Here is a 144,179-nt window from a genome sequence, read left to right as displayed (position 1 = left end):
TAAAGAGAATTTTGAGAGAGAAACCCAAAAGAAAAATAAAATTGACTCATCCACAATCTTTATCATTTAATTCTCCAAATTCCTCTACTCTCACCCTCTCCATTGACATATTCTTGAGAGCTACATTTGCCAAATCCTCATCTCACCATACCTATATCAGCGAGGAGGTATTTTGGTGCTTAGGAAGCAGTTCGGAGATGACCAATTTACTTGGTTGATGCAATAGGCTTATTGCAGGATCTAGGAAGCTAAAGAAGACAAGGTTAGGCGTAACCCTGTTGGAGCAAGAAGCTTGAAAAGCTTAGGTGCATTGGGTAGATTAGACTTAGAGGATCTTCTGCTATTCATATATCCCAACTTTATTCTTTAGTGGATCATTTAATCATTTTTTGCCAAATTCTTCGGTTTCCTCTTCGATAACACGTGCCGGTGTTATCTTTGTGTTTGCATCTCTTTTCCCTTACTCTTTACCTTTTAATTGCTGTTGTGTTTGTGATTAATTATAGTTTAGAGTGTTTTACCAATTTGGTTATAGTTTATATTCATCATTCCGCACATACATTGTTTGTGTATAAGCTTGTGTTGGTATTGTTAAAATTGGGGGTCTAAACATTCATTAGTGTTTTATACGCCAATTGAACTTTCAGTCTTTTAAATGGAGCTAGATAATATGGCAGCACTTAAACCCTAAAGCTCAAATTTTTAATTGTGAGTCTCAAAATAAGCCAACCACCAAAATGTCATTACAAAACACATAGTGATAATGCACAAGTTATTTGCATTTTTTTTTAACGGGAATTTTTTAAGGGATATATTGTAATTTTGTTCGTAATTAAAATCAATTTTAATCTTTACTTAGTCTAGATTCACAACAAATTTTACAGCATTTTTCATAATTGTTAAGATGATAAATTGTGATATTAGTATACAATAAAAATGATATCAAATGTGAAAGAAGTATTAGAATTTTGTGTGTGTTGCTAGTGTTTTCATTCTTGTTTTGGAAGTGGGTTATCAGCCACATGTATTAGATAGGTGGGTACTAGGTACCTTGTTGATATTTGGGTTTTTAAGGGGATTGATTTTCAATTGGGAGGTCAAGTGAGACCCGTGGAGTTATGGTTCCAACTTCTAGCAATGAACCGATTGTTGGGAAGTAGTGGTGCCACCACAAGCTAATTAAATACAAAAATGGTCCATGTGACAAGGCACCTATCATTTTTTTTCTCTGTTTCAAGACAATTTAGGGGCCGTTTGGTATGTGATTTTAAGCAACGCTTCTCAGTTTTTAAATATTGCACGTATTTTCATACATTTTTTCATCTACACATACTTCTAAAAAATATAAACAACATTACTAAAACAACCTTACCAAACGGCCCTTAGTATCGTCTGGACTACGGTATAGTACTGTTGCAGGAAAGAACATATGAAATGTTGAAAAGTCAAGTAAGGAGTCGTTATTGATAAATTTCATCGATGTGTAAACACATTTGCAGTTGCCCTTCCTGCTCTTTGTTTATGTTTTGATTGATAAACTAAGAAATCAATGGGCATTCTCTTTTTTTATTTTTCTGCTAACCTATTTACTCTTTTTGTTCTCCAAATTATGCTTCGCAACTAGGGGTGGAACTAGAGGGGGCACCCCTGACTCCTAAAAAGTCCATTATATATGCTTGTGTAAAGTTAAGTTAGCCCTTGACATAAAATAAAAAACAAAGCTTATGTAAAGTTGAGTTAGCTCCTGACATAGAATAGAAAAACAAAGAAAACATTTTCCCTAAACAAACTGTACATGACACGAAATAAATAATAATAATAAAAAAAATTTCTAATTGAGAAAGTTTAGAGGTACAACAAATCTCACAATATTTTCACAATACTCTTGTTTTTAGTTGAGATGAATCTTAGAATAATTTATTTTATTTTATTCTGACCAATAATGTACTAACACCTTAATTTATTGTAAAAATATTGTGAAAGTCTATGCTGTTACAAAAACAACTCCTCCCACTTTAAACAATCTAACACAAAATAAATGCCACCAAACTTGTTAAAGCTTGTTGGATTAAGATGGCTTGACCCCAATTAAGTAATTAAATTACCCAAGTTGATTAATTAGGTTTAATTGCATGCTCATCATGAAGGCACCAACAAATGGGGAAAACCTTATAAGGCAAAAAGTCCACTTGGCGATTTTATGGTCACCACTCCTAAGAATCCACTAATCAACAATCAAGTAGTTACAAGTATAAGTAATCTTACCAACTACCCTAGCCTATCTCGAAATACCAACCTACCATTGAACATTTGCTTAAATACCCAATTGGACTTGATTTTGTAGAAGCCTTCTTTCCTTTGATGCACAAACCTCCAATTTGTGAGTAACCCTTTGCACAGATCCCAGTATGTGACTAACTTCAATAACTTGAACAAATGTTGTTGGCAGTAAAGTTCTTCACTTCATTAACAATGAAGATCAGGAAGCACTTAGTTACAAAATCCTATGACGTACAAACACAGTAGCTTCTCACAGAGAAAATAAGTCTCTTGGTCTCTGTATCCATGTGTGACGGCTCTTAAAATAAGCCTTATATATATCTAGGATTGTGAGAAAAGAAACCCTAAATAATTACACAAACCTAGGCCGAATTTCAGATCTGGAAATTCTGAAATCGTAAATCTTGATAGATCGAGCTACTATCGAGCTTCACATTAAGTCTTGATAGCAGGCATCTGTCGAGACTTAATGAACAACTTTTCTTCACTTGTTTCTGAGACCAATCTTCATGACTTTAATACTTGACTTGAACAACATGTTTGATGAAGTACTAAACCTATCTTAGATCTACTCAATTACAAGTAAAGTGCATTTTGTTAAAGGATTAGCTAATTACAATAAAATATGACCCTAACAATCTCCCCATTTGGAAATCCGTGACAAAACCACAAAAAAAAATTATAAGAGAAGTCTAACACAACTATCCCATAATTTACAAAAGTACAAAAGTTTAACCCTACTATGAACTCTTGAAAAAATTTGCAAGAAGAGAGATCATGGTATGGTCAACTTGCAACTTCTCTTAACTAAAACACTTAAACAAGATTCATCAAGGCATCAAGTGTGAAACATAGACAAGTTGTATATAAGAAGAAACATGTGTATAAAGAGATCATGGCATGGTAGACTTGCAACCTATCTTAACTAAAACACTTAAACAAGATTCATCAAGGCATCAAGTGTGAAACATAGACAAGTTGTATACAAGAAAAAACTTGTGTATAAAGAGAGAAAAGAAACAACACATGTGAGACAAAGGTGAAGAAAACATACATCATTATATATCAAAGAATACAATGTATGTAAAAAGTGGTCACAAGACCATGGTAAAGTGATGCGTTCGATTCTAGTGTTCATCTGACACACTCATCAGACAAATGGTTAAGACGACTACCAAAATCAGCACGCATGTGCTGAAGCTACTCTATGATGTCAGTGAGAGAGACATCTACCCTAGAGGAGGAAGAAGGGGTAGATAAGGAAGAGGGTTGAGAAGTAAGGGCTGCAAGGGTTGCATCTGTCTTCTCCACAAGTGGCCGCTTTGCAACAAGCTGCACTGCACTCCTCTGAATAGACTCCTTGATAATGGCACCCATGACATGGAAGCAAGGAGAAGGAGGAATGGTGTGGTGCATGTGTGTGAGGATACGTGTGATAGCTGAAGGAAAGATGAGCCTATCACATGTAGCAGTGTCTTGATAGCAATCTATAATAGATACTATCATGTGTGATGGAAAGTCTATAGAAAGACCTTACATGAGAGAAAGAAGGAAATAAGCACGAGGTAAGGTGATGGTGTTATAGTGTGACCGTGGAGTGAGAACAAAGGTCATCACCATATTAAGGATCTGTGGACCTTTAACAAACTCGGTTGTGGAGAAATTTAGGGTACCTCCCCACAACATGGCCTTCTCATAAAAGAGTAAGGCCAACTCATCTCTAAAGATGGAAGAGAGATGGTGATGACTAAGATAATCCGAACGATTCACCCTAGGGACACATAGTACCTCGGAAATGAGCTCCAGGGTAACTATGATATGTGTACCTAGGAATACCATACTAAACCTAGGTACAAAGATATCGATGGCATGCATGTTGGAGTAAAACTCCTGTATGAACACGTCAGGACACCTTGAGGGTTTCTCACATAGAAGCCGATCCCTGAGAGCTAAATGCATCGGGTAGAGGAGTGTCTGGAAAGTTAGATAGAATGACCTGGCATTCCTGTAAGGTTGAATTTAATCAACCATGTGTTGGCTTTATTCCATGAAAAATTTGCTTGTAATACAGCACTTAGAAACCCTGTATTTAGGTGGGAATCATGTAAGGGTAGTGTGTGAGAGAGTGTGAAGAAATGCTCAAGACTGTGCAGTGAAGCAGGGACTCGCGCTTGATCTCACTAGAGGCTCGCGGCTTGCAAGCCGCCAAAAGTTGCACACGCACAGAGCATGCAGGGGAGCTGAACAGTCATGCCACCTGGAGCACTACAAGACAAAAATCCAGATTGGCCATTAAGTTAGCTCGCGGCTTGAACTCGCGACTCAGTCAAGTTGCGAGGTCAAGTCACCAGCCAGCCCTGTTTTGGAAAAACTGACTCTTCGCATTCCATTCTCACACCAGTATAAATACCCCTCATTCCCACAAAATAGGTGTGGCTATTCAGAAAGAAAAACCCTAAGAGAAGTTTCTTCAAAACACCCACCCAATTAGAGAGAGTTACTCATTCTTAGAGAGAAATCTTTGTAGTCTCTTCTCATTCGCTCTCTCATTGTCATACCTATTGACAGGAGATTTCTATCCAAACACTACCCACACCCATTTAGAGTGTTGAGTGTTTTTGGAGTTTTGGGAAGCATTGGAAGATGCCAAGGATGGCGGATGCTATGGTCTAGTAGCGGAATCCGGTAAGTTAGAAAAGAAAAATGTTCGGCGCAACCTCGTTGGAGCAAGAAGCTTGGAAGGGTTAGGTACATCAGGTAGATTAGGCTTGGAGGGTCTATTGTTGTCCATGTATCCCAACTACATTTTCTAGTGGATTATTGACCGCTTGGAGGGCGGCGGAGAGGTTTTCCGCCGAGGGCTTCGGTTTCCTCTTCGATAACACATCGTGTGTTTTCTTTGTGTTTGCATCTTCCTTCCTCTCTATCTTTACCTTTTTATTATCTGCTGTGTGTTGTGATTTTAATTCGGCTTAGATAGTTTTACCAATTCCATATTATAGCTTATGTTAAGTTTCCGCACACTAGTTGTTTGACATAATGCTTGAATTGGTTAAGTTGTAATTTAGGGGTCTAAACGTTCAAGGGTGTTTACACACATATTTGAACTTTCATTTGGTATCAGAGCGGGTACACTTGTTGTGGTTTAAATACCTAAGTGTGATCCTTGACCCCTTGTGTTTATTTGCCATGGATTGTGCTTTGTATGACTCTTTGCATGATTTGGTTGGTGATGAATGTAACATGCCACGTGTTTGTGAAAATGCCTTTATGAGTGTTAATCCTCATAAGTGTGATGACATGTTATTTGAATCTATGGGTGTTGTTGACAAACTCTTGAAGAAAAATGCTAAGAAGTTTCAAAAGAATTTGAGCAAGTTATTTTGTGAAAAGGATGATTTGATTGCTAAGCTCAATGAATCCAACAAATTGGTTGAGAAATATAAAAAACTTGCTGAAATTTCTCTTGAAAAGCTGAAAGAGTTTGAATGTTTGAATATGGACTTGGATGTTAAACTTGTTTTGTCTAACAAACTTGTTGATGATCTTAACTGTGAAAATGAATTTCTTAAGATGCATGCCAAGTGTTTGATTGTTGAACCTATTGTAAAAAATGATGAAAATATTTGTTGCAATCATGTTGTGGTACCCGATTTTGTGCCTATTGTATATTTTACCTTAAAGGACAAATCGGTGTACATTCCTCCACATAAAAGAAATCAAAAGGTGGAGAGAAAGGCTGTTAAGTCAAAGCCTTTGTTTAGGTCTCAATCTAAGGTTTTGAATGGATCTAAATTTTTTCCAACTTGCCACCATTGCAATGTGATTGGTCATATAAGACCTCAATGTCATAAGTTGAAGAGGGAACAAAACCATGTTGCTAGATCTCTTCCCAAAAAGCCTAGTGGACCTAAACACATTGTTTGTCACCATTGTGGTGCCTTTAGTTATCTAAGACCTCAATGCTCTAAGTTTCATACTTTTAAAAGAATCAAAAGAAAAGAAAAACTTGAGCTTTTTGGAAGTTGTGCTAAAAAGAGTAAACCGGTTTTGAGTGAAAATAGCATGCTGTTAAAGAAAATGTTTAATGCTCTTAACTCCTTGACTATGTGCATCTCCGGTTCTCATTCTTCCAACCCTCGTCTTGCTTCTCTTGAGACACTCATCCCAAACAATCGCTCCGTTTGGATGAGGAAGGGTTCATATGGTTGAGCTTGTACTCTTTTTGGTCCTTGATCTAGTTCTTTCGATCTTTGTAGGACCCTTCATGCATTAAATGTCATATCATCATGCATTTTGTGCATCCTGCATTTATTTGTATGCATTGTTTTGTTCTTGATCTTACTTTTATGTTTCTGCTTTGTGTGAGTAAAAAAATCCAAAACCACATAAAAAGTGAAAAATTCAAAAAGTTTGATCGTATATGTTTGAGCACATATCACATATGAGTTTGGCCTTGTACCTTTGTACAAATGGCTTTGTGCATTTACGAGCTTAGCTTGTTATTTTTACACTTATATTTTTGTGGGAAAAATCTTGACATCTTTGTGTAATTGTTGTAAATCGATCTTCAAGCTTGTCATGAATGATTAGTCAATAGTCATGTTGGTTTTGATACATGCGTAGACTTGTGCTTATATCTCTTCGCACTCTTTTATTTTTATTGCTTAAAGAGCTCAATAAATGTAAATCTCAAAATGAAAAGAGATAATGAGCTGCAAAAGCCGTCGCACATACTAGTATTCGACTAGGAAAAAGGGAAAGCGACTTAAATGAAATTGTATGATGCCCAAAAAGCCAACGGCTTGTTCATCAAATTGAAATATCACAAATTTCAGGCATCGATCTCAAAATGAGATGTTTTGATTCAAAATGATCAAATGTTATGAATTGTAAAGAAGTCAAATGAAAAGCTTCATCATATGTAATCATTTTCTTGTGGGAGGTCATATATGTTCATTTCTATAATTGAGATAGACCACTTGACTTAGCACTAGTTGTATATGACTTGATTGAATTGATCATTGAAGCTTCACTCTAGACTAAGGACTATTCCACATTTGATGCACACACACAACACACATGCCTAATGTTCAATGAATGTCTTATTTATTTGTTAGATTGTACTTGTCTAAATGTGATGTGTGTGTGCTCAATCATATATGGTTCAATCCAAAAAGATTTTTGATCATTTTATATGTTTTTGGAAGTGATTTTTATCATTCTTTGTGTTCATGTTTAGTGTTTACTTTGTTTTTCATTGTTTAAACATGTTTTGTATTGAAAAACAGGTGTCAGAGTTTTTCGCGGCTCAGCTGGCGACTCGCCAGTCGCGAGTTCATCCAGAAGCTTTTGGCAACTCACTCGCGGCTTGCTCGCGACTCACTCGCGGCTTGCTTGCGACTCACTCGCGACTTGCGAAAATTTTCGTGACTGAACCTTGCGACTCGCGGCTTGCTTGCGACTCACTCGCGACTCGTGAAAATTTTCGCGACTGAACCTCGCGACTCGCCTAGTCGCGAAACACCCAGAAATAGCTTTTTAAAGGGCTTTTTGTGGGAAACTTGTTTTAAACCTCTCTCATCCTCTCTAAAACCCCTCTTTCAATATTTTTACATCAAAACCCAACCAATTTGAATGGTTTTTCATTCCATTAACATTTCTAAGGTAATTATAAACTCTTTTCATTAATTTTGATCCTTAGATTATGTTTTGGAGAGTTTTGTGCTCTTGGTTGGGATTTTCATCATAGGGGTTGGGAAAACTTAATTTTTGTCAAATTTTTTTCATGGGATTGGTTTCTTTTGTTGATTTGCATTGGATGTTGGCCCCTTGTGGCAAAAAGAACATGTATTAAAGGTGAATTTCATGATGTTCATGCATTGTTTCACATTATTGTTCATAGTGTGCATGCTAGGTGTTTGATAAAATGCCTCTTAGACATTTTCTCGCTTGTTTGGACTCCGATGTATACCAAACTTTGGGGTTTCTCATGTTTCCTCATTAGGAACATGTTTGGTTCGTTGGTTGTGTATTTAGCACACTTTGCCCCACATGTGCATTTTTCATGCATTGGTCATGCATTGCACTTAGCCACCTCTTGCACACACCTTTGCTACCCTTGTCATGCATTGGTCTTTACCTTATTTCTTCATCCTAGCATGTCATATTTACCTTATGCTTTGTAGCATGTTACTTTGTCTTAGGTTTGAGCTTCATTTTCTCATTCATCTTGCACCCCTCATGCATCATTATCATTGTTCGTTCATTCTTCTCTTGCCCTCTTTTCTCCTTGACCCTTTGTCTGTTCCTGACAAAAAGGGGGAGAGTATTCTCTAGAGAGTATACCGGAGTGTTTTATCATTTCTATATGACTCTTGTTATGACTCTTGTGCACATCCTTAGGGAGAGAAATTCTATTTCTCGTGCACATTTGTAGGGGGAGAGATTTTCCATAGTGGAGTTGCATATACCAAGGGGGAGAAGACATTGTGTTAACTAGAAAACTTTGTTCTATTTGTTTTCTTGTTGGCTTTATGGTGCTTTGAGTTATGCTTTGTTGTTCTCATTGCATTATGTTTGTGCTTTGGACATGCATATATCCCTATGCTATTGTGCTTTTTTGAATGCATGTTCGAATGATCATTTGCTTTGCTATGTGATCATTGTAGTCATTTCTATATGATTGTTTTGGTGTATGATCAAGTTGCTCACATGTTTCACATCATGTTTACTTGATCGCAATTTACTTGTTACATTATACTTGTCCTTTTATTACTTGCTTTACCTTGAGGGTCTAATGTGTTTTGTGCAAGTGTTTCAGGTTACAAGTATATATGTTCCTAGTGCATCACAGCTTCTCATCATTTTGAAAGGGAGAAACTTTAAGCATTTTTAGTTTATATTGTTTAAGTTTTTATTCAATATAATGTGGTTTGTACCCATGTTGCTTTTGTAAACTTTTAGGGTTTGTTTTCATTACTTGTAGGCTTTATGGTTTGTACCATGCTTTTATGCAGCCTTTTATACTTTATTTAAATCAGTGCTTTTAACTAAATGTCATGCTTTTTCTTGTTAAGTACTATCACTCTTATGCTCTTGTAGGATTGTTCCTAGATGCATATACCTTGTGTATTATGCATTGGTTAAGTGTTGAGCATACAAGTATCTTGCCTTGTGCTTGTTAGCTTGTATGTCCTTATGTTCATTCCAAGTGTGAATGAGCATTGTGGTTACTACCTTGTAGTGATTACTTGGTTGATCAAGTCATGGTTTGTTTCTTAACTCCATTTTTGCTTGATCTCATATTGCCTGTTTCATATGCACTTCACGATTTTCTGCTTAACAATGATCATGGTGTATTGTTGTGTTTCAGGAGTCTTATGTTCATATGATTCAAGAGCTTCACAGCTTCTAGATTTAGGTGTGAGTGAGTTTTGCCAATGTTCCTAAACTCACGTTTATGTCTAGAGTCTGTTTTAGGGTGTTTTGTCACGAAATAGCCAAAGGGGGAGATTATAAGGTTGAATTTAATCAACCATGTGTTGGCTTTATTCCGTGAAAAATTTGCTTGTAATACAGCACTTAGAAACCCTGTATTTAGGTGGGAATCATGTAAGGGTAGTGTGTGAGAGAGTGTGAAAAAATGCTCAAGACTGTGCAGTGAAGCAGGGACTCGCGGCTTGATCTCGCGGGAGGCTCGCGGCTTGTAAGCCACCAAAAGTTGCACACGCGCAGAGCATGCAGGGGAGCTGAACAGTCATGCCACCTGGAGCACTACAAGACAAAAATCCAGCCCTGTTTTGGAAAAACTGACTCTTCGCATTCCATTCTCACACCAGTATAAATACCCCTCATTCCCACAAAATAGGTGTGGCTATTCAGAAAGAAAAACCCTAAGAAAGGTTTCTTCAAAACACCCACCCAATTAGAGAGAGCTACTCATTCTTAGAGAGAAATCTTTGTAGTCTCTTCTCATTCCCTCTCTCATTGTCATACCTATTGACAGGAGATTTCTATCCAAACACTACCCACACCCATTTAGAGTGTTGAGTGTTTTTGGAGCTTTGGGAAGCATTGGAAGATGCCAAGGATGGCGGATGCTATGGTCTAGTAGCGGAATCCGGTAAGCTAGAAAAGAAAAAGGTTCGGCGCAACCTCGTTGGAGCAAGAAGCTTGGAGGGCTTAGGTACATCGGGTAGATTAGGCTTGGAGGGTCTATTGCAGTTCATGTATCCCAACTACATTTTCTAGTGGATTATTGACCGCTTGGAGGGCGGCGGAGAGGTTTTACGCCGAGGGCTTCGGTTTCCTCTTCGATAACACATCGTGTGTTGTCTTTGTGTTTGCATCTTCCTTCCTCTCTATCTTTGCCTTTTTATTATTTGCTGTGGGTTGTGATTTTAATTTGGCTTAGATAGTTTTACCAATTCCATATTATAGTTTATGTTAAGTTTTCGCACACTAGTTGTTTGACATAATGCTTGAATTGGTTAAGTTGTAATTTGGGGGTCTAAACGTTCAAGGGTGTTTACAAACACACACATATTTGAACTTTCAATTCCAAATGAATTTCTCGATTAGAAAAGTTTTCAAAGAAGTCATCACATGCTTTCTCATCACGGAACTAAATAGAATTAGAAGGAGTAGAAGAAAAGGAGGAGGAACCACGAAGAATCGGGTTTTTAGAAGGAATGGATTTCTTAGGTGCCATGACAAGGAGACTAAACGAGAGAGAAAGAGAAGAAAGACAAAGAATCATAGTAGATGATAAGGCACAAGAAATAATAAAAACAACGAGCAATGCATGATAATGCATGAACATGTTACGTGCTAAAGAAATTTCATCATGGGTAGAAACCCAATCCAACCTAATAGCACTCACAAGATACAATTAGTCACACAACCTAGAATGCATGAAACATTGTTATAATGAACATAAAATGCAATACATGAACATGTGAGATCATTTTAACAAAACCCAACCCAAAAATTTTGACAGAAACATAAAATCCCCAAATTTTTTCCAAAAACTAAAGCCTAGGTCACAAAATGCATGAAATGCATGAAGAAAGGAGAAAAAGAGAGATTTAGAACACTTACCAAGAGATTGAGACTTGGATTGGGCCGAAATCTTGAATGGAAGAAGGATTTTGGTTAAAGGAAAGGGTTTGGGTTGAGAGAGAAGTGAGAGTGATTGAGTTATTTGAAAAGGTGCAAAACCGGGTTGGACCTCAGATGTATATATAAAAAACGCAACTCGATAGATCAAGAAGGTATCGAGCTTCTATTGAGAACAAAATCTCGATAGATCGAGAGGTATCGAGGAGGTATTGACGGCAAAAAATCTCGATAGATCAAAGAAGGTATTTAGCATCTATGAGCAAACAGAGACTCCAAAGAATTTGGCTTAATGGATCGGGCTATCTGTCGAGAGGTATTGAGAACAAACCTAGAAATCTTAATAGAAGAGGCATGTATCGAGAGGTATTGAGAAGCTATCGAGGAGGTGTTGTGTTGCTATCGGGAAGCCTAAAATGAGGTTTTCAAGGAGGAGAAGCAACACAAGATGAATGCAAACAAGATACACACCAAAACAAGCAATCAAAGAGCATGTTAGGCATAAAAACACAACCTCAACTCTAGATGCAAAGCATTCCTAGATCAAAAACGCACTAAACCACTCTAACCAATTTTATTGCAAAATATGTTTCGACAATTTAGAGAGCATACACTACCACATGTATTCCTTGTAATGGCTAAATCACATTGTATCTATACAATAGTATCAAGAGTAGCAAAGAGTATGCATGTTGTGTGTGAAACTTTTGCAAGATAGCATAAGTAAATCATTGTATGAGAAGTAATGATATAAGAGGATCAAATACATTCACACACAATCATAACTGTTTGATGGGGATCATCACATTCGAGGTACATCATATAACTCCCAAATCTCCTAGAAAAATGCTTGCAACCATATTAAAAGCATTTTGATTCTTTTTTCTTTTCAAGTTTTTTGCATATTTTTCTTTTAAGCATGTCATGCATGGACATATAAGAGAGAAAAGAAAATACCCACTTATGTAAGCTTGAACATTCTTATTTTACTGTACAAGTGCTACACCTTATTGAGCATGACTTTTATGAATTGCACACAGATGTTTTATAATTGATGAATTTTAGTGGTGAGATGATTATTTATACCTTTATTTTAGGATTTTCTAGTCCTTCCCATCAAAAAGAGTGATTTAAGATATGAAAGATAAGAGATCAACAAAATCATACAATTCACATAAAAGAACCACAAAGCTCACATTGCTTAGTTGAGCATGAAGATACTCATCTAAGCTAAAAGAGATACAAAGTTTAAAAACTTTGTTTTAAAGGCCATCCAAGGTACACAAGTACCAATATACAAAAACACACACTATTTTTGTATTTTTTTTTCTTTGGTTCCATGAAAGAGATTAGAAATGAGAAGAAATCACTTAGAATCTTTTTCCTTCTAGATGGGAGACCTGGATGGGGATCCTTTCTTTTGCATGAACCTTTGTTCAAATGGATAAGGAGGAGAGTTGAACCCATTGAAGTCTGAGAGAAGCATGATCACCTTAAGAAGTTCTCTAAGAGGGGCTAAAGAAAGTTGGAGTTGATTTTGGTTCCCCAGAGATGACACACTATTGCTTTGTTGAGTGGTTAACCACTTATAGCAATTTGGTTGAGTGTGCCTAGATGATTCACAATAGTGACAGGAGTGGGGCTTCTTTGGTAGAGACTTCTTGTTGGTAGAGCGATGATTATTCTGCTTAGTCTATTTCTTATCAACCTTAAGGGGTGCTCCTAGAAGGGATTTTCCCTTATCAATTTTATCCTCACTAACATTTTCAGTTTTAGGATTAGTTACCTCACAGTTATCATTATTAGCAGGTGAAACAAAAATAACTCTATTTAAAGCATTAGAAGAGGTACTACAAGAGGAGAGAGAATGACTATACCCAAGACCTATTTTGTCAAATGCAGACTCCTAGAAGTTTAGCATTTCATCCAGTTTGGCACTTGAAGTCCTTTCCAGTTGTGCTCTCACTTGAAAAAATTCAGCATCCAATTTCTTGGTCTTTTCAACAAGAACGTTGTTCTCAAATCTCAGTGCTCCAATGGTATGATTTGCTTCATCAACCTTGGTGGAGAGTTCCTCACGTTCCAACTCCACTTCACTGAGCTTTCTCATAGCCAACTAATAAAGCTTCTCATGCTTCTCAAAGACCTTTTACAACTTAGTGTAGGCAGGGTGGATGTCATCCTGATCATCCATCTTCTCAAACTTTGATTCTATCATCTCTTTTCCTCATCAATTAGGTCTACTACTTACTCGGAAGACTCAACAGTAGCTGTGAAAGCACTCACCATCCCATCTTGGTCACTTTCATCAGAATTTGCTTCTAGTTTCGTATCACTCAAGGTGGGAGCTAGGGCTTTGCTTTTGCCAATGGATTTGAGATATGTGGGACACTCTTGCTTCATGTATTCAAATCCTTGACAACCATAGCACTTTGATCCAGCATGAACATTATTGCCTTGACCAGCATCCTTGAATTCTCTCTTGCCTGTCTTAGGACTTGAGTTAAGAGAATGCAGACTGTTTACGATCCTTATCACTTGCTTTGACATTCACATTTTTTATAAACTTCTTGAATTGTTTGGTGATATATGATTTTCACTTGGTATCCTCATCATCAGACGACTCATCGTTATCATCATTTTTAGTCTTCAAGGCCATGTTCTTACCTTTGCCACCCTTGCCAACCCTTGCTAACCCTAGTTCATAGGTTTGCAAGTTTCTAATCAGCTTTGTCAAAGGAATAGAGTCAAGATCTTTTAATTCTTCAATGGGAGTGATTTTGGCATGGAATCTCTCCGGAAGAGATCTAAGGATCTTCCTGACAATCTTGGGCTTCAGAATCTGTTCTCTAAGATTGAAGGCTGAATTTACTATGTCCTTAAGCTTGGCATAGAATTCACCAAATCATTCTCATCCATCCTTATTTCCTTAAAACTGGTAGTGAGCCTTTAGAGCTTGGAGTTTTTAACAACTTTAGTGCCCTTGTAAGTATTCTGAAAAATAATCTAGGCTTACTTGGCATTGTTAGTGGAAAAGATCTTCTTGAATTCTTCATTGGTCACAGCACTAAACAGAGCATTCAGTGCTCTACTGTTAAAGTTTGCAACTTTGATCTTGGTATCATCCCACGTTGCAGATGGCTCTTTAGGTTTCTTCCAACCTACTTCAATTGCAAGCCATACTTTCTCATCTAAAGACTGCAAAAAAGCCCTCATGCGTAATTTCCAGTATGCATAGTTAGTATCATCAAATAAAGGTGGAATAATTAGGGATTGCCCACAATCCATAACAGCAGGGGTCAATGGATCACACAGCAAAGATTAAAACCTAATCAGAGTGTGCCTGCTTTGATATCACTTGTTAGGTTAAGATGGCTTAACCCTGGTTAATTAATTCAATTACCCAAGTGATTAATTAGGTTCAATTGTATGCAAATCGTGAAGGCACCAACAAATCACCAAAAATACTAAATGCAATAGAAAATAAATTAGATAGGGTGATTTGTTGACAAATGGGAAAAATCTCGTAAGGCAAAAACCCCACTGGGCGATTTTAAGGTCACCACTCCCAAGATTCCACTAATCAAAAATCAAGCTGTTACAAGTATAAGGAATCTTACCAACTACCCTGGCCTATCTCGAAATACCAACCTACAATTGAATCTTTACTCCAATACCCAATTAGACTTGATCTTGTAATAACCTTCTTTCCTTTGATGCATAAACCTCCAATTTGTGACTAATCCTTTGTGCGGATCTAGTACATGACTAACTCCAGCAATTTGAACAGATGTTGTTGGCTGCAAAGTTCTTCAACAATGAAGATCAGGAAGCACTTGGATACAAAACCCTATGGTGTACAAAAGTAGTAGCTTCTCACAGAGAAAATAAGTCTCCTGGTCTTTGTATCCATGTGTGATGACTCTTAAAATAAACCTTATTTATGTCTAGGGTTGTGAGAAAAGAAACCCTAAACAATTACATAAGTCTAGACTAAATTTCAGATCTAGAAATTCTGAAATCGTAAATCTCGATAGATCGAGTTGCCGTTGAACTATTTATCGAGCTTCATATTAAGTCTCAATAGTAGGCATTTGTCGAGCTATCTGTCGAGACTTAATGAACAACTTTTCTTCACTTGTTTCATAGACCAATCTTCATGATTTTAATAATTGACTTGAAAAACATGTTTCTTGAAGTACTAAACCCAACTTAGATATACCCAATTACAAGTAAAGTGAATTTTATCAAATGATTAGCCAATTACAATAAAATATGATCCTAACAAAGCTGTTTACACTTTTGACCAATAATAATAATAATAATGTCTTATATGGTACTAAAGCATTAAAATGTTCATTACTTTTTTCTCCTTCATCTCTTGCATTTTCATAGTTTCAAAATTTGAGTTTCTACCATAAATCCAAATTTTTGAATAATTAGATCTCTAAACTTTATGTATATGGATTAATCTCTTACTTTGATGATTGATTGTTAGTGACTATGAATTAGATGTTTTACAATTGTTTATTTATTTCACACTTGTTTAATTTTATTAGGCTTTGTATGACGATTATTGTTTGTTTATAATTTTACTATTAATATCATTTAATAATTTTAGGTTTTTTTTTTTATTATTATTGTCTTTTGATCTTGCTCCCCTTAACAAAAATCTTGACTCCACCATTGTTTGTAGCAGATTCCATTACTCCATCATAATATATTAGCGATGCTGACCTTAGTTAGCAATGGTGGAAGCTTCAAACTAGGTTTCTTCACTCTTGGTAATTCCAACAATTGCTACTCGGGAATATGGTACAAGGATATCCCAGATAAAACCGTTGTTTGGGTTGCAAACCGACTTAACCCAATCAATGACATGATAGGGTCATTGATGATAAACAGCACAGGCTAACAAGCAGTCTTGTTCTTAACAAGAGTGTTGTTTGGTCCACAGGATTGGGGGCACAAAAACAAGACAAGAATCTTGTGTTACATCTAAGTGATGAAAATTAAGGAATCTCTTTGTGAGAAAGCTTCGACTATCCATCTGATACATTTTTACGAAGAATGAAGTTGGGTTGGGACTTAGGCTTCATTTGGAAGGAGGGAATGTAATGGAATGAAAGAAATATTTTTAGAATATTCTTTGCTCCCCTTGTTTGGGAGTTTTAACGGAGGGAATGGAAGATCCATTCCTTTATTTTGGAATTTAAGTGGGAGAATATGGAATGGTTAGAAGGAAACACTCATTCCTCCATTTTCCCTCAAAAGCTCAAATTTTTGTTCCCCTAAAATTGGGAGGAATGGGAGGGAATGAATTTAGCTTTAATGAAATTTTTGTTAAAACCCCTAAAATAGCCCTTTAATATCAGCCCTTTTTTTTTTTCTCATTCAGTTGTAAAAAATATAGCTATCATTCTTGCACATTATTGCCCGTTCTCTGCAAAGTGAAGCTGCTACCGCTGGTCTTTTTTTTTCTGTCTGCTGCAATTTTTGATTACTGCTCACAACAAGTACATCTTTCTTTTTCTTTTTCTTTATCTGCCAGTCATTTATAGTCTCCAAAGAGTGATAGCTATGGGTCTTTCAAGTCTTTAGGTGTGTCTTTCAAGTCTAATAAATGATAGCTATGGGGTCCACGGATGAAACAATTTCATAAAAATCAACTGTTTTCTAGTTATTCATTCCTTTCAAGTCTTACGAAAATTGTTTGCTAGTCTTTTTTTTTTTTTGGATGAATTGTTTGCTAGTCATTCATGAGAGTGATATATAGTGTTTTTTATATTGTTTTGTGTGTAGTCTTTTATATTGGCAGAGTGGTTATTCTGTCATGAGCTTTGTTTGTTTTTTCTTTCTTTATGTGTAGTATTTTCTTTCTTGCTTTGTCTACTACCGTGATATGCATAAGACTGTGTGTTATACACATTATTTGATATACACTTTATGCCACTTTGTCTGCTACCATTAAAATATTTGACATTTTATTTCTTTTGTGAATGTTTCTTGTTCATATATTTAATTATATGGTAAAATATAAAAAATATTTAATTCACAATTTAAAAGAATGCAAAAGCATATTGTGAAGTGTCCAAATTTTATAATGAATAGAACATGTGCCTATAATTTCTTTGACTAGGACTTTGACTAATAACATAACTATTTTTTTTTTACTTAGATGGATTTGAATGATGAGGTACTTAAGACCATAATTTTTTCGAAATATATGTGAAAACTAGCCTTGGTTCATGCTTCATGCCATTATTTGTGCTACCTTATTCATTGAAGGCAATGATTGAAAAAATGTGTTCCCCACATTCCTACACAATCAACCATAGAAAGACAATTAGTTCGTGAAAAATGCTATGATGTAATATGCATGGGTCTACAAGCTTTTAAAGTTTTGTGTGACATTTTGCAAAGAGATGGTGATCTTCAAGACACACAATGTGCCATAGTTGAAGAGCAAGTTGCCAAGTTTTGTCATTCTGGTGAGACCATTAGTCGCCATTTTCATAATGTGTTAAGATCAATAATTATGTTAGAGGATCAGTTCCTTCGACAAACTGATGGAACCTAAGTGCCAGTTGAAATACTACAGAGTAGTAGGTTCAATCCATGTTTTAAGGTAAATATATCACGTATATATTATATATTTGATAGTAGTTTAGTATAAGTATATTTTAAGATAAATGTCTTTGAGAGATATTGTTAATTTCATGATTGTATTGGAGCACTTGATGGAACACATATTTGTGTCAAAGTGTCTAATGAGGATGCACCAAGATATCAGGGTAGGAAGGGTTACCCAACACAAAATGTGTTGGTAGTATGCTAATTTGATTTGAAATTCACATACGTATTACCGGGTTGGGAAGGAACTGCTTTAGATTCGAGAATAATAAAGAGTGCTTCAACTAGAAATGATAATTTGGAAATCCCACAAGGTAAATTGAATTCAAATATGCATTAGGATGTATTCTTTATAATTAAAAAAATTATAGTATATAATTAACAATTGTTATTGTTTATTAGGTAAATATTATCTTGTTGATGCGGGATACATGAATAGAAGTCGTTTGATTGCACCTTATTGGGGAGTGCGTTATCATTTAAAAGAGTACTCTGTTTGTCCCTCTAGAAATGCCAAAGAATTGTTTAATTTTCGACATGTGTCATTGCGCAATGCTATTGAAAGAGCATTCAGTGTACTTAAAAAGAGATTTCCTATCATAATAAGTACTATAGAGCCTAGTTATTGTGTTGACACATAAAATGAAATCATTTTATCATGTTGCATATTTCATAATTATTTAATGGGTGTCAATCCTGATGAAAGTATTATTGTTGAAGTCGGTGAAGAGGTTTTACACTTTCATCGTGAATGTGTGGCCCCTACTCCAAGAGAAGATGATGAGGATGCTAGGCAAGGAGATATTATAAGAGATTCTATAGCATTAGCCATGTGGCAAAACTATGTCCAAATGTGATAGCTTTTGAGTTTATTGTTGTCATGTTGTTTAAGACTATGTTATGTTTCAATTACTTAGACCTAAATGTTATCTTAATTTCTCTTTTCATTTTGATATTGCTCTCTATCTTTTGATAATTAATATTAATATTTACACAATATTTTATATGTGTTTTTTGTCCTATTAATTATAGCATGGGTAAGATATCAAAGAAGAATGGTGGAGATCCAAGCAAAAAAGTACAATGGAGTAGTGTTATGGATGATGATTTAGTGGATGCTTTTTTACATTAGGTGATCATAGGTGGTAGAGTTAATGGAACGTTTACCTCTAAGGCATATGATTACATAGTGAAAGAGTTGGTTGAAAAATTTCACATGGAGATTAACAAGGATAAATGAAAAATCGACAAAAGACAACAAAGAAGAATTTTCATAAATGCTATGACATATTTAAAAATGGATTGAGTGGTTTTGGATGGAATGATTCATTAAATATATGGATAGTTGAACTAGAAGTTTGGGAGCCACTCATAGCGGTAAATTACCATTTTTTGTGAGTTTAATTTTGTATTACATAATTATATTTATTGTATAACCATTTTTCTTGGTTTATAACAGTCTAAACCTGCGGCCAAGAAGTGGATGACAACACCTAAGCCCAACTACTCTAAGATGGCACAACTTTGGGCTAAAGATAGAGCAAAATGTGATCATGCCGAAACTGTAAAAGGAGAAACGTGTTAGGTATGCTGCATGTACCACTATTGATGAGATTGATAATTTGGTATCTCAAAATGAAGTTTCTTTGGAGAACTTTGAAGTGGAAGATGATCAAAGGTCACCAAAAATTAATGTTGTATGTTCTTGAGTGTCATCACAAGATGCAATGTCTTCTAAAAGCAAGAAAAGACGACTGGCAGAAGATGATAAACTTGGGAGTGTAATTTCCCAGTCATTTGATAATGTATTAATGGCAAATGATAGGACGACTGAGGTTATGACAAAGTTCTTTTCAAAGTCATATGGAGTAGAAGTTCACGCAACTTTAGACGTATTGGACTTGGATCCAATATCAAAGACTGAAACCTACATATTTTTTATGGAAAATCCAACATATAAGGAGATGTTCTTTGGTTGCCCTGGTCATGAGCGCAAATGTGTCCTATTGACATTGATATCTAGGCCTAAAATTTAAAATGTGTGGAATTTCTTGGCCAACTTTAGTTTTGGAATGAATTATGTTATTTTGTGTGTTTTGGCAAGACTCATTACAGGAGTTTTTTTAAAAGATATTTGTTTGCATTTTTAGACAATATTTATTTTGTTGAAAATAAATATGTGATGCATGAATTGCTCTACAACATAGAAATATACATAATTTGATTTTTAGCTACAATAAAATTTTCTTTTTCCATAAACTAGAATAATTTTTTTGTTATTTAAAATGAAGGGTATAATAGTAATGTTATTATAAAATAGTTTCATTCCATTCATTCCAATGTCACTTCCAAACAATGTTACTTACATTCCATTTTATTCCTTTATTTTATAACATCCAAACAAGATTTTTAAATTTCATTCCATTCAATTCATTTCCCTACTAAATCCATTCCATTACTTTAATAATCATTTTATTCAATTTCATTTCATTCCCTTATAAACTCTCAAACGGACCCTTAAGAAAAGGTAACTAGAATCTTACAGAATGGAGAAGTCCAGAAGATCCATCTCCTGGAGAATTCACTTATGGGATTGAAAGGATGAAAGGAGTTTATACCCTGAGCCTGTTATTTGGCATGGAACCAAAAAGTTTACCGTGCAGGCCCATGTGGTTTACCGGGTTTAAATCCGGTTTATAATTACTGCTTTGTTTCTAATGAGTACTAGTATGAAGTGTACTACAACTACACCATCAAAAATACATATGAAATCTCAAGATGTTTTTTGAACCAAGTTACCTATAAGTTGAGAGCTACATATGGATGGAAGGTGCTAAATTTTGGTATCCATTACTACTTAGAGAGAACTGTGACAATTACGACCTTTGTGGACCCAATGCAAATTGTGTCATTAGTTATAGTGCGCCGATCTGCAATGTTTACAAGGATTCAAGCCAAAATCACCAGAAAGACAGAGATTAATGGAGAAGTCTCAAGGTTGTGTACTCAATAAACCATTGAGCTGCCAAAAAGATGGGTTTGATACATATTCGTACTTGAAATTGCCAGATACTACATATTCTTGGGTAAACGGAAGTATGAGCCTCAACAAATGCTGGGCCAAATGCTTGAACAACTATTCCTGCATGGCTTATACAAACTTAGATATCAGTGGCAGTGGCTGTGTAATGTGGTTTGGTGATCTAATGGATATTAGACAGTCTGCAGTTGGTAGGCCAAATCTACATGTCAGAATATCGGCTTCAGAAATAGGTATGCCATTAAATTTGTAATAGGAACTCCTTATTGAAGTTAATTATTTCTCCAACATACTTTGCATTCTGAATTGATTTTGATTCTTTAGAAACTGTCGTGCCTCTCTCGTTGTTTTATGTCCTTTAGCTATACTGATGTGCATGGGTCTGGTTGAAAGGTTTTTTCAACCCAACCCATTATGGAATTCAATCCAACCCAATTTATCACAAGACTTCAACTCAATCCAACCCAACACAAGTGGATCAGGTTGAACTCGTGGGTTGGACAATTTTTTTTTTTTATATTATTATTATTATTATTATTATTATTAAATTGTGCATTAGAACAACACCACCACAAATAAGAGAATTTATAATCAAATAATATTGAGCATAACACCAAACCAACACAAATTATATGAGGAGAACTTAGGGTTTGGATTTTATATAGAACCCAGAATAGGAGTGAGAATGGTGATAGAGAGAGAGTAACATGTGATAAGAAGGAGATTAAAATGAGGAGAACTTAAGGTTTGAGTTTTATTTAGGAAGAGGGGCAAAAGAGTATATAACAAAATTGTATAACATATTATTAAATATATATTAAATACAAGTACATAGGTTGGGTCGGGTTAGGGGAATATATGAATCTCATGACCCAAACACGACCTAACCCATTGTAAAAGAAAATTTCACAACCCAACTCAACCCACCAACTCCTAAAAACTGGCCCAATAACCCAACAGATTGGATAGAATCAGCTCAGTTTTAGCGGGTTGGCTATACACTCCTATTTAGCTGTAGTTCTATAATTTTCACAAGTGACAACCGTTTGCAAACATATGTTTACATTTAGATTTAGTAAAACGATAATACTTGATGTGCACAAAAAATTTTACACACAACCTAAAAAACAACTGACCATGACTCAATGGAATGGTAAACCCGCTCAAATCCTAAGGAAAAAAATATAGGTATGGACAAGGATTTTGTACCAGTGAACAAATACAGGTCAACCTATAGCCAATTTGTTGAAATACGGGTCTACTAGTGGATGTAACCAGCTTTTTGAGTTCTCTTTAATGTGGTTGAAGCTAATTCTTACTTTGTATCGATCTTCTATTTTGCTAGATAAAAATGAGAGTTTTGATTCGTATGCGAAGATGTTTCGATAGATTTGAATGTAGTATTTAATCCTTTTAAAATAGTCAAGTTTTAAATTTTATTTCTTTATTCACCCATTTTTCTTGTATACTAAAATTATATTAAAATTCGGTATTGTAAATGAAATTACTGAAGATATTACTTCCCAACCCAAGGTGCAATTCTCAAGTATGAATAATACCTCCACTGTTGGATCTACTACTAACATTGAATAGATTTAGGTACAATTCATATTAAATATTTGCATAATTTTCTTTACCAAACATGTATGTAATTTAAATTTGGTCAATGCCATTTAGCTGCCTTTCCCTTTTTTTTTTTTTTTTTTTTTGGTGAAAAAAATATGGGTCTTATTGAGTTGACTCAACCCTCAAAAGACTAGGTGAGAATCATTGAGTTTGCAACCCATTTAGGACATTATGTTTCTTACACAAACCCAATCCATATGAATTTAGTTGGGTCAAACCCAAACCTGATCAACTCGACCCATTTTGCAAGGCCTTTTGTTTTTAAACGAAATCTCTTTGTCAATAAGTAGAATAAAATCAATAAATGTATTCCCATTTGATAATACAATATCTGGAGCACTTCAACTCGACCTATGTTTGTACTTAGTAGCAAAAAAAATTATTCACAGTCAATCCCAAGACCAAAAAGGGAGGAGAATTCCATAGGTTGATTTCTAATGTAAAATTTAGTTATATTATTATGAATGCATCCGTTATATATACATATTGGGATGTCCCTTACTAATGACATGCTGCTTCAAACCTTGAATTTACTGAAAAGTGGGAATGTTTAGCTAGGGCATTCCCTACTAGTGACTTGAGGTGAAAATTGGGCGATACTTTCCTCTACTTTGATGGACAAATGTTGGTAAAGAAGTAAGCCCATGAAATTGGAAAGGGTCCCAATTTTTAGCTTATATAAGTAGGAAACACACAGGAACATTTTCGCCGTTTGGACTGGTTCAGGAAATGTCCGTGGTCTTTCTTCAAATGTGGAAATTATTAGGTTATGGGCCAATGCTGAGGAAGGTTTAGTCACTGAAGTCACTAGCCGTGTTGATATTCGACTGGGATCTTTGTCCAAATTAGAGCTCCCTATATCTTTCTTCAACTTATAACATGGAAGCAAAGATGTTGAGAACTATAAAATTATAAATCAATGAGCCCTTTTTGTTGGGCTTTGTGGAGCTTAGTTTTGTTTGATCTAATTCGACAACCTGACCCGACCCGAATAATATTGCGTGGTTTTTTTAATGGGAGATTTATTGAGCCTTAGTCCACGGAGCTGAGGCTTGGGCCGATAGGCCCAACCCATTTAGCCCATTGTGGAACCGACTTTGGTTTAGGGTTTTATAGGATTGTTGCCGTATTTTTTGTTAGAGTGAAAAATCTTGTAGCCACACTTTTGTACTTTTTCCTGATAATAGTGAAATCTTTGCAACTCCGTGGACGTAGGCAAATTGCCGAACCACGTAAATATTGTCTTGTGCATGTGATTGTTTTCTTTTGGCGTGTTTTTTTTTTTTTTTTTTTTTTTTTTTTTTGTTTCTCACAGGTTGGGATTTTGATTAAATTCCCTACACTTTTCTTATACCTTTGGTTGATCAACGTCCCCACTCGTACTTGAAAATATTTTCATATCTAGCTTAGATATTCATGGAGTATCAGTGATTACAAGATTGATCTATGTTTTGGGTGAACTGGCTATCTACCTGCACACTTGAAATGGATTAGATGACTTACATGATACCAGCAATGTTAGTCTAAATTTATCTGATACTTAAAAGTTGTAATTTCTGTGTTTTGGTGTGTATTGGAGTTAAAAGTGGATGCTCACTCACACTTGGTGGAGGAAGAGTGTTCATATAGCTTTCATAATCCCCAAATATCTTAATCCCTGCAATTTTCCAAATTCATGTGCGTTATGGAGTTCATTGGAGGTACTTCTCGTATGAGCAAATCTGCCTATTTTGTCAGTCTCCAATTTGCTTAGGCAAAATTTGCCAAATAGTAGCTTTTTAGAAAATTTTTTGCTGCATAGCATGTGGATGAAACATATTTGTAAGTTGTACTGTTTTTGGAACTCGAGTTTGCGGAACTTGAGTTCCAACCCAAAATCGAGTTTGGGAAACTCGATTTACTGTTGATTTATCTAATGTGCATTTAAAAAAAAAAAAAAAAAAAACCATATGGAACTCGAGTGTGGGAAACTCGAGTTCCATTTAAAAAAAATTTTCCTGCAAGTACCTCTGTGTTTACCTGCAAGGGCAAAAATATATATATCAAAGGTACTCGAGTTTACTAAACTCGAGTACCTCTTTTTTTTTTAATGCAAGAGTAAATCGAGTTTGGGAAACTCAATTTTGGGTTGGAACTCGAGTTTGTGAAACTCGAGTTCCAAAAACAATCCAACTTACAAATATGTTTCATCTGCATGCTTTGCAGCAAAAATTTTTCTAAAAAGCTACTATTTAGCAAATTTTGCCGGTTTGCTTACATGCATATGTACGTGCAAGTTAGATTTTTAGAGGCTATAAAAGTGTATATCTTTAAATCCTAAACTTAGTAATTTGAATAACTATCTATTGTGGGTTCTAATTAGCTCAACCGATAAAATCTCTGATGATTGAATAAGAGATTTGAAGTTCAATTTCTGCCTACGCCAACTGGGGTTCAATCTCTGCCTATACCAAAAACTCATTGGTATCTTGGTCTGATAATAAAGAGTTATTATTAGGAATGAACACCATAAGTTAAAAATCTCTCCCAAAAAAAAAAAAAAAAAATTTCTATCGATTAGAGCTAAAAATTGGATTTAAGGGAGTCATGTGATTCAGTCTAACGGCCTACGTCCATAAAAAAAACTCTATTTTAAAAATCTAAAACATGCTCTTTTTCGGTTCTTAAGTATAAAATCAAATTAGCAATTGCATCAGTTGGCAAAAAAATCACAAAAAATGTCCACTTTTAAAATCTAACAACAATAAACAAAGAGTTCAATCAATTAAGATAAATAAAAATAACTTTCTTTGAAGAACGCCACAGAGGCCGCCGCTAGGCAACAGATATATGTTCAGCCCCCACGTTACCAGTTCTACCTTTGTGTTTGCTCATATTTATATTCTCACATCCACATATGCGGCTAACGTAAAGCCTTATTATTAAAAGCCCAACGTGGCCCAAAAGTAAGAACTGCAGGGTACATGTTCTAGTGAAGAAATAAGGAGCCCCACATCAAACATGCAATCAAGCCCATCTGCAGATCTCTTACGAAAGCAAACTTTTAAATTTTTCTCTCTTTACTTTTCATTTGCTCTCCCGGCCTCCCAGGTTCCTTCCTGTTTCTTTTATTTTTCACTTCCTTTTCTTTGCTTTGTTTTTCTTTTCTTTACTTCATGCCTTCCAGGTCTTTCATTGGCTTGGCAATTGGACTAGCCCCACTTTGCATATAAAGCTTTTATTACCTATAAACAAAAATAATGTATAATTAGTTATGAAATAACATAAAAATAAGGTAAAATATGCAAAATATAAGAGTAATTTATTGTATAAATTTTATGCACTTCGATTATGCTATTTTTCTCTCTGATTTTTAGTTCTTTCTTCTTCTTCTTCTTCTTCTTCTTCTTCTTCTTCTTCTTTTTATTTTTTTTTATTTTTTTTTTAAGTTCTTTCTTGTAACTCTATTTTAGTTTGATAAATTTTTATGTTTTTTAATATCTCTAATTTGGGTTGAGATGTTTGGTGTTGTTTTTTGAGTTCCCCATCACAAGTCCTCTCTATCTCTCTTATAACATTGGTTTGCGTGGTTCGACGACTCATTTAAATAATACCCATAATTTTTACACGTGTAATGCTTTTATGTAAATGACTAATGCATCATTTTTGTTCCTAATAGTTTTTTAGACCCCTTAAAATACAATTGGATTAACCTAGGTAATTAGCCAAGTTGTTACTTAATCCAAATTCCAAATCTAGGTTATCACAATCAAACAATCATATCATGCAAAGCAGCGGAAAATAAATAACACAAGATATGATCACCTAGGAAACTAAACCGGTAAAAACTTGGGGAGGATTTGACTTAGCTATCCTCAAGGTAAATTTGAATCCACTATTTTGAAAGAATCGAAGTTTATACAATAAAACTTACAAGCCCCCACGCTCGACTTCTTATTGCTACCAACCAGTAGAACTTACTGACACGACCACGTGCAAGCTCCGAATCCACTGACTATTTCTTTCTTGGATTCACTACCAGATACAAGCACACCCACTTGTGTTTTCTTTAAGCTTCAATGGCAGTAACTAAGTTGATCATCAAGGTGTAGATAAATCTTCTCCTTGAAAACCCTAAGTTTATGTAAAGGAAAGCTCCTCTAGATCTCACAAGAGATTTACACAAACCGCAATATGAGCAACACTAAAACGTGACTAGGGTTTGCCTTTTATACTTAGGACAAATAAGAAACCCTAAAAACGTTTTAAAACACCTAGGGCTGAGTTGGAAAATTCTGCAGAAAAAAAACATTCTGCCCAAGCTTCGATCGATCGAGCCTAAGTTTCGATCGATCGAGCCAGGCTAAAAGGCATAATGCTTTCTTGCATTAACTCGATTCCAACTTTACATAAATGCACAACTTTGAGCTAGACTAAAACACTTCTAAACACATTGTTTTGATCATGATTTGCCAACAATACAAATTAGAGTTCTAAATACATAAAAACCTAAGTCTTTAAAACCTAACAGTTCCCTTTAATTACTTTTATACCATACGTAACTCATTAAATCAAGGTTTATTCAATGTATTTCATAAAAATAGATAAGTTTATAAATCACTAATGCACTCTTTTTTATTCTAATTACTCCTGTACCATAATAGCCATTAAACCAAACAATATTTTAGAAATATCCTCAAAATATATAAGTAAATATTTTTAATAAAAATATTATTATTATTATTATTATTATTATTCCAAAAATTAGAGATATGAACATTTTTATTTTCTTTTAGATGATACGATAATTGTGGATTTCATGGTTATGAATAAAAAATCCTTTAGTTTTTATTGAAGCTATATTTTCATTAAATTGGCTTGTATATTTTTAGACATGTAAAGACTTGCTATATGTATTACAAACATATTTTATGTGAGTGTGTCTCTCTCTCTCTCTATATATATATAGAGAGAGAGAGAGAGAATTCTTTGAATTTCATTTTTTTTTAATATAAATATAATTTTTCTTCCATTGAAAATACTTTTTGGCTCCACCACCATGTGGGAGCTTCAAGTTAAATGCTAGGAATATGCCATTACGGGATGGAGCAAACTTGGGTATCGAGGCATCAACCACTTACAACACGTGCTCAGATCTTCCCATGACGAACCCTTGCAAAGAGCTGTTTGAGAACTCGACGAGAGAGAAAAGAAGAAGAAGAAGAAGCAATGAATAAAAAATAATTATTATTCGATATGTTAATGATCATTAACTTAATAAGTGTATTGAGGTACTATTCATTACTTAATTTTTTTGATAAGTTGTCGAGGTTGGTGGAGGATGGGGCAATTATCATTACCATAACTCTTGAAGTGGAAAAGCCCTTTTTTATTGGATGCCAAGTGAGGAAGGTTACAAAGACTAATTAGGCCAAGAAACCAAAAACAAGACAAAAAATTAATTATATTCTAAATCACCCACATGCTCCATGAGCTCTCCCCGCGTTTCAAGGTCTAGATTATATATACGCATGCGCGCGACATGTTAACAAATAGGATCTTACATTCCATTAAAAAAATTAAACTTTGACGCGTAGTGTTGTGAGGTGACTAAAGGAAAACAAATGCTAAAGGTTTGAATATTGATTTATGATTCTATTTTCTTTAAATGGGTCCATTATTTCTTGTTCTTAGAAAGTAGTTTTGTTAAAACAATTAAAGTGAATATCTTGGGACAACTTCTTCTATCCAAAAGGAAAATGAAAAATACTGATTTAGAACCCATCGACATGAACTATCAATTAATTGATTCAATTTTTAATCAAGATTATATAATCTTGATTAAGAGTCAATTTCTTGTTGGAGGCCGTTTATGTTTAATTAAGGAAACAATATATTTGGGTATTGGTTAATACTGGTGTACCGTTTTGGATTATCGCTATTTTTAAAAATATATATAATTAAATGTAATTATAGTTATTTTTATTGACATATAAAATAAATAATTTGAATATTATATAATTATATACTATATTTCTATATAAAACAAACATTTTAAAACTAATCTATTATTTTAGTAATTATTGAATTAATTAATATAATTTTGTTTTTATTATATTCCATACTATACGATTTTTTTTTTTCCTAGGCATATTACATACTAAATTACTAATATATTAGCCCAAGCCATCTTGAAAAAAATATAAAGCCCAAGCTCAACATAATTAATAAGTTTTTCCCTCTTGCTTCTAAAAAGAAAGTTTTTCCCTCTTCCTGGTTCTTTCTCCCCACCTTTTTTTAAAATTTAATTTAATTTAATTTTCTTTTCTTTGTTATTTTCCACACGTTACAGCCTGAATTCCAATTTTCCATGTTCTTATTAACCACTGAATTCACACAGTTTTTGATACAGTCTTATCTCCATCTCACACTTTATTTACTCATTTCCTACTTTCAAATTTCTTATGTCTTTTCGAATACCTTCTACGCTCCATTACTGAGCTCTCTCTATCTCTTTTATTGTTCTGTTCCGACTATACTCTTGTTCCCATCTCTCTCTCTCCCTCTCTCTTAGTTTCAGCTCCATTTATAACATCAATGACTTGCAACCTCAATGAATCATCGGTGCCGCCGCTCACCATCAGTTAGAAATTGTGAGGAGGAGAGAGAAAAAAGTGTTTCTATGTGTAAGCTTCTTATCGGTTCGGTAACCATTTACTAGCCGAAATCCAGTATTTGCTCTTATACGGTTGATACAGCTCCGGTATGATCAGTATATAAACCAGTACAAAATACCAGTATTTCTATACCGATCTGAGCTCCGGTACGATAAATTCCAGTCGTATCGATTGGTATGGCACGGTATTGACTTCATTACTCAAAACACAACTAAATTATATACAGATAAATTAATGAAGAACTAACACATTCACAATTACATAAAAGAGAGTATTTATATTCACGAAATAAAAACCCTTATAGGAACCCTAAAAGGCAAAATCCACTTATTTCAAATTTTCATTGGCCTACAATATTTTCTAATATTTGTAATTTGTCTACTATAAAGAGTAGTTAATAGTATTTGTTCACAATATTTTTATAACAAATTATAAGTACTAAGTTGTTATTGGTTCTAATTTGAACCAACCACTTAAAATTAATTTTTTGTCCACCAATAATAATTTGTCGCTTAGAATTTGTTGTGAAAATATTGTAATTTGTTTACTATAAAGAGTGATTTTATAATATTTGTAATTTGTCTACTATTTTCTTTTTGAGAGTTTCAACCGATTGTGATGTCCCAATTTAATTGATTGTGTAATATGTGTGGGTATGTGATGAGTTCCACATCGGGTATTTACTAGGTTGAATTGGGCTTTATTAACAACTGTAAGGAGCTTCAATTGTGACTAGTCCTTTTGAGGTATATCATTTTTCCTTGGGTCGTTAGTTTTTTGGTATAGATGGAAATTGAATTCCAAATCTCTTATTCAACCCTCAAAGTGGTTAGTGTTATTTCATCGTATTGGTTTGGGATTACATTATGTTAGTTGTTAAGTTGAGATGCCCCCACTCCAAATAATGGATTAATTTAAAGAAAATAGAAACATTAACCAATACTCAGGCTTTTCTCAGTTGTTTAGTTTTTCTTATATGTCGAACCACGACAATAAATCAAAATTTTATTTCTCATAATCTTATATTTAATCAATATACTCCCTCTGCTCTTTTAATTGATTCTTCTTTTACTCTTTAAATAGTCCTAAATGTATTATAAAAAATAATATTGTATTTTTAAGGTTGTTGCCGCTATAAAATAATAAAAGAAGAACTTTTTTTTTTAGAAAATAAAAGAAGAACCTTAATTAACAATTTCAGAGTAGTATGGAGCAAACACATTTATGTTAAATTATCAAAGAAATAAAATCAATTAGAGAAGGAATAATTGTGTGTTGTACTATGATTTAACGCATTATATTATTTTATCAACAGAGCTTGCCCTAGACATTTTGGGGCCTTAGGTGAGAACTAAAATGAGGTCTTTTTTTTTATATTTATGTATTAATTAAATTAATATTTATTTAATATTTTTATATTATAATATATTTAATTTAAAATCTATTTTCCTTTTGAGATGCAAATTGACTAATTAAATTTTTGTATTCAAGTTCTTTTAACATCTTATTTTCAATCGATAGTATAGATAATCCACTTAATCTTTCTTGATACATTGTCGATCTTAGATATAATTTTATTTATTTTAATTTTGAAAAACTTTTTTTTGCAGAAGCAACTGTAATAGCTAGGTGTGGTTAGTAAAATTCTATAAGTAATGCATGTATTTGGAAATGAATCTAACCTTTTTATAGAATTTAGTATGTCAATTGAAGTATATTCTTTTATTTGTAAAATTTCTTTTAAAACTTTTAACTCTAAAAATAAATTTATACCATCAATATCATAATAAACATCATATTTGAGAAAAGATTCAAGTTTAAGACAGTATTTTTGCAAGCTATCATCATCTAGCTAAGAGAGAGAGGTGGAGCAAGGGTGAGAGAAGAGCCGAAGAGCAAGAGTGAGAGAGAGAAAAGGTATGAGTACCAATGTTTACAAGAATGTTCAACATTTTTTTTTCTTTACTCACAAGGATGTATCAAATTTTTTGAAGTTTCATCTGAAACTAAATTTTTTATTATTATTATTTTTTCTACTACCCCTTCTTTTCAAAATTTTGGAACCTCCTTTCACTTGGGGGTTGTAGGCAATGGTCTAATTGGCCTAGTGGAAGGGCCAGCCCTATTATCAAAAAAGTAAAATCCTATATAGAAAGAAACATATTATATCAATTGTTGGTTACGAAAAACTCTCTTTTTATATTATCGGATTTCACATTGAAGAAATATTAGTTGATTATGTAATCATGATTCTATTTCTATCAACTTAAACTAATGACATCCTAACAATTTAGTTTCAGTCAATGTGGTTTCTTTCTTTTTCTTTTTCTTTTTTTTTTTTTTTTTTTTTTTTTTTTTGAAAAAAAGAAACCACTTTGGCATCCTAACAATGTATTTTCAATATCCTAACAAGAAATCAAATATTATTACTTCATCCTTAATTTATTCTTTTTCCCTGAAGTATATATGCGTCAAAATATTTTGTACTTTAATTGTTTCTTTTTTTCCGTATTGTTCTTGGTTTTGAAATCATGGTTCCGCTTGCTTGACACAACATTTTAAGATAAAATTAGTCTTCTTTCACTTCAAAATTTTGTCAATTTCTACCACAAAAGAGAAAATTGGTTGAGTTTTGATGATGTGCTACAATTGTTAGTGAGTTGTAGGCTTTGAATCATGCCAATAAGTACCTGCAAAACAAGAACAAAAGGACCAAATAGAAGGCACCAGTGTGGTACCGGCCAAAAACCCTCCGAAGGTTAAATTAGTGAATGAGAAATCTCTAAAAACTCTATAGTGAGAGAGCTAGGGATTTCTTGCAGACTTGAGAAAAGAGGAGGTCTGGGGCTTCTATAGTGGTGAGTAGTGAATCTAGATCCCTTAAGAGCAAGAATTTTTCCTTGTAAGGAAGATTTGGTATTAGGGTTTCTGAGATTTTAGGGTGTCTTTTCATACGAGGGAGATATGGGTGAGTAGTAGGGTTTTTGTGTGTGATACGCAAAATGTTTCCATATGTAAGTATTCGTGAGGACCAAGCAAGGCCACGTAGGACCTGTCGGCTTTAATTTCCACTCCATCGGCCCATGGTCATCCGTCACTCGAGGATCTCCCATCAGTTCATGTGGGAGACGCGTCTGTTGGTTTTTATGGTGGAGTTGTCCTTTGAAAGCTTCGTCAGTTCTTAAGGGTGAGTCACCCCCATTGTCGTCATCCTAGAGCCTTTGCCAATTTCTATGAAGCCGACGGCCTTGTAGGTGTTGTTAGCTCTCTTAGTCTTTTGTCTATAAGTCAATTTCTTTGTCAAAAATACCCCTATCAGTTGGCCCCTACTCCGTGGTTCCGTTGACTGTAACTGATGGTCCTCGGAGTAATGAGGGTATTTATGATCATTAATTAGATTTTTATTGAAGAGAGAGTCATTAAATGGCGTAGATAGCCCTAGGTTTAAATGCTAGGTGACACGTGGCACTTGTTGGTTGGCCTTGTTTCCAATCAAAAGCATCGCTTCATATACCGCGTCCCTTCACTCTACAAATAGTTCCTCCTCCTCTAGTTATTTTCTTTACTTTGATTTTTTTTTTTTTTTTAAATTATCTCTTGAGAGCTTCCAGACTAGAAATTTTGTGTCGCACCATTGCTTATGAACAGTCTGTCACTGTGTCACTCCGTCATCTTTGAGGAATTTGTCCCTTCGAGCCGCCGTCCACTCTTGTAAGTTTCTTTCCTTCATCTTCTTTTAATTTATTTTCCTAGTTGGTCATTATTTGTTTAGAGACCTGTCGAATAGGTTCTTAGAATACCTCCGTCACTTATAGGTAAATAGATGTCAAGTGATAGAGAAGTGACGAGTGAACATTCGTCGTCAATTCGTGAGGGTGCGAGCTATGACGAGGTCTATTCATTAAAAAGCGTGCTCAAGGAGGATGTAACCTGGTCCATAGAAAGGGAATTGTCTGCTCACTCCCCTGCCAAGGAGGAAAAGGATGAGGAAGGAAAAGGGCAACAAAGAGGAGGAAGAAGAGGAAGATGATGAGGGAGGTGATGAGGAAGACCTAGATAAGGTAGTAGGCCAAGTAGACGGTAGTGGCCCTAGGCCCTTCATCCTTCCTCTAATATGGATAGTGAATAATTTTTACCCAACCATGTCCCCAAAGGCCTTTAACCTTTAACAAACTCCATAACCGTTTCCAAATCCTTGACAACATTCTCCTTCGTCTACCAAGGAAGTTTGAAAGGTGTTACTCGGGAAAAACAGCGAACATCGATATGTATGATGCCATGTTCGCTGCAAAGCTAAGATTGCCGCTAACGGAGCTGCATCGCTAGCTTGCCAATTATCTAGGTTTGTCCATCAGCCAAATCGCTCCTAATGCATGGAGGATATTTCTTGGGGCCGAAGTGATATGGGGTTAACTAAGTGGTGGTAACCGCCGCCTTACCCTCAACAAGTTTTTTTACTACTACAATCCTCAGCAAATTTCCTCGTTGAAGGGCATCTACCACTTCCTAGTAAGGAAAACTTCGCTTAGGCTGGTGTCAAACATGCTTGACTTTAATAGGAACTAGAAGAACATATACTTTTTTGTTTAAGGGACGGATTGGGTGTGTAGACTCGAGAAGTGGGATAGTATGCCCGACAGGTTTGACAATACATGGGGCATTGTGAGGGAGTTAGGTGTATCATCTGTATTTTATTTTTCACCGCCTCATCAGTTTTAGTTATGCATCTAACACTTTTTTTTTTTTTTTTTTTTTTTTTTGGTTTCTAGCTCAAATTCGTCCACAAATTAACGATGAATAGGAGGGATTTATTAGACATGTTTTGGAAATCCCCTTTGAGCAGAGGAAGTGGAAAGACTTGGTCACCCTTGACACTCTCCACACATCCTGTGGTGGTCTAGAGCCGACGCCTGTAGCTTGACAGTTTCACACCTTTTCACGTCATTGTAAGTTTTCATACTCGTCCACATTTTAATCCATCCATCACCTTTCTAACTCTCTCCGTCACCCTTTTTTTAAGAGACGAATGTAGGCAAGTAGAGGGCGATGGTGAGGAAGTCTGCTGTTACATGTAAGCAACAGGGGGAGGCATTGGCATTGGTCCCCAAGGTGACCCCCAAAGTTGCCCCAAAGAGAAAGAACAATGCCAAGGACGGCGATCTGTCCAAGAAGGGGATAGGCCCATCCGTTGGGGATCAGCAACGAAAGTCCCCTCCACCCCCTCATCATAGGGCAGGAAAAGGCTTGATAAGAGGGAAGGGCCCCATCATCCTTGACCCTGTTCAGAGGTTGGTCACCCATAAAGACTACGCCATCGAGATGGTCAATTCAATCATCAAGGAGATGGACTTGGACTCGTAACTTTTAGTACATAATTCTTGTGTGCTTATTCTAACCGTCATTCTTTTTTAGGCGTTGGTATGGATGTGGGCCTTTCAGGACAGATGTGTAGCCAATGAGGGGGTAATCCAACGGGTCTGTAAACGTCAAGAAATAGAGAACAAGGAGAGGGATTAGTACAAGGAGGCCATCCATACTCTCAACATGGTGCTGATGGCCAAGCTTGCTCTTATTAAGAAGGAGACTTGTTGTCGTGAAGAGGTAGAGAAGACGAACACCAACTTGATGACAGAGTTGGCCACTCTTTGCGAGCAAATAGACAATGCTGTGGCGGTGTTCTGGATCTCGTAGCCTTTCTTCAACGAGTGCGGCATCTTTTATGGCGAAAGGTTTGATGACTGCTTGAAATAGGTTGCAACCATCTACCCAGATCTGGACTTGTCCTAGATCGCCATAGACAACACCGTCCCGCAAACTCTTGGGGGAAACGACGCTGTCAGGGATGAGACCGATGACTCTAACCACACCGTCGAGGAGGAAGTGAAGGACCCTGATGCTGAGGTCGTCGTCCAACCTGCTCCTGAAGGCCTGGCAGCTCCCACGGTCCTGTTTGCTGTGGATGGCCCAATAACCACGGATGATCTCGTCTCCAATGCTCCCCTGTCCTGATTTTTGCCTTTCTCTTTTTTGAGTTGTATTTAATTCTTCTTTTTTGTAAGTTTATTTGTAAGATAGTGGTAAATTCCCCTTCTTTTGGGCTTTATGTAAAAACATTTATCCCATTGGGTTTATATCTACTACTTTTTATCCTTTGCTTATGCTTATCATTTTATTTTTACTGCAATTATGGATATGCCCCCGTCGTGTTGTGCCTTTGCTAGTTGTTGATATTTTATTTCATCTGTTAGTAATATTTGTGTGTTTTACTTAATGGCTTTCTTGGGACCAGGTACCCGTCAGTACCCTTAGTCCTCCATCCAACCCGTAGATAGGATTTTAGCAAAGTTTTTGAGACCAGGTATCCATTGATATCCTTGATCGTCCATCCATCTCGTATGTAGAACTTAGTACAATTTTTGGGACCTGGCGCCCGTCGGTATTCTTGGTCATCCATCCTTCCCATAGGTAGGACATAGTATGATTTTCGTGATCAAGTACCCGTTGGTATCCTTGGTCGTTCATCCACCCCGTAGGTAGGACTTAATATAATTTTCGTGATCAGGTACCCGTCGGTATCCTTGGTCATCCGTCCACCCCGTAGGTAGGACTTAATATAATTTTTATGACCAAGTACCCATTGGTATTCTTGGTCCTCCGCCCATCCCATAGGCAGGACTTAGTAGAACTTATGTTACTAGGTACCCATCGGTATCCTTAGTCGTCTGTCCACCCCGTAGGTAGGACTTAGTATAATTTTTGGTCGATTCACTGAATTGTATATAGTAGGACAATGTATCTAATAATTCATTCAAGTCTTATTAATAATAGAAAAGCTTGAAAAAAAAAATTTAACATCCAAACTTCAACATCTTTCAATATCGAACTTTGACATAAATAATAAAATAAAGCAATAAGATAGTCTACACTCGTCTACTACTAGTAGTATTTCCTCAAGTTCTCAGTGTTTCATGGATGACAAAGTCTTTGTCCATCAAGGGTTTCTAGGTAGTAGGTCCCTTTTCAATGGTAGTCGATGATCCTGTTGGGTCATTCACAGTTAGGGCCCAACTTACCATATGCAGGATCTCTGGTGGTCATCGTCACTTTCCCAAGAACCAGGTCTCCAACCTGAAAATGACAAGGCTTGACTTTGGTGTTGTAGTATTTTGCCATCAGGTCCTGATAATGAGCGATCCACTGTTCTACTATCACTTTGACTTCGTCAAGAAGGTCCAACTGTAGGCGCATCCCCTCTTCATTCCTTTCTTCATTATGGTGGGATATCTGATAGCTGGTCAGTCCAACTTCTGCCAATATGACGGCTTTACCTCCAAATGCAAAGTAGAAAGGTGTCTCTCTTGTAGTTATACGAGTCGCTGTTCGATATGCCCACAGGACACCGAGTAGTTCGTCCAGCCATATACCCTTTGCCCCCTCAAGCCAAGTCTTGATCATCTTAAGTAAGGATCGATTTGTAACCTCAACTTGTCTATTGGCCTGAGGGTGGGCGGGAGAGGAGTAGTGGTTCTTGATCCTAACTGTTGGCAAAAATCTCTGAATGCGTCATTGTTAGAGACGAAGACCCTAGGGATTCCAAAGCGGCAAACGATACTTTTTCAAACAAAACTTTGGAAATTTTTCTCTATGATTATGGCCAATGGTTTTACCTCGACTCATTTGGTGAAGTAGTTGATTCCTACAACAAGGAACTTGAGCTGCTGTATTGCCATAGGGAAGGGTCCTACTATGTCTAACCCCCATTGGGTGAACAGCCAGGGAGCGCTCATTGGTGTAAGTTCCTTCGATGGCTGTTGTATGATGTTGCTGAAGCGTTAACACTTGTTACACGCCTTCATGTAGGACTAGGTGTCCTTCTAGATAGTAGGCCAATAGTATCTTGCTCGTGTTAGCTTTTGGAATAGCGAGCGTGCCCCCGAGTGATTCCAACACACTTCTTCGTGGACTTCTCTCATGACATAGTTTGCCTCTATAGGGGCTAGGCACCTTAGATATGGATGGGAGAAGCCCTTCTTGTAAAGGACATCTCCAATTAGTACAAAACGCAATGACTGTACCTTCAACCTATGAGAAGCATTACGGTCTTCTAGGAGCATCCCATTCCTGAGGCAAAGGGTTTCGAATGTTCCCCAAAGGTCATTCAGGTGGCTAATTTCCCTTGTGATCTTTACAAGCATGTTGTCTACGTACACTTCGACATTCCACTTAATTTGTAGGGCGAACATCTTGTTCACAAGCCTTTGGTATGTCGTCCTTGCGTTCTTTAGTTTTAATGGCATGACTTTGTAGCAGAATTGTCCTTGGCTCATGACGAATGAGGTCTTCGCTTGGTCTGCTTCGTTTAATCTAATCTGATTGTACCTGGAGAAGGCGTTCATGAAACTTAATAGTTGGTGGCCGGCAGTAGAGTCTATGAGAAGGTTGATGCGTGGGAGTGGGTAACTATCTTTAGGGTATGTCTTGTTTAGGTCGGTGAAATCTACACACGTTCTCCACTTGCCATTTGCTTTTTTGATCATGACTACATTGGTCAACAACTTAGGGTAGTAAACTTTTCTAATGAAATCTACCTCTAATAGTTTACGTACCTCTTCGGCTATGGCTTTATCTTTTTCTTGGGCGAAGATTCTCTTCGTCTACTGGACCGGAGGGAAGGACGGGCATGCGTTGAGTTTATGAACCATGGTATTCCAACTGATCCCTAGCATGTCCTCGTGGTTCCAAGCAAAGACGTCCCGATTGGTCTTTACGAAAAGGGCAAGCTCCTTGCAAACCGAAGCGTCAGCTTACGTGCCGATACGAGTGATTCGACTCGAGACGTTATCGTCTAAGGAGGTCTCTTTTAGGTCTTCTGTTGGCTCTACTATAACCCTTCTGCTCTACTGTAATGCCTGGAGATCTCTTCCGGGCATTCGCAAGTGGCCATTTGATCCCTTCATGCTTCTTCTATCCCATACTCCGTAGGAAACTTTACCAGCAAGTGGTATGTGGACGTGGTTGCTCTCAATGCATTAAGCGTAGGTCGACCAATGATGGCGTTGTAGGTAGAGGAGCAATCAACGACTAGGAAATTGACTTCCTTAGTGAGCTATTGAAGGTACATCCCGATGGTTACTAACAAAGTGATGGTTCCCATGAGAAAGACCTTGGTGCTATCGAATCCCATTAATGGCGTGTCTGAAGGTAGGAGATGCTCTTTGTTGACCCTCATTTGTTGGAATGTAGGGTAGTATAGGATGTCCACTGAGCTCCCATTGTCCACTAGTACCCGTCGGGTATTAAAGTCTGCAATTGACAAGTAGATAATCAGGGCATCGTCATGAGGGTGGTGTAATTGCCTACCATCCTTTTTTGTGAAGCTGATGGCTGGGCTGTCGATCCTGATCGCTTTAGGTGGTCGTTTAGAAATCTGAACGTTCTGTACCATTTGTAAGTACGTCTTCCTTGCCTTTTTAGAGGATCCGGCCATCGTGTTTCCTCCTACAATCACCCTTATCTCTTTAAGCAGGGCTTTAGGTCTTTCCTCGGCTCGCAGGTTGGGTTCAAGGTCCTTTGGCGAGTTCTTTTCTCTCCCTACAAACTGCTGCAACTTTCCCTGCTTGATGAGGTCTTCAATCTACTATTTGAGGTCATCGCACTTTGAAGTGTCGTGCCTATGGTCCTGGTGGAAGCGGCAACACTTGTTCCTGGGCCTCTTGTTTGGATCACCCTTCAGTTTATCTGACCAACTCAACGCCGCGCTATTCCTCTACTATTTGAGGACTTAATCCAACGGAGTATTCAAAGGAGTGAAGTTCATCATCCTCCCCGGTGGAGGTCTTGATCTCCTATTGTCTCTTTGGTCGCTCGTCTGACTTTCTTCCTTTGTCTAGGCGAGGGTCATCCTGCCTTTTCCTCTTCTTCGATCTGCCCCTTTGGGAGATCATTGCATCTTCGACATTCATGTATTTCGTGGCCTTGTATAGCATGTCGGTTTCGTAAATTAAAAGGGCCTCCTTGTTAAAACGGGTTACGTATGACCTTAGGCTCTCATTTTCCTGCTACTTAATGTTCAATAGACTTGCTGAGGATTTTTTGTACCTCTGCCCCCTAATAAAGTGAGTGACAAAGTGCCCACTTAACTCCTTGAAGGTGGACACCGTGTTAGGGGTTAGCTTGCTGAACTATACCCACGCTGGCCCTTTAAGTGTAGTGGGGAATGCCTTGCACATAATTTTATCTGAAACCTCCTGTGGGTGCATAAGGGTTTTGAACAACTCCATGAGGTCGTGGGGGTCCTTTGACCTATCGTATGCTTCCACTTATGGCATTCTAAACTTGGCTGGAAAGGGGAAGGACGTGATTGGTGTAATGAAGGGGGAATCAGTACGATGGACTAGTTCATCCATGCTAGTGGAAACCTAACCGTTCAGGGCATTCATCATCATATCCATCTTCTCTTTCATCGTCTGCATCTTTTGTGCCATGTGCAACACACCGACTTCCAACTCGGGGGGATGACTGGTATGTCCCGTCTACTGACAACACTGCTTTCCTCTTGGTTGTCCATTTCTTGGTGAACATTCGTCGGGGGATGATCGTCATTGCGTTTGTCCCTGTCCTATCTGTTATTCTAATCATTTGGCTCCTGATCATTCTGCTATTTCAACTGTCGTTCCAACTTGTGGTTTTGCTGAGTGAGCCGCTCAACCGCTGCAGCAAGGTTTTGCACCTGCCTTTCCAATGCGTTGGGCAGGTTTCTAGTCTCTTGGTTGGTAGTGGCCATCGATCGTGTTAGGACCATACAACTCTTAGTCTTTGAAACGGCGATATAGCTTATCACTTGTTTTCCACTGACGACGCCAACTGATGATATGCTGAAATTGTCAATGAGTTGTAGGCTCTAAATCATGCCAATGAGTATTTATGAAACAAGAACAAAAGGACCAAATAGAAGGCATTAGTGTGATACCAGCCAAAAACCCTCCGAAGGTTAAATTAGTGAATGAGAAATCTCTAAGAACTCTATAGTGAGAGAGCTAGGGATTTTATGTGTACCTAAGAAAAGAGGAGGTCTGGGGCTTATATAGTGGTGAGTAGTGAATCGAGATACCTTAAGAGTGGGGATTTTTTCTTGTGAGGAAGATCTGGTATTAGGGTTTTTGAGATTTCAGGGTGTCTTTCTATACGAGAGAGGTATGGGTGAGTAGTAGGGTTTTTGTGCGTAATACGCAAGATATTTCCATATATAAGTATTCGTGAGGACCAAGCAAGGCCACGTAAGACAAGTTGGCCCATGGTCATCCGTCGCTCGAGGATCTCCCATTAGTTTGTGTGGGAGATGCGTCCGTCGGTTTTTATGGTGGAGTTGTCCTTTGAAAGCTCTGTCGGTTCTTAAGGGTGTGTCACCCCCATTGTTGTCGTCCTGGAGCCTTTGCCAGTTTCTGTGAAGCCAACGGCCCCGTAAGTGTCATCAGCTCTCTTAGTTTTTTGTCTATAATTAAGTCAATTTCTTTGTCAAAAATATCCCTATCAAATTTATATTTGAAAAGAGAGAATTAATGAGTCAGGTGATGTGTATACCTACAAAAAAGAAGGTAAAAAATACACAGGTGTACGTGGTGCCAATCTCAGATGCATAAATTAATTCCTGTTCTCTTTTTCGAAAAGAAAATTGATAATTCTCTGGTAATTAGTGGGTGATTATTATCTTGATTGATATATCATGATTCCGGTTATAATAATTGTGGGCTGGATAACAATTATATAATTGTTGGTGAGATTCTTAATTAGCAGTATTCTTTGCTTTCATGTTTCAGTTGATTGACACGGGGCTTCGCTGAGCTAAATTATTACTCAATCATTTTAAGCATGCTTCAGCAGGATTCAGTTTAAAGTGGTTTGACTAAGTTGAATAAATAATACGGATCCTGTGTCGTTTATAATCATACCAATAAAAAAATTTACTTTGTGGAATAATAAAATTTACTTTAACTGTTGGTTTGACTAAGTTGAATAAATGATAGGGATCCTGGGTCTACATTTTATAAAATTTATTAAAAAAAAAACTGAAATAAAATAAAATTATTTTTTAACGGATAGCTTACTGTACCAGTTAACACTATCCTTAATATTACAATCCAATAGTCTTGTTTGTGCAAAAACCGATGGATCCAAAAACTAGAGCAAGGGTGTCCCTTATGTGTCACGCTAGCATGGTTCTTGGGGCATTTATTTAATGACTCATTGACTCCTATGATGCGAGCCTCATGCATGCCCTAACAGTTATATATTTAATGCTAAAAATTAAAATTTAATGAATAAACTCATCTATCAAGAGAGACATTATTACACGTAACTTGTAAAAACGTGATTATTCTGACACACGCACGCGTGCACCCCAAAACAAAAAAAAAAAAAATGCATACATTATTTATTTTTATGTTTGATTTTCAAGATTGGTTATCAATAAGAAGAAAACTTTGGTACAATATTTTAAATGCAGTTCATTAGATTTCTCTTTTTCAAATTCTGTCACATGGATATTTATCTAAAAAATACACTTTCATCCAATTAAAAAAAAATGCACATAGCAAAATCTTAAAAAGAGAACCCAAGGAACAGCACCTAAGTACTGTACCTAAGTCTTGTTCCATCAGTAAATCATTGAATTTTTATTTGTATAGAAGTTGTAAATGACACTCAATCTCATCTAACACCATAATTAATTTTGCTAGATTCGAAAAATGTTACTATCACAACTTTTGTCACAATTTGCTCACATGACAAGTTGTGAGTGTAGAGTAAAAGTAGTAAGTCCACAACTCCACTACTCATGACTTGGCACGTTAGCAAGTTGTGGCTAAAATTGTGCTCCTAATCTCTTTTTTTTTTTTTTTTTTTTACCAAAAGTCATATAGTAACTATCTTCTTAAAAAAAGAAAAAGAAAAAAAAAAAAGGTATATTGTAACTTAAAATAAGACTCATATACTACATGACGGATCTCTCTCTCTCTCTCTCTCTCTCCAGTTTCTGATTTGATAACAAGCATGGTTATTACATTTGTCCGAGGTATATTTGTTATTCAAAAGGCCACATGCAAAGTAATTATCTCATATCATATTCGTACCATAATTAATTTTAAATGGAACTCATTGATGATAACCAATGTCGGACCTATTCACCAATCAAGCTGATACTGAATACTGATAAGCAAATTGATATCCACCTGATTGGCTGATCATGATTTTATTTTTTTTTCCTTCAAATAATGTATTTTTTTAATACTATATTATGTTCTTAAATGATTATTTAAAAAAAAAATTTGAAAATATATCTTAATAATATAGTTGAAATTGAATAATAAAATTTACTTGAATTTTTGTGGTGAAAGTACATTGTTTATTGATGAGTTTATATCAAAACAGTAAAATATAATGTATTATTAAATAATTTCAAATAAAAATTGAAACTAATTTTAATTTTTTTGAAAATTTTGGTAAAAATACGTAATTGGAGATTTTAAAAAAAAAAAAAAAAAATTTGAATATAACCTTTTGAGAAAATTATGTTACTAATTTTAATGTATTCTTAATATGCACAAAAAATCACTTTAATTAAGTTATGCCGCGAAAGCACATTGTGGAAGATTGAGTTTTTATCAAAACCAAGCCTATAATATAGACTATTAAAATAATTAATGAAGTTTGTTTTAAATTTTTTTTTTTAAAAATTGTGATAAAGTTTTAATTAAAGTAGTATTCTTAAACTTCTTAAAACTTTAAGAATGGATTTTTAATTTTAAAGTAAATCATATTAATAATTTTTAATATATTCATAACAATAGAAAGAGAGAGCATCCATTTGATGTAACTACGTGATTCTGTTTTTTTTAGATTAAAAAAAAAAAGTATCACGTGACGCATAATTTTTATGATTTAGTATAGTAAATGATATTGAAAATTAATGCTATTAATATATATTAAAATATAGTTACGCAGTGCGGTCTCAAACTCTTTTGTTTTTTTGTTTTGTTTTATTTATTTTATTTATTTATTTTTTTGGGAATTTTTGGAACCCAAAGTCTTTGCCTTTTTTAAACACGGCAAAGTGAGGCCCACATGCGTAAACCTCGTACAGACACCGCTAAAAATGTCATTTTCCTGCATAAAGATGTTACCTCCACAACATTTTTATAATCTTTTCACAACAAATCAGAGATAGTTAGTTGTTATTGGTTCAAATTTTAACCTAATACTAAGATTACTTTTTTATCCCAACAATAACAACCAGTAACAACCTGCCACTTAAAATTTGTTATGAAAATATTGTAAACATATCATTTTTCTTTTCGTGCTGGCGATAATAAACTTTGTAATTTAGGATTCCCTTAGCAATCGGCTATCTCAAACGAGTATATAGCGTGCTGTCGTGCTGAGTTTTTTAGGTATATATTAAGTGTAGTGGTCACGCACCTTGAATCATATGGGATGCACTAACATCAATGATTGCGGGACCATCTAACACGGGCCGGGTTAATTCGTTAAAGTGAAGAGTGACTTGCTATTGCGATTCAGCATTTTTCATTTTTAGAAAAAGTATACCTATGTATTTGTAGTTTGTAATGTATATATACATTTCATGATCATCTCAAGTTCTTGGAAGATCACCAGTCCCCAACTGCGTCAGACTAATAAGCAATCAACTTCCTTTACACCTTTCTTAGAGAATCCCATGAGCCATACAGATAACAACTACGTCCTTAGAGAGACTGAAGCATCAGATTCACTAGCTCATGATGACCAGTCTCCATATCAGCCAAAAGTCGAGCTCAATCTTAGCACGCCATCTATGCCAATTGGCAGTGACCCCAAGATGACTAAAAGGATTTACCACAATGCTAGCGAGCGTGATCGTCGCAAGAAGATGAATGCTTTGTACTCCACTCTCCGTTCACTACTTCCCTCGGCTGATCAAGCGGTACTGATTAAAATTCATTCTTTCTTTTTAAGTTTCTATTGATCTTCGTGGGAGTTTCCTAGGAAATTAATTGAAGAAAGTATAGCACTTAGTAGTAGCCACTAGAAGTGTTTCTAATTCTGCCCTGCTATTATTGTCCGGGAAATTATTTAATGTGATATGGCTCCTATCCGATTATTTGCTAGGCAAGTAACTTTTTCACTTTCAATCTTGCCAATATGCAGTGGCCAATCTACGATTTTTCTTTTTTTTTTTTTTTTTTTTTTTTTTTTTTTTTTTCTTTTTTTTTTTTTTTTTTTTTTTTTTTTCTAGAAGGGTTAGTAAGAAGATGTATCTTGGGGTACGGAGATAAATCTTGCGATCTATATTGTTTCCTTATTACAAATTTGTTCATAATACTAACAAGAGAATAAAAGATAAACTATAAGTTTATAAGACATAAAGTTTCTTAATACAGTAAATATACTAATTATTATAGCTAAGATTAAATCATAGAAATCATCTATTGTTTCTAGATATAATAAACATATTAATTATTTTTGTTCAGTGAATTTTAATTATTACTGCTTAGAATACTTTCATTTATTAGTTTATGTTTATATTCTGTTACAATTATTTTATTTAACAATTCAACTTCACTTTGATAACTATTGGTGTTTGTAGCTGTAATAAGAAAATTTTTGTTGTGTTAACATTTGCTTTTGTCTTCACTAAATCACTCTCCTATCCCATGCCCCTAGTCTAATTTTTTTTAAGAATTACCCTCTATCTAATTGTTTAATTGTCTTTTAGTGTTAACATTTGCTACCCACTAACTGAATGACCCATGCCTCCAGTCCCCACTCAAGAAATAACAAAATAAAAACACATTCAAATTCAGCCACTCCACTCACATATTCGGATAAAAGTATAAATTAATTGAGAAATGCTATGTCAACAACATTTTCATAATAAATTCTAGGTGGTAAATTGTTACCGATTCTAATTTGAAACCACCATTAGGAAATTACATTTTTGCTCAATAGTAACAGTTACTAAGAACCTGCCATTTATAATTTCTTATGAAAGTGTTGTGAAATGTTGTGGATATAGCATTTTTCAAATTTATTTTATCTTTATTCACAAGAATAGATTGTTAAGATAATTATATTCAAGCTTATATTAGTTGAGCTTAAAAAAAATTAGGGTTAGGATTTCGTATAGGCCAAATTCGAACCCAAGCAATTTATTTGACAACAAAATAATTTACAAGTTGGGCTAATTGAAAATCATCATATAGGTCTAAAGTGTAATTAAGAGTAAAATCAATAATAGGAAACAAGAGGTAGATTTGAACCACAAACATGCATAAAACACCATAAATTGTGTTTATCACTAAGTTATCATTTGAATCCTTATGCATATACTTTTATAAGTAGCAGTATATATAGTCTTTCCTGTTCTCACAGGTAACTATATACTGCCATTGATGTTTGGTTGGCTTAAGAAATTTAAATATATATTTTTTAGAAAGTTTCAACCTTTGACATTCGCTTCTAATGATAGCTCTTTATCATTAAATCAAGACAACAATTGGTTTTTAGTGTTGACGGGGATTGAATTTTAGATCTCTTATTTAACCATCAGAGACTTTACCTATTATCTATTGAGCTAATTGAAACTCACAAGAAATTTAAATAGAAGTTAGTAGAACACGCTATTAGGCCCTCATAGACATTTGTGATGCATTTTCCATCGCTATCCTTACCTGTAGAATCCATTTCATTTGTGTTGTTCACAACATTGGTGTTTTTGTTATAGGAAAAATTAAGTGTTCCGACTACAATTTCGCGCATGCTTAAATACATACCAAAACTAGAACAAGAAGTGGAGGTACTGATGCAAAAGAAGGAAGAGCTTATATCAAGGATTTCTAGGCAAGGTGAACAAATTCATCAAGAAAATCAGAGACAAATTGTAGGTCGGAGCTCTTTATCTGTTGTTTCTGCAAACTGGCTTAACGATAGAGAAGTTATGATTCAGATATCTACATATAAGGTTCATAAATGTCCATTAGCAAATATCTTGCTTAATTTGGAGAAGGATGGGTTTCTAGTATTAAATGTTTCTTCCTTTGAGTGCTTTGGAGGAAGGGTTTTTCATAATTTACACCTCCAGGTATGTATTATGTTATTTGGGTTTTTTTTTTTTTTTTTGATGAAATATTATGTTCTTTGTTAGTTGGTTTTGTTGTCTTTAAAATAAACGGATAATATGTACATAACAGTTGTCAACAGAACTATACATCCACGTATTTTGGAATTTTTAGGATAAATTTACCATAGAATTGATTTAATTTATTTATTGGTAAGTAAATGGTTTAAATTTGGGAAAATTGCATTTTGTCATCCTGAACTATATCTTCAATAACATTTTGTACCTTAAATTATGATATTTTATTACACTTTGCACCCAATGTCAAGTTTACTATTAACTTGGACACAAAAGTATGCGCCAAGTGAAATTATTCAAATTGCCCCTCTTCTCATGCAATTCCTTAAAAACAAAATAGAATTACACTTTATCACTCTAAACTATACTTCCGATTACACTTTGCACTCTAAACTTTGAATTTTCGTCCAAGTTAACAACAAACTTGGCACCAAAGTATGTACAAGGATCATGATTTAGGATGCAAAGTGTAATTGGAGGTATAGTTTAAGATGGTAAAGTGTAATTTCTTTTAAATTTTATCAAATCATCATTATTTAAATAATTAATCGTAAATGTTTTGATAAATATATGTTTTTTTTTTAATAATTCAATTGTCAAAAAGTGAGAGAAGGGGATTCAAACCCTGATTCTTCTCCTTTAGGAAACTAGGCAAATGGAATTGAGTTACAAAACTTTTATCTATATATTCATCAATTAAGAAATTTTTTTTACTATATATTTGAATTAAGTAATTGATAACATAGTGAAATCTAAGTCACTCATTTATCAATGAATACTTGGATAGCCAAGATTTTAAGAACATTATGGTAGTATTAGGGCAGAAACTCTTGAGGATACTCCGTTACTGGTAGAAACTTCTTGAGCATATACTGTTAGTATCACATCTTGGTCTACCGTATAATTTAGATCTTGGACATCTATCTATTACAGTATAATTTTTTTTAGGCCTACCGTATAATTAATTGGAATACAAAATTTACTTGGTCCATTGTGGATATATTCTACAGGCAGAAAGGAGTTATGCTTTGGAGCGTGCGGTGGTTTTGAGCGAGAAGCTCCTATCATTATATGAAATGGGGAAAGGGTTCAAGCACGAAAATCATCATGGCTCCGTTGGAAACGCATTCATGAGTTGACAGTGACCAGTCCTATCTATTGTTCTAGTACGGTTTGAATATCCACTTTACTTTTGCAGAATTTAAGCTGCGGGTTTGTAAGGAATTTGTTATTGATATATCTATGGTTTTGAATATTTTGATGGAGGTGAGATGAGTGTCCGTTTAAAACAAGTTGAAAATTTTAGCTTATTTAATACTATTTATAGGTCTTATTGTACTTTTTGGTATTATTCATAAATCTTACTATATTATTCAGCTAATTTTTACTTTTATTTACGGTACTTTCAGCAAAATGTTTTCAATTTCAGCTAAATAAACTGTTTCCAAACGGACACTAGGTATAAAGTGATTTAATTTAAGACAAAACTAACAGTATGCTAGGTACTATTTTTTAGGTTTCTCTTTAAAATTCAGTCACGTAACTATTTAATTAAATAATACACTTTTATCTCATGAGAAATAAGACATATATCAAAATTTTAAAAGAAAAACTTAAAAAATAGTAATTAAATACTGTACCTAAATCTTCTGCTCAGATTTAAGGTTGTTTTTCTTGAATGGTTTCTATTGAGAATGGCTAAATATTAAACTCCCGCAGCCACAACCAAGGAGATGACCTAAGAAATGGGAGATTCTCTCCTCACAGCAGCCTTTTCAAATTTTCATTGGAGAATCGTCACCCTTACACGATCTTATCCATTTGTAATTTTGTAGTTTGTGCCTTGCGGTGACTGATCAGGCCACTGTGCACAGAGGGAGGAATTATTTATTTATTTATTTTCTTTCTTCTTGGAATGTAATTATTATAAATAAGCATAAATTAGGTACAAAATAGTCTGGGGTGAGAAACTCCCCAATAACAAAATTTGGAGAATTCACTACAAGAAAAACGGGCTTCTGCGGCAGTCCAGAACCGCCGCTAAAGCCCCAAAAACCACCGCTAAAGGTACATTCGACCTTTAGCGGCGGGTGCTATTGCGGCGGGCCATCCCGTCGGTGCTGCAGTGCCGCTGTAGGTTAATTGCGGCGGTCCCAAAAACCGCCGCTATAGATATACGTTTTAGCGGCGGGTGAAGACATATTGCGGCGGGCATAAAACCGCCGCAATATGTGTTCAGAACTCCTGGCATTGACTTTTAGCGGCGGGAAAATGCCCGCCGCTATTGTTTCTACCTTTAGCGGCGGGTAAAAAGCGCCGCTATAGCCAATCAATCAAAACAGTAGATTACACTTGTAGCGGCGGGTCATGCCCGCCGCTATTGGTCCCTACCTTTAGCGGCGGGAACACAGCGCCGCTATAGACATGAGATCAGAATAGCTAATTCTACTTTTAGCGGCGGGTTCATGCCCGCCGCTATATGTTTCAACCTTTAGCGGCAGGCGATAAGCGCCGCTATAGGTATTTATTTAAAACGTAAAATTTGCACCTTTAGCGGCGCTTTTTGACCGCCGCTATAGGCTTTTTTTTTTTTTTTTTTTTTTTCCAGTGGGTTTTAAAACTGCTGTTTGCCAATAAATAAATGGTTCACAAACCTGTTACAAAGGACCTGTAATAGTTTTAACTCTACTAACATAATACCACAAATATAATTAATTAACAACAACACAAATGTCTTAAAACTAACATAATATTAACATAGAAATATATTATCATATACATAGCATTATCTATAACCACCATCTTAGAATTAACAAAAAAAAGATGTGGTCATTTGAATAAAACAACCGCTGAAATTAATCTAATACTATAATCAAAATTTCAAAGTGTTTAAAATTATCTTTCAACACTTGCAAAAAATGCGGTTGTTCTTCCATAGTTCTTCATACACAAAAAAGTCCAAGAACTCCAAGATAAAACTTATAAGCTTCCTGGTTGATGAGATGCGGCTGATGATTTGGGGAGAGCTGGAGATTGTTCGATCAGAGGAGCATCCTACATACAAAGTATGATTACTTAATAAGTGCGTATAAATGAAATAGAATGACAAGAAAATATTACCAAGGTAAAAAAATGGAAACAAGTTAAATAAAGACATGTTTCTTGATCTTTTATGGGAGGACCATCTCTCTTTGCAGCTTCCTAGTTTTGAAATTACAAAGCAGTGGCACAACAAGACAACTAATGGGATCAAATCAAAATGATTGGTGTTGGGAGGTCTCTTGATATAGAATTCAAAGGATGCAAAGGTGTCACCACATAATTCCATAAACATCTATTAATAACATGGTACTTGTAGAAATCTTTTTCCTTCACCACCCTTTATCAATGTTACAGATCAATAGATTCATACCGTCACAATTCACAAGTAAATACTAATTATTAGATCAATAAATATCTTTCCAGCTAATGTAATTACTAAATATGTAATTATCTTTCCGGCTAATTACCACAAGTAAATATTAATTAGCAACCATACATTTAACGTTCCTTTCCTACTGTATATAAATTGACACTCAATTCATTTATCATACCTGATTGCATTGTGTAGTTTGTTGCATCTGTTGAAGCATGCGAGCCATTCTTTGCTCCATTCTTTCTTCCATTCTTTGCTCCATTCTTTGCTCCATTTCTTCGAATTGACTAACTTTTTCCTTCATTTCGTCAAAACCTACTAGTTTCTCCTCCATTGTAGCCAAGGAAGCCTTCAATTGTGCAACTTCGTTGTCCCTTGCTTGACTTAATTGTATTTCACTGTTCGTGAGAGCAGTCTTGCTACTTTGACCACTTGGGGTTGGACCAAATCCTACCCCACGAATGCGACCTTTGTGCTCCTTACCCATTACTTTGGCAAACACATCATCTCTTGACCATGCAATACTACCACTTATGTCAGATGACTGCAATTGATTCTTAGGGTCAACCAACAAATCCTTCATTTTGTCCTGATATGAGTTTGAACAAAACAAAAAAAAGTTAGAAATCATATAGTTAAAATGACCTCATAACATATATATACATATATATAGGATAAGACAAGCAAGCACCAATAAAACCCAGAACGATGCAAAAATTATGCACACAAAGCTAGTGTCCCCCTCACCATAACCAAAGGCACCAGTGCCAAAATTGTTGGTGCTACTTTGCCACAACAACCAATAACCCTTAAGAAAAAATTCACATTCTACAAGCAACTCACCACATGAACCTCTCCAAAAAAAAAAGAAAAAAGGAAGTCATATACATCCATCATGTGGTGATTGTGAAACCAGAAAATTTTGGCATTATAAGGTCAACTATGAATGGAAACAAACAGATTTCAAGGATTTAAATTTTATTGTTGTCGACGATGGAGGAAACACTACCCATATGTAGTCTATTTTAAGCTTTGTCCCTTCTTGAAAATCAATGTATCACAACTCATCTCCTTAAGAAAAAAACAATATTGCTAATTATTACATATGTTAATACCAAAATATATGTAAGATTAAAACTAATAGTAAAATTAAAACAAGTATAATTTATTACATAGGGTCTATATACTAATCATTACCCTCATGATTTTGACATCCACTAATGGTAATAGCTGCGATTGATACAATTTAAAGGTTCTATACAATTGAAAACGTTTTTTTTAACCTTACTTTTTTTGATTAAAAATTGGAGACTATTTGTTATGTAGATCCCACATATGGTAGTAGACTATTCTAATTATAAATTTTACAATAGAAGTTATATATATATATATATATATATTAAGAACATAATGTGTTCCAAAGTTTCCGGGTGTATATAATAACTAGAATTGTTGTAATAAAAATCTTAGCAAGTTGTATATATACTCTAAGATTAATTTGCAGCACTACTAACAGTAAACTAATATGGTTACACTTTATGTAAGTTGTGACTAATTAATATCTTTACACTTTATGTCAATATATAAGATTGATAAGTTGCCTAATTGTCAAGATGATATGGTGCCACTAGAAAGAAAGAAAGAAAGAAAGAAAGAAAAATTATATTATGATTATTGTTTCATATAATACGATATCACTTTAAAATTTCGTCATCTTTCAATTTTTTGACAGTAGAATCATTCATAACATTATGATTATTGTTACATTATGATTATTGTTTCATATAGTACAATATCATTTTAAAAAATCATTCATAACTATTATCATTGATTCAAAATAGTTACACAAGTGTTCAAACAACCACATGGGATTTCTTCTTATGCTTGGTTTTTGTCAAAAAAGACATGCTAGTTATACAATATTTTGCAAGACCTAAGACTTGAATTATTTGAACAAAGCTCATCTTTGAGACAATTTTGTAGGGAAAAACTATAATATTGTTTCTTGAATTCCTATTTTGTTTACCCCCAACTACAATGCAGAAATTACTTACCATTTTTTCTTTCATTGCAGGATTAACTGCAGATCCATCTTTACGAGTATGTAGAATTTGAAATAATACTGCACGCTCTACAGGATGTCCATCCGTTTTTGCCTACATTATGAATAGCATATTTATGTAGTGATGAATATTGATTCTACATAAACTTATGAGAAGTCAAAATCATTTAAAAAATAGTCATAATACTTATTACATTTTTTGCAGCGTGCATAGCATAGCCACATGAACCACCAGTATGTATGTCATCCTGTTTAGAACGACGGTCCTTATTCTTATCTGACTCTATCTACATTCAACAAAATTACATCTTTATATATAGTATGTTTTAAGTATCTAAAGGTACTTTTAGCTAAATAAAGCCAGAATGGTCAAAAATATCATTTGGTATAAAAGAATGAGAGAAACTAAATGCTAAAAGTAATAAGTTTTGGCTGAGCATCTTTTATCATGGAGTGAAGAGACCCAAGTTTCCCATGCTATTTCATTTACAGGAGCATAGCATGTCTATACCTTCCATTTGGACTAGAAGCTTAATGATTGATATAACAGTACTGATTTAATGATGAATACTTTTGATAAATGAAAACTAGGCACTTTTAAGAAAGCTAACTCATTTTAAGAAAAATTATTATAGGCCAAAGCAAAAAATCTTAAAAGAAAGCTAGAATCTATTAAAAAAATCTCCACACCACACACTTGCCTTTGTTTTTGAACCTTGACAAACCAACATTTACTCCAAGATTTCTACCAAATGAAACAAATATGAAATATAAAACACAACTTCGATCTCATATATACCAGTTTCACAAAAAGCCCAAATAAAGGTTCTAGCTAATCCTATCTAAAAACAATCCAATATGTATTCTCTCAATTTCTCAATAATTATTCTACTTTTAGTATGATCCATGATGGAAAAGAGAGAGAAAACAAACATACCACTGCATCATCAGAATACCAATGATCAACAAGTATATTCCAATCTTCTGGTATGCATTTCCTGGGTCCGTTGCTCTTCACCCGTGCTTTGTTTCTTGAATGCGGTATATAATACTTAGCCTTTAGCCTACACTTATGATCTCTCCAAGCCTTCCCAATTTTTTGTAGAGTAAACTTCTTCAGACCCTCATATGCCTTAGGATTATCAGGGACTTGGTATTTTCGCTACAATCAAATTGAGTTATCAAATTACAAATGTTTTCATGCTAAAATACTTATATCAAACCTAGTACAAAATGTCATAATTACAAGTATTATAACTTCTTTAATACCTTTACAAGACGCCAACACTCTTCTTTAAGTTCTTCTGGCATGACCTTCCAGTCAAGGTATTTAATCGGACACATGTGGGGTTTCCGTGCAATCGTACCCAAGAAACCAGTGAAAGTCCTCGCCCCCTCATCAACCGGCTGATGCATGCTATTTAGTGGCAACTCAATTTCTTGATCATCGGGAAGATCCCAAATTTCCAAGTACTTGTTTGGCCCGCGAGTGACACGTTTAGCTGGTTGCACATCTGATCCTAAAAGGAAAAAATATCCAATGTCAAACAACAAAACATGCAAAGCAAGCCTTTTAAAACATGGGTGGTTATTATTCTTTTTGCAACATGTGAGTAATTGCATAAACCTTAATGAGGCAGTGGAAATATTAAAAAAAAATGTTATCAAATTTATGGTATCAGTCAATTTTTTCTCTCTTGGTAAGCCTAACTCTCTCTTTTTATACTCCATGTGGAAAAAATAGTAAATAAATATACATGTGCAAACCATATTTTGTATCATGAATATGACCCATGATCTCATATATGCCCTATGTATGATAAGTTGGTTTTCCTTGAAAATTTCATCTAAAAAAACTCAAACTACAAACAAAAATACCTTTGTTGATCTTGAAATAACTTCTTGACAAAACCATTTTTTTTATGTTTGCATATATAATCCTGTTGGTTTACAATGTTGATCGAATTAACAAGATATTATGGTGTTATTCGGCAATTACTTTGAAAAGGTAAACCTAACATAGACCTACACAGGTTTGGTCATGAAATATTGCAACTGTAAGTAGGATCTAGCTTGAAGCAAATGATGCATTAATAAGACTTAAAAGATGTATAAATACTAAAAAGGAAAGATACAATCCAATTTAATGCATTGTTGAAAAATAAGCAAAACAATAAATGCAAGCAACACAACATGCACACACAATTTAAATTTGTTATAATCCCCAATATACCTAAAGTGTTCTTACACTGATAACACATCAAATAAAGTTTCTCCTAAACTTTTTCACTAGATAACTTACAAGATTAAACTTACACCATAAACAATAGCTACACTACCATCACAATTATAACATAATAACTTCCTACTCCTAATTATTTAAAATAATGCACATTCTTATAATTTTTTTCTAACCAATGTGAGATTTCAAAACTTATTCTCTCTCATGATCTAGACTTAAACATTTATGAATCAAATTGACTCATCTTTATGCCTTGTGAAAATATTGATAATTTACATATGTGAAGGTTAGCTATAGTTGTCATCAATTTAGATTTTGACCAATTAATAATGGGGCATATCTTGTTCACTCATTGTAGTTTTCATTGCTTCCTTTCTTCAAAACTCAATAGAATCTTCGTCAAACTCCTTTAATGGTTAAGGTATCTTTACAAATGATCTTCCCCAAATCAAATCATATATATTCATGTTCAGTTGCTTCTACCCATACCTTCTGTATGAATGGTAAACTTTTGACTAAAAAGCCCATACCTAGTGTAGAAACTTGTGTAGAAGCTTGTGTAGAAGCTTCATGCATTTCTTGGTCCCCCACTTCATCCGCATTTTGTGAAGAAGCTCTTTCCAATGTAACACTCTTGGGACGTGTGCGCAGATTTGCCTTTCGCCTTGCCATTTCAGCTGTCAAAGTCTAAAATAAACAAGTATATAAGCACAATGACAAGTAATGGTACAAGTAATTGCAAATACAACAACTCCAACTACTTTCAACACTAAAACAACACAAATTATTATATAGTCATACAATTCAACATTAGAATTTAACAAGTACAATGTTGTAGGCTTAAGTCAAAATAACAGGTTTTCAAATTTAAAAAATAATAATAATAATTTCAAGCCCGAATTAAGAAACATGTAATAAAATTACTATAAAGTTCATCATAATAGCAAAAATAATATATACTTAATAAGAAGTTAGTATTTGTCACTTCAACATTCATCCATTCTATGAAGTTCAATGTAAATTGTTACAAAACAACTCAGTTAAGTGTTAAAAAGACCTTTTTTCTTTTCTTTTCTTTTTTTCCCTATTAAGCAATAATGAATTTCGTTAAAGAATGTGCAAGAAGGGGCACAAACCTAGTCATCATCACTAGACTCATCATCATTGGACCCATCATCATTGGACTCATCGTCATTAGACTCATAAACATCATCACTAAGCTCTTCATCATCGATAAAGTCTTGTTCAAGAAATTCATCCTCACTAATCAGCGGTGTATCATAAATGGTTCCTTCTTCATCAACTCGAGCCCAAGCATGGTTGTCATTTACATCATCACATGCATCATCAATAGTTACATTATAAGGGACATTCTCCATATATGTATCCACTTCATCATCATCATCATCATCATCATTTAAAGCTTGAAAACCAACATCAAACACCTCCCTAGGTTTGGTTCTGACCACTACCACCCAATCTTTATGTCTCACATCCTCCACATAAAACACTTGCGAAGCTTGAGATGCTAATACATAAGGTTCATCAATCAATTGATCACCTGTATGTATCAATCTTGAAAAATTGACAAGGGGAAATCCAAATTCATCTTTTTTGCATCCTCTCCCACTAATAACATCAGCCCATTGACATTTGAATAATACATATCGATACTTGTCAGAGTAGTTCAACTCAATAATATCGATTAGTACACCATAATAAGTAGCACCACCTTCAGTAACAACACAAACTCCACTATTTTGAGTTTTCCTAGTTGCCTCAAAATCTTTGGTGCGAAACTTCAAACCATTTATAACATAACGCTTGAACCGTTTTGCTTCATTATCTGGATATCGAGCAAGCCATCTAACTTTATCAGAGATTTCCTTTTTCTTAGAGGCATCCATTGACATCACCTATTATAGAGAAAGACTTTTATTATAAATATGCTATCTAAAGTGTTACAACCGAATCAAAATAGTACTATATATGTATATATGCTTTACTTACATATTCCCTAAACCAATTGCAGAATTTCTCTATGTGTTGCTTTTGAATAACATCATCAGTCACATGAGAAGGGAAACCAGTCTTGATCTCCGCTATATGTTCACTGTGTACACAAACGTGTTAGTGTTAAGTTAAGAGTATTGCATTGGAATGTCGTTAAAGGATATGCAAGGACATATCACTTACTTGCGAAATGGGGTGATTTCTTCACAATTGAATAGCACATAACGATGTGCTTGGATCCATGAATTTGAATCTAGTGTAATGCTCACCACCGCACCCATGGATTCCTCAACATTCCTTACAGGCCGATTAAATACAGTTTCAACAGATTTAAAATAGCGTGAACAAAATGTTAAGCATTCCTCTGCTATATACCCTTCTGCAATGGAGCCTTCTGGATAAGTTTTATTATGCACGTAAGACTTAAGCCTTGACAAGTACCTATTGGAAAACCCAAGATTAACAATGGGAAATTGGTAAGTTTAAAAAAATAAAAATAAAAATAATAAACAAATAGACCAAGTTCTTATATGTGTTACCTCTCTATGGGATACATCCAACGATAATGAACTGGGCCAGCAACTTTGGCTTCACTAGCCAAATGCATGACTACATGTACCATCACTGTAAAGAAAGCGGGAGGGAATATCTTTTCCAACTCACACAATGTCACTGCAATTCTCTTCTCAAGAGCCCCAAGTTCCTCCACATTTAGTACTTTGGAACATATTTCCCTAAAGAAACAAGATAAGTCAATTAAATGCCTACTCACTTCAGGGGGCAAAGATCCACGTATTGCTATTGGAAAAAGCTGTTGCATTAAGATGTGATTATCATGGCTCTTCATCCCACTAATCTTGCGTTCTTTAAGTTTAACACAACGTGAGATGTTTGAAGAATATCCATCTGGCACTCTTACATCTTTCAAAACTTGCAGAAAACCATCCTTTTCACTAGCATTCATATGATAGCAAGCATGTGGCATACATGTCTGATCATTTCCAACCTTTTTCAAGTGAAGTTCACTTCTTATACCCATATCTTTTAAATCTTGGCGTGCCTTCAAGTTATCCTTTGTTTTGCCATCCAAGTTCAGCAATGTGCCAATTATATTATCAACTACATTCTTCTCAATATGCATCACATCAAGATTGTGACGCAACAAATGGTACTCCCAATAAGGCAAGGTGAAAAATATACTTCTCTTCTTCCACACAGTTAAGGCTTCCTCCCCTCTTTTTCTTTTATTGGTCAAATTAACTTTTTTCTTCCCAAACACATGATCGGCTATAGCATCCATTTGTAACATGATTTCCCCTCCGGATATTGTAATAGGAGCTGATCTCTTATCAATATTCCCATCAAATGATTTTTTTTGCTTACGGAATCTATGATCACTATCCAAGAATCGTCTATGTCCAATGTAACTAAATCTCCTTCCATATCTTAACCAACGAGATTGTTTATCATAGTTACAAGAGGGACATGCAAGAGAACCTTTGGTACTCCAACCCGAGATATCACCATATGCAGGAAAATCATTTATAGTCCACAATAATGCAGCATGCATTTGGAATGATTTTTTGGAAGACACATCAAATGTTTCTACTCCAACATCCCATAACTCCTTCAATTCTTCTACTAGGGGTTGTAAGAAAACATCAATATCGTTCCCAGGTGAGGTTGGACCGGGAATCAATAATGATAGCATAAAATAAGATCTTTTCATGCACATCCATGGAGGGAGATTGTATGGGATCAAAATGACAGGCCATGTACTATGAGTAGTACTCATATTTCCATACGGGTTGAATCCATCAGCTGCTAATCCAAGCCTCACATTACGAGGCTCGGATGAGAACTCTACGTACTTACAGTCAAATGACTTCCAAGCTTTAGAATCAGCAGGATGTCTCATTAACCCGTCATTCACACAACCATTGGCATGCCACTTCATATGATTGGCTGTTTCAGGAGACATAAATAGTCGTTGCAATCTTGGCTTTAAAGGGAACCATCGTAGAATCTTTGCAGCTTTCTTTTTTCTTTTCTTGGAGGAAGTATTAGTACTTTGTTGACCTTTAGACTCATTACTTTCCCATCTTGAAAGGTTACAATTTGGACAAGCTTCAAGGTTGGCATTCTCCTTCCAATATAAAACACAATCTTTAGGACAAGCATGAATCTTCTCATAACTCAAGCCAAGATCCTTAATAATCTTCTTAGCCTCATAATAATCTTTTGGCAACTTAGAATTTGAAGGAAGAAAATCAAGCAAAAATTCCAGCAACATGGTAAATGATTTGTTAGTCCAACCATTAAGACACTTCATGTGGTACAAATGCACAATAGCTGACAATTTGCTAAAATGCTTACAACCTTCATAACAAGGTTGATTAGCATCTTCAAGCAATTTCATAAACTTAAGTGCATCTTCATTAGGACCTTCTGCAGGACCTTCTGTGGGTTGTTGCACACTAGGGACTTCTTCCATTGGCGCAGATGCCATATCTTGTATGGGGAACATGTCATGCAACATGTCACGAAGATCGGCATACTGTATTGGGTTTTCTTGAACATGACTACTAGGAATTTCAGTAGAAGTCTTCGCAGACGATATTTCCCCATTAAAAACCCAAGGGTTATAACCCCTACAAATCCCTTTTGACACTAAGTGAGCCTGTACAACATCTATAGGCCACGAATTCGTATGCACACATTTTTTACATGGACATGAAATTGTTCCATCCGGGTATGCATGGTTAGATGCGAAATTCAGAAATTGTTGAACTCCATCTAAATATTCTTGCGACCTTCTATTGGTAATTTTCATCCAACTCTTATCCATTGCTATAAAGTGATTTGCAAGAAATACCTATAATGTGATTTCATGAAAACACAAATCAAGAGTTAACATACATTTCATTTACACAATTTCACTTTAATTTAAGAAACAAATCATCTTTAATCATTCACTTTTAGCTATGTTCCTAATCAAGCAATGAATTTAAATGCATAGAGAAGTTATCAATACATTTGATAACTATAACATCATTACTAGAAATATTCTTTAAGAATGGACATCTCTTTAAATATGCAATTCCATTTTAGCATTCCATATGTGTGAAAAAGATAGAGAGATGCCCTTAAAATGAATTAATCAAATAAAAACAACTCAATAACAATCACCCAAGGTATACGACTCAAGCAAATATTACACATAAAAGATATCAACAAATTAATTTTCTTAATCAATGTTCTTCAAATAACGTTACAAAGAGATCAACTGAAAAATTGGGACCCTACAATAGTTGCTAAATTTTCACAACCTTATCCCGTACTCAGGCTTACTACAAGCATGTGAAAGCACAAAGTCTAGACACAACAAAGAAAACATCCTGGAAATTCCTAAAGAAAACCATACAAATAACAGGGTAAAATACAATTGAATGTCCTGTAGAAAAATTGGTGGACCCAAACAGAGTTGTTCGTTTATGTGCGTGATTTTGCTCAACCAGGAAAAAGCTCTGGTGTAAACAGTTTATCAAGTTAGAAATCCCAGTTCAAACCAGGTCTCTACATCTTGGCTTAATGTCCACAATTTGTTTGACCACCATATACGAAATTTCACATTGAAAGATTTGAAAGTCCATATAGAAGATATTCTAATATCTAGAAAAAGCAATATGTTCAAATGACATTTTCTGTGTAATAGCAAGGACCAGATCAGATTCTAAACATGGCAAATAAGCTGTTGCGTCGTCAACATTTGACACAGACTTGACTTAGCTCCCAAGCTGCCAACTTTACCAAAAACATTATGAAAAAATTAAGAGGTAAGACTCTATCACTAATGATTTAACCACGAGAAAAATGGTGCCAAATATTCATCTAGCCTAGCTCAAATAGCTTAGAAAACACAATGTCAATTAGGGAACAAGTTTCTTTCAAAATGCAATCTTGAACATATCACGTTTACAGTAGGTATTAAACACACATCTCCATAAATGTAGTCACCACAACTTTCAAAACCTTCAGCACATAAACCTTGAGCAGTGTTCATACATAGAAACTATAAGTAGAAAGTAGCACATTCTCATAGTTCTCCATGATATAGCTCTACCATAAAAGTAGAAATGATATGGTACCAAGTTGGGTATCTGTGTGGTGAATGATTCCCAAATCTTCAATGTATATGCTGGCTGCAGTCAATATTAGAAAAGAAAAGGTCAAAAGAAGGCCCAAAGTCTGGGAACAAAACCACAAGGGATGGAGGATTTATGTGTAGCACTTAGAGACAGTTAATTATAGAGGCATAAAACTTATCAAAAAGGATAATCATAAAAGCATTAAGATTGCAGCTTCGGGTGAATAATTGGATATAAAAAATTACGCAATTTACAAAAACCTGGAGGAGCCTTTTCAATCCTCATTATTGTCCCAAATTTTAATCTGTTCTTCTAACCTGCTTTACAGAGTCTGGCAAACATGGCCTACCTTTACATCTAAAAATCATATATAATAGACGGGCCATTCTATGATGCACTTGCTTTTTTTTTTGTATGTACCATACCTGCCTAATCTAAACCTTCATCTATTATTATAAAATATATATATATATATATATAAATATAAATAAGGCTATATTCAATATTAAGAGTTAAGATTAGGTAAGTATGGGACATGCCAAAAAAGGGTATGTACTGTAGAATTCTCCACAATTTGATACATACTTCCATATAAATATAGAAGCACGCATATATATTCACATATGTATGCAAATATAGCAATGGCTTAAATTGGCACTTTCTCCTACCATAAGGAAAGGTGAACTGTGAGGCCGTGGATTCAAAAGCAACCTATGAAATAATTTTTCACAAGCAAAAGAGTATTAGTTTAGCAACATAAATGACTGATATTACAGACACAAGGGCATCCTATTAGTCTCTGTTAGCTATTGTTGCTGGCTTGGTGCAGAGATTTTCTGTCACCTGATTGGAGTAGGTCATTGGAACTAACTTTGTTTTCTTTTCAGTTGAATGAAAATCCTTACTGATTCATACAGAAAAAAAGAAAGAAAAAAAAAATGTACAGTTTGCATGGCCATAGTGTAAGACAGATGCTCTTCAGTCTCTATAAACCACTTGCTGAGAATTTTATTGGAGAAAATTTAGAGAATGTATTTGAGCAGGGAAAGAAATTCAACAAGAAAAGGAGAATGATGAATTCCAATTCTATATCCCAATGATGTCAAAGTGTCAATAGATGTTCTTCAATCTCCACAAACAAAAATGATATTCCATTAACAATAGAGAAAATCAATAGACTGAACTTAATTGGGAAAACCATGCAAAAATAGAAGTTCCTTAGAATTGAAAGCCAATTGGAGATGCATAATAAACGAGGGTTTTAAAAAAAGCTTCACTCCCATCATACATTTTGAACATAACAAAATCATAAACGGGTAGGAACACTTAAAAAGTATGCATTTTCAGATCAGAACTGTGCTTAAGGCTATTGAAATTGAACTAAGGATAAAGAACAATGGTCTTTTGGAAGGGCTGAAATACTGCTGATGGTGATGCGGACAAAGTGAATATTATTTTGGTTTCTAAAGAATATGAAAAGGTGGCTGAAGAATAACCACTGAAGCATTGAAATGAGCGTCTACCATTATAGCCATGATAATGAGCCATAAAGCTAAACTTACATTAGCTCAAGTAAGGATAAACTGCTTAAACAAGAGGAAAAGGTAGACTGGCTTTGCTTGCCATTATTAACATCCTTATTGGTAAGAGAAGAAAACAAAAGCCTTTTCGTAATCAGGCTACACTAATCTTCCTAAGTTCTTGACATTAGCAAGCTAAGGTAGTTCACTACCTTTCTTAGAATGCTTGTAACTGCATAACATGAGAGTAAATTGATTCTTTTTCTTTAGAATATCCATTAACTTTACCCGAAAAAATAAGCTTGTATTCAATTTAAGCATAAGTATGCAAGTATATCAAATATTAAAATTAATAATATTTTTCTATCTTTTAATCTAAATATAGAATTGGATAATTTTTTATATTAAAATTACTTAAAGTAATAGGACTCTTCAATTGATATTTTCGTTACTTGTTTATACAGTAGTTTAAAAGAAAATGATTTGAAAGATGATAAATAAAAGTGTAAAATTGATGGAAAAATTGTTTTTTATTCTAAAGAACTTAACATTAAAAAACTGGACATATTTAATTAAACTGTGCTTTTCTGTATTTGTCAAAAAATCAACAGTCTTGTTTGGGTTTGTTAATATTAAAATAATAAATCTGGTATTTCTTTATAAAGCCTCCTGAAAAACTTCGCCCTCTTATTATGCAAAAGGATCAAAATGATATGTTAAATTAAACTAATGCTGATATTGTGCAATTTCAAAGCGATAAACGAATAGTATAATGGCAAAAGAAACAGTTAATTTCTTGTTGAAAATCATAATTAATAAACTGAGGTATTGTCCTTTCTTAATTTCTCTAAGACTCTATCCCATACCTATTCTTCCACAAGACAAGGTAGGTTCTATGAACTATGAGCATGCATGCTTTATATATTAAAAATATGGAACAAAAAGAAAAGACAAACCAGGGACCTTTTCCTGGACAGTAAAATTTGACTATTTGGGCTCACTGCACCTGGTAACCCCACCCATGCCTCGGAACGTACCGCCCATTCATAAAGAAGACAATGCACTTTGTCCTTGCTCTCGTTTGCCCACTATAAAACATTCTCTCCATCTCGTTCTCTTTCTTTTTATCTTTTTCATTTGAAGAATATTTTTCCTAGAGCTTTTTGTTTTCACTTTTTCAGTTATCTTTCTTAGCGAAAAATAAAAAGGGAGTAGAATTCACAAGCTTTTTATGTCACATGGAATTAATACTTTACTTTTTAATGGCCTGATAAAGCAAAAGAAAAGCAAAACTAACTGCTTTGGGATCTGTTTGGACATATATATCATGCTTTTGAGGTACGGCCATGATTTATTATTTAGGACTACAACAATGGTAAAACATGTTTACGTTTGGTTTTGGGCCCTTTATCTTTATCTACACTGTTCACACAGATTTGCCCTGAAATCTTTGAGATTTTTAAATAAATAAAATTGTCTCATCTCCCACCAAAATCTACTGCTTTGTCTAGCAGTCATGGATTTTGATGGATTCAATGACTTTATGTTCAATCTAAAATGGCTACACGCCATACAAGAGGAATATATGTTAAGTGTACCAAATTGGCAGAAATCCCATATGATATGCTAGTCCAAATATGGTTCTGATTTTTTTCGAGTTTTAACTAAACACAAAGAAAGATTATTTCTTTATAATCTTTCCTTCCACTTTGCCTGATTACTATCAAGATGCCCTTGTTATTTCAATAATTTTTTTATAATTATTTTCTATCTCTATCCTCATTGGCAGAAGTATAGTAGGTAAGCATGCCTCATCATCCATATCAGGTGGATAGCTGACGCGTAAGCCCATATACAAAACTTATAAATCCCAAAAATACCACGGTGAACACAAAAATCCAATAAGATGGCAATGTTATAATTTTTCTTTAGAATATTCTAAGAGTATTGATATTCTAAGTGAAGCAAAATGCTCTAATGTCTTCCAACAAAATCTGAATTGGAACAGATTTACCATCAGCCAAAGACCAAAAGACATCAAGGTTACCAAATCATCATCTCTAACCCACAAAATTCATTTCCATCTATGATCTAAGGCAGTATTACCATATTCAACCAATCTTTCTAGGAAAACAAAGAGAAATAACATTTGAAGAAACAAAACATACCGATAAGCGCTGTTGGTTCAACCCACCATTTGCTTCAATAATTAGGAAACCATTTGACTTTGGCAATTCTGATAAACCTTAAAGCATAAAAGACAGCACTCAGCTACTCATAATTCCTTGACACGCAAAATGTAATTCTAAATACAACAAAAATGAAATATTAGGAAACACAAATAGTAATATGATGAGGCATGTTATCCTCTGCTATTAGAATTTCCTATAAATATTTCACTCCTAAGTTAAGCATAGGGCCAATTAAATCAAACATAGCATTACACATTTAAAAAAAAAAATGGTATATGCATTAAGCAGCATACTTCCAGTCATTCAATCCTACACTGAAATGCAAAGCTATAGCTGAAGCAACACACCCACCTTCTCCAACAACCCCAACATGTTGCTCCGCAAATCTCAATCTCACTGTATCCCTCTCTAAGCTTTCTTCTCTTCACTCCCATCTCTCTCTCTCTTTCTCACCCTCTCAAATTCTCTCTAAGACCCTACCCTTCCCATCTCAATTTTATCATTTAAACCCCCCCAAGAAAAATCACAGTCCTTAAACATAGTTCAGACATGTAGTTGATGGGTATTTTGAACAATTTTATACTTGTGTCACTCCATCATAGAACAATTTTTTCACACAAAAATAAATAAATAAATCACGAACACACAGAGAGTTTTTCCTTTACCTTTTTAGCAGAGACACTGGAATCGTTGATGGGTATTTAGAACTTGCTGTACACTGGCTTTGCAATCTCTGAAATCGTCAACAACAAAAAAATAATAAGCATACCTGAGAAAGCCCTTACCCACCCATTAATTAAAATTACTTAATTAACCAAAAAAAAAAAAAAAAAAAAACATCGTTACCTGAGAAAGTGAAGGCTTTACAGTGCCATCGACCAATCTCAACAGCTCTTGAATTTCCTCTAAATCCCTAGCCGCTATTCAAAAACCAAACAAATAATCAAACCAAAATAATAATAATAACAGCAAAGAATCAGAGAGAAATAGAGAATCAGACCGAGTGAGAGATAGACAGAGCGATGAATGTCTCGCGAAGCGTCAATCGGTGCCTTCGGTCCTGCGGTGTACCAAACAAGAAATTAGGGTTTTGATAACAATAAACAGAAAAAAGAAATAGGAATCTCGGTAAGGCTTTTTGCTGAGGAGCAAGCCGCCTCCTATGGTGGCAGTGCCGGTTTGAGGTGATGAGATCAAGTCGCTCAAGCCATGGGTTTCTGTCAAGAGAGCTCTGATGAGATAGCAAAACGAGGGAAGGTTCTAGATTAGGGGCATGAACCGTTAGGGTTAGAAACGATAAGACAAATGGGTCGGGTTAGACCTAACCCATTTGTTTTTAGACCTAACTAGGCTCGATTTTTGGGTGGTCGTGGTGGCTGTGGTTGGGGCTTGGGAGGTGGTGGTGGTGGCGGCTGTGGCTGTGGGTTTGTGGGTGGTGGTAGAGATGAGACAGTGAGGAGGTTTTCGGCGTCTGAGAGAGAGAGTGTGTGTGGGAGACTAGCTAAAAACGAAACGGCGGTAAAAATGAATAGGGACAAAAAAAACAGAGGGAAAATTTAGGTCCGGGTGGGGGAAAATGTAAGGCCTATTGCGGCGGGTCAATCACCCGCCGCTATATCCAGGTTTGGGGCCGCTGAAACAGATATATTACGGCGGGTCATTGGCCCACCGCTGTAGAGCGCCGCAATAGCTATAACTATTGCGGCGGGCTATTGGCCCGCCGCAATAGATCTCCTCTACAGCGGCTGGCCCAATTCGCGCCGTAATAAGGCCACCTATAGCGGCTGTTTTGCCACCCGCCGCAATAGGTCCGCCGCAACTGCCTGGTTTTCTTGTAGTGATTATAATACATAACAAAAGTCTTCGTATTTTAAATTTCTACTTCAGCTAAAAAATCACCACAACTATCTCCATTAGGGGTGTGCATGGGTCGAGTTAGATCAAGTTCAGGGGATTTTTCAACCCAACCCATCATGATAGGTTAAAAAAAATCCAACCCAACCCAACCCAACCCAATTCAACCCACATGAATCGGGTTGGGTTAGGTTAAACCCATGAGTTGGACAATTTTTTTTCCACATATGCATTTATGATTTGTTTTCAGTATTTCAGGAATTTATAAGTTAATTCTTTCAATAGTTGCTATTTATACTAGCAACTAATAGTTAGTAATTGTGATAAAATTGTATTAGGGCAACACTTTGTAATTGGGCTGATGTTTGATTTTAGCAATTCATTTTGTATGTATGTTTTGTCACGGATTGTTAAAGGGGGAGATTGTTAGGTTCTAAAAATTTAGGATTAAATGTTTAGAATTTTATTTTGTATGTGTTGGCAAACCGAGAACAAAACATGTCTAGTCTATGTGTTAGGCATTGCTCAAAGATGTATGTTTTAAGCTTCAAGTTTGAGCTAACTGTAGAAAAGAAGAGTCAGAATCTACCAAGTTCGATTGATCGAAAATTAGATTCAACCAATTGAGAAACACAGAAATTAGATTCTGCAGAATTTTAAAAGAAGGACCAAGCCCACAAAAATGTTTAGGGTTTCAATCCAACTTGTCCACATATAAAAGGGAAACCCTAGCTACTTTTTGAAAACCTTTGGAAGACTTATGTGTTACTCCTTGTGAGATCTAAGAGGTGTTGTACCTTCTAACTGCACAAGTGTCTACCGGAGTAAGATCTACAATCAAGCATTGGTAGAACTTAATTATTGCTACAAAGATCAACAACTGAAGGTGATCTGAAACCTTTGAGTGGGATCTTAAAGTCACAAGCGTGGGTTCTTATGTTGCAGTGAGTCCAACAAGAGAAGGAGTCCGTGAATTCAGAGCTTCAAGGGCAGCTCCAGGTTTTTTGCCCAGGGGGGTCAATAAGAAACATAAATTATATAAGAGATGAATCTTGGGTAGGAGATGAATCTTGCAGCCTACGGGGTTTCCTTATTACAAATTTGTCCATAATACTAACAAAAAAATAAAAAATAAACTATAAGTTCATTCGACATATTTCTTTCTAATACAATAAACATATTAATTATTGATAAGTATTTTTTTGCAATTATTTGATGTATAAGTTTACAATTCTTTAAATGTTTTATATTTTTATTGTCCTTTAGTGTTAATGTATTGGCCAAGTCACATAGCCAACAACCACTCACAACTCACATTCAGCAAAATAAATAAAAAATAAAAAAATAAAATAAAAAAATAAAAACCACTCACAAGTCACAAATTAGTCAAATAGTCAAAGTGCAAAAGATGAGTCATAACTCAACTTTATATCAAATCAATACAAACACTTACAACAACACTACAACAGTAAAAAAACTCAAAACTCAACAACAGTAAAACACTATAAGTTCTCTAACCCATTAACCCCCACAGGCCCACACACACAGTCAGACTTATTATAGACTCAAAACTCAAGTTGACTAGTTGAGTTACTCAACAACAAATATCATAACACAGTCACAGTTCTTAACCCCACAGCCCTCCACACACATAGTCCAAGATCCAAAACTCAACAAAAGAAATCAAAAGATAACTCCACACACACACGGTGATTCACTCACACAAATTCAGTGAAATAACATATCAAAACATTATAAACACACTCTCACAGTGAAAGAAAGAGAGAAAGAGAGAGCTGAAAAAACAGATCAAGTGGAAAAGGCAGACCAAGCGGTGGCGACAGCAGTAGATTAGGGACAATCAGGCGGCGGCAGATCATGGGGGCTATGCAACGGCAAAATTTGTGTGTGTGAAGTAGAGGCAGCCTTTTTCCTTTGGGTTTGGAGAGTGAAGAAGGATAATGAGAGATTTTGGAGGTTAGGCAGCTGCAAATTCTTAGATTTTATTTGGCCTATTTTTTTTGTTTATGATTTTTCAAAATTTGATTTATGGGCTTTTTATTTTTGAGATTAAAGACCAAAATTTTCTTTTTTCTTTTTTTTTTTTTTTTTTTTTTTTTTTTTTTTTTTTTTTTTTTTTTTTTTTTTTTTTTTTTTTTCAGGGAGTTTAAGTTTGGGCTTTTAATAAAAAAAAAGGGGTCAGGTTCATGATGAGGGTGTACAAATTTGTATTGCAGGGGATTCAAAACAATTTTTTGTAAAAATATTATATATATATATATATATATATAAATTTCAGGTTAGGGGGTTCAAGTTCATTTGAACCCCCTGACTATAACGTATCGTTGCCCCTGCGGAACTTGCACATGGTTGTGTCAGTAAGTTACTACTGAAGATAGCAATAGATTTAAGGTTAAATCTAATTGTAAAAATTTCGATTCTCTTATAGTGGATTTGCTTTACCTTAAGAATAGCTAGGTCAAATCTTCCTCAGGTTTTTACCTTGAGACGGTTCGTTTCATTGGTTTTCTTGAGTTATTATATCGTGGTGTTATTTACTTTTCCCTGCTTTGCATGATATGATTTATTATTATTTAACCTAGATCTGAATAATTAACTTAAGTAATTACTTGACTAATATATTAAGTTAAACAATTTGCTTTAAGGGGTCTAAACAAACAAACAATATCCTCACTTCCTAATGTGAAATAGTCGAAGAATCGGGACCAGTGGCGGCGCCACGTACAGGTCAGGGTGTTCCCAGGAACACCCTGACCTGAAAAAAATTACTAAAAAAAAAAAAGTATATTTAAGCTAAATTAGGAATACCCTCAGATTAAAAAAAAAAAAAAAAAAAATTATCTGTTCAACTTTCAAGCAAAAAAAGCCCAAAAAAAAAAAAAAAAAAAAAAAAAAAAAAAAAAAAAAAAAAAAAAAAAAAAAAAACAACACAGAATCAGAAATCAAACTTACCCACCGTACCCACAGTCACGTCGCTGCAGAGAAAACCAATCCCCAATACACTGATACAGTCTATACAATACAAAGCAAAAGCAAAACAAAGCAAAAGCAATATTGTGTTTATCAAAACAAAAAAAAAAAGCCCAATACAGAGCCTCCGTACCAAAACAGCAAAACCAAACCAAAAAACCCCAATACTCGCTCCTCGGTTGCCGTAACTCGCTCCTCCTCCTCGTTGCCGTAGCTCGCTCCTCGTCGTCATCGCCATAGCTCGCCCCTCATCGTAGATTGTAGATCGCAGACCGTAGATCGCAGTAGCAGATCGCTCTACTCAGCTTCGGTGCTTGGTGCTAGCAAATCGCAGATCCCTCCGTACCCTCCTGAGCTTCAGCTCCCTCAAGGTATTTCTAATTTCTCTCTCTTTTTCTCTCTCAGTTTCTCAATCTCTCTCTCTCTTTATTTCACTGAAAGTGTGATTTTCTAAAATAATGAACGTCTCTCTCTCTTTGGTCTTTATTTAAATTAACTCAGTAACTCTCTCTCTCTCTCTCTCTCTCTCTCTCTCATTGGCTATTTGGCTGGCCAAATGAATCACTCTTCTCTTTGATTGGCTGGCCGAATGAATCATTGTTTGTCTTTATTTATATTTTTCTTTTTCCTGTTCTTTTGTCTTTTTGAATTTGGCTTTAGTGTTTATTTTATCCATTGGTGTTGTGTTGGTCAGTGTGTGTTCTGTGTTGGTATGATATTAATTGTCTTTTAGTGAATATTGTGATTTGTGAATCTTGCGAAATTTTCTGATTGGCCGGCAATTGTGATTGGGCATCAGGCATAAGGCTTGTGCTTGTCCATTGAGTGGGGTGGGGGTAGATGGGCTGATGGGCACATCACACATGGGGCCGGGAGCACAATAATTAAAGCAATGTAATATGCTGCACATTACACTATTTTAATTATTGTGCTGCACATGGGATGTGTAATGTTAGGCTTTTTTAGTGTAATGTATACAAGGAGCTAAATAATATAACAAATTAAAGCAATATAATTAATGACAAACAAATTAAAGCAATATAGTTTATTGTTACGCTAAACAACAATAATTAAAGCTGTATAATTAACCAATACATTATAAAAGACAAATAAATTAAATTATGTTAGGCTAAATAATAATTAATAATTTTATAATTAATGAAATAACAATATAACAAATTATAGTTTATAAAAGACAAACAAATTAATGAAGCAACTAAACAACAATAATTAATAATTTTATTAATATTTCAAATGAACTTATAGTTTATTGTTTATTCTTTTGCTAGAATTATGGACAAATATTTGATAAGAAAACCACGTACCAAAGATTCATCTCCTGTGCAAGATTCATTTTCATCTTCTAAGTGAATTCGTGTTGACTTTAACTTAGAAAATCTTCCTTTAGATCCTGGGCTACGACAAAAGATATCATCTTATCATCCTAATAATCATGATGAAATAAGAAGACATTATTTAACAAAAGGCCCTTGTCAACCTATTCTTCATGATTTCCCTGCATCATATTTTTCTGAAAAGCCCTGTCGATTTAGATCCGAATGGTATATAGGTAGAAAGTGGTTGGAATATAGTATAGACAAGGATGCGGCATTTTGTTTTTATTGCTACCTATTTGGGCGGCAAGATTTTGGTAAGTAAGGAGGAGGTGATACTTTTGTAACAAAGGGATTCAAACTTTGGAATCAGGTTGCGAAGTTAGAGTCCCATGTTGGAGGAGTTAATAGTGCTCATAGCCAAGCTGTCAAGAAGGGTGAAGATCTATTGAAGCAAAAGCAACACATTCAAAGTGTTTTGGTTAAACAATCAAATAAAGATAAACATGATTATCGAGTTCAATTAAATGCAATAGTTGATTGAATAAGATTCCTTTTATGCCGGGGATTAGCTTTTCGTGGTCACGATGAATCTCAAGGTTCAAGTGATAAATGAAATTTTCTTGAGCTTGTACAATTTTTGGGGGATCACAATGAATCTATCAATAAAGTGTTGCAAACAGCTCTGAAAAATTGCAAGCTTACCCACCCGGATATCAAAAAGTTATTGTGAATGCAATTGCACGTGAAACATCCAAAGCCATCATCAAGGATCTTGACAATGGGTTCTTTTCAATATTAGTTGATGAGTCACGTGATATCTCAGTGAAAAAACAAATGTCCCTCGTTCTTCGTTATGTGAACAAAAAAGGAATTATTATAGAGCGGTTCCTTGATATTGTACATGTTGCAAGTACCACCGCTTTGTCACTCAAATGTGCTATTGAATGTTTACTTTGTGAACATAATTTGAGTTTGTCGAACCTACGTGAGCAAGGTTATGACAGGGCTAGTAATATGCAAGGTGATATCAATGGTCTAAAAACTTTAATTTTGAAAGAGAATAAGTCAGCATTTTATGTCCATTGTTTTGCTCATCAACTTCAATTGACACTTGTTGCTGTTGCTAAAAATCACATTAACATTGCTGAATTTTTTTATGTAGTTAGTAATTTAGTAACTATTGTTGAAGGCTCTTGTAAGAGACGAGATGCTCTTCGAGATGCACAATTTGCCAAAATTAAAGAAAATTTAGAGAATGGTGTACGTAGAAGTGGGCAAGGTTTGAATCAAGAGACAAATCTTAAACGTTCTGGTGATACACATTGGGGATCATATTATGGGATTATTTTGAACTTGATTTTAATGTTCTCTGCTGTTGTTGATGTACATGAGATTATTGAAGAAGATGGCCTATATGACCAAAAAGTTGAAGCTCAATCTATTATGAGGTCAATTCTATCTTTTGAATTTGTCTTTGCCCTACATTTGATGAAAAATATTTTAGGGATCACAAATGAGTTGTCAATAGCATTGCCAAAAAAAAAATCAGGATATAGTAAATGCTATGGATCTTGTTAAAGTGTCTAAGCAAAGACTGCAAGTAATGAGAGAAGATGAATGAGAATCTTTATTGACTGAAGTATCTTCTTTTTGTACCACGCATGATATTTCTATCTTGAACATGGATGAAACATTTGTAGTTAGTGGGAGGTCACGATGCAACACTCAACAAAAGACAAATTTATATCATTATTGTGTTGAGCTATTCTACACAGTCATAGATATGCAACTTCAAGAGCTTAACAACCATTTTTTTGAGGCAAATACCGATTTGCTACTTTGTATGGCTTGCTTAAATCCAAGTAATTCAGTTGTGGCTTTCGATAAGGAAAAGTTGATTCGTCTAGCTAAGTTCTATCCCTCTGATTTTCTTGGGACAGATAATTTGGCACTTGACTCTCAACTGCAGAATTATATTTTTGATATGCGCAGCAACGACTTCTTTTTAGAGCTTCAAAGAGTTAGTAAACTTGCTGAAAAGTTAGTGAGCACAAGGAAGCATGAGACTTATCCTTTAGTCTATTTGCTTGTGAAGCTAGCTTTGACCCTTCCAGTTGCTACTGCAACAGTAGAAAGAAGTTTCTCAGCAATGAAATATATAAAGAATGAACTGCGCAATCGAATGGGAGATCAGTGGATGAATGATTGTTTGATTGTGTATATTGAAAAAGATGTAGCTTGTAGCATTAATAATGAAACTATCATGCAAAGATTTCAAAATATGAAAACTCGTAGAAGACAATTGTAAATTTTATGTATTTGCGTATTTTTTTATTGTTGTTGTTATCGATATATAAAATTTTCTTTTTATTAAATTGTGTAACTTATGCTTGTTGAGGAATACCCTGACAAAATTTCCTGGAGCCACCACTGCTCGGGACCATGACAGACTATAAAAAATGCCAACATCTGCAAAAGGGAATAACCATACATGTACAACTAGCAAATTCTTCTTCTTCTTCTTTTTTGTTTTTTTTTTTTTTTTTGATAAGCATGTACAGCAAATTCTTGTTCACAACAAAATTTATAATTCTCGAACATGCCAATCGTTGAGTGTTGCCAATGCAAACCACGTGTTTGAGTCAATGCATGACCTTCTAACTTTAACATGCTGGCTAAGAGCAAAACAGAAAGCAATGGACATCTTTGCTTTCGTGTTTTTTGAGTTCCATATGTGTTCTCGACGCTGCTGACAGCATTACTCAATCCCAGTCCCTCAGTCATAGTGAAGACACAACCTTGGCCTCTAAAATTGAACAACTATACCCCAGTTAGAACGGCTGTTTTTAACCGCGGCAATCCAATTAAAGACATGTCTGGCATGTTGATGTTAAGCGTTTCAGATAGTCTTGTTCTTCTCAGCCAGAAACCAGAATATATAGTACTGTTGCTTGGCCAGCAACACCCATTTTGATGAAATAATGTTCTGCTACACGTAAGACCATCTTGTTTTGGTGAGAAACAAGTGAACGGTTGGGGTTCATTTAAAAAAAAAAATAGAACAGTTGGGATTAGACATGTGTTCTATAAAAAAGAATGAAACTACCTTTCTCTATAAAATTGATGGTGGGGGCCATTTTGATAAGTGCATATATAGGCTTCTCATGTAAGCATCTTAAGGATTTTTCAAACCCTTGGGGGCCATGGCTCCTTCGGTTTCTATGTGGCTCACCACTGCCTAAGTCACAAAAAAGAAGAGTGATTTAGCTATGAGCTTAGATCCAATTAAGTAATATATATTAAACACTTACAATTTTCTCATTATTATTCAATGTGTGACTTTATTAACACGAGTATATGTAACATTCAGATGACCATGATTTGTGACAAATTTGGAAGTTACTAAAGGGAATTTGCAAAGAGTGTTGTATAACCATGGTGATCAGACAAAACTAAAAAGAAAATCTCTACTCAAGAAACTATAGTCTATTCCAGTGTGCCTGGGAACAAATTACATCATAGAGAAGCAAGGGTGGATGAAATTTTTCGCACAATGTGCTTTTGTCCTTCCATCCAAAGTCTCTCAGTTGTGAGTTGTTCAATCAAACTGCACAGTGCACACCAAGTCAATGTTCCTACTAAGAAAACGAAGTAATTTGCAGGCTAGCATTAGTGAGGGAAACAATATAATAAGTTGACATGCGTTAGAAACAAAATTGCAAAATAACACCTTGAGTTTTAAAGGCTCAATTTCCATCTAAATATCGAGACTCAAAGACGTGAGTTCCACTTGCTGATGTGGAAGTTTAATGCCACATGGATCTTCAATCCTATAGACTCAAGTTTTAAAATGCAAAATCAAGTCTTTAAGACTCGATTTACGTCGACCTAAATATAAAACGCACAGACCTCACACTGCCCCTAACACTCCTCAATCCTCACTGCCTCACTGCACACTCACCCATAACACTCCTCATTGCCTCTAACACTCCTTACTACCTCATTGCTCACTCACTGATAACACAAGTACTTATCACACCACATTGCCTCTCTCTATCACTGGTCCTCCCTCTTAACAAATTTACATCTTAGGTAAAGGTTTGAGTTTTATTGTCACTGCAGTTGGGTATCATTTATTGTTGGGTGTGGGTTAAAGACTTGGACTATTTATTTGGTAGATACTTAACATAACTTAGTTAAGATAACATGATATTGTGAATATATACAACTTTGTTTTGTTAGTATAAAATAATGGCATACTAACTTCACGTAATAATGAATCCCACCCCAATCATTACAGTCCCTTGTATAATTTTCTGTAATTTCAAATCCAAGTGCTCACCCCACCCCTTGAGGTTTTGTAGGCGTATTTGAACCTGTAAAATTTTATTTCATATTAATAAGAGCTAAATAATATTTGTAGGGAGAGAAAATTTTCGACCTATCACAAGCTGACACATCATATTACCAAGTCCACAACGTATAGCCAATTACAAGCGCCACGCACTGCTACTAGTTTCTACTATCACCAATCAGACACCAACAGAGATTTGCCAAGTGTCAATGAAATAAAAACATAAAAGCATGAAAATTGCAATCACACATCAGCGTGTGTAAGAAACGACATAAGCAGTCCAATCATGTGTCACCTTGAAAATGAAGACATTTTGGCCAATCTAACAATGTCATGTGTCTTGGAGGAAAAGCCTTAATGCTCCTCCAATCAGGCAGTGACATGTGTCATCAATCAGACTCCACCATGTGTCACTCACCCACCCCCAAACTCCTATAAATAGAAGTCTTTCTAAGGCATTTCTACACATTAAGACATCTACACTTCAAGCAACATCAAAGAAGATTCAGAAGCACTTTGAAGTATAGAAGCTCTGCAGGAATCAAGCCTCAAAGCCTTCAAGAACTTCAACCTTAAATACAAAGAACATTTGAAATGAAATCATCCAAACTACCTGTGTAGATCTTAAAGTTTGCTGGAATCAAGCCCAAAAGCCTTCATAAACTTCAAGAAACCACAAATTAGTGAAGCTCTATGGATTCAAGCCCCAAAAAGCTCCAAAGAACTTCCACCACAAACCTTTGAAGACAAAGAACATGCGAAGGACACGAAGAACACACGATGAACAAAGAATTTCTAAAAAGATTATAGCCAGAGATTCGTTGTAATTTTGTTTCAAGGGTCTTTGATCCATCCTTTAGCTAAATCAAAGGATATTTGGTGTTTGAGTCAAAATCACATTACCACAATTCCAATCAATTAGTCAAAGAGATCAAATCAGAGGATCACTCTTTTGTAATTTTAGAGAATTGTACCACACATTGATCAATACAAATTCATATTTGTGAAACTATTTTACTTGAATGATTTATTTTAATGTAGAAATTCAGTCGTCTATAATATTTTCTCTATACTAGCCTCATTACATGAAACAATTTTATTTTTTATTTTGGGTTTAATGTCATAATGTTTAAAAGTGAGATAGAGATGTGAGTATTTTTTTTTTTTTTTTTTAAAGAAAGACACAAGGTAATGTGTAATAATATTTAAAAATGAGATAGAGATAATATCTTAATTTTTAAGATCTTTCTATACCTTATAGTAGATGGTGATTTAGATTGGAGACGAAAAAGGAAAAGGCCTAAAATTTATGAACTTTTTTAAAAATAGTTAAATAATTTTTTTAACAAGTTTGTGTTTTTAAATTTAAAATTATTTAACTAAATGATATGAGTATTTTAGAGAGTTTAAGAATTTAGGTAAGGATATTTTATTATGAAAAATGATGAAACCAAAATAGGGAATCCTATTATAAATAATATCTCTATATATTAAGTGAATTCAGAAAATTAGTTATGACTTAAGAAAATGTCAAAAATGCCCCTAATCTAATTAGATAATCCTTATTCTAAAAAAAAAAAGGTTAAAATTGTAATTCAACAAAATGAAAAACTACTCGAGAAATTTTTTTTTCCTATAAATTAGCATACTCTCTTTATTTAAATATATCTCACACATGTTTGATACATTATTTTTCCTAAAAATTAGCTCACACTAAACCCAACAGTTTACTCCTTTTCAAAATCCTAAATTTTAGCTTTTTAAAAGCCCCTTCTCGTGTAACTTCACTAATAATAAACAAATTCAAATTGAAAAATTATGACATTAAACTCAAAAAAAAAAAAAAAAAAGCATCATCAACACGTGTGATAAGCCTAGTTTCTATATATTAAGAGCATTTAGAAAGTTAATTACGATTTCAAAATATGTCAAGGATGCATCTAATATAATTAGATAATCTTTATTCCTAAAAAAGAAACAATAGGGTTAAAATTGTAATTTAACCAAATTAAAAAAAAAAAAAATACTAGAGAAATTTTTTTTTTCCAGAAATTAGCTCACACTAAACCCAATAGTTTACTCTTTTTCAAAATCCTAAATTTTAGCTTCTTAAAAATCTTTTCCCGTGTAACCTCAATAATAAGTAACAATAGGCAAATTCAAATTGAAAAATTATTTAAAAAATGAGATTAAAATCGTAATTCAATAAAATTCAAAAAAAAAAACTATCAAATAAATTTCCTATAATTTCCCACTAGAGTCTTAGACAAACCCAAATTCCTCCATTGTTTCTAAACAAAAAATAATAAATAAATAAAATAAAATTGTAAGGTTGAATTTATTCAACCATCTAATTGGCTTTATTCCGTGCCAAATTTGCTTGTAATTCAGCATTTAGTAACCCTGTATTTAGGTGGGTTTGATGTAAGGGTAGTGAGTGAGATAGAGTGAAGATTGCTCAAGAGTGTGCAAGAAAACAGAGACTCGCGGCTGGGACTCGCGGCTGCAAGCCGCCAGACGCAGCACACGTGCCAAGCATGCTGGAAGGTGAACAGTCATGCAAGCTGGAGCACTACAGGACAAAATAGGACAACTGGCCATACGGTTATCTCGCGACTGGATCTCGCGACTTAGTCAAGCCGCGAGCTACCCCTGTTTTGTTAAACCTGACGTTTCACATTCCTCTCCCACTCCAGTATAAATACCCCTTTTACCCACGATTGAAAGAGAGTTTCCAGAGAGAATTTTGAGAGAGAAACCCTAAAGAAAAACAAGATTGATTCACCCACAATCTATACCTTAGAGTCTCTTAAAATTCCTCAACTCTCTTCCTCTCCATTGTCAAATCCTTGAGAGGCATTATACCAAACCTGGTTCTCACCATCATCATCACTGTGAGACAGTTGTTTGGATTTCTGGGAAGCAGTTAGGAAGGAACCAATCTTCATTGGTTGATGCTACGGTCTAGTAGCGGAATCCGGGAAGCTAGAAAAGAAAAAGGTTCGGCGCAACCTCGTTGGAGCAAGAAGCTTGGAGGCTTAGGTGCACTGGGTAGATTAGGCTTGGAGGGTCTATTGCTGTCCATGTATCCCAACTGTATTTTCTAGTGGATTGTTTACCGCTTGGAGGGCGGCGGAGAGGTTTTACGCCGAGGGCTTCGGTTTCCTCTTCGATAACACATCGCGTGTTGTCTTTGTGTTTGCATCTTCCTTCCTCTCTATCTTTGCCTTTTTATTATCTGCTGTGGATTTTATTTTGTGTTGGCTTAGATAGTTTTTAACCAATTTCATATTATAGCATATGTTAAGTTTCCGCACACTAGTTGTTTGACATATTGCTTGAATTGGTTAAGTTGTAATTTGGGGGGTTTAAACGTTCAAAGGTGTTTATACACGTTTTTTGAACTTTCAATTGGTATCAGAGCAGGTACACTTGTTGTGGTTTTATTACCTAAGTGTGATCCTAGACCCCTGTGTTGTGGTTGTTGTTATGGAAAATACCATGCTGAATTATAGCTTAAGTGTTTGTGAAAATGACTCTATGCATATGTCTGAAAGGTGTTTTACTAATGATCTCATAGAGTTGTTAAAAACTAAGAAACATGCTAGAGTATTTGTTCACATGCTGGAATATCTTGAAAATCAGAATCATGTCTTACACAGTAGCATATCTGAATCTAAATCATTGATTAAGAAGTATAAAAGAAAGAATAGAATGTTGTGTGAGATGATTGAGAATCTGAAAATGAAAAATCAATCTGAAAGAAGCATGAAAACTGATGATGAGTTTGTGTTTGAAGGTCGAGAATGTTTGTCACATGTGAACCTATTTGTGCATACCTCGTTGAAGGTGTTTAGTGCGTGTTTGTGGTATCTTGACAGTGGGTGTTCTCGCCATATGACAGGGGATAAGTCACTGTTTAAGACAATCAAACAAAAGGTTGGTGACTATGTGACTTTCGGTGATGGAAGTCATGCTCAAGTCCTAGGCAAAGGAACCATTGAGATACCTGGTTTGCCGCTGTTGAAAGATGTGCTGTACATAAAAGGGCTGAAGGCGAATTTGTTGAGCATCACTCAAATTTGTGATGATGATTTCCTGGTACAATTCTCCAAGAAGGGATGCTTGATCATCAATGAAGAGGGGATTCAGGTTTTGGAGGGAAGTCGGACTACAGATAACTGTTATGGAATAGTTCCCACAGCACCCCTATCGTGTAGAAGTGCTCGTGTGGATATGTTGGAGCTGTGGCATCACAGATTTGGGCATGCCAACTTCAAACAAGTAGCAAAAGTCTCCAAACTTGAAGCAGTCGAGGGTCTCCCTAAGTTTGGTAAAGTGAAGAAGACCGTATGTGGTGCATGTCAAATGGGGAAGCAAACTAAGGCAAGTCATCACAAGGTGAATGTGATCGCCACTTCTCGGTGCTTGGAGTTACTTCATGTTGATCTAATGGGGCCTACCAGAACTGAAAGCCTAGGGGAGAAAAGATACATTATGGTCATTGTGGACGACTACTCAAGATACACTTGGGTTGAATTCCTTAGAGAAAAATCAGAAGCATGTGAGAGGTTGGAGATTCTGTGCAAGAAACTACAAAACGAAAAGGGGATTCCGATTGCCAAAATTAGAAGTGATCATGGGAGGGAATTTGAGAATGCAAGATTCGAGTCCTTCTGTGAGAAGAATGGAATTAAGAGAGAATTTTCAGCTCCCAAAACTCCACAACAAAATGGAGTGGTAGAGAGAAAAAATCGTGTGATTCAGGAGATGGCAAGAGTCATGTTGCTTAACAAGCAAATACCTCAAAAATTTTGGGGAGAAGCTGTCAACACCTCGTGTCACATTGGCAATAGGATTTTCTTTCGAGTTGGTACAAAGAAGACTGCCTATGAGATATGGAATGGGAAGAAGCCTAAAGTGAAGTATTTCCAGGTGTTTGGAAGTAAATGCTATATCCTAAATGATCGGGAAAATCTTGGGAAGTTTGATGCGAGAAGTGATGAGGGTATTTTTCTTTGGTACTCTACTACAAGTCGAGCGTATAGAGTGTTTAACAAGAGAACAAAGACTGTGATGGAGTCCATAAATGTCAAGATTGATGATGCCCTATCTAAGGTGGAAATGATTGATGATGTAGAAGGGCCGAGCACCAAAGAGCCCGATGTTGAGGTAGAAGCTTTGGATATAGAAGGTGAAGAACCTATGCCAGAAGCAGAATCGACTCCCATCAACCCAAGAATGGAAACGAGATCGATGTCTAGAACATCAAGTCCTCTTACTCCTCCGGAAGTCCATCCTCCTATCTCTCGAAGTGATGAAGTTTCCACTTCAAAAAGGCCATCTTCAAGAGTCATCAAGAATCATCCGGAAAGTAACATCATAGGATCTCTTGATGACGGTCTTCGCCTCAGGAAAGGAAACATTCTGCTAGCCAATCATGTAACTTATCACTGCTATCTCGTACAGTTTGAACCAAAAAGGGTTGAAGAGGCTCTTCAAGATGAGAATTGGGTTGAGTTAATGCATGAAGAGCTGAATCAGTTTGTGAGGAATGATGTGTGGGAACTTGCTCCAAGGCCTGAGAACGTTCATGTTATAGGCACAAAATGGATTTTAAAAAAAAAAACTGATGAAGAGGGAGAGATAATTCGAAACAAATCTCGGTTAGTAGCTCAAGGATACACTCAAGTAGAAGGAGTAGATTTTGATGAATCTTTCGCTCCGGTGGCAAGACTCGAATCCATTCGAATCCTCATGTCCATTGCGTGCACTTTGAATTTCAAACTTTATCAAATGGATGTAAAGTGCGCATTTCTGAATGGATATCTAAATGAAGAAGTATTTGTTGAGCAACCAAAAGGATTTGAGGATCCTCATTTTCCAGATCATGTATTAAGATTGAAGAAAGCCCTTTATGGCTTAAAACAAGCGCCTAGAGCCTGGTATGATCGTCTTACACATTATCTTCTAGATAGAGGTTTCAAAAGAGGGTATGCCGACCGAACTCTGTTTGTTAAAAATGATGAAGATTATCTCCTTGTGGCACAAGTCTATGTTGATGACATAGTGTTTGGGGCAACCATCGAAGATCGTGCTACTGAATTTTCTAAGGAGATGAAGAAGGAGTTTGAGATGAGTATGGTGGGGGAACTCACATTTTTCTTGGGTCTTCAAGTCAAACAACAGAAGGAGGGTATATTTGTATCTCAAGAGAAGTATGCCAGAAACATTGTCAAGAAGTTTGGACTAGACTCCAAAAAACATGCCTCCACTCCCATGAACTCGTCCACTAAACTGAATGTTGATTCGTCTGGAGTCGAAGTAAGTCCTACATTGTATAGGAGCATCATAGGGAGTTTGCTCTATCTTACAGCCAGTAGACCGGACATTGCTTTCAGTGTTGGCGTTTGTGCCAGGTACCAAGCTAATCCAGAGGAATCTCATCTGACTGCTGCTAAACGAATCATTCGATATGTGAATGGTACTGCAAACTATGGTCTGTGGTATTCAAAAGACTCAAATGCTTGTCTTGCTGGGTATTCAGATGCTGACTGGGCTGGCAGTGTAGACAATCGGAAAAGTACTTTAGGCGGCTGTTTCTACCTTGGTAACAATCTTGTCTCATGGATGAGCAAGAAGTAGAATTTAGTGTCTCTATTTACTGCAGAAGCTGAATACATCGCTGCTGGAAGTTGCTGCACTCAGCTTCTTTGGATGAAGAAATTACTTCATAACTATGGAATTCCTCAAGAAACGATGTGTGTCTTCTGTGACAACACCAGTGCCATCAATCTTTCCAAGAATCCTGTCCAGCATTCAAAATCTAAACACATAGAGATACGTTACCATTTCATTCGGGATTTGGTAGAGGAAAGAGTTGTGTGTCTTGAGTTCATACACACCGACAATCAAAAGGCGGACATCTTCACCAAGCCTCTCGATGGTCCACGGTTTGAATCACTCCGTAAGACCATTGGTGTTGGTACAATTCCTTGACTCTCTTGTGTGTTGTATACTTCACATATTTATAATATGATAAGTTTGTTTGTGTTGGGGCGCACACTTCTTTGTTAGCTCTTTGTGCAACATGTTTATTGTTTGTTTGTCCATTTGTGAATACTGTTGCTTCTTTCCTTGTTTGTTCAATCATTTTCTTCTTTTATGTCAAAAATCCAAAAATCACATAAAAATTAGAAAATCAAAAAGCTTGATTGACATTGTTGAGTTTTTGTCTCAAAAACTTGTTTTGCCTTGTACCTTTGTGCTAATGGCTTTGTGCATTTTCGAGCATTGCTTGTTTCTTTGCACTCATATCTTTGTGGGAGAAATCTTGAAATCTTTGTGATTGTTGTAAATAGATCTTCAAACTTGTCATGAATGATTAGTGAATGGTTTTGTTGATCTTGAGACATGCATAGACTTGTGTCTATATATCTTCCCACTCTTTATTTTTTGTTTTGCTAAAAAGAGCTCACCAAATGTAAATCTCCAAATGAAAAGAGATATTGAGCTGCAAAAGCCTGTCGCACATTCTAGTATTCGACTAGGAAAAAGGGTAAGCGACTTTATATTAAAGAAAATGTTTATTCAAAAGGTCAAAGGCTTGTTCATCAAAGAGAAATATCAAATATCACTCTCACATTGAGAGGTGATTGCCTCAAAAGATCAAAAAGATCAAATGATATGAGTGAAAGTGGAGTCAAATGTAAAGCTCCAAGTTATGTTATCAAGTTTTGTGGGAGGTCATATATACATATTTCTATAATTGAGATGGGTCACATGATCTAGTGCTAATTGTGTATGTCTTGGTTGAATTGATCATTGAAGCTTCACATTAGACTAAGGACTATCTCATTGTTGATACCCACACACAACACACAAGTTTATGTTCAATAAATGCCATATTCATTTGTGTGATTGTACTTGATGAAATGTGTTTTCACATGCTCAATCTTTGTTAAATCAAGCACAAAAAGATTTTTGATTGTTTTAAGTGTTTTTGGAAAGTATTTTGTTTGAAAAATCTGAAAATTTCAAAAATCCTGTTTTGCCCTGTTTTGGCGGCTCAGTCGCGGGTATGTTAAGTCGCGTGCCTCAGTCGCATCTTCGCGGGTCATTTTTGGCAACTTGTTCGCGAGTGGAAGGTCCAGTCGCGAGGGTTACTCAGAGATTTTCGCGGCTCAGCTAACGACTCACTCGCGAGTAGACCTTCCAGTCGCGAAAAACACTTGGAAAAATTTTCACAATTTTTGTCCTTGAGTGTTTTGGCGGCTTGATCTGGCGACTTTTTGGCGACTCGTTTCAGTCGCGAAAATCGCGTGTTTTGGAAATACAGGGGCAGTTTTTAAACTTTTTGTTTTTCCCTCGATCTTTTTGTGAACTGTTCATTGTCTTTCTCATCTGCTCTTACCCATTCACACCGTGCCTCCATTTTCGATCTCCATTGTTTGCCTCTTTTCAGCTCAAAATCATCGAGTAACAGGTATGGTTTTTCTGTCTTGAACTCTATTCTACTTGTTGTTATGGTTTTCCCTCTGGATTATTAGCATTTGATTGTGATTTTGAGATGGATTTTTAGCTCAGCTATTACTCTTTGTCCATGCTTAGCTTATGGAAGCTTTTGTTTCTGTTTTGAGCTATTTTATATTGTTGGTTTTGTTCTTCATCATGTGCTTAGCTAGCGTTAGCTATTTTTGTCTGATCTGTTGTTGATGTAGTGTTTCAAAATGATCCTGTGTGGTATCCTGTTGATGTGCTGTTGAATGTGGGTCCTTTTTCAGCTGATTGTGTGGTTTTATTTTGACTCCCTCTACTGTGTAGTTCAATTTGGGCCATTTGTGTCCCTCATTGCTATTTTCTGGCCATTTTCATCCAGCTATTAGGGTTTCTTCATTATCCCTAAATTTCCACTAACCCATTGCTAATAAAGTCTGTTGGATTGTGTTCTGCCATTTCCCTTGCTCATAATACAGACTAGTCATGTCACCATTCAAGAAAGCTGCTGTGAAAGGAGGTAGTTCCAAAGGGAAGGAACCAGTAATTGATGTTGATGATTACCCACCTCAAACAAAAGGGACTCGCTCTTCATCAAAGAGATTCGATCCCAACAAGTTCAAATCATATGCGGCCTATCAGTCTTATGAGAATTACTTTCTACATGCCACACCATTACTAGAAAGAGCTTTGGATCAGTCCTCACTTCATGACACTGACATTCCGAAATGGTTTGCTCACAAGGATTGGAATTACCTTCTCTCTGATCTGGATGACGCGTATGAAGAGTTGGTAAAAGAATTTTATGCTAACGCAATTGTGGAAGGAGATGAACTTAAGTGCTGGGTTCGGAAAAAGAGTTTTTCTGTCTCTCCTGCATATCTGGCAGAAATCCTTCACATCAACAGACCAATTTTTCGACATTCACCAGTTTATGATGATCTTTGTCCTGATGAGGAGCTTCTCAAAGAAAGTCTCGGTCAAGACTTGGAGTTCTCACCCAATGGAAAATCCATCAGTGTTTCCTCTCTTTCTCCAAAACTGAGAGTGCTTACAATTGTGATGTTTCACAATTTGTACCCTTTATCAAGCACTGGGTATATGAACCTCGGACGTGCTTTGTTTCTTCATGATCTAATCTCTGATGTGGAAATAGACATTTGTGCTCATATCTTTCATGTTCTGCGGAAAACGGTTCTTCGAACTGAGTCTCGGATATGCATTCCTTTCTGCAGTCTCATTTCACGGATCTTGAAGCTCAAGGGAATTTATCCAACGGCAAATGAATCTCCTATATCAAGACCAAGTCCAATCAACATGCGTACATTCAATGCAAGCATTGGACATAGTCGGAAGAGAGCCAAACCAGAAACTTCTACATCTCACAGTGGCTCTCAATTCAACACTCTCTCCCTAGATGAGAAACTTGATCGCATTGTATCCTCTGTCCACGAGTTGAACACAAAGATGTCTGGACTCACAGCTTCTCTACACCATCAAAGCAATCGATGGGATATGAAGTTTACTTCTCTTCAAGCTCAATTGGATCAAATTCAGAGAAAGCTAGAAGAGGATGAATAGCATATTCCATGACAAAAAGGGGGAGATGATTGATAGGCATGATCAGAGGGGGAGGATATTACCTAAGGGGGAGTGTCTTTACATTCTTCTTCAGTTTAAGTTTTCACTTTAAGTTGATATATTGTGTTTTGTAAACTGCTATTCAGGATGTTTTGTGTTTGTACCCATGTGCTTTTGTAAGCTTTTAGGGTTAATGTTTTATGCATAGTTTGTAGGCTTTATGATTTGTACCTTGCTTATTGCAACCTTTATGTTATGTTGAAATCAGTACTTTAATCTAAATGTCTTGCATTTTGGTTTATATACTGTCACTCTTGTGCCCTTGTAGGATTGTTCCTAGATGCATATACCTTGTGTACTATGCATTGGTTGAGTGTTGAACATACAAGTGTCTTGCCTTGTGCTTGTTAACTTGTATGTCCTTGTGTTCATTCCAAGTGTGAATGAGCACTGTGATCACTACCTTGTGGTGTTCACTTGGTTGATCAAGCCATGGTTTGTTTCTTAACTCCATCTTTGCTAGATCACATATTTCCTGTTTCATATGCATTTTACGATTTTCTGCTTTACAATGATCATGGTGTATTGTTGTGTTTCAGGAGTATTATGTTCATATGATTCAAGTGCTTCACAGCTTCTAGAGTTAGGTGTGAGTGAGTTTTGTTCAACTGTTCCCAACTCACATGTTAAGTCTAGAGTCTGTTTTAGGGTTTTGTCACGGAATAGCCAAAGGGGAGATTGTAAGGTTGAATTTATTCAACCATCTAATTGGCTTTATTCCGTGCCAAATTTGCTTGTAATTCAGCCTTTAGTAACCCTGTATTTAGGTGGGTTTGATGTAAGGGTAGTGAGTGAGATAGAGTAAAGATTGCTCAAGAGTGTGCAAGAAAACAGAGACTCGCGGCTGGGACTCGCGGGTGACTCGCGACTGCAAGCCACCAGACGCAGCACACGTGCCAAGCATGCTGGAAGGTGAATAGTCATGCAAGCTGGAGCACTACAGGACAAAACAGGACAACTGGCCATACGGTTATCTCGCGACTGGATCTCGCGACTTAGTCAAGCCGCGAGCCACCCCTGTTTTGTTAAACCTGACGTTTCACATTCCTCTCCCACTCCAGTATAAATACCCCTTTTACCCACGATTGTGAGAGAGCTTCCAGAGAGAATTTTGGAGAGAGAAACCCTAAAGAAAAACCAGATTGATTCACCCACAATCTATACCTTAGAGTCTCTTCAAATTCCTCAACTCTCTTCCTCTCCATTGTCAAATCCTTGAGAGGCATTATACCAAACCTGGTTCTCACCATCATCATCACTGTGAGACAGTTGTTTGGATTTCTAGGAAGCAATTAGGAAGGAACCAATCTTCATTGGTTGATGCTACGGTCTAGTAGCGGAATCCGGGAAGCTAGAAAAGAAAACGGTTCGGCGCAACCTCGTTGGAGCAAGAAGCTTGGAGGGCTTAGGTGCACTGGGTAGATTAGGCTTGGAGGGTCTATTGCTGTCCATGTATCCCAACTGTATTTTCTAGTGGATTGTTTACCGCTTGGAGGGCGACGGAGAGGTTTTACGTCGAGGGCTTCGGTTTCCTCTTCGATAACACATCGCATGTTGTCTTTGTGTTTGCATCTTCCTTCCTCTCTATCTTTGCCTTTTTATTATCTGCTGTGGATTAATTTTGTTTTGGCTTAGATAGTTTTTAACCAATTTCATATTATAGCATATGTTAAGTTTCTGCACATTAGTTGTTTGACATATTGCTTAAATTGGTTAAGTTGTTATTTGGGGGTCTAAACATTCAAAGGTGTTTGTACACGTTTTTGAACTTTCAAAGATCCCCACACCGGCCATATGTTGCTCCTTGAACACAGCACCGTCCACGTCAATTTGTATCGGTCCGGAGAGGGAGGCTTCCATTTTGCAGGTTTAGCAGGTTGCTTCGGGTTTCCCAACTCCACCACACATGCTTGGTAAGCATCCAAGTACTCCAACGCCCCTTGCAGCAATGCTTAACATGATTTCTTCGCCCCTCCGTTCCTGTACTCATTTCTATTTGACCAGAGCGCTCAAGCCACCACGATAAGCTTCTCCACGTCGCTATGCTCCCACTGGGCCACCATAACCACATACCATAACATGTCCATGAACGACCTAAAGAGCTGGACCCGAGACTCCTGAAACAGAGAAGACAAACTCCAAATTTCCCGGGCTCTTTGGCAACTCCAAAAAAGGTGGCCCGAAGTTTCTTCAACCAATTTACACTCATCATAACAGCTGTCTAAGAGTACTTTCTCCTTGGTGGGCAGCACATCTCTGCAAGCTCTCCAAGCAAAGTGACGGATCTTGTGTGGGATATTGTAGCTCCAAATAGACCACCAGAACCTCCTCAAATGACTTCCATCAGACCCGAATTCCACCTGTACATCTGATCTCAGCTCCATAGCAAGTTTATAAGCACTACGGATGCTAAAGAGACCATTGTTTGTCAACGCCCATACTTGCTTACCTTCTGGCAAATTGGTACACAACGCAAAACCACAGATCAAATCCGCTTCATGAGGAAGGAAGACATTACACACCAGATCAGTTTTCCAAGCACCTTTCTCTTTATCAATCAGCTCTACAACTCTAGAATCCTCAAGTATGTTGTTTACCAGAGAGACAACTTCATAAGTAGAGGGAGAGGGCAACCATTTATCCTTCCAAATCATTATGCTACGTCCATTACCAACTTGCCATCTTCTACCTTTTTGTACTATATCTTGGGCTGCCATTATACTCCTCCAAGCGAAGGAAGGATTTCTACCAAGACTAGCATCAACAAATTCACAATTAGGAAAATATTTGGACTTAAACACCCTATACAATAGAGAATTAGTCCCAGTCTGGAGCCTCCAGCCTTGTTTAGCCAGCATAGCCAAATTAAATTGTTTTAGTTGCTTGAAACCTATACCCCCACAGGCCTTAGGAGCACAAAGTTTCTCCCAACTGATCCATGCCATTTTCCTTTCCTCCTTGCACTGCCCCCACCAAAAATTCCTGATTAGGCTAGTCATCTCATCACAAAGAGAGTCAGGAATTTTGAAGCAACTCATAGTGTACGTAGGAATAGCTTGGGTTACAGCTTTAATCAGGACTTCTTTACCAGCTTTGGACAAAAGTTTTTCCTTCCAACCTGCCAATTTCTTAGCCAATTTTTCCTTCACTTCCTTGGAAGTATTCTTCTTATTCCTTCCCACCAAAGATGGAAGACCCAAATACTTCTCATGCTGACGGATCACTTGAGCACCAAACTGAATTCTTAGCTAATAAAGAGTTTTATTTTATTATTATTTTTTCTCTCTCTCTCTCTTTATAAGAGTCAAATAAAGAAGTTAATAATTGATTAAGGTAAGGGAGTCATTAATTAACACATGGCAGTCATTTTAAAATGGCTTCTCTCCCCATCAAAACATTCAATTGCCTCCTTTTGTATTTAAAATTCACTGATTTTTTTTTTTTTTAATATAAATTTTGAATTGCTCTCTTTCCACCCCATAAGTCACCAAATTACAAATAGATTTGGAAACTCCCTTTGAGTTCAGTTTTTTCTTTTCTTCCCCCTCAACTTCTTTGCTTTTTAGCTACAAATTTTATGGTTTGTGCTATAGATATATATATATATATATATATAAATATATATTACGATGTCGTAATACATTGTTTCTTTCTTCTTTTTTCCAATTGTGAATTGTTAGTCTATTTCTTTATATTCATGTTTAAAATTTCCTATACATAATTGCATTTTAACCATTAAAATAGTCTAAAAAATTGGAATGCGTTTTATTAATTTAGTACATGATCATTTCCCTCCCATTTTTTTATTTTATTTTCTGAATGGATTTGTTATTTGTTCTATTTATGTTTACTATATAAATTCTTGCTAATTTTCTTTAGTCTCCTCTAAATCTATGCTAACTTCTAACTTCTTAGGATACTTTGGAAGAAGAAACAAAATCTTCTACATATTATGATTGATAGGTATGGAGAATATGGTGTTCCTCTTTTTCTTTGTATTTGAGATTACAACTTAGCTTTGTATGGTTTTCTCATTAATTTTACAATGTAAATAACTTTACGGCAAGTCATACATACTAATTTTTTTTTTTTTTAAAGATCTAATCTCTATTCAGACTTGCTATTATGTTACCACATTTAATTCGATGAGTTTATACACACACACACACACACACAAACACCCATATATGCAACTTAGCAGTTACAAATACAATTTTTAATTACCAAAATGTACTAGGTCTCTTCCTCTTCTCTAACATTTCCCCTCCCACAACACTTATGTATCATTTATACCTTTTCCCCTTCCCCTCCATATATATATATATATATATATATATATATATATATATATATATTCTCTTTTTGTCTCTTTTAAAACCAATAAGCTTAGTATTTGTGATGGAAAAATTTCAATTATCAATACATGTTTGTTTTTTTATATCTACTACATATCAAAGGTACCTCTCTCTCTCTCTCTCTCTCATTTAGATTTCTCTATAATCTTGACATTCTATTTGTTTTAATGCTTTATGATAGGCATTTTACAAGTTTTGGAAGTTCTTGGATTAATTAGAATGGAGAAAGTTAATATATGAAGATTGATAAGTATTGTCAAGATAATAACAATAGTTTTTTTATGTCAGTAAAGCAATTTGAATAACATAGCTTAAATGATAAATGGTTGTTAGGTTGTCTATATGCTGGTATTACTAATCAAATTCTCTTACATTATTTCACTTTTTGTATTACTAAAATGTTTTTTACTTTCACATAAGTCACACTTTTTAGCAAGTTTTCCTGACCATATATATATATAGTCATCTACTTGGATGATTTCCTTAGCAATTCAACAATCATCAATGCATTACTCTTGTAGTATAATTATAGATAATTGCATTGTTTGTTGACACATGATAATTTATAATTCAAGATCTTTTCCTACTATTTTCTTGGCTAACTTGTTAAAATTTAGAAACTGTGTTTGGCTTCATCCTGCTACATTCTTTTTTCATGATCATTGGTTTATATGCTGTGAATTGGGCTAAAGTTAAAGACCTAGGAGAGATCAAACAAGATATAGTTGTACAACTACCACATGAATCTTTTAGAGAACATGAGTATTAAATGTATAAATTTCTCAGTAGCTTAACATAATGAGGTGATTCCATGGTATAAAAAAACAAATATGGACATGTATAAACAATTATATCATGAATATGTTTGCTTTTATCTACCCCTTTTATGTTTTTTATTGATTGACTAAAATCAACTACACATTTAGCTTCTTCTCAAAAGAAAAAAAAAATACTACACATTTAGCTTCCTTAGTTTTTCAAAAAGTTTAAATTGTGTGTAAAGGAAAAATATAAATCAATGGAGAAATTTTTTTTGTAATAGTTGATTCTCATATATGAGTTTAGTGATTATCGAAATATAAATTGTTATAACTTTGTTTAATAGTTCTTATGCGAAAAAAGTGAAAACAAAGTTTGGATAAATTGCTCATTAAAAAATCCAAAAATGCAAAATAATGTTAGCTTTCATATGAAATCATCAAGATTCATTTTCATGTTTTAATAAAAATTATACATTCTCTTTTTTTTTTTTCTTTTTTTTTAATGTGTTTCATTTTAGGGCATATCTCACTATATTATAACGTATTACAAAATATTTTGTCATATAAAATAATTAAAAATAAAACGCAACATGTTTCCTTGGCAAAAATATATATATGCAAAAAATCAAGATATTGACTTCTTTAGTTATAGAATATATATTATATATTATAGTGTAATCACATTATTGTGAGATGGGTTTGGGACTATTATTTAAAAGTCTTAACCACTATTTTCATTTTTTACATAAAAGAATATGATGTCAAATTTTTCCACGTATTGCGTGGGTCTGCTACTAGTTCTAATTATAACTCAATACATTTACCATTGTAAAAAAAATTGTATATTTAGCATTACTCATAAAAGTTGGATTCAGTTAATTGATATTTTTAAAGCATTTGTTAATGATCCATTTTAGTAATACCACTTTTATGAGAAATATTAAATATGGTCAAAGCAGTTAGTTGCTTTTTCATTTTTCCATAAAAATATTTTTAAAAATACTTCTTAAAATATTTCAAAAACAAAGTATGTCTTTGTAATGAATGCTATAGACATGGTCTAATTAATTCCATCAATTATTTAGTTTTAGAAGAACAAAAAGGAATAGAAATTTTTACTGAGATGATGATAATTAAAATTTAAAGTAATAGTATTTTCAAGTTGCACAGGGTTCTCACTGCTAAGCATTGTGAGATAGGTTGAGAATATACAAAGATTTGAGTACCTCTATTTCGTTTGGTATTGGCCAATCAAGGTTGTTGCACAAAAGGTCAATTGAAGTGAAAAGAGTCAGGATCTTCACCAACTTGATCTTCAGACCTTTGATGGTAACTATTATTACATCTTGATAATATAGCTCATTGCCTTGTTCAACATCAGATTGGAGGTACTTTGATTGGGCCTCATTATCAACCATTAATGACTTTGAGTTAGCCAAGGCTTTTATTGATAGCTTACCACTAAAATTGTTTGAAGCTAGGCCTACAATTTGAATTATTGGCCTAGTAGTATTAGGCATTCCACAACCAACTGACCCATTAAATTTGTTTGATCATAAGACAAAGACTCGCAAGCTAGATATGTCCTTAACATTGGAAGGCATCTTGTATTTGTTTGTAAGAGACTTTGGTACCACTCCAAAAATTGTGGAATTGGCAAGAGACTTTGGTACCACTCCTAGTTTTTTTTGTTTTTTTGTTTTTTGTTGTTGTTGTTGTTGTTGTTGTTGAGATTCAGAGTTTGTAAACCGCAATTGCTTGGAAATATATTAGATATTTTGCCAGTGAGGGTGTTTCTTCTTAGATCTAGAACCTTTAGTGTTTCACTCATTGCAATAAAGCATTGGGGAATGGTGCCATTTATGAAATTATTAGACTAGTCTAGAACTTGAAAGAGATGTAGCATTGCATATTGATTCATGGATTTGCCCAAGGAATTTATTGCTTGAAAGAGATAAGAAAGGATGAGCAAAGTTGGTCCATGACAAGTCCAGAGCTCGTATAACAGAGCTAAAATTATTCCATGACAAGTCTAGATACCAAAAAAAAATGGTAGGGGAGATCGGAGTTGCCCCTGGAGTTGGTTGGAGCTAAGGTCTAGGATATATAATGAGCGAAGACTGAGTAAAGGTCCTTCATGTTAGTTATATCATATATGAGAGAGATTTAACTTAAAAAGACCAAGTTCCCAAATCCAATTGGGTATCTCTCTATGTATCTGGTTATCTAAAAGGTCTAGAATGGATAAATTAGCTTGATTTCTCAAGAAATCAGGAAATGTTTTCTACTAGCTAGAAGCCAATTTCAATGTCTTAATTTGGGGAAACTAGGATAATGACGAATTAGTTGCATTATATTCAATCAAATAGTTGTAGTAGGAAAGCTCAAGATCAATAAGATATCTTAATTGCTGAATAAAATTAAGCTGAAAGGTGCCATTAAAATTGTTTGAAGAAAGTGACAGGAGCTGAAGATCTCGGAGTTCAAAGATGGGTACTGGCCCTTCCAAGTAGTTGCTACTCAAATCAAGGGCGTCGAGTAGGAAAGAAGAAACATTGGAAAATTCATGGAGTTAGACTAGAAAATTGGTTGTTGCAAAGATACAAGGTTTGCAGTGATGGAAGGTAAAAAAGGGACATTGGAATACTCCCTTCGATTGAATTGTGACACAAATTCAGGTCCACTAGACCCTGAATCTCATTCTAGTGACTGGAAATAATCTGACCTGTCAAATGGTTGTGAGAAAGATCTATCGTGGTCAGACTCTATGCCTAGCTGAACGATAAAGAGAGGCATTGGAAAGTAATATCGAGATTGCTAATGTTCATGTTTTGTGTCTCTGTTATCGAATACAGTGAACATATATGAAACATACAAGCATTATAATTCCATTCTACAAAAGAATCTCTCTACATATTACATTTCTATGAAAAGAAGGACAAATAAACTTTGTATTCTTTAGGCCACTGTGTATACCATATAGGATAGCAGAAAAACTTCATCAAGTATTTCTGATTTCACCTCAAAGCTGTGCACCATATAGTTATTTTATGCAGGTCAGCTAGATGCTCCCGTATTCTGTCGGATTCACCGCATCTTCAACAAAGCTGCCAATGCCTTAGCTAAATGGGGTCTTAGTGTAACTCCAGTTACCTATTCTCTTTTGGCAATCTGCCAAATGTGAGCTCTGCTCTCAGAAGGGTTTGTTAGCTGTTTTTGGTGCTGCTGTTAGCCCTTTTCTAACAGAGCAAGAAGTAAAAAAGACAATTATGAGTTGACAAAATTAAGTGAACCACCCTTACAGGACAACACGCAATGAGCTTATGATTGTCTGATTGCCAAGTGTAAGGCTAATTCACCTTTTATACATCCTTGTATAACAATTGATACTTTGGTATTCGCTCTGGTGGCAGAGGGCAACTCACTATCAGCTTGCCTTTCATGGCCCCTCTATATATTGCATACAAGAACGTTAAGACAGGAAAAAACATTATGCATCCTTGAATCATACAAACATCTCGAAGCATCAATCATTTACAAGATGAAAGTTATTTGCATATTATCCTTTATACAAGCAAGGAGTGCATTACATAAGAAATCATTAAGACAAATAGTTTTAAAAAAATAAAAAGTGTTATAAAGAACAATAGAGTTGCAATGTTTCCTAAAGGTGACCCAGATTTGCCATTGACCGAAGAGTAACATTTCTTGTCCTACTAAAGTTAATTACCACAACGTTTTAAATAAAGATGTGAAGAAAGAAATGCTACCACTAATTCTGCAATGTTGCCCAAAGATATACCAGACTTTCCACACAACCATACAGCAATGTACTTCTTGTCACATTACACATTTTTTCTATTGCGGGAGAGTTATGCTGTAGGCCATATGCCAGGGCAACAACAAATATTAACTGCTAGGGCTGATGCTTGCCTCATCAATTTAGTCTGTAAAGTTTTCCCATATTAATCTAGCACCAAAAACACCTCCAACTTTTAATTTTCAAGTGTCCAATATCAACAGCTGAAAAGAAATTTTTCCCCTTGCCTCATCATTTTAAGCAACAAAAGTCTTTCCCACATTGATTCAGCACCCGAGATACCATTGATAAGATCATAGTTGTAGTATAAATTTTCAAGTACTCCACCTCTATTGCTCAAAAGAAAATACTTAAAATAAACTTTGCTGCAAAATCATGATTCAGAACAGAGGACATAGTCTTGCAATTAACTCTACAAAGGATTGGTGAAAAGAAAAGGTCTTCGGGATATTGATGTCACTGCAAGGCAAGGTAACTCACAACAAAACCTATGAAGAATTACATTTATGCATGTGCTAATGGAGATTGGAAGCAGCTTAAAATTGTTACAGTAACAAGGCAGACTAGTTTCACACAAGCATAAAAAAGAAAATGATTTTTCACTCCAATGGAAAGACTAGCAATTTATATAACTGACAGCCTTAAAATCATTCAGTTTCTGAGGAGCTACATATACCTCTACAACATCAACAAAATCCTGCTTCTTGTGAAATGCACCAACCCATTTAGTGTGATCTGCAGTACTGCCAACCAAGGAAAATTAACACAAGAATCAGAGATTTTATTGCCCTAAATTCTTAGCTGCATGAAATCATTTTCAGAATACAAGCCATTTAGCTTATAATTTTAGTTTAGAAACATATTATCATTCTTCAAGGGCGTGATCAAATATTTGCAATGTATGGTAAAATTCATAACATTATAATACCTACACATATTCACCCATTGCATACAAAAATACAATGTGATGGAGACTATTGTAAGAATAAAATTCCACAGTAGCTCAAAAGAAATTACTGCAAACTAATTTAGGGAAGGAAATTGTAACATGTTTGTGAAATTCCAATTAAAAGGAGATCTTGATGCAAACTTTGTTTGAAATTCAAGTGCAAGAGATCTAGTTAACTGTTCCACTCATCTTCCAGAAGCCCAATCACCATGTTTCACATGAAACTTACAAGTCTAAGCAAACTAAAAGAAATATAACAGGACTAAAATGAAATATGAAAATCCATTTTCCCTTTAATTTTATTTTACTTCATTGTACGTGTATTGAAATTAGTCTAGTACAGGGAAGGTACTTCATAAAAGCACTGCTCTTAATTATTTTTTAAAAAAAGAAAAAGAAAAAGAAAAAAAAGAAGAGAAAACGAATCACACACATCAATTACAAGAACTCACAGTTTATAGTTCAAAATATATGATAAAAATACTACTAGTCAGCAACATTAGAAAGGGTTTTTTAGACATCCAACTCAGTTGTTGGAATAATTTTTTATAACAAACAACGAACAAGAAAACAGTCATCATATGTATAATTACATTCCTGGAAGATAATCCATGTACTCAAATAGTTATATACAATCACAATATCCAACCTAGTGTTTTCTTCAAAATAAATAAATAAATAATAACAACAATCAAAAAATAAGAAGAGGGTGGAAGGTAATCCATGTACCCAAAATCCATTTTCATGTGATGAGCATTGAAAAAGAAAACTGTTGAAGGTATGAAAGTAATGTCAAAATACTTGACATAAACTTGAATTTCATTGGAATCAATATCTACAAGTGCTACACTTGCAAATTTGGATACCTCCCGAGCAGATTTAGAAAGCTGCATTGAGAAAAACAAATTGAGTTCATTCACTTCATAATATTTAGAATAAATAAAAACTCAAAGAGAGAGAGAGAGAGAGAGAGAAGTGGCATACAACGTTGTCAAGTTGAAGGCAGACAGGATCAGAAGCACGGCCAAAGCGGAGGACAGGGACCTTGTCAATGGTGTCTCTGATGATTGTGTCCACCTCTTGTTTCTTTGTCAGCACCGTCAATAGGTAACTACTCATTCTCTCCACTTCAAGTTTTTGGGGCTCGTCTGTAATATTGTCATTTTTTTTCAGGCCAAAGATTACTTATAAAAAAAAAATTTATAGTATCATATTCCACTATGTAGAAGAAAAACTTATAAATAAACAATAAATATTTCTAGTTTTTTTTCCCAACGTCCCATTCCAAGGATGCAAAGTGCAGAAGATAATGGCATCTCAAGAAATATAGAGATGTTGTATATAATTACAAATTAAAAATAAATTGAGATTCCTAACCAAGTTCTCATAGTCTAATATTTTACCTAAATATCAATTATAACATTTGAACATATCCAAATTCTTCCCATAAAAAGTAAACACTTGGTACTTTTTTTCTCATAAAAAATAATATAAGCATTTATTAATATGATCAATGAGATATACAATAAATTCAAATTCAAATTTTTACCCAAATTATATTTTGTCGCATGTGATCAAAAGGCATTGAACAATCAAAAGAAAAATAGTCAAAAGAAATACAACGTGTAAATTACCAAAGTAAATTGGAAAAAGCTTGTTGAACCATATTTATGTTAATGAAATGACATATTAGAAAGCAAATTTAAAGATAATAGTATTATTGATGATCAAAGCATAATACAGAGCAAAGAGCCTAAGAAGACTCAAGACACCAGCAGAAAGAGAGTACACTAAAGTCTGCAAAGATGCATGAAAACCCATTAAAAATCAGCTAACACCAACTCAAGCTAAAGACAGCACTAGAGAATAGTCAGACCAACAGAGCTATAGAGAAGAGCCAAGTTAGTAATATTTATCTTTATAAGAAAAAGTCCACCGGGACTTTATTCGTATCTTCATGAATGACTTGCATAAAACAAAAATGAAGACATGGGTTTGGATGTTTGGTACTTTGGCATCAAATTAAAATGAAAAGTTTTGGAATTTCATACCGCTTGTGGAGAGATTCCCTCCCAAATCTGTCAACAAAGAGAGAAGAAAGCTCGGATTTACTCTTCCCAGGTCTCGCTGGAGCTGCCTTTGCGTTGTGGTGAAGAGAGAGTTCCACTGATAGAGAAAGCAAATTTGGGAGGAAGGAAGAAAGAGAAACAGAGAGGGTGCAGAGCTCAGCCCGCGAGAGAGAGAGAGAGAGAGAGAGGATGAGAAGAGAATAAAAAATTAACTCGCAGTTAAAAATTTATAAATGTAGCAATATAATGGTCAATTGGCAGTAGTGTTTAAGAATTGTTGTTCAGTAGTGCTGCGGAAATAGAAATACGTGTTTAACAACCCCATAGTTTGTTCAAGATTATAAAATTAGTTGTATTAAGTATTATATTTATACAAAATGCGATTTTTCTCTCCCTTAGGTAACGCTAAGGGTCTCTCCCTCTCGTGCACATACGAGGTGTCTTTCTCCCTTAGGTTGACTAAGGGGCTGTATTTTCTTTTGCTTCTCATCGATGGCAGACGAAGTTATTAATAGTCTGGAAAATATGAAATTAACAACGGAGGAAGAGGAAGTCATAGCTATCTTGGATGAAGGTCGGAAGGAGGAAATTGAGAGTTGTTCGTTGAGCCTTATTGGGAAGTTTCTCACGTGTAAACCCTTCAACAAGAGGGCGGCGTTGAGCACATTGAGAAGAGCATGGGGTTTGGATGAAGGGGTGCAAATGGTTGAGGTTGGATCAAACTTATTCCAGTTCAAGTTCAAGACAGAGTTTGAGATGGAGAGGATTATTAAAAGCGGTCCGTGGTCTTTTGATAACCAAGTGCTCATGGTGAAGCGGTGGAAACAGGGGATGACGGCGGGGAACGTTCAGTTTGACTCAGTAGCGTTATGGGTTCAGATTTGGGGGGCACCTTTTGATATGGCCTCCTCAACAGTTGCAGCGAAGATAGGAAGCCGGTTAGGGAGAGTGGAGGAGGTTGAGAAGCGCCAAAAGTTGGAGACTCAGAACATGTTCATGCGGGTTAAAGTGGCTATCCCGATATCAAAACCAATACGTAGGGGTGGATTCATTGCAGGGACAGATGGGCAGCGTACATGGGTGACGTTCAGATACGAGCGTCTCCCTATGTTTTGTCATTGGTGTGGATTAATGGGACACGACCTGAAGCATTGTGCGCTGCATTTCGCTGCATTGAAGAATGGAGGTTCGGTGACATGCCAATATGGAGAATGGCTGAAGTCTACCGGCGGCCGGCCTCGTTCACCTTCAAGGAAGGATACTACTCATAAAAACACGACCCAAGGAAATGAAGAAGCTGACCAACGTCGGAATAATACCAGTGAAGGGAGGGAGGCGGCGGAGGATGATAACAGAGGCTCAATAAACCCTAGGGATAGCGACAACAGCGAAAAAGGAAAGAGCATGGAATCAGGGAGCAGTTCGGATTTTACGGAGCAATCAATTACAGATATGGTGGTTACGGAGTTGGAGAATTCAAACTCCAACGGCTCTGCAATTACACGGACAGAGAATGCTGAGCACGTGGACATCAAAAAGAATAGTGGGCCTCACTTTGCCAAGCCTAGGCCCACTTGGACTAAGATTGCACGGATGGATCATGGGCCTGGGGATTTAGTTACTGAGGAGCCCGTGGCTGTGTTAGGGAAGAGAGGGGTGTACCAGGATGTTCAGGAAACAGAGGAAAGCATAGAAAAACAGAGCAGGAAACGTAGCAAGTCTCAGACCAGTTCTCAATGTTATACAACGGCGGGGGTGATGGATCACCCTTACCGAGAGCAATGAAACTCTTAAGTTGGAACTGCCAAGGGCTTGGGAACCCTTGGACAGTTCGCAGCCTTCGCAAATTGGTGAAGGACCAAGCTCCCAAGGTGTGTTTCTTGATGGAGACTCGGTTGGATAAGGAAGGGTATGATAAACATTGTAAGGAAGTGCATTTTCAGAATAAATTGATAGTGAAGAGGCCGAATTCAGGGGGAGGGTTAGCACTACTATGGAGCAAAGAAGTTAATTTGGATGTTATTAATTATACAGACAATCACATTTTAGCAAAGATGGTGGAAGAAGATGGGTTTGTTTGGTATTTGACATGTTTCTATGGATGGCCTGATGCTAGTCAGAAACAAAAATCATGGGCACTCTTGAAGCACCTCTCTACTTTCGTTCAAGGACCGTGGATGTGCATTGGGGATTTTAATACTATCCTACACTCATCTGAAAAACAGAGTAGTCATCCACCTCCTTATAAACAGATGGACGACTTTCGGGAAGCTCTGGATTTGTGTAACTTGGTTGACATGGGGTTCAATGGGTACCCATTCACGTGGAACAACAAAAGACCTGGTATTGCAAACACTAGAGAGCGGTTGGACCGGGCTGTGGCTAATTTGGAGTGGAGGGTAAAATTTCCAACTAGCACCTTAATTCATTTATTTTCCCATGCTTCTGATCATAGTCCTTTACTGTTGCAAACAAGTGATGAGGGGGGTCTGCGAAACAGAGGGGTCCAAAGCTTTAAGTTTGAAGAAAAGTGGCTTTTGTGGGAGGAGTGTGAAAAGATTGTTGCTGAAGCTTGGTCCAAAGATTGGAGAGCACCGACCTCACTGGCAAACACAAAGGAAAAGATTGGGCATTGTGGGGCCGAATTGCTTGCCTGGGGTTCTTCTAGGACCCATCCTAATGCCAAGGAAATTAAAAGATTGCAGAAACATGTGGAGCAGTTGAGTGTTGGGGTTATGACTGAGGAGAGCAAGGCAGAATTCTTGGTTGCTAGTAAAAAGCTTGACGATCTGTTCCTCAAACAGGAGATATATTGGGCACAAAGATCTCGGGTTAATTGGCTGAAGCACGGGGATAGAAATACTAAATTTTTCCACTCCAAAGCCTCATAAAGGCGTCGGAAAAATTTTATTAAGGGAGTTAGAGATCAACAAAACAATTGGGTGGAGGAAATTGAGGATATTGCCGGTGTTATAACAAATTATTTTGAGACTATTTTTGAAGCAGGTGATTGTAGCCGGATGGAGGAGTGTCTAAGTGTAGTTCCCCAAAAGGTGACGATGGATATGCAGGAGATTTTGTCCAGAGAATACAGTGCGGAGGAAATTAAGGCAGCGTTGTTCCAAATAGGACCAACTAAGGCTCCTGGACCCGACGGTATGAATGCTTTGTTTTATCAAAAAATTTGGCATATTGTTGGTAATGATGTCACTGCTGTTGCACTTGATTTTCTAAATTCCGGAATTATGGTACTCGAAATAAACTATACTCATATTGTGCTCACTCCAAAAGTTAATTCACCGGAAAAGATATCAGATTATAGACCTATTAGCCTATGTAATGTTATTTACAAAATTATTTCAAAAGTGTTGGCTAACAGGTTGAAGCAGATTCTCCCTCATGTGATTTCTACTTCCCAAAGTGCTTTTGTCCCTGGTCGTCTCATCTCTGATAATGTCCTTGTGGCATATGAAACTCTCCATGCTATGCACTGTAAGAAGAATGGGAAAAAAGGCGCTTTAGCCCTGAAACTGGATGTCAGTAAGGCATATGATCGTGTTGAATGGTCTTTCCTTAGGGGCATCATGTCCAAACTGGGGTTTCCTGATACATGGGTTGACAGAGTAATGAGTTGTGTAACTACTCCTTACTTCTCTGTTCACATAAATGGCAAAGCTTATGGAAATATTGTCCCAACTAGGGGGCTTCGCCAAGGTGACCCGTTATCCCCATACTTGTTCCTTTTGTGTGCTGAGGGATTTACTTCCTTGATTACTAAAGCAGAAGAGGAGGGGAAGCTTCATGGTGTTTCAATTTGTAGAAGGGCGCCATCCATTTCTCATCTTTTATTCGTTGATGACTTTCTCTTGTTCTGCCAAGCTACTCATGATGAGGTGAGAACTATTCTGGAGTTATTACAATTATATGCTGAATCCTCTGGACAATGCATTAATATGGATAAATCCTTGGTCTATTTTAGTAGTAATGTGGAGGAGGAGCGAAGACAACGGATTAAGGAGTTGTTAGGGGTAAAGGAGGTGGAAAGGTTTGAATCCTATTTGGGGTTACCTACTTTGGTTGGCCGGGCAAAATACCAAACATTCTCATTTCTAAAAGATAGAGTGTGGAAAAAAATCCAAGGGTGGAAGGGTAAATTACTCTCAAGAGCAGGTAAGGAGATTTTGATCAAAGCGGTGGCTCAATCCATCCCCACTTACACTATGGGGGTTTTTCAACTACCTATGAAGCTTTGTGAGGAACTAAATGCTATGTGTGCTAGATTTTGGTGGGGGCAGATTGACAATGAAAGGAAAATTCATTGGAAGAAGTGGAGTGTGTTGGCTCAACCGAAAAAGGAGGGAGGAATGGGCTTTAGAGACCTACACAGCTTCAATTTAGCCATGTTGGCCAAACAAGGATGGAGATTACTTCAACAACAAGAGTCTTTGGTGTATAAGTGCTTTAAAGCTAAATATTTTCCACGGGGTTCCTTCCTAGAAGCTACGGATTTACCGAATAGTTCTTATGTTTGGAAAAGTTTATTAGCAGCCCAACCAATTCTAAGGAAAGGAGGTTGTTGGAGGGTAGGCAACGGGTCCTCTATTCGGGTAACCATGGATAGCTGGATTCCCAATCATCCTACACATAGAGTGCTTCACCCACCCCGGGTGGATGAGTGGGAATGGAGAGTGTCCGAGCTTATTGATTGGAGGGTTAAAGCTTGGGATAGGGAGCTTATTGTTGCTGTCTTTCATAAGGAAGATGCTGATGCAATTCTTTGTATTCCATTGAGTAACAAGGTGGTGTCAGATGTGTTATTTTGGCTTCACACCAAGAATGGAGAGTACACGGTGAAGTCGGGGTATCAGATAGCTAGGCTGATTCTAAAGCAGGAGAAGGATTTGGGGGAGTGCTCAAAGGATGCGGGTGGTTCTCATATCTGGAAATATGTATGGAAGATGAAAGTGCCGAATAAGATACGTGTATTTGCATGGAAAGCTTGCCAAAACATTCTGCCTACACGTGAGAATTTGTTTCGCAGGAAAGTGGCTCAAGATGAGTTTATTGAGCGATGTAACCAAGCTCCCAAATCAGTTCTTCATGTGCTTTGGGAGTGCGGTGCAACACAAGACGTGTGGGCAGTTGCTCCAGGCAGATTGCAAAAAGTGTGCACGGAGCAAAGGGAGTTTTTGCAGCTGCTTGAATACTTGTGTCACAGATTGTCCGTGGAAGAATTTGAGCTTTTCTGGGTTCACTGCTGGCTAATTTGGCACCAGCGAAATATGTTGCTGCATGGAGGGAAAGCCCAAGACCCATCAAGAATCACCACTCGGGCTTCTGAGTTGATAGAGGATTTTAAAGCTTCACGGGATCAGTTGGCTATCCATGCGTCCAGGGAGGTTGTGCAATTGTGGTGTCCACCTCCAGGTACTCTGTTTAAGTTGAACTTTGATGCGGCTGTCTTCATGGATACGGAGTCGTCGGGTTTTGGCTCGGTTATAAGGAACAGTATGGGTGAAGTGATGGCGGCGTTGTCAGCAAAGGGCCCTCCAGTTGCAAATAGTGAAGAAGCGGAGATTTTGGCATGCCGGAAGGCCTTGGAATTTGCTGTGGAGGCGGGCTTCCAAGATGTTGTGGTGGAGGGAGATAATGCCACGGTTATGAACGACTTGACAGCAGTCAAACCCGTCAACTCATGGCTGGGATATATATATGAAGATGCTCGTTGCTTGGCTATGAGATTTCGGAGTGTATCAGCTAGTTGTGTACGGCGTAGTGCGAATGGAGTGGCCCATTCTTTGGCCAGGTTTGCAAGACAATTAAGTGAGGACTATGTATGGTTGGAAGAACAACCAGCCCCTGCCATTGAGGCTTTGTATGCGGACTCTTTTGCTACTGCTTAATTGAATAATATATGGTCCATTTTCAAAACAAAAAAAAAAAAGTATTATATTTATAATATTTGTAAAGATTGTGTCAAAACTCCGTATAAAAATGATACTCTATTATTATTTTTCTTACTAGTTTCTCAAAAAAAATTTTAATGTTATTTCCCCTAAACTCATAGCAATCTTCTACTCCAAAAAAAAAATAAAAAATAAAAAATCAGCAATTTGGAAAAAAAAATCATAGCAATTTTAGAAAAAAAAAAATTTATAAAAAATTCTATGTTCTTAACCATTGGCATTACTCCATTTAAGGGTCACATCTTAAATCTTATATCATATGATAAGAAATTCTTATAATATGATATAGGATAAGAATTTCACAATACTTTCATAACAAATCGTAAGTGGCAGGTTATTACGGGTTATTATTGGTGGAACAAAAAAATCGTTTCAATAGTAAATTCAAATTATAACTAATAACAACTAACCACTGTGATTTGTTATAAAAATATTATAAACATAGTAGCTCTTCTTTTTAGGTTATGATAAGAATTTCATATCATACTACATTATGACTTCTAAAACCAATTCTTAAATTAAGAATTGGTTTTAGAATCTTATCAAAAAAAGAAAAGAAAAGAAAAGAAAAAAGAATTGGTTTTAGAAATCATGGTGTGGCAAAGTGGAATGGCCATGCCGCCATGTATATACAACTGCAATACACTAAACCAAGTTAGAGAAGTTGCAGTTTTGGTTTGGAGAAAAAATTACAAAGAATGGTTTACCAAAAATAAAATAAAAGAATGGCAAAGAGTGTATATCACTAGCTGTCAATAATCTACCTAGGCTTGATGGGAGCTCCAGTCCAAGTCTAACCGTGAATTTTGCGAGAGCTTGAAGCCTTCTTTCTCATCTTTCATGAGTTCCACAATCATGGTGAGAAGTTTTGCTCCCAAAATTCTATGACATTGTGTTATTTTTTTACTTGGGCACTGACATTTCATTGGTTCTATATCATATCTATATGCATCTCAATAGAGGATAAGATTTGAGGACAATAACTTCTCTAGTTAAATTTACCAGTTCAATTTCCATGCAAGTTTTACTTTGCATAATTCTTCTTTCAATTATTTTTTCGATTATTTTTCATTAAATAAGTTTTACTTTGCATAATTCTTCTTTAAATTCACCATTTTAATTCACAAGTAAATGATAAGATTTTAAGCAACAACATCTTTGAAGCTTAGACAAATAGATAATCAACTTATCCCAAAGCAAAAGTATCAATTGGTGCCATTTGATGAGTTGATACATTTTGCTTACAAAAAGGTTTCAAATGTTTAAAATGAGTTTTTTTTTTTTTTTTTTTAATAAAATAAAATTCCATCAATTTAAAATGAAAAGTTTAGGAATTTCATACCGTTTGTGGTAAGATCCCCTCGTAAATGTGTCAATAGAGAGAAAGAAGAAAGCTCTAATTCACTCTTCTCCCGAGTCTGGCTGGAGCTGCGTTTGCCTTATAGTGAAGAGAGAGTTCAATGACAGAGAAAGCAATTTTGGGAGGAAGGGAGAATGAGGGAGAGAGGGAGAGAGAGAGAGGGAGAGAGAGAGAGAGAGGGGGTGCAGAGCTCGGCCACAGAGAGAAAGGGTCTGAAAAAAATAATAATAATTAATGATGCAAAAAATCAACAGTTGAGCTCCTTGTCGTAGCGAATGGACGATGCTGTGAATGGGGTCGTCTTCGTTGATGGAAAACTTGCAAAATGAACTGGGTGGAAGAGTAACACGGTAGTGTGGCGTTAGCTAGACCACCTTTGATGCTTAAGTCAGTAAGGGAGAAAGATTCTTAGAGTTAGAGAGAAATAGAGTGGAGAGTGGAGAGTGATTTTCGTAGAGTATTTGTTTGTAATTGGGCATACCTTGGGTTTCTGGTGCTTTCTCTTTTATAGTTGAATGCCTAATCAATGGGCAATAAATCACTGTATTTATGCTCAACGGCTAGTGCATTACAGAATCTTTATCTAAAGTTCATAGCTCATTCTGTGACCGTTGCTCCATCCGTTACGTTTCGTCATCAATGATCGTAATAAATGTGTAATGTCTTCTTTGGGTAAATGACGATCTTCGCATAATGACGACCATAAATTTCTGACTGATCAATAATAATAATAACTTTGCTAAAAATTTATAAGATATAGCAATATAGCATGTTGTAAATCAGTAGTATTATATACTATTATATTTATAAAGATTGTGTCAAAACTCCATATAAAAATAATGTTATTTACTTATTCCCACTTTTTTTTTAAATTTTTTTAAATTTTTTCTTTTTTTTTTTTTTTTTTTTTTTTTTTTTTTTTTGAGAAGGATACGTATTCCCACCACTTAACTCATAGCAATTTGGGGGGGGGGGGGGAATCATAGCATATTTTAGAAAAAAAAATTATAAAAAATTCTATGTTCTTTGCAATTAGCATTACTCCATTTAAAGGTCACATCTTAAACCTATATCATATAACAAAAGTTGGTTCTAGAAGTCGTGGTGTGGCAAAGTGGAATGGCCATGTATATATAACACTAAGAAGTTTAGAGCAATTGCTGTTGTGGTATGGAGAAAAAAAAAATTACAAAGAGTGTTTTACCAAAAATAAAATAATAGAATGGCAAAGAGTGTATATCAGTATCTATCAATAATCTACCTGGGCTTGATTGGAATTTTTCGAGAGCCTAATTTAGTCTTCTTTCTCATCTTTCATGGGGTCCATCTTGCATGATTTCCCCAATCATGGTGAGAAGTTCTGCTTCCAGAATTATGTGACACTGCATTATTTTTCACTTGGACACTGACATATTCATTGGTTCTATATCATCTTTATGTGGATCTCAATAGAGGATAAGATTTGAGAACAATAACTTCTCTAGTTAAATTCACCAGTTCAATTCCCTTCTGATTTTTACTTTGCATAATTCTACTTTCAATTATTTTTTTGATTTTTTCCACTAAGCAAGCATTAAATTCACCAATTAATTCACAAGTACATGATTAAATTTTAAGCAGAAGTATCAATTGGTGCCATTTGATGATTTGAAACATCTTGTTGACAAAAAGGTTTCAAATGTTTAAAATGGGTTTTACCATATGTTTAAAATTATTCTATAACCTATATTTGGTTTTTTTATTTATTTATAAAACTTGATAGTTACAATGGAGAAGTGGCAATTTGAATCCTAGATGTCTGTTGAAAACACCAAGAAATGCTTGTTAAGCTATAAGATTCTTCGCTTTTTTAATAAAAGGTTAGTCTTACATGATCAGGGCTGGCTCAATGAATTTGGGGGCCCTAGACGAAAGCTTTAAATGGGGCCTTTTATTATATTTAATTATAAATTCATATATATTTTTCAATTAAAATTTATTTTTCTTGCTTTTTGAGAGGCAAAATTACTAATTAAATTTTCGCATTCAAGTTCCACTAACATTTCCTTTTCAATTGGTAATATGGCTAATCCACTTAATCTTTCTTGCGACATAGTTGATCTTAAATAGGATTTTATTAATTTTAATTTTGAAAAACTTATTTCTGCGGAAGCAACTGCAACAGGTATAGTTAGTAATATTCTGAAAGCAATACATGCATTTGAAAAAGATTCTAGCCTCTTTATATAATTTAGTACATTAATTGGAGAGTTTTCATTTATTTGCAAAACTTCTTTTAAAACTTTTAGTTCTGAAAATAAATCTAAGCCATCAATATCGGAATTAGTTTCATGTGTGAGAAAATATTCAAGATTAAGACAATTTTTTTTCAAACTATACAATTTTTTGATGGGATATTATATAATATTATATAATATATTATTACTATTTGGGGGCCCCTTTATCAGTGGGGGCCTTAGGCCACTGCCTAAGTGGCCTATAGCTTCAACCGGCCCTATACATGATAAGCATTTATCATTAACATAAATTAACTTTTTGCTTTTACATATGATTTTCTATTTACAATAAGTTTTTTCATTTATTTGTAAAATATATTCAATATTTAAAATATTTATTTAACTTATATATAAATACTATTTAAGTTGCATAATACTCTAGCATCTAAAAATAAAAGTAACGTCCTTGTATTGAAAGCTATAAACATAGTCCAATTGCACCTGTTATAATTTCAGACAAACGAAAAGAAGTAGAAAATTTTAAAATATATAAATATAATTGCAGATTAAAATATCAAGCTAGTTGTATATGAAAACAGCATATTTTAGCATAATCTTACAATAACGTTCGTTGAAAATATGAAATAGTACAAACATCTTACCTGACAAAGCTCATGTCCAATTGCAAGGATACACTTTTATTTTGCTCTTATAATGAAAGCAAAATAGAAAAAACAGAGTTATTTATGGCTGTATGTATTGCTCCTCATAATGAAAGCCATCCCTACTGCCTCCGCCCCACACTCCTATGTGCTCGGATTCCTCGGTATTGGTTTCCTCCAAGGTACAGCTGTGGGAAGATCCTGAATAAAATGTCATCAGCGTGTTTGCAATACCAAATCCTCCACCTCTTACAAAACACAAGAGGCCAAATGATCATCCCCAAGCCAAAAACAAATCCCAGTTCTACACTTAGGTAATTCCAGTCAATTAAAGGCCGAGAATTTGAGTTACTATCTTCGAATGTTGGAGGTGGCGAACTTGGCTTTGTAGAGGTGCATGTTATCTTCAAAGGGGACCCACATAATCCTTTGTTCCCCTCAAAGGAAGTTTCCAAAAATGTTGCAAATTGCTTGATGTATGGAATTGGCCCAACCAATTGATTAAACGAGAGGTTTAATACTGAAAGGAAAGTAAGATTATTTGCAAGTTGCATAGGGATCTCACCGATAAGCTTGTTGCTTGATAAGTCCAGTGATTCAAGTTTACTTAATTTTCCCAGAGATGGTGGGATTAGGCCTGTGAAAGCATCGTGCGACAAGTTGAGACTGTTCAAGGATTTGAGTACTCCTATTTCTTCTGGTATTGGCCCTTCAAGATTGTTGCATGAAAGGTCAATTAAAGTTAAAATGGTAAGAATCTTCAACAACTCAATCTCCTCATGTTTCAAGGTAATAGTTATTACATCTGGATAATACAATTCATAGTCTTGAAAATGGAGGTAATTGAGCTCTGACTGAGCCTCATTATCAACCATCATTGCATCTGAGTTGGCCAAGGCTTTTATTGATAGCTTACCACTAAAGTTGTTAGAGGCTAGGTCTACAATTTGAAGCATCGGCCAAGTAACATTTGGCCCTGCACAACCAACAGATCCATAAAATTTGTTCGATTGCAAGACTAGGACCCGCAAATTAGACATGCCCTTCAAGTGACAAGGGAAGGAATCATGTATCTGGTTGTTCCCAATGTCCAATACCTCCAAATGTGTGCAATTGGCAAGAGACTTTGGTACCACACCTTCTAGTAGGTTTTTATTGACATTCAGAGTTTGTAAACTACAATCACTTGGAAATGTATCAGATATTTTGCCAGTGAGGTTGTTTCTCCTTAGATTTAGAACCCATAAACTTTTACTCATTGAAGAGAAGCAATGGGGAATTGTTCCATTTATGGAGTTATTAGACAGATCTAGAGCCCCAATAAATGTAGCATTGCATATTGATTCAGGGATTTGCCCATGGAATTTATTGTTTGAAAGAGATAAGAAAATATTACTACGATTGCTGTCATTCCATGACGAGTTCAGCACTGGTATAACAGAGTTGAAATTATTCCTTGACAAGTCCAGATAATTAAAAAATGGTAGAGGAGTTGGGAGTTGCCCCTGGAATCGGTTGGAGTGAAGGTCTAGCAAAGGTTTTGAAGAAAGATTGAGTAATGGTCCCTCAAGGTAGTTACATGAGAGATTTACAAAAGAAAGTTTAGGAAGTTTCCAAAACCAGTTGGGTATCTCCCCATGTATTTGGTTATCTGAAAGGTCTAGATACACTAAATTGGCTTGGTTTCTCAATAATTCAGGAAATATTTTCAACCTGTTAGAAGCCAAAACCAATTTCTCAATTTGGGGAAAGGAGGATAACGAGGAATTAGTTCCATTATATTCAATCAACAAGTTGTTATAAGAAAGATCCAAAGTTGTAAGATTTCTCAACAGTTGAATCACATTAAGCTGGAATGAGCCATTGAAGTTGTTTGAAGAAAGTGATAGGGTATGAAGACCTTGGAGTTCAAAGATAGAAACGGGAATTGGCCCTTCCAAGTAGTTGCTACTCAAATCAAGTTCTTCCAGCAGGAAGGAAGAAACATTTGAAAATTCATGGAGTTGACCAGAAAAATGGTTGTTGCCAAGAAGCATTGTTCGCAATGATGGAAGGGAAAAAAGAGATGCTGGAATACTCCCTTCAAAACTCCATATAAAAATAATGTTATTTACTTATTCCCACTTAACTCATAGCAATTTGAGAAAAAAAAATCATAGCAATTTTAGAAAAAAATTTAGAAAAAATTATATGGTCTTTGCTGTTAGCGTCACTCCATTTAAAGGTCACATCTTAAATCTTATATCATATAATAAAAATTGGTTCTAGGACTAGAAGTGATTGGTGTGGCAAAATGGAATGGCCATGTATTATGTATATATAACACTAAACCAAGCTAGAGCAATTGCCCTTCTCAAAAAAAAAAAAAAAAAAAAAAAAAAAAAAAGCTAGAAAAAAAAGTTAGAGCAATTGCTGCTGTGGAATGGTGAAAAAATTACAAAAAGTGTTTTACCAAAAATAAAATAAAATAATTGCAAAGAGTGTATATCACTAGCGGTTAATAATATACATGGGCTTGATGGAAACTCCAGTCCAAGTCTTACCATGAATTTTGCGAGAGCTTTAAGTCTTCTTTCTCATCTTTCATGAGTTCCACAATCATGGTGAGAAGTTTTGCTTCCAAAATTTTGTGACACTAATAATTTTTACTTGGCATTGACATTGGTTCTATTATTCTATATCATCTCTATATGCATCTCAATAGAGGATAAGAATTTTTGAGAAGAATAGAGGACAAGATTTGAGGACATTAACTTCTCTAGTTAAATTTACCAGTTCAATTCCCATGTGAGTTTTACTTTGCATAATTCTGCTTTCAATTCTTCTTTTCGATTGTTTTTCATTAATGATTTGTGGAATTTTTCATGTATATATATGTGTGACTTTTCCTATCAATTTTAATCCTTATGAATTTGAATATTTTTTAATTTGTATTTTATGGTCTTTTCGTGTAAATTAAAGAACAAATATTAGTGCAATTTTAATCATAATTCATAAAATACTTGAAGAATATTGTCACATATGTGATATATAGTAAATATATATTTATATACATTGGTTACGTATACTTCATGCAAACTTTTTTTTTTTTTAAAATATTAGTTACATAGCCGCCAATTAGTTTCCATTCAATTAAAAAGATGATAACATATCAAAGTAGGGATTACAAGAACGTGGGATAAGCTTAATATCAAGTCAAATAATGAACTTATAGAGTACAGATTTTGTGCTACTTGATGAGAAAGTTAGTTATGGAATCAAATAATGAAATCTATTCTAGGTCATCAAATATAATTGAACTTTTTTTCTTTTAATTTAATTTTTTTTTTTTTTTTTTTTTTTTTTAAGTTTGGTTCTAAGATTGGTAGTGACTTTTTTAGGATGACTTTATTACTTAATATCAAGTCAAAAGCTTCATCAATTATTTCTGATTTCACCTGGAAGCTGTACACCATATAGTTAATTTATTCAGGTCAGCTAGATGCTCTTCTGAATTCTGTATTCTGTTGGATTCACAGCAACTTCAACAAAGCTTCCAATGCCTTAGCTAAATGGGGTATTAGTGTAACTCCAGCCCCCTATTCTCTTTTTGGCAATCTGCCAAATGTGAGTTCTGTTCTCAGGAGGGTTTGTTAGTTGTTTTCGGTGCTGCTGCTAGCCTTTCTTTTCTTGCAGATTAAAATGTAAAAAAAGACAATTATGAGTGGACAAAATTAACTGAACCATCCTTACAGGACAACATGCAATGAGCTTATGATTGTCTGATTGCCGAGTGTAAGGCTAATTCACCTTTTATACATCCTTGTATAACAATTGATACTTCGGTATTTGCTCTGGTGGCAGAGGGCAACTCACTATCAGCTTGCCTTTCATGGCCCCACTATATATGGCCTACAAGAATGTAAAGACAGTAAAAAACATTATGCATCCTTGATTTATACAAACATCTAGAAGCATCAGTCATTTACAAGATGAAAGTTATTTACATATTGTCCTTCATACAAGCAAAGAGTGTATTACATGAGAAATTAGTATGACAAATAGTTTAAAGGAAAAAAAAATATATATATATATATATATATTTATATATATATTGTATAAAGAACAATAGAGTTGCAATGTTTCCTAAAGGTGACCCAGATTTGCAATTGATCAAAGAATAATATTTCTTGTCCAAGTAAACTTAGTCACCATCACATTTTGTATGTCCATTATTTTGGGAGTGTTTTACTTTCTTGGCTTATTACACAATGTTTTAAATAAAGATGTGAAGAAAGAAATGCTACCACTAAATCTGCAATGTTGCCCAAAGATATACCAGACTTTCCACACAACCATACAGCAGCGTACTTCTTGTTACATAACACATTTTTTCTATTGAGAGAGTTATGCTGTAGGCCATATGCCAATGCCACAACAAATATTAACTGCTAGGGCAGATGCTTGCCTCACCAATTTAGTTAATGAAGTTTTCCCATATTAATCTAGCTCCTATAACACCTCCAACTTTTAATTTTCAAGTATCCAATATCTACAGCTGAAAAGAAAGTTTTCCCCATGTCTCATCATTTTAAGTGATAAAAGTCTTTCCCACATAGATTTAGTACCCAAGATACCATTGATAAGTCCATAGTTGTAGTTTAAAATTTCAAGTATTCCACCTCTACTGCTCAAAAGAAAATACTTTAAACAAACTTTGCTGCAAAATCATGATTCAGAACAGAGGAATTAGTCTTACGATTAACTCTACAAAGGACTGGTGAAAGGAAAAGATCTTCTGGATATTGTTGACACTGCAAGGCAAGGTAACTCACAACAAAACCAATGAAGTATTACATTTATGCATGTGCTAATGGAAATTGGAAGCAGCTTAAAATTGTTTCAGTAACATGGCAGACTAGTTTCACACAAGCATAAAAAAAAGAAAATGAATTTTCACTCCAATGGCAAGACTAGCAATTTATGTAACTAACAGCCTTAAAATCATTCAGTTTCTGAGGAGCTACGTATACCTCTACAACATCAATAAAATCCTGCTTCTTGTGAAATGCGCCAACGCATTTAGTGTGATCTGCAGTCTGGCAACCAAAGAAAATAAACACAAGAATCTGATATTTTCAGTCCCTAAATTCTTAGCTGCATGACATCATTTTCAGAATACAAGACATTTAGCTTAAAATTTAGTTCATAAACGGATTCTCATTCTTCAAGGGCATGATCAAAATATTTGCAATGTATGATAAAATTCACAACAATATGATACCTACACAGATTCACCCATTGCATACAAAAATTCAATGTGGCGGAGGCTATTGTAAGAATAAAATTCCATAACAGCGCAAAAGAAATTACTGCAAACCAATTTAGGGAAGAAAATCAAAATTGTAACAAGTTTGTGAAAGGCCAATGAAAAGGAGATCTTGATGCAAACTTTGTTTGAGATTCAAGAGCTAGAGATCTAATTAATTGTTCCACTCATCTTCCAGAAGCCCAATTACCATGTTTTACAGGTAACTCACAGGTCTAAGCAAACAAAAAGAAAATTACAAGACTAAAATGAAATATGAAAAAGCATTCCCCTTTAATTTTATTATACTCACAGGTCTAAGCAATATTAGAAAGGGCTTTTTAGAGATCCAGCTCAGTTGCTGAAATAATTATAACAACAAACCAAAAAATTCATCAATGTATAATTTCTCAAAATAGATGCAGAATTACATTCCCGGAAGATAATCCCTGTACTCAAATAGTTACATGCAATCAAAATATCTGAGCTTGTGTTTTGTTAAAAATCAATAAATAAATAATAACAACAATTAAAAAATAAGAAGAGGGGGAAGGGTTCCCAAAATCCATTTTCATGTTATGAGCATTGAAAAAGAAAACTGTTGAAGGTATGAAAGTAATGTCAAAATACTTGACATAAACTTGAATTTCATTGGAATCAATATCTACAAGTGCTACACTTGCAAATTTGGACACCTCTTGAGCCGATTTAGAAAGCTGCATAGAGAAAAACAAATTGAGATCATTCACTTCATAATAATTAGAATAAAGAAAAACTCAAATAAAGTGAGAGAGAAGTGGCATACAACACTGTCAAGTTGAAGGCAGACAGGATCAGAAGCACGGCCAAAGCAGAGTACAAGGATCTTGTCAATGGTGTCTCTGATGATTGCGTCCACCTCTTGTTTCTTTGTCAGCACCTTCAATAGGTAACTACTCATTCTCTCCACTTCCAGATTTTGGGGTTCGTCTGTTACATTGTCATTTTTTTCAGGCCAAAGATTACTTATAAAAAATATTATAGTATCATATTCTACTATGTAGAAGAAAAACTTATAAATAAACAATTAATATTACTAGGTTTTTTTTTTTCCATCACCCCATTCCAAGGATGTAAAGTGCAGAAGGTAATGGCATCTCAAGAAATCTAGAGATGTTGTATATAATTAAAAATTAAAACTAAATTTGAGATTCCTAACCAAGTTCTCATAGTCTAATATTTTGCCTATATATCAAGCATAACCATTGAACATATCCTAATTCTTCCCCAAAAAAGTAAACATTTGGTACTTTTTTTCATAAAAATATAACTATAATAATATAAGCATTTGTTAATATGATCAATAAGATTATACAATAAATTGAAATTAAAATTGTTACCCAAATTTTGAATTATCGCATGTGATCAAATGGCATTGAACAACTAAAAAGAAAAATAGTCAAGAGAAATACGCGTACCTTACCAAAGTAAAATTGGAAAAAGCTTGTTAAACCATATATAAATATATACGGGAAAAATGCTCATACACCCCTTAAACTTTGAAGTAGTGGCCAAGACACCCCTTTAACTTTTTTATTAGCTAATTTACTCCATAAACTTTGCACATCTGCCAAATCAGTACTGCAGTTAGTTTACTGTTAAAAAACTAACGGAATAGTCACGTGAGACACACGTGACTTTTAAAAAACAAACTCAGTCCTGTTAATTTGAAACCAGATGGATTGAAGAAAACAAAGGAGAGTTAGGTCTGGCCGGAGAGAAAAGAGAAAGAGGCAGCCACAGCAGAACGTCACCCATCATCTCTTCGCCCGAGTCCCAACGGCGCTTGGTGGTTCTGCCGCTCTGTTTGACAGCCACCACTTGGTTGGTTTTTTTATTTTTTTAATGCAAGTATTGTTATTTAAATCCACAGAGAGCTCTCTGTTTTATTGATATGCTTGTGCGAATTTCTATAAGAATTTTTTGGTTTGGTTTAATTTTTGGGGTTGGGTTTTTGTGAACTTGTTTGTTTCATAGAAGTTAATGGAATTTACAAATGAAACAAACATTAAATTTGGGGTTGAAATTACCGTATACATATCTGGTGAATGAATTATATTCTTTATATTGTTTTGCAATTGATGTTTTATGCGGCCAGTGATCTAGTGAATGTGTATTGCATCATTGCTTTTGAGTTTGCTATATAGTTGTTTGATGAAATGCATGAGAGAGATATGACTACTGCTCTAATATATCAACTCTTTGATTCTTTTTTTCTTGCATTGCACCACTCCCCAGCATTGATTCTATTCAAAATATTGTTCAGTCTTCAATCTTCTCGTGTCTTGTTTAAATTGGCAAACTGTACAAATTGATGTTAACAAGTGAAGGTTATTGCAGTGAGGTTTATTTTTTCTGTTGCTTATGTAATTTATTGACTTGGCTCCATAAGATTTACGGATTTTTGACACATTTGTTTACAGTCATAGATGTTTTGCTTGCTACAAGCAGTATAACAAAAAGGAGAACCTAGTGCTGCACAAATGTTCTGCTTGACACATTTGTTTATTGTAAATCTTTTGAATCACTAAGGCAGCATGTTATTGGTGAGATTTTATTTCATATGCATTCTAATCCAGAGTATTACATATTTTTGTTTTCTTTTTTTGAATCCTTTGGTGCAAGCACTAGGTGCGAGGTTTTCATTTGTTAGTTTTGGTTTCAATTAATTGTGTTTGGTTTATAACTTGTGCATAGTCTAATAATTATTTTTTTCTCCTTGTGTAGGATTGTAATGTATGTAACTACTTTGAATGGCACGATATTGAATTCACCCCAAGGAGCAAAAGTGTTATTAATGGACTACTGGACACCAACCGAAGACTTAAGAATGAAGCAGCAATGAATAAGAGGATTTTTAAGTGGCTTAGTGTTTTTTGGTGGTTTCTTGGATCATCAGGGGATTGCGGTAGCCTTTTATTTAGTATTGAGTTTTAATGTTAGACGTCATCTTTACATGAAGTGACTATTGATGTAGGAGTGCTAGAAAAAAAAAGGATTTGTAATCTAATATATCTATATATTTAGATTAAATTTAAAGTAATATATAAAAATGTTCACAAGTATGTAATGTTCAATTTGATTTTGGTCTAGTAAGATTTGGAAAAAGATTCTTGCTTCAGTTGCTTGTACTTTGCTTTTTATATAAAGGTTGTCATCACCAAAAAAAAAAGCATTCTACTCATATTGAAACATCAGAGGAGAAAAAATAAGGAAAAATCTTATTAGAAATACAAAAATGATATTGTCCTCTTCAATTTCTTTATATGAAAAAATATAATTAAAAAAACATTCAATTTTTTACATCCCCATAGAAAAAAATAATTAAAAAAAGCCAAATCTTTGCTATTCAAGTATGATCATCTCCTTCACCATTCCAAACTCCCTAAAGTTACTTGCCCCAAATCTCTCTACTAATTCTATCATCCCCCAATCCAAAATCTTCATTTATATCATCATCAGATTCAACAGAGTCACTTAAAATCTTCATCATCCTCATCATCCTCCACACAAATTGGAAAATTAACAAATCAAATTGGCCTTCAGCCTCAGTAGAATCATATTGGGATTTAAGGGGTGGTACATTTGGCATAGAAGGTGCATTTGTAGGCAGTGAAAGTGGACTTTCATCCATGGCTGCAACAAAAAAATTAATAAGAAGATTAATAGAAAGACTGGAAAAGAAAAAAAATATAGAAATGGGAGAAAAAAATACACTAAACTCCCTATCCATAAGCTAAATTGTTCCCTTAAAGCTAGTGATTTTCATCAGACTACTTATTTAGAGAAAACAATAAGGAGAATATAATTCATTACAAATGACCAATAAAGAGTCAAATAATTAGCAACTAGATAACACATCTAACAATATACACACCAAGTGCTAAAATATCACCTCTTGGCAAGCTTGCTAAACTGCACTCTAAATTGTGTTGTCCTTCTCTCTTATTCCACCAACTGAGAAGAGACATTATTATACAAGACATGAGAAGACCAGAGACTAAACAGTATTTTGGTGGCTGTCAAACAGAGCTGCAGAACCACCAAGTGCCGTCGGGACACGGGCGAAGAGATGATGGGTGACGTTCTGCGGTGGCTGCCTCTTTCTCTCTTTTCTCCGGCCAGACCTACTCTCTTTTGTTTTCTTCAATCCATCTGGTTTCAAATTAACCGGACTGAGTTTGTTTTTTAAAAGTCACGTGTGTCTCCTGTGACTATTCCGTAAGTTTTTTAACAGTAGACTAACTGGGGTATTAATTTGGCAGGTGTGCAAAGTTTATGGAGTAAATTGACCAATAAAAAAGTTTAAGGGGTGTCTTGACCACTACTTCAAAGTTTAAGGGGTGTATGAGCATTTTTCCCAATATATACATATATATATATATATATATGAAATGACACAATAGAAAGCAAATTAAAAGATATGCAGTGGCAAATTATAGTTGAGCATGTATCTCTTTTCACAACTTCAATACAAATTCAGTACATAATTCTAGCATAATATGGCTTGCTAGAAAGTCTATCAACTAATTTTCTTAAATCTAGAGTACAGTCACAATCTCAGAGTCTTGTTAATGAAGTCAAACACCCTTCTTCAGTCTTTGCTCACCCTTGAATCTGAGGGTATCATATACTAGAGACATAGCTTGTGTCCAGTGCATTAGTAAATTGGACACGTTATAAACTGATATCAACCACATCATTCATTGCCATGTCAAACACTTAAAACTATAAATCTCTTGTAATAAAATTGTTCTGGATACTAAAAGGGGGGGGGGGGGGGGGGGGAGGGGAATCTTATAGCATGAAGATCAAGAAACCCAAACAAACTTATGGGTTCACATACAACATTTTATGATCTGTTTGGCGGCTGTGACAATGTAAGGAGGACAAAAAAAATCTCCAAATTTTAAGTTTGCTCAACAAGCAAAGGAAGTGTTGAAGGCCTACTAAGTTGTTGGTACTTCACCAACAACTTATGTTCCAGTTCAACTTATGCATATGAATCGAAGCTTTCATTAATGAAAGGGGATGTTAATCAAAAGATAATTACTGCATAAACTTTATGGTGGCCTTCATGCAGACAGAATCATGTGTTCATTTTCTCAGGAAGAATGAAAAGGTATCTCTTTTTTTAATGAATCCAAATAATATTATTGATGATCAGAGCATAATAATGCCCATGAAGACTCAAGACACCAGCAGAAAGAGAGTACACTCAAGTCTGCAAAGATGCATGAAAACCCATTATATATATAAAATCATTCAATGGGAAAAGAGCCATAGAGATGAGCCAAATCGGTAATATTTATCTTTATAAGTCAAAGTCCATAGGGACTTTATTCGTATCTTTTTTTTTTTTGAGAAACAACTTTATTCGTATCTTAATAGATGACTTGCATAAAACAAAATTGAAGACATGGGTTTGGAATGTCATACCGTTTGAGGAGAGATTCCTTGGGAAACCTGATTCACTCTTCCCAGGTCTTGCTGGAGCTGATTTTGCGTTGTGGTGAAGAGAGAGTTCATTGATAGACAGCAATTTCGGGAGGAAGGAAGAAAGAGCGACAGAGATAGTGCAGAGCTCGGCCAGAGAGACAGAGAATGAGAAAAGAATATAAAATGACTCGTCCTCTAAATTTTAGTTTATTTAATTAAGATATCTTTATCAATTTTGGCTAATTTTTTTTATTAAAAAAATTCTTAAATATATTTTTTAATTTAATAAATTTGAAGAAAAAATTAAAAATTTGGACAGTTAACAGCAACATTTAATAGAAGCTTATGGAAAGACCAAATTGAATAATCTTGAAACTTAACCTGAATCCCATAAACCATAAAAACTGCCAAAAACCTCAAAAAAAAATGATTAAAATGAATAAATACAAAATTAGAGTACTAAAATGAAATTTATAAGATATTGCAATGTAAATTACTAGTATTATATTTATAAAAATTAAGTCAAAACTCCATATGAAAATAACGTTATTTACTTATTCCCACTTAACTCATAGCAATTTAGGAAAAAAAAAAATCATAGCAATTTTAGAAAAAAAAATTATAAAAAATTATATGGTCTTTATCGTTAGCATCACTCCATTTAAAGGTCACATCTTAAATCCTATATCATATGATAAAAATTGGTTCTAGGACTAGAAGTGATTGGTGTGGCAAAATGGAATGGCCATGTATTATGTATATATAACACTAAACCAAGCTAGAGCAATTGCTCTTCTCCAAAAAAAAAAGTTAGAGCAATTGCTGCTGTGGTATGGTGAAAAAATTACAAGAAGCGTTTTACCAAAAATAAAATAAAATAATTGCAAAGAGTGTATATCACTAGCAGTTAATAATATACTTGGGCTTGATGGAAACTCCAGTCCAAGTCTTACCATGAATTTTGCGAGAGCTTTAAGTCTTCTTTCTCATCTTTAATGAGTTCCACGATCATGGTGAGAAGTTTTGCTTCCAAAATTTTGTGACGCTAATAATTTTTACTTGGCACTGACAATTTCATTGGTTCTATTATTCTATATCATCTCTACATGCATCTCAATAGAGGATAAGAATTTTTGAGAAGAATAGAGGACAAGATTTGAGAACATTAACTTCTCTAGTTAAATTTACCAGTTCAATTCCCATGCGAGTTTTACTTTGCATAATTTTGCTTTCAATTCTTCTTTTTGATTGTTTTTCATTAATGAATTGTGGAATTTTTCATGTAAATATATGTGTGACTTTTCCTATCAATTTTAATCCTTATGAATTTGAATATTTTTTAATTTGTATTTTATGTTCTTTTCGTGTAAATTAAAGAACAAATATTAGTGCAATTTTAATCATAATTCATAAAATACTTGAAGAATATTGTCACATATGTGATATATGGTAAATATATATTTATATACATTGGTTACGTATACTTCATGCAAACTTTTTTTTTAATATTTTAAATATTAGTTACATAGCCGCCCTTTCTCAAAAAAAAAAAAAAAAAAAAAAAGTTACATAGCCGCCAATTAGTTTCCATTCAATTAAAAAGATGATAACATATCAAAGTAGGGATTATAAGAAAATAATGAACTTATAAAGTATAGATTTTGTGCTACTTGATGAGAAAGTTAGTTATGGAATCAAATAATGAAATCTATTCTAGGTCATCAAATATAATTGAAACTTTTTTCTTTTCATTTAAGTTTTTTTTATTTATTTAAAGTTTGGTTCTAAGATTGGTAGTGACTTTTTTAGGATGACTTTATTACTTAATATCAAGTCAAATAATGAATTTATCAATGTAGATTTTGTGCTATTTGATGAGTAAGTTATGAAATTAAGTAATGAGAATCATTTTATGTTTTCAAATACAATTGGACTTTCTTTTTCTTAATTGAGTCATATCTTTATAAATATATAGTTTGGTTTTAAAATGGATGCTAACTTTTTCAAGATGAATTTATCTGTGCAAGTATTTGAAAAGCGTCTATTGATTGTTTTAGAGATATTATGCAAGAAGAAAAAAAAAACATAGAATCAAGTATTTTTGAGTTATAGAAAACAACAATGTGTACAAGATTGTGAATCACAAGTATATGATTAGATTTTAAACCACAACATCTCTTAAGCTTAGACAAATAGATAATCAACTTATTCCAAATCAAAAGTATTAATTGATGCCATTTGATGAGTAGAAAAATCTTGGGTGTCAAAATGTTTAAAATGAGTTTTATCATTTGTTTTAAATTATTTTATAATCTATATTTGGTTTTTTTTTTTTTTAATTATAAAACTTGATAGTTACAACGGAGGAGGGAGGATTTGAATTTTAGATGTCTCCGTTGAAAATAATAAAAATTGCTAGTTGAGCTATAAAATTCTTGGCTTTTTGATAAATAAAGGTTGGTCTTATATGATAAGCATTTATCATTAACATAAATTAAAATTTTACTTTTACATGTGATTTTATATTTAAAATAAGTTTTTCATTTATTTTTAGAATATGTATTTAATATTTAAAATATATATTTCACATATATATAATTCTTGATTAAGTTGCATAATACTCTATCATCTAAATCTAAAAAACAAAAGTAATGTCCTTGTATTGAAAACTATAGACATGGTACAATTCTACCTGTTATAATTTTAGACAAACAAAAAGAAATAGAAATTTTTTAAATATATAGAATTGCTGATTAAAATCTCAAGCCAGTTGTATATGAAAACAGCTTATTTTAATATAATCTTAAAATAAAGTTCATTGCCAATATGAAATTGTACAAACATCTTACCTAACAAAGCTCACGCCCAATTGCTTGGATACATTTTTATTTTGCTCTTATAATGAAAGCGAAAAGGAAAAGAAATAGTACAAACATCTTACCATACCTAATGCCTCTGCCCCGCATTCCTTTGTGCTCGGATTCCACGGTATTGTTTTCCTCCAAGGTACAGCTGTGGGAAGATTCTGAATAAAATGTCATCAACGTGTTTGCAATACCAAATCCTCCACCTCTTACAAAACATAATCGGCCAAATGACCATCCCAAAGCCAAAAACAAATCCCAACTCTACACTTAGGAAATTCCAGTCAATCAAAGGCCGAGAATTTGAGTTACTTTCTTCAAATGTTGGAGGTGGTGATCGTGGCTCTGCAGATGTGCATTTTGTCTTCAAAGGACACCCATATAGTCCTTTGTTCCCTTCGTAGGAAGTTTCCGAAAATGTTGCAAATTGCTTGATGTATGGAATTGGCCCAACTAATTGATTGAATGAAAGGTTTAAGACTGCAAGGAAAGTAAGACTATCTGCAAGTTGCACAGGGATCTCACCACTAAGCTTGTTGCTTGATAAGTCTAGTGACTCAAGTTGACTTAAATTTCCCAGAGACAGTGGGATTCGGCCTGTGAAAGAATTGTGCGACAAGTTGAGAATATGCAAGGATTTGAGTACTCCTATTTCTTCTGGTATTGGCCCTTCAAAATTGTTGCTTGAAAGGTCAATTGAAGTGAAAATAGTAAGAATCTTCACCGACTCAATTATCTGACCTTTAATGGTAACTGTTATTACATCTTGATAATAATAACTACCTGCATTGTCTTCTCTAGGATCAAATTGGAGGTAATTGAGCCCTGATTGAGCCTTATTATCAGCCATCATGAACTTTGAGTTAGCCAACGATTTTATTGATAGCCTACCACTAAAGTTGTTATAGGCTAGGTCTACAATTTGAAGAATCGGCCAAGTAACATTTGACCCTCCACAACCAACAGATCCATAAAATTTGTTCGAATGCAAGACTAGGACGTGCAAATTACACATGCCCTTCAAGTGACAAGGGAAGAAATCATGTATCTTGTTGTTCCCAATGTCCAATACCTCCAAATTTGTGCAATTGGCGAGAGACTTTGGTACCACTCCTTCTAGTAGGTTTGTGTTGACATTCAGAGTTTGTAAACTACAATAGCTTGGAAATGTATCAGAGATTTTGCCAGTGAGTTTGTTTCTCCTTAGATTCAGAACCTTTAAATTATTACTCATTGAAGACAACAAGCATTGGGGAATTGTTCCATTTATGGAATTATTAGACAGATCTAGAACTCCAAGAGCTGTAGCATTGCATATTGATTCAGGGATTTGCCCATGGAATTTATTGCTCGATAGAGATAAGAAAAAAGTAAAAAAGTCGATATTTGTTGAAAAAGTCAATGGAGATAATTTATTGCTCCATGAAAAGTCTAGCTCTGGTATAACAGAGTAGAAATTATTCTTTGACAAGTCCAGATAATAACAAAATGGAAGGGGAGTTGGGAGTTGTCCCTGGAGTTGGTTGGAGCTAAGGTCTAGGAAATTTGTTGAAGAAAGATTGTGTAAAGGTCCCTCAAGGTAGTTACATGAGAGATTTACATAAGTAGGTATAGGAATTTTCCAAAACCAGTTGGGTATCTCCCCATGTATTTGGTTCTCTGAAAGGTCTAGATGTTCTAAATTGGCTTGGTGTCTCAAGAATTCAGGAAATGTTTTCAACTTGTTAGAAGCCAAATTCAAGCTAATAATTTGGGGGAAGGAGGATAGTGAGGAATTAGTTCCATTATATTCAGTCAACAAGTTGTTATTGGAAAGATCCAGATAGGCAAGATTTCTCAACTGCTGAATCACATTAAGCTGTAAAGAGCCATTAAAGTTATTTGAAGAAAGTGTTAGGTCTTGAAGACCTTGGAGTTCAAAGATAGACATGGGAATTGGCCCTTCCAAGTAGTTGCTACTCAAATCAAGTTCTTCCAGCAGGAAGGAAGAAACATTTGAAAATTCATGGAGTTGACCAGAAAAATGGTTGTTGCCAAGAAGCAATGTTCGCAATGATGGAAGGGAAAAAAGAGATGCTGGAATACTCCCTTCAGTAATATGACCTGTCAAATGATTAGAAGAAAGATCTATCACGGTCAGGTTCTTTGCCATGCTGAATGATGGAATTGATCCGGTGAAGTAATTTGATGACATGTCCAAATAAACCAATTGAGTAAGGTTTGACAAGGAGTTTGGGATTGATCCATTGAAATTGCACATTGAAAGATCTATTTTAGATAACCTTTTAAGGTTGCCAATAGAATCAGGAAGTGTCCCTGAAAATTTTGAACCGCTAAGCCGCAGTGACTGAAGAGAACCATTTGGATAAAATTCTGGCAAAGAACCTTGAAGTAGTTCATTACCTGATAAGTCTACCGTCTGCAGTGTTGGAATCTGGAAGATCTTTTTTGGAAATTGTCCATTCAATCCACAATAACTGAGATCGAAGAAAGTCAAATTTCTAAAATCTGCAAAAAATTCTGGAATTGGAGCAGAAAAATTGTTACCGCGGAGATTAACTATGGATAGAGACTGAAGCTTCTGTAAGGAGGAATCAAGAGGCCCCCGAAGATCACAATATGACATGCTCAACACTCTTAGATTTGGCAGCGAAGATGATAAGGCCTGACACCAATCATTCCCTTGCGATGATATATTTACAACATCAAGATAAAGTTCCGTAAGGCGCGTAAGGTTCTGAACTAGCGTAACTAAATTTGGGCCCTCCAGGTTCTGTTCTTCATTAGAAATGTCAGACAAATCGAGAGTAACTAACCTTGTGAGGCGCGAAATCTCAATGGGAATCTGCCCAGTAAAGCTAGTTTGTGACAAATTCAAATAAATCAAATTTGTCAGATTTCCGAATTCTGGTGGAATACAAGAATCACGGAAGTCGTTACCAGCCAAACTCAGGTGCTGTAGATAATGAAGACGGAAAAGGCTACTTGAACTGTCAAGTTTACCATAGATTGGTTGGTTGTCGAGGTTGAGACCGACAACACGTCCCTCGCTGCAGGTTACTCCTTCCCACGAACAGCAATCAACACTTTCATTCCAAGGCAGCACTTTATTGGAAAAATCAGTTCCGAAAAGGAAGCTATTCTTCAATTCGAGCAAATAGGAACGCTGATCGCGAAGACATTGACCAGACACGGCAAAGATGAGGGTAAGTGAGCATATGAATATCGGGAGAAGCCTTGAAAGGAGTGGAATTCTCATTGGAGGCAGTAAAAATAAACACTCAAAACAGTAAAGAATTGAAGGGCTGATGAAATTAATGGTGTGTTGAGGAGTGCAAAGACTCGTGAACATGATCCCCTTTTAACCTGTGTGTCAAGTAGTGATGGACCAAAAACAACTCGGTTTTGCATGGGACGACAGTCAAAAGTTGTTGCTATTTCACCGTAATTGATAAAGGTCACTGCTTTTACCGTGGAATTAATATTTTAAAACCATTTAATGCTACCAATTTCTTTTCTTTGCAATCAAAAGTCGTTGCCTTTTCACTTAAAATCAAGAAACTGGTTCCAGTTTTTCTTCTGTGGGCCAAATAACTTTCGGTCGGAAGATTATGTGAGTGATTCTTGGAGCGATATTATAATGGCCGAAGATTTGAAAGCTGAGTCCACATACAGCAAAATTCTTGGATGAAAGAGAGAGAAAGAAAGAAAGAATAATAATAATAAATAAAAAAGAGAGAAGGAAAAGCCAATCTGGTCTGCCACTTCTACCACAACGTGAGAATTGGACCGGGTTTAGAAAAAAAGTACTTAATTAAGCTGGTGTCATTTGCCTTGATTCTTTGCCAACTGCTGCTTGTAATGCCTGTAGCCTTTTGAGCCAGCGTATGCAAAGCTGTTTTCCCATCATTTTTGTCGTCTCGTTCATAAGCCATTGTTGGATATTTTTCCAGTATTTTCAATACTATATCTATACACGGAAAAGTAGTTTTCAAGATAGTAAGAAACTATGATTATTTGCAGGAGTAATGCTACGTACACAGAAAATTAGACTATATTTTTATACATGTTGAGTTGACAAATTTTTACAAGTTCAAATCTAAGCCCACCATTAGCATTGATTTTTTCTAACACTAACAATTTGCCATATTAGTAAGTGTCAAATTTGCTGTCAATTTTTTTTTTTTGTCTGTAGACTTTCTCTTATTTTTTGACCAACAGATTTTTGTTGTAGTGCCATTGACAGACATTTCTAAACAGTAATGTAATAAAATCGGAACTTGAAGAGTTCCAACGAAAGTTCAAAGTAAAATTTTTGAAATTTAGTTTATGAGTTTCTCCAGACCTAGTTAATTTGACATTGAAAGCAAATCTGGGACTGGCAATGTATTCTAACATAGATTGTACCGAAGAAACAAATTCTAAAAGTTCCAGAAACTATTGGGATATTCTATACTAAATTACTATCTAATACAAAAGCAAAGATAGAAAGTAGCATGTTATCAGTACTGTAATTTGTAAAGACAGATTTGGGAGCACGAAGGAATGTATCATACCATACAGATTGCTGGAAAGGGTAATAAAAAATAGCCTAATGCGTTCACAATAATCTAGGCTGTCAAATTCAGTCTGTAATAAGTAGAGATATTCTGCGGTTTCTTTGTTAGAGGAATGCAGAGTGCGTGTGCGTATAGTATAATAGTAGAGAATCCTACATGGAGTCATGCCTCAGCAAATTTATATATTCCTACACAATCTCTTTGATTTCCTTCTTTGCTACAGATTTTTTCTACTTTCCTTTAACAAATGATGTGTATGGCCCATTGACGAGAAAAACTTGGTGGGAAGACTTATAAAAGTCATGTTCAAAAGAATCCAAAGGACCTGTTGATCAGAATTATGAGCTCTACCTAAGGAGTGATGCAATTGATACTGTACATTTTACTACATAATTTTCATAAATTAATGTATTACCATTTTCAATTAAATAATTTAGATTTCTATTTATTATATCGTTAGAGTGACACTAATTAAATTTATTTACTAATTTGTAAGCCTTTTGTAGTAAATTGATAGTGTGTTTTTTAGCAATTTCCCTTCCTATAGATGTGCTCTAATAATTGGCTGTTCAGGTTGACACCAAACAACACGTCCCTCACTTCAGGTTACACCTTAATTTCCATAACAGCAATAAGTACTTTCACTCCAATGCACATGTTTTGTGGACAGAGTACTGTTGAATTTGAAGCTGTTCTTCAATTTGAGCAACAGTGATAGCTGTTCACCAAAACATTGGCCCTTTTAACCTGTTTCTCAAGTGTCAAGTGTAGAATGGGTTGTAAGAATATTTAGCACCTTTTTTCAAGTGTGGCAATGATGATAAAAATCGGACTCCATGATTTCTTTCCGACAAAGTTCTTATTGAACACGGTATTCTTAAAAATTCAGCATGCCTGCACAATTACTTGAGTTGGAATCTTATTAACTAAGGCTTAGGATGGTTTTATTCAATCATTAGGTAAGAATTTTATTAACAGATCTGGCTTATTAGGCTGGTCTGCTCCTATGCTTAACAAACTAATATCCATATTGGATAGGATACATTGGGTTGCAAGTGATTCACATACATTAATTAACAAAGTTTTTTTTTTTTTTTTTCAAGTCACTTCAAAATGAAAAAGAGAGGCATTGGAAAGTAGTATCAAGAGAGATTTCTCATTTTCATATTCAGTGTAATGTTTATTGAAAATAATGACCATATATGAAACAAAGGAGCATTATAATTCCAAGTGGAAGAACTGATAAATCCATCAAAATTTTCTCAAGTATTATCTGTAAAAAAGGAAAAAGAGGGCAGTTATAGACCTGATAGATGCTTCGTTAGTAATACTTCCGAAGATATGCTTCAACCAATAAACAAGTAACCAAAAAAAAAAAAACAAACAAAAACAAAACAAAACAAAACCCAAAAAAAAAGGATTTTCACTCGTTGCATTATGGTGCATACAAACAGGAATTCTATTCCGGACTAAGAAAAAAGGTTACTGTGTCTGTGTCGAACAAAGTGAAGTTATGCAATTTTCAATGACACAAAGGATGAAGAGAACGTAATCAGAACTAAGTAAGTAGTAGTCATGACTCAAGAATTTAACACAACAGCTTCAGACCAAATCATTATAGGATTAGATGTAGTCCTAGAATATAGGAACTAACACATAACCAATCATTTTCTCTTGCCATTTCAAGTTTTAAATCTGTGCATGAGTGCATCTAAGATGAATGGATAATGCACATAATAAAATAATTTAAATCCTTCCCATCCCTTAACCTTCTACTAGTCCCACTAAATAATTTTTCCCAATCTTCCCGCCTGTAAGGCAGGGATGTTGCCAATGTTCTTCCCTGACTTGCAGCAGTTAAGTGAAAAATTGAAATTTGCTGCAGCTCATCAGCCAGCATCTGTTCTCAATTATCCAATCAAAATACAACTAAATGCACCCAAAAAAAAAAAAGGCAAATCATTTCAAAATCATCATCATCTGCTTTTGGTTTTTGCTTGAAGTATTATTATTTTCTGTTAATTGCACATCCAAAAAGTTATAAAACCCCCAAATGCAGCTAGGAGAATGCCTACCCTTTTTTCTTTCTTTTTAATTTTTAATGGAAGTCACCACATCCAATAAAGAATCAATACAAGAATGAATGAATATATATATATATATATATATATATATAATCAATGGATAAAAGCATTGTGAGACTTCATGGCATGGGGTAGAATAAATGAGTATAGGAAAAACTTGGTAAGAAGATTTATAAAAGTCATCAATAATGCCAAAAGCATTGACGAAAAACGCGTTTAAAAAGCTTTATTCCTGTCCCATGACTCTATGAATTCTACTTTCCTTTAACAAATGATATGTCATCAGCATAATAAAGCATGGCACGACAAGAAAAACTTTGTAGGAAGACTTATAAAAGTCATGCCCGACTCATACGCTTCTTTACATGGTCTAAAGTTCAAAAGAATGAAAAGGACATTTTGAGTAGAATTATGGGCTCTACCTAAGGAGTGGTGCAAACTTGAGAGTGTTTTTTTTAGCAATTTCCCTTCCTATGTGCTCTAATTGGCTGTTCAGGTTGACACCGAAAAAGATGTCCCTCGCTGCAGGTTACACCTTAATTTCCACGAACAGCAATCAATACTTTCGCTCCAATGCACAAGGTTTGTGGACAAAGTACTGTTAAATTTGAGCAACAATGATAGCTGCTCACCAAAGCATTGGCCTAACCCCGTAAGGACAAGGAAGCTGAGGAAAAGTGATCAGCATGCATTAAAGACAAATGGTGAAGACTCATTGACATGGCCCTTTTAACCACTAGGAAACCAAAAGTGTAGAATGGGTTTGTAAGAAGATATAGCACCTTTGTCAAGTGGAGCAATGATGATAAATGGTCTTCGAGAAAAATTGGACCTCGTAAGTCATAATTTCTTTCAGACAAAGTTCTTATTGAACACGATGCCTCTTGCCTAGACAATAATGTTGCTATTTCTACTGATTATACCTTGCTTGATCTCTTGCTATTTTACAAATAACTTTCGGCAGGAAGATTATGTGAGCGATATTATAATGGCCGAAGATTTGAAAGATGAGTCCACACACGGCAAAATTCTAGGATTAAAGAGAAAGAAAGAAAAATAATAATAATAAAAAAGAATAAGAAAGGCCAATCTGCTCTGCCACTGCTACCACAACGTGAGAATGCAGAGTGCGTATAGTATGATAGTAGAGAATCCTACATGGAGTCATGCCTCAGCAATCTCTTTCAAATTTATATATATTTACACAGTCTCTTTGATTTTCTTCTTTACTTCAGAGGTTTTTTTTTTTTTTTTTTCCATGCCTCAACAATCTTGTTCAAATTTATATATACTACACAGTCTCATTGATTTTCTTCTTTGGAACATTCTTTTGGGTGACATACGGGCTATTGTATGGTGCATTAAAATGTAAATTTAGGGAGAAAATTCCAATCTTTGTTTAAAAGTTTAAACTTTAAACCATTAAAAATTGTTAATTTAATTATTTAGCCATTATATTTTACTAATAAAGGCAAAACAATATGTAACGTGCAAAAATGTCATTGATCAATATACTGTTAAATATTTCACCAAAAAAAATATATATATATATATATATTGTTTAAATAGTACAAGGTTGATGAATCTAATTTTTATAAGTTTATAAACGAAAATCATTCTAATTAACTCAAAAATATAATTTCAACTAGAATTTTGTTATTAAATGTTATTATATATCTATGAAGGGATTAAAAAAATTTAGTCATGATGTTTACCATATATATAAAGAAAGATTAAGTTAAAAAAATAGCTTATAAACAAGCAGTTTGAATTTGTTGAACAATAAAATGAACCAAACTTAAACATGTGATTAGCTTAATATTGAGATGGAACTCGGCTTGTGTAAGGTTGAATTTATTCAACCATCTAATTGGCTTTATTCCGTGCCAAATTTGCTTGTAATTCAGCATTTAGTAACCCTGTATTTAGGTGGGTTTGATGTAAGGGTAGTGAGTGAGATAGAGTGAAGTTTGCTCAAGAGTGTGCAAGAAAACAGAGACTCGCGGCTGGGACTCGCGGGTGACTCGCGGCTGCAAGCCGCCAGAAGCAGCACACGTGCCAAGCATGCTGGAAGATGAACAGTCATGCTAGCTGGAGCACTACAGGACAAAACAGGACAACTGGTCATACGGTTATCTCGCGACTGGATCTCGCACTTAGTCAAGCCGCGAGGTCAAGCCGCGAGCCACCCCTGTTTTGTAAAACCTGACGTTTCACATTCCTCTCCACTCCAGTATAAATACCCCTATTACCCACGATTGAAAGAGAGCTTCCAAAGAGAATTTTGAGAGAGAAACCCTAAAGAAAAACTAGATTGATTCACACACAATCTATACCTTAGAGACTCTTCAAATTCCTCAACTCTCTTCCTCTCCATTGTCAAATCCTTGAGAGGCATTATACCAAACCAGGTTCTCACCATCATCATCATTGTGAGACTGCTGTTTGGATTTCTGGGAAGCAGTTAGGAAGGAGCCAATCTTCATTGGTTGATGCTACGGTCTAGTAGCGGAATCCGGGAAGCTAGAAAAGAAAAAGGTTCGGCGCAACCTCGTTGGAGCAAGAAGCTTGGAGGGCTTAGGTGCACTGGGAAGATTAGGCTTGGAGGGTCTATTGCTGTCCTTGTATCCCAACTATATTTTCTAGTGGATTGATTACCGCTTGGAGGGCGGCGGAGAGGTTTTTCGCCGAGGGCTTCGGTTTCCTCTTCGATAACACATCGCGTGTTGTCTTTGTGTTTGCATCTACCTTCCTCTCTATCTTTGCCTTTTATTATCTGCTGTGGATTTTATTCTGTTATGGCTTAGATAGTATTTAATCAATTTCGTATGATAGCATATGTTAAGTTTCCGCACACTAGTTGTTTGACATATTGCTTGAATTGATTAAGTTGTAATTTGGGGGTCTAAACGTTCAAAGGTGTTTTTACACGTTTTTGAACTTTCAATTGGTATCAGAGCAGGTACACTTGTTGTGGTTTTATTACCTAAGTGTGATCCTAGACCCCTGTGTTGTGATTGATTGTTTTGGAATATACCATGCTGAATTGTAGCTTAAGTGTTTGTGAAAATGACTCTATGCATATGTCTGAAAGGTGTCTTACTGATGCTTTTGTAGAGCTGTTAAAAACTAAGAAACATGTTAGAGCTTTTGTTCACATGCTGGAATGTCTTGAAAATCATAATTATGTCTTACACAGTAGCATATCTGAATCTAAATCATTGATTAAGAAATATAAAAGAAAGAATAGAATGTTATGTGAAATGATTGAGAATCTGAAAATGAAGAATCAAACTGAAAGAAGCATGAAAACAGATGATGAGTTTGTGTTTGAAGGTCAAGAATGTCTATCACATGTGAACCTATTTGTGCATACCTCATTGAAGGTGTTTAATGCGTGTTTGTGGTATCTTGACAGTGGGTGTTCTCGCCATATGACAGGGGATAAGTCTCTGTTCAAGACACTCAAAGAAAAGGTCGGTGACTATGTGACCTTTGGTGATGGAAGTCATGCTCAAGTCCTAGGCAAAGGAACCATTGAGATACCTGGTTTGCCGCTGTTGAAAGATGTGCTGTACATAAAAGGGCTGAAGGCGAATTTGCTGAGCATCACTCAAATTTGTGATGATGATTTTCTGGTACAATTCTCTAAGAAGGGATGTTTGATCATCAATGAAGAGGGGATTCAGGTTTTGGAAGGAAATCGGACTACTGATAACTGTTATGGAATTGTTCCCACGGCACCCATATTGTGTAGAAGTGCTCGTGTGGATACGTTGGAGTTGTGGCATCACAGATTTGGGCATGCCAACTTCAAACAAGTAGCGAAAGTTTCAAAACTTGAAGCAGTCGAGGGACTTCCTAAGTTTGGAAAAGTGAAGAAGACCGTTTGTGGTGCATGTCAAATGGAAACGAGATCGATGTCTAGAACATCAAGCCCTCTTACTCCTCCGGAAGTCCATCCTCCTATCTCTCGTAGTGATGAAGTTTCCACTTCAAAAAGGCCATCTTCAAGAGTTATCAAGAATCATCCGGAAAGTAATATCATAGGATCTCTTGATGACGGTCTTCGCCTCAGGAAAGGAAACGTTCTGCTAGCCAATCATGTGACATATCACTGTTATCTTGCACAATTTGAACCAAAAAGGGTTGAAGAGGCTCTTCAAGATGAGAATTGGGTTGAGTCAATGCATGAAGAGCTGAATCAGTTTGTAAGGAATGATGTGTGGGAACTTGCTCCACGGCCCGAGAACACTCATGTTATAGGCACAAAATGGATTTTTAAAAACAAAACTGATGAAGATGGAGAAATAATTCGAAACAAATCTCGGTTAGTAGCCCAAGGATACTCTCAAGTTGAAGGAGTGGATTTTGATGAATCTTTTGCTCCGGTGGCAAGACTCGAATCCATTCGCATCCTCATGTCCATTGCATGCACCTTGAATTTCAAACTTTATCAAATGGATGTAAAGTGCGCGTTTCTGAATGGATATCTAAATGAAGAAGTATTTGTTGAGCAACCAAAAGGATTTGAAGATCCTCATTTTCCAAATCATGTACTAAGGTTGAAGAAAGCCCTTTATGGCTTAAAACAAGCGCCTAGAGCCTGGTACGATCGTCTTACACATTATCTTCTAGACAGAGGTTTCAAGAGAGGGTATGCAGATCGAACTCTGTTTGTCAAAAATGATGAAGGTTATCTCCTTGTGGCACAAGTCTATGTTGATGACATAGTGTTTGGGGCAACCATCGAAGATCGTGCTACTGAATTTTCTGAAGAGATGAAGAAGGAGTTTGAGATGAGTATGGTGGGGGAGCTCACATTTTTCTTAGGTCTTCAAGTCAAACAACAGAAGGAGGATATTTTTGTATCTCAAGAAAAGTATGCCAGAAACATTGTCAAGAAGTTTGGACTAGAATCCAAAAAACATGCCTCCACCCCCATGAGCTCTTCTACTAAACTGAATGTGGATTCGTCGGGAGTTGAAGTAAGTCCTACATTGTATAGGAGCATCATAGGAAGTTTGCTCTACCTTACAGCCAGTAGACCGGACATTGCTTTCAGTGTGGGCGTTTGTGCCAGGTACCAAGCTAATCCGAAGGAATCTCATCTGACTGCTGCTAAGCGAATCATTCGATATGTGAATGGTACTGCAAACTATGGTCTGTGGTATTCAAAAGACTCAAATGATTGTCTTGCTGGGTATTCAGATGCTGACTGGGCTGGCAGTGTAGACGATCGGAAAAGCACTTCAAGCGGCTGTTTTTATCTTGGTAACAATCTTGTCTCATGGATGAGCAAGAAGCAGAATTCAGTGTCTCTATCTACTGCAGAAGCAGAATACATCGCTGCTGGAAGTTGCTGCACTCAGCTTCTTTGGATGAAGAAATTACTTCATGACTATGGAATTCCTCAAGAAACGATGTGTGTCTTCTGTGACAACACCAGTGCCATCAATCTTTCCAAGAATCCTGTTCAGCATTCTAAGTCTAAACACATAGAGATACGCTACCATTTCATTCGGGATTTGGTAGAGGAAAGAGTTGTGTGTCTTGAGTTCATACACACCGACAATCAAAAGGCGGACATCTTTACCAAGCCTCTCGATGGTCCACGGTTTGAATCACTCCGTAAGACCATTGGTGTCGGTACAATTCCTTGATTCTCTTGTGTGTTGTGTGCTTCACATATTTATAATTTGATATCTTTGCTTGTGATGTGGCACACACTTCCTTGTTAGCCCTTTGTGCAATTTGTTTATTGTTTGTTTGTCCTTCTGTTAATTCTATTGGTTCTTTCTTTGATTGTTCAATCATTTTTCTTCTTTTATGTCAAAAATCCAAAAATCACATAAAAATAGAAAATCAAAAAGGCTTGATTGACTCTGTTGAGCTCTTGTCTCAAAACTTGTTTTGCCTTGTACCTTTGTGCTAATGGCTTTGTGCATTTTCGAGCATTGCTTGTTTTCATGCACTTATATCACTGTGGGAAAAATCTTGAAATCTTTGTGATTGTTGTAAATAGATCTTCAAACTTGTCATGAATGATTAGTGAATGGTTTTGTTGATCTTGAGACTTGCATAGACTTGTGTCTATATATCTTCCCACTCTTTATTTTTGTTTTGCTAAAAAGAGCTCACCAAATGTAAATCTCCAAATGAAAAGAGATATTGAGCTGCAAAAGCCTGTCGCACATTCTAGTATTTGACTAGGAAAAAGGGTAAGCGACCTTATATTGAAGTGAATGTTCATTCAAAAAGCCAAAGGCTTATTCATTAAAGTGAAATATCATATATCACTCTCACAATGAGAGGTGATTGACTCAAAAGATCAAAAAGATCAATTGTTATGATTGAAAGTGGAGTCAAATGTAAAGCTCCAAATCATGTTATCAAGTTTTGTGGGAGGTCATATATACATACTTCTATAATTGAGATGGGTCACATGATCTAGTGCTAATTGTGTATGCCTTGGTTGAATTGATCATTGAAGCTTCACATTAGACGTAGGACTATCTCATTGTTGATACCCACACACATCACACAAGTTTATTTTCAATAAATGCCATATTCATTTGTGTGATTGTACTTGATAAAATGTGTTTTCACATGCTCAATCTTTGTTAATTCAAGCACAAAAAGAATTTTGAGTGTTTTAGGTGTTTTTGGAAAGTATTTTGTTTGAAAAATCTGAAAATTTTAAAAATCCAGTTTTGCCCTGTTTTGGCGGCTCAGTCGCGGGTATGTCAAGTCGCGAGACTCAGTCGCATCTTCGCTGGTCATTTTTGGCGACTTGTTCGCGAGTGGAAGGTCCAGTCGCGAGGTTCACTCAGAGATTTTCGCGGCTCAGCTCGCGACTTACTCGCGGGTAGACCTTCCAGTCGCGAAAAACACTTAGAAAAATTTTCAAATTTTCGACCTAGGGTGTTTTGGCGGCTTGATCTAGCGACTTTTTGGCGACTTTTTGGCGACTCGTCTCAGTCGCGAAAATCGCGTGTTTTGGACATATAGGGGCAGTTTTTAAAATTTCTTTTCCCTCGATCTTTTTGTGACTGTTCATTGTCTTTCTCATTTGCTCTTATCCATTCACACCGTGCCTCCATTTTCGATCTCCATTGTCTGCCTCTTTTCAGCTCAAAATCGTCGACTAACAGGTATGGTTTTTCTGTCTTGAACTCTATTTTTCCTGTTATTATGGTTTTCCCTCTAGATGTTTCACAATTGATTGTGTTTTTGTGATGGGTTTTTAGCTCAACTATTACTCTTTGTCCATGTTTAGCCTTTGGAAGCTTGTGTTTTTGTTTTTGAGCTAGTCTATTTTGGGTGATTTTTGTTCTTCATCATGTGCTTAGCTAGGGTTAGCTAATTTTTGTCTGATCTGCTGTTGATGTCGTGTTCTACTATGATCCTGTGTGGTCTCCTGTTGTTGTGTTGTTGATTGTGGGTCCTTTTTCAGCTGATTATGTGGTTCTATTTGGACTCCCTCTTCCGTGTAGTTCAATTTGAGCCATTTGTGTCCCTCATTACTATTTTCTGTCCATTTCCATCCAGTTATTAGGGTTTCTTCATCGTCCCTATATTTCCACTGACCCACTGCTAATAAAGTTTGTTGGATTGTGTTCTGTCATTTCCCTTGTTCATAATGCAGACTGGTCATGTCACCATTCAAAAAGGCTGCTGTAAAAGGAGGTAGTTCCAAAGGGAAGGAATCGGTCATAGATGTTGATGATTTCTCACCTCAACCAAAAGGGACTCATTCTTCATCGAAGAGATTCGATCCCGACAGGTTCAGATCATATGCAGCCTATCAGTCTTATGAGAATTTCTTTCTTCATGCCAAACCATTACTAGAGAGAGCTTTGGATCAGTCATCACTTCATGACACTGACATTCCGAAATGGTTTGCTCACAAGGATTGGAATTACCTTCTCTCTGATCCGGATGACGCGTATGAAGAGTTGGTAAAAGAATTTTATGCCAACGCAATTGTGGAAGGAGATGAACTTAAGTGCTGGGTTCGGAAAAAGAGCTTTTCTGTCTCTCCTGCATATCTGGCAGAAATTCTTCACATCAACAGACCCATTTTCCGACATTCGCCGGTTTACGATGATCTCTGCCCTGATGAGGAGCTTCTTAAAGAAAGTCTTGGTCAAGATTTGGAGTTCTCGCCCAATGGCAAATCCATCAGTGTTTCCTCTCTCTCTCCAAAGCTGAGAGTGCTTACAATTGTAATGTTTCACAATTTGTACCCTTTGTCAAGCACTGGGTATATGAACCTTGGACGGGCTTTGTTTCTTCATGATCTAATCTCTGATGTGGAAATAGACATCTGTGGTCATATCTTTCATGTTCTGCGCAAAACGGTTCTTCGAAATGAGTCTCGGATATGCGTTCCTTTTTGCAGTCTCATTTCCCGGATCTTGAAGCTCAAGGGAATTTATCCAATGGCTGATGAATCCCCTATGTCCAAACCAAGTCCAATCAACATGCGTACATTCAATGCAAGCATTGGACATAGTCGGAAGAGAGCCAAACCAGAAACTTCTGCATCTCACAATGACTCTCAGTTTAGCACTCTCTCCCTGGATGAGAAACTTGATCGCATTGTCTCCTCTGTCCACGAGTTGAGTACAATGATGTCTGGACTCACAGCTTATCTACACCATCAAAACATTCGGTGGGATATGAAGTTTACTTCTCTTCAAACTCAACTGGATCAAATTCAGAGAAAACTGGAAGAGGATGCCTAGCCTATTCCATGACAAAAAGGGGGAGAGATAGGCATGATCAAAGGGGGAGTGTCTTTATCTAAGGGGGAGTGTCTTTATCTAAGGGGGAGTGTCTTTACACTCTTCTTCTCTTTAAGTTGATATTGTGTTTTGTAAACTGTTATTCAGGATGTTTGTGCTTTGTACCCATGTGCTTGTGTAAGCTTTTAGGGTTTATGTCTTTTGCATAGTTTGTAGGCTTTATGGTATGTACCTTGCTTATTGCAGCCTTTATGCTATGTTGAAATCAGTACTTTAATCTAAATGGTATGCATTTTGGTTTATGTACTGTCACTCTTGTGCCCTTGTAGGATTGTTCCTAGATGCATATGCCTTGTGTGATATGTATTGGTTGAGTGTTGAGCATACAAGTGTCTTGCCTTGTGCTTGTTAACTTGTATGTCCTTGTGTTCATTCCAAGTGTGAATGAGCACTGTGATCACTACCTTGTGGTGTTCATTTGGTTGATCAAGTCATGGTTTGTTTCATAACTCCATCTTTGCTTGATCACATATTGTCTGTTTCATATGCATTTTATAATTTTCTGCTTACAATGATCATGGTGTATTGTTGTGTTTCAGGAGTATTATATTCATATGATTCAAGTGCTTCACAGCTTCTAGAGTTAGGTGTGAGTGAGTTTTGTTCAACTGTTCCCAACTCACATGTTAAGTCTAGAGTCTGTTTTAGGATTTTGTCACGGAATAGCCAAAGGGGGAGATTGTAAGGTTGAATTTATTCAACCATCTAATTGGCTTTATTCCGTGCCAAATTTGCTTGTTATTCAGCATTTAGTAACCCTGTATTTAGGTGGGTTTGATGTAAGGGTAGTGAGTGAGATAGAGTGAAGTTTGCTCAAGAGTGTGCAAGAAAATAGAGACTCGCGGCTGCAAGCCGCCAGAAGCAGCACACGTGCCAAGCATGCTGGAAGATGAACAGTCATGCTAGCTGGAGCACTACAGGACAAAACAGGACAACTGGCCATACGGTTATCTCGCGACTGGATCTCGCAACTTAGTCAAGCCGCGAGGTCAAGCCGCGAGCCACCCCTGTTTTGTAAAAACCTGACGTTTCACATTCCTTTCCACTCCAGTATAAATACCCCTATTACCCACGATTGAAAGAGAGCTTCCAGAGAGAATTTTGAGAGAGAAACCCTAAAGAAAAACTAGATTGATTCACACACAATCTATACCTTAGAGACTCTTCAAATTCCTCAACTCTCTTCCTCTCCATTGTTAAATCCTTGAGAGGCATTATACCAAACCAGGTTCTCACCATCATCATCATTGTGAGACTGCTGTTTGGATTTCTGGGAAGCAGTTAGGAAGGAGCCAATCTACATTGGTTGATGCTATGGTCTAGTAGCGGAATCCGGAAAGCTAGAAAAGAAAAAGGTTCGACGCAACCTCGTTGGAGCAAGAAGCTTGGAGGGCTTAGGTGCACTGGGTAGATTAGGCTTGGAGGGTCTATTGCTGTCCTTGTATCCCAACTATATTTTCTAGTGGATTGATTACCGCTTGGAGGGCGGCGGAGAGGTTTTTCGCCGAGGGCTTCGGTTTCCTCTTCGATAACACATCGCGTGTTGTCTTTGTGTTTGCATCTACCTTCCTCTCTATCTTTGCCTTTTATTATCTGCTGTGGATTTTATTCTGTTATGGTTTAGATAGTATTTAATCAATTTCGTATGATAGCATATGTTAAGTTTCCGCACACTAGTTGTTTGACATATTGCTTGAATTGATTAAGTTGTAATTTGGGGGTCTAAACGTTCAAAGGTGTTTTTACACGTTTTTGAACTTTCAGCTTGTGTTCAAAATAAATTAAATGAAGCAATTTTTATCTTTTAATGTTCGACTGAATTCAGTTTCTTCACGATCTTACCAATAGAGAACCAGACAAGAATCATAATCAAGGGATAAAAGCATTGTGAGACTTGTCATGTGATGGCATGGGGTAGAATAAATGGCCATATGAAAAACTTGGAAGGAAGATTTATAAAAGTCATCAATAGTGCCAAAAGAATTGATGAGAAAGCGCGGGTAAAAAGCTCTATCCCTATCCCATTACATGACTCCATGAGTTCTACTTTCCTTTAACAAATAATATGTATGGCGGATTGACGAGAAAAACTTGGTAGGAAGAATTATAAAAGTCATGTTCAAAAGAATCCAAAGGACCTTTTTGTAGTAAATTGATAGTGTTTTTTTTTTAGCAATTTCCCTTCCTATGTGCTCTAATAATTGGCTGTTCAGGTTGACACCGAACAACACGTCCCTCGCTTCAGGTTACACCTTAATTTCCACGAACAGCAGTCAGTACTTTCACTCCAATGCACATGTTTTGTGGACAGTATTGTTGAATTTGAATCTGTTCTTCAATTTGAGCAACAATGATAGCTGTTCACCAAAACATTGGCCCTTTTAACCTGTTTCTTAAGTGTTAAGTGTAGAATGGGTTATAAGATATTTAGCACCTGTTTTCAAGTGTAGCAATGATGATAAATTGTCTTCGAGAAAAATCAGACCACATGATTTCTTTCCGACAAAGTTCTTATTGAACACGGTATTCTTAAAAATTCTGCATGCCTGAACACGATATTATTAACTAAGGCTTAGGATGGTTTTATTCTATCAGTAGGTAAGAATTTTATTAACAGATCTGGCTTAGGTTGGTCTACTCCTATGCTAAACAAACTAATATCCATTTTGGATAAGAAACATTGGGTTGCAAGTGATTCACTTACATTAATTAACAAGGTTTTATTTTCTTTTTTTTTTCAAGTCACTTCACAATGAAAAAGAGAGGCATTGGAAAGTATTATCAATAGAGATTTCTCATTTTCATATTCAGTGTAATGTTTATTGAAAATAATGATCATATATGAAACAAAGGAGCATTATAATTCCAAGTGGAAGAACTGATAAATCCATCAAAATTTTCTCAAATATTATCTGTAAAAAAAGTAAAAGAGGGCAGTATAGACTTGATAGATGCTTCGTTAGTAATACTTCCGAAGATATGCTTCAACCAATAAACAAGTAACAAAAAAACACAAAACACAAAAAAAAAGGTTTTCACTTGTTGCATTATGGTGCATACAAACAAGAATTCTATTCCGGACTAAGAAAAAAGGTTACTGTGTCTATGTCGAACAAAGTGAAGTTATGCAATTTTCAATGACACAAAGGATGAACCAATCATTTTCTCTTGCCATTTCAAGTTTTAAATCTGTGCATGAGTGCATCTAAGATGAATGGATAATGCACATAATAAAATAATTTAAATCCTTCCCATCCCCTAAGCTTCTACTAGTCCCACTAAATAATTTCTCTCAATCTTCCCGCCTGTAAGGCAGGGATGTTGCCAATGTTCTTCCCTGACTCACAGCAGTTAAAGTGAAAAACTGAAATTTGCTGCAGCTTATATCAGCCACCATCTGTTCTCAATTATCCAATCAAAAGCACTAAAACTACTGCTAAATGCATCCAAAATACCAAAAAAAAAGGTAGGCAGATCATTTCCAAATCATCATCATCATCATCAGTTTTTGGTTTTGCTTGAAGTATTATTATTTTCTGTTAATTGCACATCCAAAAAGTTGAAAACCCCCCTAATGCAGCTGGGAGAATGCCTACTTTTTCTTTTTCTTTCTAAATTTTTAATGGAAGTCACCACATCCAATAGAGAATCAACGCAAGAATATATATATATATATATATATAATCAATGGATAAAAGCATTGTGAGACTTCCATGGCATGGGTTAGAATAAATGAGCATAGGAAAAACTTGGAAGGAAGATTTATAAAAATCATCAATAATCCCAAAAGCATTGACGAGAAAACGCGGGTAAAAATGTTGATTCCTGTCCCATGACTCTATAAGTTTTACTTTTTTTAACAAATGATATGTCATCAACATAAAGTATGGCGCATTAACGAGAAAAACTTGGTAGGAAGACTTAAAAAGAATGAAAAGGACCTTTTGAATAAGAATTGTGGGCTCTACCTAAGGAGTGGTGCAAACTTGATATTGTTTTTTTAGCAAATTCCCTTCCTATGTGCTCTAATTGGCTGTTCAGGTTGACACCGAACAACACGTCCCTCGCTTCAGGTTACACCTTAATTTCCACAAAAAGCAATCAGTACTTTCACTCCAATGCACAAGTTTTGTGGACAAAATACTGTTGAATTTGAGGCTGTTCTTTAATTTAAGCAACAATGATAGCTGTTCACCAAAGCATTGGCCTGACCCCGCAAGGACAAGGAAGCTGAAGAAAAGTGAGCATACATTAAAGACAAATGGTGAAGACTCATTGGCATGGCCCTTTTAACCACTAGGCAACCAAAAGTGTAGAATGGGTTGTTAGAAGATGTAGCACCTTTTTCAAGTGGAGCAATGATGATAAATGGTCTTCGAGAAAAATTGGACCTCATGAGTCATAATTTCTTTCAGACAAAGTTCTTATTGAACACGGTGCCTCTTGCGTAGACAATAATGTTGCTATTTCTACTGATTTTACAAATCATTCTTAAAAATTCTGCATGCCTGGACAATTATTTGGGCGAAAATGGTACACTACCACTATTTAGCCAAAATATTAGCAATTTACCACTGTTTTGAAAATATGGAGAAATTTATCACCTTTTTGAAACTCGAGTTCCAAAAACTCGAATTCTTTTAAAAAATATACTTCAAATTTTCATAATTTTTCCATGGTACTCGAGTTCTATGAACTCAATTACCATGGAAAACTCAATTTCACCAAATTCGTACCCAAAAAGTGATAGAATATAGATCCCTACATATTTTCAAAACAATGGTAGATTGCAACATAGTTTGCAAAAATATGCTATTTGGCTATTTTCATCCATTTACTTGAGTTGGAAACCTATTAACTAAGGCTTAGAATTGGCTTTATTCTATCATTAGAATCTTATTAACAGAGGCTTAGGTTCGTCTACTCGTACGCTAAACAAACTAATATCCATATTTCTTCTCAAAAAAAAAAAAAAAACTAATATCCATATTTGATAAGATACATTGATTTGCAAGTGATTCACGCATATTAAATAAAAAGGGTTTTTTTTTTTTTTTTTTATTAAGTCACTTCACAACGAAGAAGAGAGGCATTGGAAAGTAATATCTCCATAGATTTTTCATTTTCATATTCAATGTAATGTTTATCGGAAAAAAAATGACCATATATGAAAAAGAGGAGCATTATGATTCCAAGTGGAAGAACTAATAAATCCATCAAAATTTTCTCAAATATTATCTGCAAAAAAAAGGGGCAATTATAGACTTGACAGATGCTTCGCTAGTAATACCTTTGAAGATATGCTTCAACCAATAAACAAGTAAAAAAAAAAAAAAACACACACACACACACTAAATACAAAGAAATGGACAAAATTGGACTAAAGTGGACCGATCTGGACTGAAATACTATGTTGATGTAGCTCAACAGAAGCATATATAATAAATTTTATGCTTCAGCTTTTACACTATAATAACTAGTTACAAACCCATGCAATGCGTTAGAATATAAAACTATTTTGTAACGTAGTATAATGTATGAATTATTCTCTAAAACGTACTAGAGATATTATTTCTAAAATTATTTTTCATCTCTCCATCTCTACAAATATATCATTCTATTATTTTGAGTTTTTTTTTTTTTTTTTTTTTGGAAAAACTTAGGTGCATTTGATTAATATATATATATATATATATATTTTTTTTTTTTTGAGATAAAAGATAGAAGTACTATTCTATTTTCAAGTGATCAATTTTATTTAAACTTTTGTAAGTGTGTTATGGTTTTTTTTCTACAACTAAAATTTTTAAGTTCCAAAATTAATCATTTGAATTTCTCATTCTTTTAAGATGATTATCATGATAACCAAACCTCATCACAAATTTCCAATTAATATTACTCAAATAATTTATAGAGACATATAAATACATAATCATCTCACTTCTAAAATATCTAAAAATTAACTTAAACCAAAATTATAAGAGGGATAGAGAGTACATGTGATAAATAACTCAAAAAACACACCACCAAAGTGTATCATCCAAAAGTAGAGATACACAAAAAAAACAAAAAACAAAAAACAAAAATTCATCAATCTAAAATAGAGTTGCAAGAAAGAATTAATAAGTAAGAGAGAGAGAGAGAGAGAGAGAACAATCACCTTTTTGGGAAGAGAATGCGAGACAAATAATAAAATTATATAAAAGAAGATGAGTAGAAGAATTTTCAAAAGAAAATGTATAGTTATAAACACCAAATTATCCAAGTCATGCTATGTAATAAAATTACATTAAAACATTCTGGGATTTCATAGGATAACATGTAACAAACAAAGAAAATAAAATTAAAAAGTTAAAAAATCAAAATATAACCAAATCATATCAGCCTAAAGTAGAGTTAAACATAAAAATTCATCAATTTAAAGAATTAAACATCCACCAAAAGAAAGAATATATATATATAAAGAGAGAGAGAGAGAGAGAAAATTCACCTTTTTGTGTGAGCAAAATATGGATTAAAAAAAAAAATCCCTTTTTATCTTGTTTTGGTATGTGTTTTTTGTTTTGAGAAGAAAGAGACATAAAAGTGGAGCAAAATTACATATTTAGCCATATTTTTAACAGAGTTAGGTTATGAATCTCTAACTAAGCTAACCTCAAGTGAGTCAAGTGTCAAATTTCAAATCACAAATAGGCAACTTAAATTTAGGTCAAATTACAAGTGGGTAAGTTATGATATGCCCAAAAGAAGAAGAGGACATTTATAGACTTGATAGATCATCGCTAGTAATACTTCTGAACATATGATTCAACCAATAAATAGGTTAAAAAAAAACACACACACACACACACACACAAAAACAAAGAAATGGACCAAAGTGAACTTAAATGGACCAAATTGGACTAAAATGTTATGCTGATATGGCTCAACAAAAGCGTTACAATAATAAATACTACATTTCAGCTTTTTGATGTCATATAGATTGTGATGAATAATCACACCATAATATGATACACTCACACGTGCACTTACTTCCTACTTAGTGGATGATATTGCTTTCACAAACATAAGATTTCTTTCTGTGGAGAATTATTAATTTAACGGTATTTGAGTATGGATATGGCTGTCAGAATTCATGTATCTATTCACAAAATTTGATGGTTCTGGGAGTTTTGTCTTTAGCAAATGCAACTACAAGACATCCTTGGAGGGCCGTTAAGATTTCTTTCCGTAGAGAATTATTAATTTAACGGTATTTGAGTATGGACATGGCTCTCAGAATTCATGTATCTATTCACAAAATTTGTTGGTTCTGGGAGTTTTGTCTTTAGCAAATGCAACTACAAGACATCCTTGAAGGGCCGTTGAAGTGCTTAATTTTAGTGGCTAGTGGCCCCCTTGCATTTGTCAAATGCGCATCATTAAGTATCCCTCGCCTGGTTAGATTCACCATTGTTGGCAATGATAAGGGAATGCCATGAATAGTGCTTAACTTTATTAGGTGTTTCCTATAAAGACATTTAGAGTTCAAATCTCCTCTCGCATATTTTTTTGTAACTATTGAATTATCAAAATAGGAAAGAGTTGTAAACATCATTAAAAAAATACAATCCATACCAAAGAACCTCCCTACAGATTACAACTCTGAAAAGAAAACCATATAAACTTGGTGTTCTTTAAGTCACTGTGTACACAATATAGGATAGTAGAAAAGCTTCGTCAAGTATCTCTAATTTCAACTGGACGTTGTACACCATATAGTTAATCTATGTACGTCAGCTGGATGCTCTTCTCTGTTCTGTTCGATTCACATCAACTTCAACAAAGCTGCCAATGCTCTAAATGGGGTCTTAAGAGTAACTCTAGTTCCTATTCTCTTTTAACAATCTGCCAGATGTGAGTTCTGCTCTCAATTATGAGTTTACAAAATTAATTGAACCATCCTTACAGGACAATATGCCACATGCTTATGATTGTCTGATTGGCGAGCGTGTAAGGCTAATTCACCTTTTAAAGTTTAAACATCCTTGTATAACAATTGATACTTTGGTATTCGCTCTGGTGGCAGCGGACAACTCACTATCAGCTTGCCTTTCATGGCCCCTTTATAGATTGCCTAGAAGAATGTTAA

General features: G+C 35.3%; 6 protein-coding genes and 2 long non-coding RNA genes across 16 annotated transcripts; 3 read left to right on the top strand and 5 right to left on the bottom strand.

The window, feature by feature from the left end:
• The first annotated feature begins 44,185 nt into the window (after positions 1–44,185).
• On the top strand, positions 44,186–47,682 carry LOC115956490 (transcription factor ORG2-like). Its single transcript, XM_031074851.1, has 3 exons — positions 44,186–44,332; positions 46,133–46,489; positions 47,554–47,682. The coding sequence occupies exons 1-3, from the start codon at positions 44,204–44,206 to the stop codon at positions 47,680–47,682; spliced, it is 615 nt and encodes a 204-aa protein (XP_030930711.1). The 5' UTR covers positions 44,186–44,203.
• A 1,651-nt stretch (positions 47,683–49,333) lies between these two features.
• On the bottom strand, positions 49,334–65,638 carry LOC115958567. 7 transcript variants are annotated; one of them, XM_031076998.1, is made up of 12 exons: positions 65,136–65,635; positions 64,982–65,055; positions 64,801–64,868; positions 64,112–64,188; positions 60,424–60,477; positions 54,793–54,949; positions 53,290–53,540; positions 52,958–53,182; positions 52,215–52,307; positions 52,013–52,114; positions 50,137–50,547; positions 49,334–49,597 (listed from the first exon to the last, which is right to left on the bottom strand). In XM_031076998.1, exons 6-12 carry the CDS (start codon positions 54,932–54,934, stop codon positions 49,523–49,525), a joined length of 1,299 nt encoding a protein of 432 aa, XP_030932858.1. In that variant the 5' UTR covers positions 54,935–54,949; positions 60,424–60,477; positions 64,112–64,188; positions 64,801–64,868; positions 64,982–65,055; positions 65,136–65,635; the 3' UTR covers positions 49,334–49,522. The 7 variants fall into 7 exon arrangements, with proteins under 7 accessions (XP_030932858.1, XP_030932860.1, XP_030932859.1 ...); XM_031077000.1 differs by having other exon boundaries at positions 53,290–53,534; XM_031076995.1 differs by lacking the exons at positions 49,334–49,597; positions 50,137–50,547; positions 52,013–52,114; ... (1 more) ...; positions 52,958–53,182; positions 53,290–53,540 and adding exons at positions 55,399–56,178; positions 56,273–56,375; positions 56,459–56,716; positions 56,815–59,150 and having other exon boundaries at positions 54,873–54,949; positions 64,112–64,248; positions 65,136–65,638.
• Positions 65,639–92,807: 27,169 nt separating this feature from the next.
• On the bottom strand, positions 92,808–96,925 carry LOC115958099 (thioredoxin-like protein 4B). 2 transcript variants are annotated; one of them, XM_031076464.1, is made up of 6 exons: positions 96,745–96,925; positions 95,678–95,841; positions 95,423–95,580; positions 94,421–94,487; positions 93,284–93,374; positions 92,808–93,163 (listed from the first exon to the last, which is right to left on the bottom strand). In XM_031076464.1, exons 2-6 carry the CDS (start codon positions 95,810–95,812, stop codon positions 93,153–93,155), a joined length of 462 nt encoding a protein of 153 aa, XP_030932324.1. In that variant the 5' UTR covers positions 95,813–95,841; positions 96,745–96,925; the 3' UTR covers positions 92,808–93,152. The 2 variants fall into 2 exon arrangements, with proteins under 2 accessions (XP_030932324.1, XP_030932323.1); XM_031076463.1 differs by having other exon boundaries at positions 92,808–93,374.
• Positions 96,926–98,543: 1,618 nt separating this feature from the next.
• On the top strand, positions 98,544–99,653 carry LOC115956488. The gene has a single exon (XM_031074850.1). The coding sequence runs from the start codon at positions 98,544–98,546 to the stop codon at positions 99,651–99,653; it is 1,110 nt and encodes a 369-aa protein (XP_030930710.1).
• A 7,435-nt stretch (positions 99,654–107,088) lies between these two features.
• Positions 107,089–109,002, bottom strand: LOC115956487 (receptor like protein 26-like). Its single transcript, XM_031074849.1, has one exon. It carries the CDS (start codon positions 109,000–109,002, stop codon positions 107,089–107,091), a length of 1,914 nt encoding a protein of 637 aa, XP_030930709.1.
• A 1,297-nt stretch (positions 109,003–110,299) lies between these two features.
• On the bottom strand, positions 110,300–112,296 carry LOC115958100. Of its 2 annotated transcripts, XR_004084449.1 has the most exons (4): positions 111,979–112,296; positions 111,705–111,775; positions 110,756–110,857; positions 110,300–110,629 (listed from the first exon to the last, which is right to left on the bottom strand). It is a non-coding gene; the product is annotated as an uncharacterized LOC115958100 (long non-coding RNA). The 2 variants fall into 2 exon arrangements; XR_004084448.1 differs by lacking the exon at positions 111,705–111,775 and having other exon boundaries at positions 110,303–110,629; positions 111,979–112,290.
• Positions 112,297–113,888: 1,592 nt separating this feature from the next.
• On the top strand, positions 113,889–115,271 carry LOC115958101. The gene is made up of 3 exons (XR_004084450.1): positions 113,889–114,116; positions 114,716–114,838; positions 115,020–115,271. It is a non-coding gene; the product is annotated as an uncharacterized LOC115958101 (long non-coding RNA).
• Positions 115,272–120,677: 5,406 nt separating this feature from the next.
• On the bottom strand, positions 120,678–123,854 carry LOC115956486 (receptor-like protein 7). Its single transcript, XM_031074848.1, has one exon. It carries the CDS (start codon positions 123,852–123,854, stop codon positions 120,678–120,680), a length of 3,177 nt encoding a protein of 1,058 aa, XP_030930708.1.
• Between the last annotated feature and the right edge of the window lie 20,325 nt (positions 123,855–144,179).

The sequence above is a fragment of the Quercus lobata genome, chromosome 8, assembly GCF_001633185.2.
Source record: "Quercus lobata isolate SW786 chromosome 8, ValleyOak3.0 Primary Assembly, whole genome shotgun sequence".
In the NCBI taxonomy this organism is placed as follows: Eukaryota; Viridiplantae; Streptophyta; class Magnoliopsida; order Fagales; family Fagaceae; genus Quercus; species Quercus lobata.
This window is presented reverse-complemented; position numbering and strand designations above follow the sequence as displayed.

Excerpts from the sequence above, each read along its gene's own strand:
- LOC115956490 (XM_031074851.1), top strand. The coding sequence starts at position 44,204 with ATGCCAATTGGCAGTGACCCCAAGATGACTAAAAGGATTTACCACAAT. Across the intron at positions 44,333-46,132 it reads TTCCCTCGGCTGATCAAGCG|GAAAAATTAAGTGTTCCGAC; the intron begins GTACTGATTAAA and ends TTTTTGTTATAG. Across the intron at positions 46,490-47,553 it reads TTCATAATTTACACCTCCAG|GCAGAAAGGAGTTATGCTTT; the intron begins GTATGTATTATG and ends TATATTCTACAG.
- LOC115958567 (XM_031076995.1), bottom strand. The coding sequence starts at position 59,123 with ATGGATAAGAGTTGGATGAAAATTACCAATAGAAGGTCGCAAGAATAT. Across the intron at positions 56,376-56,458 it reads GAAATCACCCCATTTCGCAA|TGAACATATAGCGGAGATCA; the intron begins GTAAGTGATATG and ends TTGTGTACACAG. Across the intron at positions 56,179-56,272 it reads GCAATTGGTTTAGGGAATAT|GTGATGTCAATGGATGCCTC; the intron begins GTAAGTAAAGCA and ends TCTCTATAATAG.
- LOC115958099 (XM_031076463.1), bottom strand. The coding sequence starts at position 95,812 with ATGAGTAGTTACCTATTGACGGTGCTGACAAAGAAACAAGAGGTGGAC. Across the intron at positions 94,488-95,422 it reads CACATGAAAATGGATTTTGG|TACTGCAGATCACACTAAAT; the intron begins GTACATGGATTA and ends CTTGGTTGGCAG. Across the intron at positions 93,375-94,420 it reads ATTTTGTTGATGTTGTAGAG|AGGGGCCATGAAAGGCAAGC; the intron begins GTATATGTAGCT and ends TGCAATATATAG.
- LOC115956488 (XM_031074850.1), top strand. The coding sequence starts at position 98,544 with ATGAAACTCTTAAGTTGGAACTGCCAAGGGCTTGGGAACCCTTGGACA.
- LOC115956487 (XM_031074849.1), bottom strand. The coding sequence starts at position 109,002 with ATGCTTCTTGGCAACAACCATTTTTCTGGTCAACTCCATGAATTTTCA.
- LOC115956486 (XM_031074848.1), bottom strand. The coding sequence starts at position 123,854 with ATGAGAATTCCACTCCTTTCAAGGCTTCTCCCGATATTCATATGCTCA.